Source organism: Xiphophorus couchianus, chromosome 15 (assembly GCF_001444195.1).
Source record: "Xiphophorus couchianus chromosome 15, X_couchianus-1.0, whole genome shotgun sequence".
In the NCBI taxonomy this organism is placed as follows: Eukaryota; Metazoa; Chordata; class Actinopteri; order Cyprinodontiformes; family Poeciliidae; genus Xiphophorus; species Xiphophorus couchianus.
This window is the reverse complement of record NC_040242.1, coordinates 8,049,728-8,189,577: the sequence shown is the minus strand read 5'-3', so window position 1 is coordinate 8,189,577 and position 139,850 is coordinate 8,049,728. Positions and strand designations below refer to the sequence as shown.

The window sequence follows — 139,850 nt, the reverse complement described above, 5'->3', positions numbered from 1 at the left end:
ACAATGATGTTAGAACCAGGGATGGTGAATTCTACCGCTTGGATGTGATCAAAAACTGATGCAAAGATGGTGGCAAAGTACTCAGGGAGCTTCTCAACAGCCTCTTCAGATACATCAGCAACAAAAGTGTTGAATTCCTGGTAGACCTCAAGTCCAGAGAGCCTTCGGTCATAGCCAGGGATCTGGAATTTGGTGTGTCTCAAGAATTTAATCACAGCATCAAGAACAAGCTCAATCTTCTTCTGGGAATCTTTGAGAATCAGAATGGTCTTATCTGTGACAGTTGTCATAAAGTCAGAAGAAGTAACATCAGACAGTTTTTCAACAGCCTTCTTGAACATTGCTTTACCCTGCCTTCTTAACTTTTCAAATGACCCCTTGAGACTCCTAACAAGCCTGTTGATCTTGTTGTTCATCTTCACAGCAGCATCAGAGACCATTTCCATGGATGCTGGCACCTGTTTCTTAAATCCCAGCATCATCTCATACGGTATCTCCATATTCCAGGTTGTCTGAAGATTCAGCTTCTCAGAGTCCATTACAGACATTTTGAGACCCAAGATGTTGATATCTGTTGTTGGTTCAGTCTGTTGAGAGGACAAGCATAAACAAAAACATGAAATTAGAAAAGAAAAAATTAAACATATATCTTAGATGAACAGAAAATAAGCTTTTATTAATGAGCAAATGTATATGTGCTCTCTTACCGGGTAGCGACCGTAGAGTCTAGCTTTTACTTGTGCTGGCCGCTTGGTCTGCATCTGTACACCAATGAGTCCTGCAGAAGGTGTGGACATGGAGACAACAATGCCATCTACTGGATTTCCCTTGATTTCCTGTTTGATTTCCATAGTGAGTGAAGGCAAATTGATCTTTGCTGAGTTGCTAACAGATGTTTCTACATTTTCATAACTCAAGATGATGGTGCTCTCATGGTTTCCTTCTAGCATTGAGTGCTGTACAGAAAGGAGAGAGGCCACCTTAAATTCTCCCTCTGTGTTAACGTTGGTGTTGGCTTCAATCTTTCCAGTCAGAATTTCAAACCCAGACATTGAGGAGGCATCAAATTTGGCCTTGAGGCCATCCTGGTTGAGGATGCTGGCATCAGTTTTAACTGTGATCATTTCTGTTACCATTGAGAACTCATAAGTCAGATCACCCATCACTGGGATCTTGATGCTCTGAATCTTAGGCAGAGTGATTTTTGGAACAGTCAGCTTGCTTAGTGCAGATGGGATGTGCAGCGAGGGCATTGTGACAAGTGTGACATCAGGCAGGGGAATTGTGAAGGAGGACATCTCAACATTCATCACTGGAACTTTGTAGGCAGGGATTAAAATGGTTTTTGGCAGCTCAATGCTGTATTTTTCATACTCTGACATTGCTTTGTCATAAGATGAAGCAAGAATGGTGGCAGCCTTATCCTTGCCTATGAGCATTTTCTTGTGAAGGGTCCTCATGTTGGAATTAATGGCGTGGATGACTGGATCCAGATTAATGTTAATTGTGATCATCTCAGGGTTCTTAACATATTTGAGTTTGGTGTTGATGTCTAGTGTCTGCTGAGTTGTGGTTAGGATGTTGCTGAGGCCAGTGTCTTCCCACAAAGAAAAGCTCTCCACTCTTTGTGTCCTCATGTCAAGGAATGGCAGAGTTATTTCAGGAATAGTGATGGGTTTCTTCAGCATGTCAAGTTCTGCCTCGGCATTGATTTCTGATTGGATAGTAATTTCACTGTCACCATTGTCCATGGAGAACAAATGTGAGTACTTGTACTGATTAAACCTGCCCAGACTGGTCCAGCTTGCTCTGTGAATTTCCGAGCTCAAAGTAAAAGCAATATCATTCTGGAGGTCAACTTTTCCAGAGAGCTCGAATGGAAGGACAATCTTGGCCTTTCCTTTGTTCTGAGTATCAAATGTAAACTTTGTGGCTGAGAGCAGAGTGAGTATAGAGTTTGAAAGGGTTCCTTCAATGTTGCCAACTAGTTCTGCATTGTGAGATGCAGTGAAATCAATTTTCATGTCTTCAGTCTTAGCATGAAGCTTAAGCTCTGCCAGACTGTCCTTAATGAAAGGTGTATCAGTCTCCAACTTGGCATCAATCAGGACATGGCGGAAAATACTGATATCAGCATTAAAACTTTCCTTAACATTTAAAAGACTGCTACTGGTGTCACCAGTGAGAGTCACTTTGATGTTCTGGAGATCCATTTCTATCTTGATGTCACTCTTGTGGTTTGCTTCATCTGAGAAATCCCAAATTCTGTAGTTTTCATTGGCCAAGTTATTAAAGGTAAGATGAATGCTGCCATCTTCAAGTCCAAAGACAGTCTTTTGATCAATCATCATTTCACTGAGGATGTTGAGGGGTGGAAACTTGAAATCGTGTTTGTAGGCAGTGTCCATTTTGGCAGAAAATCCATTTTCCAGAGCAAAAAATCCACTGTTGACAAGTTGTGCCACATAGAGCTCTGTTGTTGCTTTTGCGGTGGTTTCACCAGAGGCTTGAGCTGATAAGCCATAAAAATTCATTGTGCCCTTGTGGTCAAGAGTGAAAGATGACTGCTGAACATTAATGGATTCCGAGATGGTCAGACGGCTCATTTTGGGAGCAGCAAAATGTGCAGAAGCAACTGCAGTAAAGTCTAGCACTTTAAGAGTAGAAGCAGCCCATGAGTTCAGGCTTACTTTAAACTCTGGTGTGGCTGGTGCAGTTGTGGTGTTCTCCAGCTCAGCTGTGGTCCTGAGTTTGTAATGAGGGGAAGTAACTTTGAACTCACCATACAGTTTCCCAAAGCAAGGAATTTTGCTCATCTCTGCCACTTTGTCTTTCAGTTCCACCACAAGAGAATCATAATCAAAGGACTTAATTTTCTCGATCGTTCTTGTAAAAAAGTCACTCAAATCATCAATAAACAGTTTGAAGTCAAAGGAATAAAGCTCATTCAAAAGTTCTTTTGCAGGCACCATAAATTTGTCAAACAGAGGCTGGATGTCAACTGATCTGAGGACATCAAATGTTTGTTGAAGCTTCTCTCTGATCTGAAATTGCTTCATTATTTTTACAACCTCATCCATGATAGCCCCAATTATTTTTTCAATCTCATAGTTGGAGAGGAACTCTTCTATTTTGTTATAAATTGCATTAACCCTTGTTGGAATGTCATATTTCTTCAGTTCAGCGCCAACAGTATCCTTGATAGATGTCAGCAGATTAATAACTTTGTCAGTAGGGAGCTGGTCTGTTAGTCTGATGATTAAATTTCCCACAAATGTTATAAACTCTTTCAGATCTTGGACAAAGAGGTTAAAGTCAAAACTGTCAACTGCTTCCTTTAGTTCTTCAATTTTGGCCTGAAACTTAGCACTGATCTCATACTTGGTGTTGACCTCTGTGAGCATCTCAATACTGAGGTCCATTAGCTTAATCATTGTGCTTTTCATGTTTTCAATAACTGTGGGAAGGTGCTCAATAAATGGGATCTGAATGAAGTGGCTGTCACTGTTCTTGTCATACTTCACAAATCCAGAGATGGTGTAATCTTGGCTGGACTCGCTGAAGAGGGGAGTTGAGACTTCTCCCTTCATATCAACAGCAATTCTCTCTGGATTGTTAGAGGCACTCAACATCTGTCTGAAGGTGTGTTCGTTTACAGTGGACCTCAACTCCAATGTGACCACTTGTTGTTCCAAGTTTAGTAAGCTGTTGAGTTTGTTGTTCACGTTGGTCTTCACGGTAGGTCTGTCTGTCACTTCATGGCTGGTTGAGGCTCTGTACTCAAGTGATTGTGCAAACTCTGTTGGTTCTGCTTTCAGGAGGAATTTGCTGTACAGTTCACCACTATGTTTTCCAAAGAGGTACACCTCACCATTTGAGTTGAAAATGGCATCAATATTGAGTGTGAAGGGTGCTGCAGTGGTTTTAACTGTGCTGTCCACACGAAGAGATGGTGAGTTGATGTTGGCCACATTACTGAACTTGATAGTCAGACCATTAACTTCCATGTCAGTGGTATGTGTCATGTGTGATCCCAGGAGTTTTCCATTGGTATTGCACTTTGCAGACAGGACTAAGTCAACAAACTTGATTTCATAGATGTGCTTGAGTTCTTCTTCTGAGAAGCTTCCCTTCAGTGTCCCAGCCAGCTCCACGTTGTAGGGTTCTGCCTTGAATTTGGCATCATTCTCAAAGTTGACTCCTATCACTTTTAGTTCATTTTTCACCATAGCTGAGGCTGTAAAGCGTTCCATGTTAACTGTGATGTCATGCATGTAGGAGTTGCTCTTGTCAAGGAAGTTGTCTGTTTTGGTTTGTAGGGTGAAAGATCTTAATGTAAGAGACAAGGAATGGGTGTTTTTGGTCCTAATCTCCCCAAAAGATCCAACCATGTTGTTAGAGAAGACCAGCCCATCTTCGTTCAGCCTGAGGTTCACTCTGTTCCGCCCACTGATGTCAAACAGGCTGCCTTCATACATGCTGTTGAAATATACTTCTGTGCTTGAAAGCTTTCCCTCAACATTGAGCTCAGCCATGTTGTCTTGAATGGTACCCTTTGTTTTAAGAGACAGTGTGGCACCTGGTGCGCCAATTCCACCATGGAAAATATTCTCAAATGTGAATGGACTGTGCTGGGCGGTTGTTGTGCAGCTGGTGGTCAAGCCATTTGTGTTCAATGACAAGGTTGCTTTGTGAGAAGCGAGGCTAGAGAAGCTCTTCATGGAGGCATCAGCATTGATCTCCAAACCAGATGGGTTCATTGTTCCAGTAAGCAAGGAGTACACACGGTTCTGCGTGTCTTCAGCTTGGTTCTCAATTCTAAGGGAAGCTTGTCCGTCAGACATGGAGAAGGCAATCTGATTACGAATCATCCTCTCAGGAGCCCTGGTCACAGAGTCAGACTGGATGGTAAGTTTGACATCCTTGTAGTTAACATTGATTTTTGTAGTGTGCTCAACCGGGTCAAAATCCATGCTGGTGGTTGATTCAAATAGAAATTCGTAATTTTCATAAGTTGATTTAATCTTGTGAGAGAGCTTCATTGGGCCAGATTTTACCATCAGGGCACTGTCCATTTTTGCTTTATTCTTGGCTGGTTCAATAGAGAAGGTGTAGAGATAACTTGTGGATGTGATGTTTGACCCAATGGAGATACTGCCATCTGTGTTAACATCTCCAAGGAAAGTGTCTGAGTCAAGAGTGAACTGGGTGGTAATAGTCAAAGATGTGTCAAGACCCACTGGAGCAGCATTAGCAGAGATGCTATAGTGACCTGTTGTCAGTACATTGTCTGTGACAGAAATGCTTTCCAGCACACTGAAGCGTGTGTTTATGAGCATGTGTGACAGGGATCCATCGAGTGTGAGTTCAATAGTTTCCCTTTCTGTGTCTGTGATTTTGGTGGCACCTAAAATGAAGCAAATTGGTAAAGTAGTAGTTAGTTAAGAGTCACCTTTAATGCTGGTTCTGTAAAATTAGCCAATGTTTTATTTATTTAAGAAGAAAACATTTTAATTACCGTCAGTTGAGAAGGAGAGCAGTTTGATTGGACTTTCAGCCATGACACTGAACCTAGCCACGTATTCAGGAGACTTAGACGTGTTATTGCCAGCTGTAATCAGACCCTCCCAGTCATAATAGTTGCTGTTGACCTTGGCAGAGGCTTCAAACAGTCCCATCAGAGGTAGAGTGAGATCATGATCAGACGGGATAGTGAAACTTGGAATTTGGATTTCCCGTGGGTCAACGTCCAGTTGAAGCTGGGGCACAAAAAAGCCTGGGATTCTGACAACAAGTGGAAGGCCTAATTCCTCAGAAGATTTTCCACCGAGAGGCAGAGGGATGGTCATCATGAAACGGTTCTGGTTGAACTGGTATCTGAGTTTGCTTTCACTGGTGAAACATTATAAACAGGATACATGTTAAACCACAATTATACATAGGCAGGCTACTTTTATTTATTCAAGACAATGCAGATGCATTGGTATCGTCTGCTGCACTTAAATGTTTCTGATCATCAAGTAAATTGTAATATCAGACAAAGATGACTTCAGTAAATACAAAAAGCTAATTTCAGAGTGTCACAATATTTTCATTTGTTCTTAAATTTCTTGAACTGGATAATGAGCCTTCTTCCTGTTGTCAGACATGTTTTATATAAATGTTTTAATGATTCTACAACTCTGGCAGAAATCAGACCTGAACCAAAAAAAACCTCCTCTTATCTCTTAATAAATAAAATTAGTTGAAAATTACATTTATCATTCATATCAGATTATCTCTGGTTTGATAATCTAAGACTGATAGGTGTGACAAAAGAGCAAAAGCAGAAAAAGGCAAAAGGAACAAAATACTTTTTTTATAACACTGTATTTGTGAACATGCTCATGTAAAGTTACTTACAAATTCATGAATAAGACTTCAGGCACTGATGGCATTTCCAGATTGCCAATGTTGTTCATCAGAGTCTTCATGTAAATACAATCCTCAGACATTTTGTCAATCCAGATGTTGGTGGCCTATTCAAATCACATACAAAGCAAAAATTAAAGCCAATATGTAAACGTTACATAAACTTGAAGCAAGCAAACTATAGTAGGATTTTATTCTTTTCACCTCAATTCCTTTGTTGACAATATGACGGAGTTTCATGTCGGTCTTCACAACCTTCTTTTCCAAGAGGTCCTCAGCAAGCAAACTGAGCCATGATTGGAGGGCTTCAGCATACTGCACTGGGATCTTTGTGTCAGCATTCACATTGGATGTCAGATAGGCCTCAGTTTCCTTCTCACCTAAAATACAACGATTGTTTTGTATTTAAATTTGGGATTGCAATCTGAAATTACCTTTCTCTAAATATGACCGGTGCTTTTTTTTTATTACCATATTTGAAGGTGACCGCCTGCATGGAGGAAATCTCTGGGAGCTTAACATCACTCTTGATCTGCAGGGTGAGCCCATCTGCTTTGGTTACAGTAGCACCAAGGGTGGCATCAATCTTCAGCGCTGGCACAAGAAGTTGAACCTGGAGCAACCCATCATCCATGGCCTGAAGTCTGCAAAGAGTAATAAAAACAAAAATTTGTCACATGTGCACATCAAAATGAAAACCAATGTTGTGAATGTTTGGAGGTTGGGTTTGCTCACTTGGCACGACCAATCAGGGATAGCTGTGGCACATTCTTGTTGGAGAACTCGATGGTGAGGGATTTGCCTTCTGCACTGCTATCTGCCAAGCCAATCTTAATCCCAGCCTCAACATCAATGTCAGGTATCTGGATTTGAGTAGTGAAGACATTCCTGTTCCGGTTGTACTTCATAGTAGCTGTAGCCTCTGTGGGCTTAGCACCTGAAGTTATAAAAAATATATTCTCTTTATTTTTGATTGGTGCAAATATGCGGAATCTCATGTAAAGTCTTCAACAAAATAATCATACCCTCAGCTCTCAGGGTCATCTTCAAGGAATCCACGCTCTGGCTGCCATCCGTTCCTTCACGGAGAAGTTCATAGGCAATGCTGGCTGTGTATTCAGAGATGTCTTCAGTAGGCTCGATATCAAGGGCAAAACTAAAATAGAAGCAATCATAAAAACTAATTGTAGGTATTGTGGTATGTGAATTCAAATGAAAAACAAGGATTGTCCAAACTGTGTCTTACGCTGTCTCTCCATTCAGGGGGAAGTAGGGAGCAGTGTTCTTGTCACGGGCATTGGAGTAAAGCATGTTGGTGCAGTATTTGATTCCAGAGAAGAGAGTTCTGCACTTTGATCCGCCCTGTCTGTATGGAATCCTTGTGGCCTTTTTAGCATCAACAATCACAACTTTATTGCTGCAAAATAAGAGAGTCAACAGGAAAAGTTTAATCACCTAAAACAATGAGCTGGAATGTATCACTTGGTGACACAGTACACGTAATTCTAACTTGTATAGTTTAAAATGCTTAAAACATCAATTTTATTAACTGTGACGGTCACCTGATTCTGAAGAGCTTTGTGGTGTCCTTAGGAGCTGGTATGGAGAGCTTCAGCTCTCTCTGCTCCATGGTGATCTTGGCTTTGAGGGAACTCTCGTGGAACATGTTGGTGTGCAGCTCAACACCAGAGGCAACATATTCAGGGAAGTGGATTCCCATCTGGGTCATGAACTCAACTCCAACAGAGGGACTGAAGACCAGCTCCTTCTGTGAATGAAAACAGACATCATAAAATTTCCTCGCCTGGGCTTGTTTGTAACCATAACCTACTCTAATAAATGATCATTTTTAAGAGATTTGAACACATTTATATCGACAACTCATTAAAATATTTAACAACAACAAATACTCTATAGTTGAAGTATGCAGGTACTAAATGAAAATAAGAAGAGATGAAATGGCAATGAAAAAAGTATATTTTGGAGGACAGGGATTAAAAGCATTACCATGTTTGGGGCAATGTGAAGACCTCCTTTGGCACCAGGAGCAAATGTGCCTGACAGAGCGAATGTCATGGGCAAACCAGATGCTGTTGGCAAGGTGAATTTGTTGTCCATGAAGATGTAGTGTGCAAACATCTCTGTGTCAAAGTTCGAGAACCTATTAAGGTTAAACTGAAAGGAAGAACAAACAGTTTTAGAGCTCTAGGATTGTTGTATTTAGGAACAAAGTTATGTTAGAAAATATTGAAAACTGTTGTACAAAACAATACCTTGGAATGGTGCATGAAAGCTCTTGCATTGATGATTACATTTTCAATAATGAACTTCAAATCATTGCCCTTGATGTAACCCAGTTCAGTTCCCATGATGTTCAGGTAGGCCATAGCCTCTGGAGACTCTTGACTCTGCAGATTGCTCAGCAGCTTGTTGAAGTTGCGAACAATTTCTCCCACAAGGTTTTCAGGAACCTTAGGAAGAAAAGCAACTCTGTTATACACCGTGCTTCAGGCAAACTGAGCTAGCAACAAATGCTGAATACAAATACAAATAAGTACATACGTTTTGTTTTCCTGATTTGAAGGGGGCAACCCATTTTTCCAGAACTTCTTGAATCTCTGGTGGCATCTTGCCCTCAGCCCAGTACAAAGCTTTAGAAATGGTGTCAGGGAAGAAACCGTTCTCGCCAAACAGAGCCTCGATGGTCGGCTCAAAGCCTTTTCCCTCCATGCCAAACTATGTGGAAGGCAAATTTAGCTTATATGTCAGGGTGAATGGGTATTGATTGTTCAAAAATGTCCAGCACAGGTAAGGGAGCTATACTTACCTCCCAAATATCCAAGCTGTACCCAAAAGCTTTCAGCGTTGTTTCCAACAGGACTTCTCTTGGCAACTGGTTGTTGGGATCAAAAATTACATTGCCCTGAATACTGGCCTCTGTGTTCTTATGTGCAATGCCCAGTTTGTAGTTGCGAGACTTTGTGGTGTAGTCATGGTGCGTGGAAATGTCAGTGTTCCCCAAAGCTTGGAGGATTCTGTCACCAAGTCTAAGAAAAAGGTATTTACATTATAGTTAGTTTATTTAGCAAAGCACTTCATGGTGCCTCAGTAAAATAAAGCACAGAATAAGAAAATCTCACTTTTTTGTCTCTGATTCAGTTGAGTTAATGATGTTGTGGATGTGGGAGGAAACAAAAGCCTTGATCTGCGTGTTCTGCTCCTGGGTTAGCAGCTTCTTCACCATGTCAAAGTCGCTGTCTTGAGGATCCCTCATCAGGATGAGGTAAGCGGCCAGGCGCTTCTGCACGGCGCCCTTGGGGTACTGGCTGACCCTTTGGATGTTGGAGCGGACCTGGACAAAACAACAGCAGGTGGTTAATTTTCAAAGTAGCTGTATTTTTTAGTCACTACAAAATTGGAAATGCTGAGAAATGTTGGTGTTACCTCATCTGTCACAGACATGCGCCTGAAGGCCTGGATGGCTGAGAGCTGCACAGACAAAGTGGTAGCAGGCTGTCTCATGCACTTCAGCAGGATGTTCTTAATTTCAGGGTTAGCTGCTTCCATTGCATCTCCCATGTTACCAACAACCTGGATGGAATAGCATAAGTAAATGTTAGTTTTTATATTTAACATTTTATTTTGACAGGTATGTCTACAGATGGTTACCTACCCTGAGGGTTAGGAAGGTCAGCTCTTTCTCGCCTGCGCAGTCTGCGCCCAGGAGGTCCGCCATGTACTCATAAACAGCTGTAATCTCTGGGGTGACTCCCTCAGCTTTGTACAGTCTATAGAAACATGAAGAAGTAACTGTTTAGATACTAATTCAAAGCATAAATTACAACTGAGTGTTCAACTTCTCCCACATACCTTTTGACTGCATTGCTCAGAGCATACATGATGGGTTTGCTCTGTTTGTACTGAGCCATTGCCAGCATGTCTAGCACCATCAGGCGGGAGGGATTTGAAAGCATTCCCAGGGCATAGACGAAAGCATCGACATCATATGCAGCATGGTCAAAGTTTCTGAGTATTTTCAGCATGCCGCTGGTGCATTCTGGGGTGCCACACTGAACCAGAGCTTGCCAGGTAAGAATACTGGAGACTGACATCATCTCATCCACATTGGAGGCCAGGACATCGGCATTCAGGCCACGCAGTTCAGACACCAGCTTGTGGAAGAGACTGGCACGCTCCTCACCCTCATTGAGAGTGTTCAGCTTCTGCATTGTGGCAATAACGGCGTCCTTGGTCTGCACCGGGGATTTGTCATCAGTAACATCCATGGACAGGAGTTTGAAAGCTTCATCTGCGTAGGTTTAGAACCGAATTGATTAAAATACTACAGAAACGTGAATATGGTTGGTAATTGTTTAAATTAATGCTCTGGACAATGAAGCACTTACTGTGGTCAAAGATTCTGTCGTTGATCTTGGAGGTTTCTCTCAACGTCACAGTCTGGCTCACTACTGCTGAAATTCCATATTCTTTCCTTTTTCCAGGAATGGTAAAAATGAAAAAAAAGGTATTTAATCAAATGTGGAAAGTATTTTTGAACAATTTTCAAAGCTATGTATTTTCAAATCTGTCATCTACTACAGTAAAAGGAGCATGGCAACAGGAAAGCCTACTTGTAAGAGAAGGGCAGGAAGATATGCTTCTCTGTGCAGGATCCACTGGTCACGTGCTTCTTCTGGTTGTCAAATTTGTAGTTACAGGTCTGAGTGCTGCTGATCAGTTTGGACAGAGGGTAGTTCTGAAAGCAAAAGACATTAAATAGATCAAAACTAGTTCTTTAGGCACTGTTTATGTAGTTGATATAGACATTAGCTAGTAGCAGCAGGAGCTCTCACCATGCCAGAGATGAGGGCCAGAGGGCTGGTGTTCTGTCTGCGGGCTACAAAGCCATCACATTTGGACAGATCCCTGCTGATGGTCACTTCGGTTGTGGCGTCCGAGCCGAGGTTGATGGTGAAGTCGGAGGAGCACACTCCATGTACGGTGGGCTGAAAAACGACAAGAGGCTTTGTGAGGATTCAAAAACAAAGTTGCCAAAGTTTGATTGCAACTGTTCCCTCTGTCCCTAAATCAGATAATCAATGAACCTGAACGATTATGGAAGCAGGTGTTGCCGAAAAGGTGATAACTTATCTCAGACTTTGACCTGCATTTGGAGATTGTCACTGTAAGGACACGTTATTACAGGGCATGATTTATCACCCCCAGTTGGGGCGTCTTATCAACCCATTGTGCAACTTGTTTATCTTTGCATGACTCCACATCACAAGCTTCGTCAACTCCACTTGGCATTAAATAATTGGAAGCTATAAAGAGTGAAATATTAAATAGGGAAAAAAAAGAAGAAGTCGGTGTACCATTTCTTTGGTCTCCTCTTTGTTAATTTCAGGCACCATGAGAGTGGAGATGATTCCCCTCTTGATGTTCAGGATGTTGACAGGCTCACCCTCTTCAGGGAACAGCTTGACATCAGTGTGCCCTTCCACTGCAACCTTCAAGATGTTCCTGGCAACAGGTACAGGTTTAAAGTTCCAACCTGGCATTTGGGTCATCAGCTTTTTTTTTTTTATCTCTTGGTGACTGTGCCAAGATGTTGAACCCAAGAACACAGACAATAAAAGAAATCTTTCCTGGACAGATAACAACTTTACTTACTTTGCCATTGCAGCTTTGAAATCCTCTGAACCAGCAGCGGGCCGATACACTGGGTTCCCCTCATGGTCCACATCAGTGATTTCGCTCAGAGAACAATCTGTTGTTCTGACGATGAAACGACACGTCTGGGGCACATCGATCTCAACCTGTGCAGCAAATGAAACATTTTGTTGTTACTTCTGTTACACGTTAAAAGTAACATGAGTTTTTGGACTTCCCAATTATAACTACAGGTTTAAGACTTACTGTGCAGGAGACTTTGGGTCCACTCTTGTCGTCCGATGCTCCATTTACACTGTTAAGGGTCTCAGCTTCATAGTTGTACACAAACCGTCCGAAGTTCTTGTATCTTTTGGCCACTGAAAGCAGTTCAAATGACCCAGTTAGAAGATTTTAGTGTTGTTTCATAAACAAAATCATTCATATACATATTTTGTTCTACTCTAAAACTAGGATTTGATGAAATTAAAACAAACTTACAACATTACAAGTTTTGGAAAAGTATATAAGAAATTACATATTTTTATACTCCCTTCTTATCTGTTTCTTAGTGCACTGTAGCATGTTCTGATATACACACTATAGTCTTGTGAAGTATAAATTTTTTGCTCTTAATAATTTTCTACGTAGAGGTGAACTTCATAAATTACAGTGAAAAGAATTAAACCTAAAAAATTTTATTAAATTAGGATTTTTGCAAAAGTTTCAGATAGTAAAACATTGCAACATTTTTGTAATCAAGCTTATGTGCAGTAATAAAACAATTTTATATTTCTATTTGCATGCATTCAGCAAAAACTAGCCAGTTATTTAAATTATAATGCATATTATTTAGTACATTATAATCAGTTTGACTTCTTAAAATAATCTAGGGAAAGCAAAATGTGGATTTATTTTTACCCCTAATAATTTTCTCAATGGTTAAATAATCTGATGTTTCAATTTAATAATAACAAAACATTTCTTTTCAATATAATATAATATAATATAATATAATATACACATGGATGCATCTATCAAAACTTTCACCTTTTTGTCTGTTTGATAAGTTGGTTACGTCTCATCACAAAACTGATTAAATAAAAGAAAAGTAAGACAACTCACAAAAGCAAACTGGAGATTGTTCTTCCAAACCTCCTACATCTTGCTCTGAAAATCAAGACAGAAGTTCAGCTTGGCAAGCAAGGTCAATAATCAAATTTTTAACACTAAAATTATTTACTTAGTTATGTGTTTGTTGGAAAAATAGATGCCTGTTTAATTGTTAAGTTGACTCTAACAATTTAGCAGCAAACCCTGTGGCCATTAAATTTTTAAAAACACAATAATAAAATTTAGCCAATATTTTTGATTTCAGTTTTATCTACTGACGAATGATACATTTCAATTATTATTAAACGCAACATGAAAGCGGTGTACTTACGGGCGAGGGTAGAGGTGCCCAGAAGCAGCAAAAGGCAGAGCTTGTTACCCCACATGATGGGCTTTAGCTCCGACAGGATGTGGAGAGTCTCCCTCTTTCTCTGAAGACTAATCATTATGTGTGTGTCTGTGGGCTTTTATAGACCCTAGTCTTACAGTATATGACTGGTTGCAACTTGCCCTGGTTCCAAAGTCTGAGCCGTCCTTGTGGCAGGCCAAAGGTAAAACAGACTTGTCTGTCAGCATTGGGTGGGGGTTTTCAGTATTATTGTGTGAAATCCATCCTTTATTATTATGTTTGGTTCAGGATTATTTAGGGCTTATTAATTGAGAATGCTGGAAATATTATTTTCCTAGAAATGTGTTAGGAAATCGTTTCTATTTGCCCCAAAACTAAATGAAAGGAATCAGAACATCATGTAATCAGATCAGTGTCATATCATGGCTAATTTATTATCAATCCCTAACTTTTATTGCTTGTTTTCCTCAAAGTGCAGCACACAAATAGATTTATCAGACATTAATTTTATAATTTCGTTTTTAATTTTAAAGTCACAGAGGTTGTCTTCAGGTAGAGAGGTCTTGAACTTTTCAAAGTAGATGTTCAAGAAACTCCTTCAGCAAACCTTGAAACTAACCACACTTTACATTTATTTCTTGAAGATTTATAGGTCAAATACAATGTGATTGCATTGATAGTTGATATTTCTGAAAACAACAAAGAAGGGGTTTTTTTTTACAGAAAGGGATGATAACCTTTTACCTACAGCTGCTAAAGAGTCTGAAGCAGACTGACGCAGAATCGACCCCTGAGTCATAATCTGTTGCACGGAGAGGGTTTTCAGCGCGCAGTAGAGCACATTTTGTGGGTTCATCCTGACTGATTTTTATACTAGCAGGGAAAGTGTAGCTGAACCAATACAGGACTTGATGGGGGAGTCAATAGGGGTTAAATACAGGCCAATCCTAGAAGAAACACCAGTTAGAGGCTGCTAAAGACGTGATATGTAAGTTTAAAACACATCCACGTGAATCTGATTTTAAATTTTTGACTTCAAATCTGATGTTTAGACACACTGTCCATTAAATTTGATCTGAGCTTGAGTTTTTTGTTTTGCCAAAGCAGAAAATGCGAGAAAAAATTGAGTTTCTAAATGGTTAAAGCTGAAAGACATGCCCAAAAAGACTTGCGGCTGGACAAAGGTGGTTTTGCATTTACCTGCTATATTTTCAGCTTTTATTTGTAAACATGTTTAAATCAATATATTTTCCCCCACACATTCTAATTATTATTCTAATTTCTAATTATGCAATACTTTGTGTTGATTTACCACAGGAAATGTGCAAATCCCAATGACATATTTGGAAAACGTTTGAGCATAAATACTTTTGCAATGCACTGAATCCAATGCAAGTTTTTTGCTCTTTAAAGAAAACATGCATTGGATTTATAATTAAAGAAGCAAATATTTTATCTCTTTAAAAGACATTTACATAAATAGTTCACATAGTTTCTTATATTTGGGGTGTTAATTAAATATTTCTTCTTTATCCATTTGGCTTAAAAGAACCAGATTTGATCATAAATTATAATTCAGGAGGTTCCTCTTGCATTATCTGGATCAAACAGAACCTTATCAAATCATCAACTTACTGGCTGAGACTTGCACAAAGTGGTGCTATCCAAAACACCCAGCCACCCTGGTTTTTGAAAGGATAAGCTCCTGGAATGGCCTGAACCTCAATCGGACTAAAAACTGCGGAATCGACTTAAAAGCTGGATCGAAAGCGGGAAAACGACCACTGATAAAATTGATTTGTGTCTAGGTAGAAATATGGCAGAACCTTGTTAAATAAAAAGGCTCCCAAACAACAAACCAAGACTGTTACTTTAAACAGTAAAGGTATAAAAGAGTCGTGTTCATTTAAGATTACTTTCAGCCAAACAAAGAGGAAAAGAGGACAAACCTTCAATTAGAAGATATTTCTATGCTCAGATTTTTCCATTTTATTTAGTTTAAACCTAGTTTATTAAGCAGTTCAAACTGTCTTATATCTACAAAGTAATTGTCTAAGCAGGTTGATGGAAAATGATGCAAAACACAACAGCTGGGAAAAACTTTGAGATTTTGAAGGTTTCATGTTTTCACATTTCTGTAGTAAAAGTTTTAGGAGTTGGATTGTTGTTATCACTTATCCAATTGTTGAAACATAAGTTATTATAGAAGGGATTACTTTCTTTTTCTTTATTCTGGTTCCTTCCACCTCATAGCTATGAAATACTTTGTGTTGATCTATTACATAAGATCCCGATTAAAAACCACTAAAGCATGCGATTGTTGCATGACATGGGATGTGAGTACATTTTAAGAAATATAAATTAACATTTATAATTGTATAAATTAACAAATCTTTAAAATACCAACAGCAACACTTTTGGCTTTCGGGTTAAAAAGGGCATAATTGAACTTTAACCTCAAAAGAAAAAAAAAATCTGTGGCTGCTGTGAGATCAGGTTTACTGCAAAACTGAACCCAAGATAAGTTAATCAGCACAGAAGGACTGTCTGTCTGTTGTTGCACAAGAGTGACTTCAGCACTGAGCACTGTAAAAACAGATTACACTATGTATCATAGAAGGAAGCCCACGTTAGGAACATTGAAACTTTGAATAACAGATAAAGTGTGGCTGATTATTTTAAGTTTGGTGTACACATAAGAGCATCCACTGCTCAGAAGAACAGCCGCAACCCCACCCAACCCGCACAGCTAAGCCTCAAAGTGGCGTTAAAAATGTCTGCAAGAGTTGTGCATGAGTAAACTAATTTATTTGGGTGAGATGTCCTCACATCAATAAAGTTCACTGAGTTGATTGAGGTTTCATTGTGTGCCCACTGCAAATTAGTGTTGGATTCCACTGAATACAGGGATTCATTAAAGTTTTGTATTCCCTTAAAGAGAAAGGTGAGCACATTCGTTACATCGATTTGACTAAATCTACATGCTAGCTCAGCCACATTTTCTCAAAGTATTAGTATCCTGTTCTGTGCATTACTCGCCCCATGACCTTTCATAAATTGGCAGGGTTTATATATGATAGTAAGGAAACTTTGTCTCTAAAATATGTCTATCCCACCAGAATATGGACTAAGATGATGTGAGAGGCATATTGGGATGTCAGTACCAGCAGAACCAGGTACTAGACTCCTACTGTATATTGAGGGAGTCTGGAAACTCCCTCAATTTGTTGTGGCTGGAAGTATTGATAAAACTACTCATTAAAGTTTTGAATTATTAATAAATAGCTGTCAGTGTATGCAGCTAGATTGGTGCCATAAAGCTGGCTCAAATTTTTTTTAAGCAGGGGGAGAGGGGGGGCAACTTGAATCTTTAAAGTAGCTTTGAACTTCAAACTGTTTTTTTTTCCATTTTCAAAATAGTTTTTCAGTATTACATTTTTTTGTCAGTTTCAAAAATAATGTCTTATGTAACCCACAATTAGCAAACGACTTTTATTTTTGCGGGCCCACTTCCTGTGTTGCCCGAACGCTGCTAACTTATTTAAAGCCACGCCTCCAGTGCGCAGTAAAAGATCCTCACCTGTTCCACTGTGATTGTGGCTTGCTGTTGGCGTCTTCCTTAGGAATTCCTCAAAAAAATCTTTGAACATATTGATTTGATTGCTGGGTGAGTTTATTTGTTAACAGTGTTATTTGTTCTATGTGGTACTTCTGCTCAATTGCTCATTGGAGCGTTGTTTTATTAGAATCACTGGCATTGTTTACCTGGACCGTCACCAGGATTCTGTTAGTGCTGATTGTGGCTAAGTACGCCCCACTCTCTTCAAAAAGGTAACTTGTTGCTGAAGTTTGTGCGTATTCTGACACCTTTACATTGATGCCGAGGCACTGAAGTTTAAACTAAAATTGATCAGAACAGAATGTAGCTACACTTAAATTGATATTGCGCAGTATATTTATTTATTTATTTATTTATTTTTCTTCCCTCACTCTGCTTGAGTATTTGACAATTAATTTATTTTATTTTTCTTGATTGATATTTTGGAAGTGCACTTTAACTTTAGTACTTTAAGTTTAAATTGATTAGTTGAAATATGATAGTTTTGTTTTATTTAAATTATGGTTAGTTTAACCTGATTGAAATGTCTGTTTAATTATTAGGAATCTAATTATTGCATTTGCATTTAGTATGCATAAACTAGATGTTTAAATTTAATAATTATTTCCTTTGTATTATATTTGTTTCTGATAAAACACTTAATGGGTTTTCTGACCTTTTAGGTCGGGTTTTTTTTTTCCACCTGTCGGATCAGATCCTCATCTGGATCGAAAGATGGCGAGCTAGGAATGGACTATGGACTTTATGATTTGGACAATCAATTTATTCTGAGTCAATTCTCATGTGTCTCATTGTGTTATTGTAATTGTATGTTTTTTTATTCAAATCACTTAATATATATTCACCAAAACTAAAAGCACTGCCTCCTGTGTTTTTTCACACCTCAGGCTCCTTAAAAGGCCACTCTTCCGATGCTGCTTATGTAGCCGCAGTTAGCTGCCTAGCCCATAACTGTTACACTTAGCTCCACATCGGTTCATTCAATGAATCCTTCTTAAAATGAAATACTACTCAACATCTTTTCACTTTGGTGTAATTTGGCAGCATGCAGATAAAATGACTTTGATTTGATTGATAAAATAATACCAAATAATAATAACCATAAAAAAACTTATGGCTGTTCGGATTAAAACCCCAGAAGATCTGAAACATTTTGGCAAAAAAAAAAGCACATTCAGAAGAAATCCGAAAGGGAATTAAAAAATCTTTTACAGCACCTCAGGTAACTCAAATAGGTTGAAAAGTCTACCTAAATTAAATAAAATTGTTACGGACTTTTGTGGGACTAGTGGGTTTTATCCAACAGTAGCTGGGCAGGAAAAAAGGCAGCGCGAGAAGGAGAAGATAAACAGGAAATAGCCTTGGGCAGGGAATCTGGGACAACTACGTCAAGGACGTTAGCCTCTGTATGTGGCGCCCCTTCTTGGTTGAAATTTAAGTTTGTTTTATCAGTGTACTTTCCCTGTAATTTTATTTAAATCTGAGCTATTTAGGTTGTTCTTTTGCGATTTTTCCAAATATTCCCAAAAGTGCAATACTTAGCAGCCCTGAATGTGTGCACAACTTTCTTTCTTGAGAATAAACGCACCAGATCGATTATATATAAAGAAAAAAAAAAAAAAAAAACACAGTCCGCATCTGGAGCAAAAAGATCTTGCAGTAACAATGTGCTCAATTTATGACAGTAAACAAATGGCCTTCTCTGAACAATAGACTTTTTAATATATATTTTCAATTTACCATAATAAAGCCAACATGATTATTCTTTATATTACCAAGATCATTGCAAATGCTGTATCATAAATATTTAGTTTTTGTACATTTTTATTTCAAAAAGGTCCATTATAGAATTTTTAAAAATAAAGTCTAGAACAAACGTAATAATCTGGGAAAATTTTGATATTGAGCCCATTTTAGTTTTTACATTCAAGCCCTTCAAAGTTTAGTCAAATGGGCTCCAGCTGATAAAGGACAGATTTAACTGATCTTGTTTCTTAATAGTTTCGTTCACACGATGAGAATGCAAAATAATTTGATGCATTTGTAATTAAATAAAAAGATATAAAAAGGCAATATTGGCAAAAGCACAGACACTGTGTAAGTGCGTCTTACAAAAAACAAACTTGAGTATTTAAACGGTGTATCTGAGCATGTGGAGTGTGACAGCCAGGCTGATGTTGTGAAGCTGGAAAACTGTCAAAAGGAGACAGTTTTGGTCAAACAAAAAAAAAAAACAGTGTAAAGATTAACAGGAAGACATGAAAACCAAAGTTTTTGTGCTTATTCTGCCCATTTGCAGGCAACACTTTGGTTGCTTTTTTTTTTTAACCCTTTCATCCATTTGTTCATCTCTGCATGCAGTTTGCATAATATTCCCCTGCTTTGAGGTTCTTTTCCCTGTTTTGTTCATACTCAGTGCCAGTCTTCATCATCATCGTCCTCGCCTTCGGATGAGTCCTCCTGGCTGCTGATTTCCCCCTGCTGTGCAGCTCCACCCCCCTCTCCTCCCTGATGAGCCGCCGCCGCTACAGCTGCTGCTGCTGCTGCCGCCGCCGCCGCCTTCCTGGCTCGAGCCTGCGCTGCTGCTTTCTCCTCCTCCTCCTCTTTCTGCCGCAGAGCCGCAGCCTTCTTCTCCTGCTCCGCGTGGCTCTTCATGTGGGCACTTCTACTCTTCACTTTATGAAACACCCTACATAGAAATATGAACCCGTACAATTGTGTATTAGTTCAGTAAAAAGCTGGACAATTAACATCTTTAACGTAACTTGCAGACAAAAGTCCTGATGTTTCAGGTAAAAACCAAAACATTAAGGCTTCCATTACTTAGCTTGTACTTTACATTTAATAGAGTGGCATAAAGTGATTTTATAGAGCAATTTACTTTGTAAGCATACAAAAGCCTTACTAGCTGTCAAAATTATTTCTGTTAATTCTGATGATTATGATAGCAATATAATGACATTTTTGCAATGAAATATATTCTTTATTGGTCTTATGAAATATTCCAACTTTCTGACAAACAGAATTTTGGGTTTCCATTACCTGTAGCAATTAATCAGCAAAATTAACTCTTGCAATATATCACAGTGTGTAATGAATTTAAATAGTAGTCAAACTACTTTAACCGACTTAATAATATAACTTCTCAATGATACCCATTTTATTTTAAGGTGATGCATTTGTGCGTAAAGGAGCATGTAACATCAAAATATAAAAGAGCAAGAATTAATGTAGAAACTTTACAAATTAATTCTACTAGTATTGTGTTCTTGGACTTGAAATTGTTTTAATTTTCTGATTACTGGAGTTTCATCCGAGCTGGTTGCTGCTCTGGAGTGACACCTAGTGGTCGTCGGAAGTAGCAATATAGATATGTCTTTCACAAATTTATTTACACATCTAAACAGGTGATTTTCCTTTTATCTGCATTCCTGTCCCTCAAAGTTATATTTTGTCTTTTGCATAAATATAAACTGACAAAACTAAAACACAATTAAGCTCCCTGTTAACAAATGTTTACTTTTATTCTTAATCATGTTGTGACTATCCTCATAGACCTTGTTTATTAGGATAAACTATAGCAAACTACGTTTGTTTTATTGTGTAAAACGATGTTTTCAAGCACCAACAAAAGTCGAACGTTTATAATGTTTTGCATTCAGTTTTAATTGCAAAATGAAAGTAAAATTCATTTTGCGGTTTGCAAGTAAGCACTCCTTGATATCAAACTAAAACAACACCATAATGCAGACTCCAATGGGCTCGAAGCTGGAGACAAATGAGCATACACCTCAGAATAAGGTGAATAAGGTGATTCTTATGCATGCAGGTTGTTGCTAACTGAGCAGGGGAAATTGAAAAGTGTAATATATCTGCTGCACTTTTAAAGAGAATATTTTGAATGGTATCAATCTTGAATCCTCATAATGGTTGATGAATTTTAAATAGTTGCATCTCAACTCTTAAAAGACAACTTCAGGTTTCAGAGCTTAGGTGTGATCAGTGAAAATCTGATTTAAAATGATTGATAAGATAGCGTTCTATGGGTTACAATAACTTGAACAGGAAGCCCTCCCACCTGCATCCTTTCACACTAATAAAGTGATTAAAAAAAGGGTCGTCTCCAAACTAAAACTGAACCTGAGTGTGGGGGGTGCAGAAACCTCATATCTAGAAGGAAATTCTGTAGATCGAAGAGCTCATATTCACAAATTTCCAAATTTTAAAAGACCCTTGAAACTACAGAATGGCACTAATCTAGAGTGAAGGGGTTCTAAAGCTGAATGAAGTCCAGCAAATTTAAACATACAAATATCACACTAATCACTTTTAGCAGCAAATTTAACAAACTTCTAAAACAGATTGAAAATTGACCTCACCTGCCACATTTCTTGCATGGAAACACTTCATTGGGGTCCTGCGGCGGTTTTGGTGGAGGTTTGGGCTTCTTTGCGGCGGCTTCAGCCCGAGGCCTGTGAGGCACCGATGACTGATGAGCCTCTTTACTCATTGGGTTTGGCTCTTTGATGACCAGAACTGTCCCTGTCTGAAGCGACAACATGTGGGTTTTGACTATGCAAAGAAAGTTTGACGATTTCCTCTTTTTGAACGTAACGGGGTGTTCACTGAATGAAGAGGATCGCACAGTACTTACTACATAGTCATGAGCTTGTAGTGACTGAGTCACCCTCGCCTGCTGGTTGGTTTCATGGCTATCGTCATAAAAAGAAGCTTCCTTCTTTTCTTCTTCTTCTGCCTCCCCTTGAGCTAATCTGTGCTGATGTGAGCTCTGCCATAAATCCCACAACGCACAATAAATTAATGGGTGGAAAAAAGAAAAAGGTCAGGAATGTTGTTATTGTTGATGTTCAAACATGAGATTATGATTAGGTTTTTACTCGTGTGTAAGTAAATATGTAGATTTTTTCTGACTTTCTATGACTTTTATCACTTCTGCTTTCCCACCTCGTTACCCTGCATAATCAGTTTTGGTGCCTTTTTAGCACTTGGATAGCATTTCTGCCTTTGTTCTTAAATAAGTCAGCCTGTATTTCTAGTTCTCTAAAAAGAACAAACGAAACTCTCATTAAAATGTTTTATATTTTTGCTTTATAAGGGATCCAAAAGAGGTGTAAGGTTGGACAATAAGGACTTTTAGGCAGTGTTTTCTGCCTGTGTTTTACAGAATAACCCAAACTATAGGTGAACACCTATTTTAGCTAATATTTAAATATCAGGACACTTCATCTGTAGCATCAAAAAGCAGGAGCGCTTGTATGGTCCTGTTCCTTGAATGCAGATAATTTGTGCTTAATAATATTGTATACTTTAGCCACACTTATCCAAATCTTATGGAAAAAGCAAACATAGAAACCAAACACTCAACGCTACCTTAACGTCCACCACAGCCTTAGAGTGCTTCTCCACAGGTGAATCTGGGGGACCGAAAGTTACGATACCGTTTCGACCGACTTTCACCTGCTTTTTATATGAATAGTAGAACTCCACGCACTGAGCAACAGTTTTAGTCCGCACCTACAAAAGACAAAGACACAAGCAAATCCAAGTGATTAATTATAAGAGACTAAATGCAAAACAAACAGACTGTAAAGAATGAAGGATGGCTTAGGCAGCAAAAGTCAACATGGACGGACGGACAGACGGACTTTTAGGACAGGATAACAATTCTGGACTAAACCAGAAAATAATTACGTCACGTTCCAGACTTTTCCCAGACGCAACACGAACTCCCCAACTCTCTGGCTCACACCTCTGTTATTGTTCTAATTCTAAAACGCAGACTTCCTGCCGCAGAGAGGATGTGATTTATTCAGTCAAATTTTTTTCTCTTTGAACTTTAAGGAAACTCAAAAAAACTTTAAAAAAAAGGAAAAAGATCTTCCTGTCTTCAAAAGGATGTTCTCCATTGCATTTTATTTCTAAAATGCTTTAACAAGCGTGACTAGTATTCTTGTTATAGTAAAAATAATTGCTTCCCCTGCATGACAGAAGCGTCACCCTCACCAGTTTCTGCACCAGGAAGAAGTCCTTCCTGTAGGCAGAGATCCCTTTGTTGAAGTAACACTTCTCCTCTGCCGTCCAGCTGTCACAGCCTGTGAAGGTAGTAAAATTTGTGTGAAGAAAGAAACTGAAAGGTTATGAAGGTTATGAAGCTTTTTTTTTTTTACCTGAGTAGTGATAACCTGCCAGGTGATGGCCTTTGGGGAAAATTGGATCTTGAAGCATCAAACGCTCCATTGTTTCCTTAATATTAAGTAGAGTTAATGCAAAATAAACCTTGCAGCGATAAAAGCTCACATCAATCTCAACTGGTCTCTTTACTCACAAGGATATTGCCTCCGCATTCATGTAAACAGTGTAAAGCCAGCTCCTGATTGGTTCCTCCTCCACTGAAAACACTTGAACAAGCCAAGTTCATAAAATGCTCTACTGCAAAAAATGAAGCAATAGAAAAATTAGGGGGGGAAGGAAAGTTAATAAAAGATTGATAAAGTAGTTCTTGAGAGAAACCCACTGGTCTCCTCGTCGTTTTGCTTTTGGTTGGAGTTATTCAAAGGATGCCAGACCAAGTCGGCTTTATGCTGGTCCATCTGGGAAGATGGCTGATCTTGCAAATCGGGTATTTCTGCTTGGTACTGCTGCCCGATATTGATACGGCTGCACCCCAACACAAAACAAAGAGATATAGAGATCTAAGCGACACGAATAAGGTAGAAATTTGTTTGAATCTGCGATGTGAAGCTTACGGTTCAAGGCACACTGGCGTGGCATCAGTGATCAAGGGTAAGACTGGAGGTGTGATCTCTGAACTCGCTAAGAAAAACAAATCAATAAATAAAAAGTTAAACCTTATTCTAAAAAAGGTGATGTGCAGAAATCATCCAAAACTTACTGGAACGCAGCAGGCTTCGAGCTGCGGACTTTGGGGTAGCCGGAGGCGGCAGGATCTGGTTGCTTACGGCGATGTTGGTGAGGAAGGCAGAGAAGTAGAGACCCGTTCCTCCTCGGACAGGCGACAGGATGGGAGGGGGTGTGTAAGGGGGGAGGGAGTGCAGGTTGTCCGGCAAGCGGACCGGAGAGCGCAGGTTGCTCTGGTAGTGGGTGATGCTGGAGTATACGGATGGGGGGATGAAGGTGGATGGTTTGGGGGGAGGGATGATGAGGGGCTCTGGACGAGTCCGGCGCTTGACCTTAGACTTTCCGTCCTCTTCCATTCCTGAATCGCTTTCCCCATCCTGGAATAATGAGGGAAAAGTGGAACATTTTAAAGTTTAAATCCTTTAGTTTTCCTCTTAAAGTTTTCTAACTCTGATGGTAACAGTATCTACGACTAAACAATAATATGCACAAATCAGGGATGAATTAAAATAAAGGACATGCACATCTTTATAAAATATTTTATTATAAAACTAAACTTTTAAAGTTTAAATAAATAAATAATCTACACAAGTCACTAGACCTTCAACCAGAGCAGGAAGGCTTTAAATAATTAAGAATTAAATGTGTTAACTTTTCCTAATTACATGAAATTGAAATCCAATATTGATCTAAAGATTCATCCAAGTGATAACAAAGACACAATGGACAAAAAATAGTATCAAGGGGAAAATTTCAATAAAAGAATCACTGTTGGACAAAAAGAATAAAAAGGCTTATTTCACATTTTCCAAAAAAAACCCCATCTTGTTAATCCCCAAGACTGTTTGCAAAATATTGTGTGGAGTGAGGAGACAAAAGTGAAACTTTTCAAACCGTGTGCGTCTCGTCGTGTATTTTAGGAAAAAAACAAAACAACATCACACAAACAATCAAAAATGACTTTAGTATTGTGTTACTCTAGTGTTGCTTTGCTGCTTCGGGAGCATACCAGCCCCATAACGCTCTACCAGAAAATCCTGTTGGAGAATGTCTGACTATCAGTTTGTGACATAAAGCTGAGGGACCGCCACGCTGCAAAACATCGATCTGAAACTCACAAGTATGTTCTGCATGGTTCACAGAACAAAACTGTTGGGTTTTGGTGTGGCCTAATCAAATCTTGTCTAAAATGCTCTGGGAAGAAGTTAGTCAGGCTTTTCATGGTTAAAAAAACAACAAAGAACCCTAATATAGCAGAATTATAACCTTTCTGCGAAGTGGAGAGTGCCAAGATTCCACCACAGCAATGTAAAGACTCATTGCAATTGAATGAATGAATGCTATTCATTTATAGCTGCCAACAGCAGCACAATTGTTTATTAGGCTTAATGGACTATTATTGGTTGCATCTGGCTAATTTGGTTTGGATAGATTTCTTTCAAATCATAATTTCTCAAATAATTTAGTGTTTTCATGATCTGAAAAGACCATAAAAACACAAACCAACCTGGTAAAGAAAATCTGCACCGCACAGTAAAGCAACCAGTCTCACCATAGTTTTAAGAGATGTTACAAAAACACAAAGACGATGAAAACTGTGCAACATGGAACCAACCTGGCCAAAACTCTCGGTCACAGAGTTTCTGAGCGAACGGCGGCGAGCCACGATCACGGAGGGTTTCCGATCCGCCTGGCCTGCGGCGCGCTCGCCCTGGCCCACACGGCCTTGAGTCCAGCCGCCCTGAGACTCCGCCTGGCTCTTGTGCACAGGCACAGACACTGGGATCACCAAGGGCACTATGGTGGAGGGGGCATCTTCCTGCAGAGGGTACAGAAAGAAGACAAATAGAGAAGAGAACAAGAAACACCTAGGTCAGAAAAGTGGAGGGAAATATTCAAAAAGTGAGTGACAAATAAAAAGAGGAAGAAGGTGAGAGTGCATGTCATCTCAAAATGTGGTGCAATACCAAAAAAACTTGAACAGTGATTAATTTTTTTCCAAACATGAGTATCTCTCAGGTTTAATTCATACTTTCTCAGCAGATTAAATATTAAACTGGCCGGTCAGACCGGCTTTAAATGTTAAAACAAAGAAGAAATAGTTGCATCTCACCAGTACGTTTTTTCACTCAAAAGTGAAATGTAAAACAAGCTTCAAGATTTCTGCCATGTTGTTGTAGATCTACATATTTCTATTTAAGAAAACAGCACCCTGGCATATCTGCTTGAACTGACACAGTTTTTTTTTTTTTTTTTCATTGAACTGATCCAGGATTTTAAAAGTGGGAAGTGAAACTTACAAACATCTTCCACCGTTTTACATCTGAGGCTCACTCAGAGCCTTCGTGATCACCGAATGGCATAAAAGCAGTTTCTCCTAATCAAAAAAAAAAAAAACGAAAGAAAAAAAGTCCCAACTATAAAACAAAACACAGCCAAACAGCTCCGGCTTGTGAGCTGGCTGCACGAAACCAGTTTGGGGAGAACGGGAGCGTGCAGGTTGACAGCTCGGCCCCTCCCTGCCGCCACTGAGCGACTTTCAGAAAAAAGGCCTGAGGAATGTGGAGGTGTGCAGACATGCAGCCGCTCCAACTGTACATCGAGCGCGCACGTTCTGCACTCAAACCTGCAACGAGCCTCTTAACCCCTTTGGGGCAGAGAACTCTGTGTGCTTGTGTTTATATATTGACAGTCTGCATTAAAGGAACAACATCTAAGAAGGTGCAACGCCTACTGTGTAAACATGATCAATCCTGACCAGCGACAGTATCATGTGTCTTACAAAGATAACACCCTCGGTGTTGAATAAATCCAAAGCAGCAAATCTACATTTGCTGTTGGAAGTTTGTAGCAGAGCGCCGTGGAAAAGTACAAATTAAATAGCGGAGATCTCTTTAAAAGAGCTGAAACCGGACAGCTGAAGAAGTTTTGTAAACGGTAGGGAAGTTCTGCATAGAAACAAGGCTGTTCCTCTTTATACAACTGTGCCAACTTTGCCAAATGAGAAAATATGCTTTCACTTGCCCAAATAAGCTACCTTTGCTATTCCCTCGATGTATAAAGCAAGATACACTGCACATCAACTTTTTTTTGTTTCCATCCCTTGATCAAGTCAGTTACGAAAAGCAGTTAGAGCCAAATCCAACATGCCACCCAGCTCCTGGGTGGCATGTCTATCACTAAGACTACTGCTATAACTGAGAGCATCTGCTTGGCTGCTTTCGAACTCAAATAGACGACCTGACTGTCACTGTAGTTGTCAAGGGATTGTTGGCTAGCAGCTCCTACATCAGACTCAAGACAATTCAGACTCTTTTTATGTGGCGTTCATCTATAATGGATCTACTGTGAGCTACAGTACTATCGATTTCCACACTTCCCTCTTTGCCGCCACTCTATTTTACGTGTGTAAAATGGTTATGAACATGATTCTAACATGCATATTGACATGAAATCCACAACCGAAGACAATCCACACATACAAAGAAATCAAAGCAAATTACCCCACTAATTTAAATTATGTGTAGCAAACAGGGTTTGTGTGAGCTTTAGTAAATTAAATTTAAGAATAAAACTTAGGATGTGAATAACTAAAAAAAATAAAAATAAAAAAAACAGCAAATTCATTAACTTTGTTGTGTTGGTGTCTTTGGCTCTTGTATTTTATTAAATTCTACTTTCCCCTTAATAACTTACATTAATTTTTATTTCAGTTGTTGTCTGTATTGTTGTAGTTGCCGTAATTGGTGTCTTTTTCAAAGTCTGACCTTTTGAAATATACCCTCCCCGTTGGTAACGAACACGGTAGAAAGACTGTTTTTGATTTCTATTTCCTAAACAAATATTTTCTCAATCTGAAATCTAAATAAATAGAAGAAAAAAGTTGAGACATAACTGAATGTAATTTAAGATTTAAGATGGAAATTCTGGGAAATGTTGGGATTAAATTTCAGCTATTTTGATTTTTTTTTTTTTTTTTTTAAGATCCTGCAGAAACCTAGATGACACTGGCAGAGAAAGCCAAGAAAATGCCTGAAATCTGACAGTATTTATAAAGGAATTCTTGCCTCTGTGACTACAGATTAATACCAGGTGGTTTGGACTTAATACGAGGTTTCAAAATGCAAAAGTACAAGAATTTCTCAATGGGTAATGACAACAAGCTCTCGCTCTTAAAACTTTTACAACCTTACTGTAGGAGACTACTCCGATAGCATTGGATACAGATGCCTCTCTTAGTTTCTTCATGTTCCAGTGAGCTCCATTAGGGCAAGGATCCAGGAGTGGAAAGAACATAATTTCATAGTAAACCAAGGATGACCAGGTACCGCTCACATGATTTCTGTTAGCTAGTCCACTTGTAGAGAGCTTTACAAAGACCTGGAACTATTGTTGTTTCAAATAAAACAATAAATAATGGACTCACCAAAACCACCTAAAGGAACGCTCACTGCGCAATACTCCACTCTTGAGGAAAAAGCCTGCTAAAGCTCGATTTGCTGGGTGAATAAAGAGTGTTCAGAAGAGAACAGAATTAATCTCTTCCCAAACACACGACACTAACCGTAAATCTGGTTAAAACTGAAGATCAGAGTTTTTAGAAGTGACCTCATGAACCTTTAACAGTTGAAGACATTCTGTAGATCAAAATCCCACCTGGGCAATACACAACACAGCAGAGGTGTTGAAGCTGTAATTACCAATATAAAGACGGTACGTTTTTGTTCAACTGTTTCACAGAACCTGATTTCTGGGCTTATTTGCATTGATTTCATTGGTTGTGGATTGCGTTTGTTGTTACTGACAACCAATGGGTATTTCATGTCAATAGTCCAGATAAGATATTTAAGAAAAACACTGATGGATCCCGACTATAGATTTACACCATAAATAAATAAAGTAGATACAACTAGAGTGTAAATGTTGAATTTTGAAAAAAAAAAAAAAAAAAACCTTGGCAGCTTTAGCAGGCAGGGACTCCATTTCCGAAGCCTTCTGAGCAAGGGTCTCCAAGTTGATCTCTTTGGACGCCCTCCTCCTCCTGCGGGTGGTCTGTATGACCCCTCCTGTCGCTGCTTGGGTGTCCGCTCCTTTTGCAGCTGTGACACCTGCTACTCCATTCTGGGGCAGTGGTGGCGGCGGCGGCAGCAGCGGCTCTTTGGAGGCTTGGGACCACATGTTTGCGGGAGGAGAACCCAGCGGGGACTCTCCCTCCCTGGAGAGGCGCCGCGAGCGCCGAGGGGCTGCGGTGGCTGAGTCCACAGCGTCTAAAGGATTTGTGGTGGCAACCTTTTCAGAGGACGGATCGGGTAGTGCAGATGCGACTCCGGTTTGGGCTTCTGGATGCATCTCCATTGGTTGTGTGTCTTCTTTGTTCGCTCCAGAGTCCGGTGGAAGAGGGTCAGGAGGCGGATAAGCTCCAAAACTTTGAGTCTGCTGCTGCAGGTTTGGTTGGACCTGAGGTTGTGTTGTTTCAGGCTGTGGAACATTCTGTTGCTGTATCTGTTGCTGCATCTGCTGAAGTTGCTGCTCCTGCAGCTGCTGCTGGTGATACTGTTGCTGTATTTGCTGCATTTGCTGTTGTTGCTGAATTTGGTGCTGTTGCATTTGGTGTTGCTGCATATGCTGCTGCTGCAGCTGAAGCTGCTGGTGAATGTGTTGCTGTTGTTGCTGCTGCTGTTGTTGCTGCTGCTGTTGTTGTTGCTGCTGCTGCTGTTGTTGTTGCTGCTGTTGGTGGTGGTGATGCATTTGCTGCTGCTGCATCTGATGCAGAATCTGCTGCTGACTTTTAGGCTGCTCTCCGTAGATTATTCCCTTGTTTGCCGGGAAAACGGAGTAGTAACCTGATGAAAACGGCTGCTTGTTGGATCTGAATGAGGCCTGGAAAGGCTGCAGAATGGGCCCCTGCATGGTGTGAGCTGGCACATGGGGTTGCCCCTGGAGATCCACACCCTTGTGGCCATGCTGATAGGCTTGTAGCTGGGCCTGATGCATTACAGCAGCAGTGGCGTGCTGCTCCCATTCAAGCCCCCTTCCCTGAGTTTGAGCTTGGCTGGCGTCTCTGTAAACCTCCACGGGGGCTGTCAGCTGGTTTTCCGCTGCCATCGGCATCGCTACGCCTTCATGAACTCCTTTATGGAAGGCCATCTGATCCCTGACGTTCACACCGCTCATGTACGGGCCAAAGTTCTGGCCCCAGCCTGCCACTGGAGCCTCCTGGTTCCACCCCGGTGCCTGTAAGGGGTCCTGCATCCACTTCACAGCAGAAGGCTGCTGATAGTGTGGCAGATTTTGGTGGCCTTTCTCTGGGTTGTAAACACCAGAGCCGCTTGCAGAGTCACTATGGCTCGCTTTTAAAGCAGGAGAGCCCATACCATAATAAACCTCCCCCGGGTGCTGCACTCCATCTTTCATGACTGGAGTCCGGTGCTTGCTCTTGTCAGTATTAACCTGAGAAGGAAGACTCATAGCAGTCTCCTAAGATTAGAAAATGGCTTTCGACTGAATTTATAATGGTGCAAAACTTGGTGTATCCCTCCTTAGTGTGCTCCCGCTGCCCGCGGTCGTGAAATTCTTTAATTGTGTATACAGAGGTATCTGGGAGGAAACATAAAATCCCAAAGGAAAGTGCAGGGTGGGGAACATGCAGTCGTCTTTCAGCAATTAAATCTGAGGTCTGCTGTCCATTCTTCTCAACATCTTCAGGGGAGCTAGACCTTACAGAACACAGACACACAGAGAGAATAAAATTCATGAATTAGTTCCTATTAGGGGGGGAAACACTACGAGTTTACAGCCGATTTACAGTCGCCAGCAGCAAAGAGGAAACTGAGGCCTACACCAGCAAATGGCCTTGTGTGAAAAGTGAAATTATAAAGCAGAGGGGAATCTAGTCCATGTTTGGATTCATGCGATCAGGTGCTTGCACGGAAGACATTTGCAAGCCGAAGTTTTAAGGTAGCAGAAAACAAGGAGGCGCCTCCGGAGCGGAGCTGCCATTTGGCTTAACAAGAAATACAGGAAACGAAGGGGCTCTTGCAATCACCCGAGCGATAGCCAGTAATGTTCTGTTGCAAACAAGCAATAAGGAAGCGACTCAGGAGCTGCGTGCTCTCTAGATCAACACCGCAGACTAACAAGCGTTATTATAAAAGCCAGAGGGTTCAATTTACCTGATCAATGGTGCAAAAACGACCCCCTGATCGGCTCCATGGAGTCACTTTAAGGTTTCGATCAAAGCCGACTGCACGCAGCTCCATAGAGGGCTTGTGCGCAGCAAATGTCACAACTCTGACAAGTTTCCATCGAGTTTCGCTGCGCACAATATGGCGATCAGGCGGTTTGACAGCAACACGGAAAGACGCTCCAAAGTCCCGATGGGGCAACGGGAGGCTTCTTAACGCCGTAGTTACACTGTTGCACACTGTATCCGCAAAACCGTGCACTTCCAGGAAAACATGTCCACAACTTTCCCCCCCCCCCTCCTGCCTACACACCACATCACCGAGTGAAACACAGATGAGACGGGTGCATGCGTGGAAATGCTGCCGTGCAGCGGCGGCTGACGGTATTTTCTCAGATTTCAAAACTTCTGCTGAGGGTAAAACGTGCCGCCCGGGGTTTTTTCCGGAGCGTTTGCAGCGCTGTGTAACTGCGCAGATGTGCAAAAATTGTGATGTCCTTGAACGCACCGCCTCACCCTAAAACAGCTCAACTCACATCCTGTTGTCCAATCCGATCGTCTGATTAGGCCAGTCGATGTATCCGTGTGCGTTTGTTTTTCTCCTCAGTTTGTCCCGGTTGCGAAGTTTTGTCACTCTAACAGAGGTCGTTGTTGAGCCGCAGTCAAGATTTCATAACTACGGAGACTATGGAGGTCAAATTGAAGCATCTATCTATCTATCTATCTATCTATCTATCTATCTATCTATCTATCTATCTATCTATCTATCTATCTATCTATCTATCTATCTTATTCAAGCAAAACGTTTATGAAAACATCTGTCAAAAGGTAATAAATCAGTGTAAAATTACCATAAACTTTTCTTCAATACGTTTTTTTTTTTGCAAATAAATGGATTACAGCAATCAGACACATTTCAAATTCAAAAATATTTTATTGGTCCCAAAGGAAAATTAAATGTTTTTAAAGCTCATATTAACTGAGATATCTTCAAAGAGTTGGTGTAGATGGTGATGACTGTGAACAGGAAATATCTCCTGTAGCAGTCTATATGACTGGAAATTTGAAAAAGACTCTGACTAAAGAACACTTTCCACTGGTAATTTAGCAACTTCTGTGTCATGATGAGTTCCAAGCCTTTGTGTTTGTAGGGCATCTTCATAATCACCCTCTTCTATAGCTCATGGGGATTCTGGCTAGGCCTCAGCAAAATATTAATATTACTTCCAGTCAGAAAGAAATTTCAGAGTGAAAATATGTAATCACTAAATGTCGTGTTTCGTTAGCCGTGAGCAGAATATCATCATAACTAACACAAATAAAGTCTTGAAAACATCAGTCTGTGTGCTTTTATTTTGTATATTATGTTTCACTTAGTGAATTAAGTTACTGAAATAAAGGAACTTTTCAACATTACTGAATTTTTCTGTCTATATACTGTATATATACTGCTCAAAAAAATAAAGGGAACACTTTAAGTGTTAAACACCTGTTTAAGTGTTCCCTTTATTTTTTTGAGCAGTGTATAAACTGACTTCCCCTCACCTTTTCCATTTGGGCAGTGATACTTCCTGCCCAGGTCCAGGAGCAGGAGAACAGGCAGCTGAAGATTTTTATTATTTTGTATTTTAGCTGTTCTTTAGAACTGCACTCTTCCAGCCTGAGATCACAGAGGTTGTTCCTGGAATCTGCTCTTGACACTCCTACACTCTGCGGGTTACAGTTCAATAAAACTATTACTTACTACTCAAGATTCATGTTCCTTGAATTCTTCATCTTACATTACATTATTAAATCTATCAAGTTTTATTATGACAAATGATTCACCTCTAGACACTACTATTTTATGCCTATTCTTCTTTGCTAAATGACTCACACTCAGTCATATTGGACGAAGAACGTAATGGGCCGCAATTTTTAGGCTTCATAGGCTCTGTACATTTAGTGGTAGACTTTGACTGGGTCCTTATAATACATGAGTATATCTTCAGCCAAACAATTTCATTGTAGCTTTGGATATGTTTATAGTATTTGTCATGTAGGAAGGTGAAAATCTGCCCTAGTTCTAAATCTTTTGAAGCATTTAACAGATTTCCCTCTCTAGATTTGCCCTGTATTTTGCTTCATCCTTATTTTACTCTCTCAATTTATTCTCAGTCCCTGTTGAATAAAGACATCACCACAGCATAATGCTGCCACTGCCATGGTTTCACTGTGAGCAAGTAATTTTTTGTTCTTTTCTGACCAATACACTCCCTTACACACATTTGTTGTTTCCCCTACTAACAGTAGGTGGACTTTCACAAATTGTTCGTCTTCTGAAGGCAGTTCCACTGCATTTTATTGAGGCGCAACACTGTAAAAAGGAGTATATGAAAATGCAATCCACATTTTTACTCAGAGAAATGTAAAACTCATACATAATTTTTCTTTCACTTCACACTTATATTCTAGTTCTTGCTAGCCTGACACATAAAACCCCAGTAACATGTAATAGAAGAGTAGATGTGTCTTTAAAAGTTCAATGAAGCCTAAAACATAACAAGGTAAAAAAAAAAAAAAAAAACAACAACAAAAAACAGTCTGAACTCATCCACAATTTGGGAAACAATGTTCTTGTTCAACTTGTTTTGTTTGTTTGTTTTGGTGAAAATGTCTAAAGACAGCTTTAAAATGTATTTCTTAAAATTGATTTCGGTCTACAATCCAGACTCCTTCAGCCAGTCTAACCCTAACCTCATCAAGATTGACGTTTTAATTTAGTTAAGCTTCTTATTTTCATGAGAACAATTACGTAGTAAATGGCCACTGCTTCTAAAATGCTGCTCTATTATATACCAAACTAACCTGCTTCTAAGAAGCTACTCTATTATATACCAAACTAACTTGCCATACCCTCCCTGGTATCTCCCGATTCCCAGCTCCTCGCGGATGCAGAAGTTTGAGGACCAATCAGAAGCCTCAAGATATGTGGCGTCAACAGTAAGGCATCGTTCCTTAGGAGCTCGCTGGCTAACGCGGACAGCTAATCTCAGCTATGGTCCACCACCACCGATGTTTCATCTGGTAAATAAGATGGTACTTGGAATGACTCGACTGGTTCTGGACCGGCTGGAAGCATGGAGACTGCTTGGATGGTACACTTTAACTGGTGTCGCAGAGGTGCATTGACGCGAGGTAAAAAAAAAAAAAAAAAAAAAAAGAACCCGGAGAAGTGTGCCTCCTAACGGTTATCCATAAGGAGGCATGCTAATTAGCTTATTCTCAGCACCAGCGGAGGCAGTTAAAACAACCGAAATAAACTATTTTAGAGATTTTACTGTATCAGGCTGTTTTGTTCCTTCTGTGGTCTGTGAATTGTGGCTCTTTTGTGTTAGCTATGCTGTGTTTTGCCACTGCTTTAGATAAACTAAACCCTGCTAGGAGAGACCTTTCTACTATCAAGCTAGCTAACGTTTTGATAGTTTGCCTTGGAAACGTGAGGCGCAGTCCCTAAAGACTACCAGGGTGTAGTAAAATGCCATCAGGTCAGTGTTTGCTACATCATAAATTACGCACTTTTATGTGTGGGTAAACTGACGTGAATTTTAAGGTGTGCTCTTTATTCCTTCAGCGAAGTGCTTGTGACACTGATGCCAGCAGAGAGCAATCGGGATGAGTGGAGCTGGAGAGCACGCGGACATCCTGTCAGTGGGAGATGTGGTCAGGGACAGGTGGAAAGTGGTGGGTGTTGTTGATGTCATAGTTCAGTGAATGAATTCAATTTCGGAATGCCTCATTTCTTAGTCAGCAGATATCACGGCTTAACTTGCCAATATTGATTTCAGGTCAAGAAAATAGGAGGAGGCGGCTTTGGGGAGATCTATGAAGTCCTGGATCAGCTGAGCCAGGCCACTGTTGCCTTGAAGGTCGAGTCTGCTCAGCAACCCAAGCAGGTGCTAAAGATGGAGGTGGCTGTGCTGAAGAAGCTTCAGGGTAAGTTATGCTAAGTCACACCGTCATGGAGAGTAACCCAGAGAGTTTGAAAAAATAAGGAGAAAATGAATGTTTAATTTTCAGCTTCACTCAGCTCTCAAATTCAGATTATACTATAGCCATACCTTACACAAATTAAGCTCAAAATTTGTTTGCATCCATGGAAGATTTCAAATTAAGTTCCTTCTAGCACGGTCTTTGTTTCTGATTAGAAATAACACTGACATCACCCAAATTTAAATAAGGCAATGCTCCAGTATTATTATCAAGAGAAATATTTATATTTCAACAAAAATGGTATGTTAAAAATTATACCATTCTCTGTACACGGAACATTTTGGTAGGTGTAGTTTAAATGCTCTAGAAAGTGCAGTCCTTTTTGTTTTTATTATTGTTTCTTTTTGTATTTAGTCCCATTGCTTTTAGCAGGAGGAGTGGAGTGCAGATTGGAAAAGATGATTCAAAATGGATTTAATACAAGTTTTTGTTTATTAGGACAATGATAGTGTCCGCTTGTGTTTGCAGACTGAAACTAGCGTGAGGTATTTTTATTGACATACGTAAAACTGCATCTTCCCTTTATAAACAGGAAAAGACCATGTCTGTCGCTTTGTGGGCTGCGGTCGGAATGATCGCTTCAACTATGTAGTGATGGAACTGCAGGTGAGACCCTCGTTGTCCCAATATTTGCCATGCTTTTAGTCCGCCTGCTGCATCACAACTATGATGATACAACCAATACTGATATCTGGTCCAAAGGGGAGGAATCTGGCAGATTTGCGCAGAACGATGACCCGCGGAACCTTTTCCATTTCCACGACTTTGAGGCTGGGCAAGCAGATTTTAGAGGCCATTGAGAGCATCCATTCTGTGGGCTTTCTGCACCGTGACATTAAACCTGTACGTTTAATTCTGTGTAATATATCATTTGCTTATTGCAAACACGTTCTTAAATAGGATTGTAAACTTGGTTTTCTGTATGATTTGCAGTCAAACTTTGCAATGGGACGACTTGCCAGTACCTGCAGATGCTGCTATATGCTAGACTTTGGATTGGCTCGACAGTTTACCAACTCCAACCAAGAAGTCCGTCCAGTAAGTGCTCTAATAAATTCATCAAAGAACTTTTTTGGATTCTCAAAGTAAAAACTAATAATCTGCTGATAAATTTGGTTTAGACATCAATGGGCTTTTCTAGCATTTTAAAATAAAAACTGTGACTATTGACAGATACTACAGCATGAGTTTGCATTTATTCTCTTTCAGCCTCGTCCTGTGGCAGGTTTCAGAGGAACGGTGCGATATGCCTCAATCAATGCTCATAAGAATAAGGTGAGACTTGTCCTATTTACTTATGAATTCTCCTATTTCAGCCATAATTGCAGCAATTTATCCTTGCCTTTATTGGAGACTAACAAAAAACCTGTGCCACAGCCTTAGAGCAAGAGAGGCAGCTACTCAGATGTAAATGAAATAAAATGAATTCTGTTGCTATTAATTCAAATTCATCCTAGTCTTCTTGCTCAAGAATAGATGCTCCACTTACAATTTTTCCAGGTGAAAAAAAACACTATGTTGGCTGGATCATAAATATCACATGCTTTAGATTAATACTATTGTAAAAGCTGCATCTATTCTGTTCCTTTATTCTCGTCTGTGCATCTTTGTAGGAGATGGGTCGCCATGACGACCTGTGGTCTCTCTTCTACATGCTGGTTGAGTTCATGGTCGGACAACTTCCCTGGAGAAAAATTAAGGACAAAGTACGCGCTTATTTTTCCATCTTGTTGTAGAATTAAGATGCACTGATACGTCCATCCGCTCATTGTTTTAACCCCTCTCACATCCCAGGAACAAGTAGGAAACCTAAAGGAGACGTACGACCACCGTCTCATGCTGAAGCACCTTCCTTCAGAGTTCAGCACTTTCCTGGATCACATCTTAACCTTGGATTATTTCACTAAACCCGACTATCAGGTTCTTTTTGCTTGTTATATTTTGCATGTTATTCATTTCCATGCTTAAAATGCTGATACAAATTTTTATTTTTTACATTTTTTTTTGAGACAGCTCCTAACATCTGTGTTTGAGAAGGCCATGAAGAACCACAATGTGCTGGAAAACGACCCCTATGACTGGGAGAAATGTGATTCAGAGGATGTGCTGACCATCACTGCTGCAGCGAACACCGCTCAGCAGCTTACTCGCCTCACCCCAGCTTACCTCGGGTACTGGATGCTTAAAAAAAGGCTCCTGTCATATTTGACATTTGAACCTTAACTCTTTTTTTTTTTTTTTTTTTAATTCCCTTGAGGCAGATTTTTATTTTTTATTCTTTTGCAGTTTTCATGTTATCCAGTCCTCCTTCACACACTGCTGAAAACGTGTTCCAGTGTGCAGCTCTGTTTTTAGAGCACAAATGTGCAGACTCAGAGATCCTTGAGAAAATTACTACTCTGAATGATGTTGTGGAAATGAGCTGCAGGGTGACCTTCGCTCTTATTCTTCCCCAGCATGGCCAACGCTTCGGTGCTGCCCGGCGAGCTGCAGAGAGAAAACACAGAGGATGTCCTTCAAGGGGAACGCCTCAGCGACGCCGACAACTGTCCCCCCATTCCCACGCCGACCACCACTGGTGGAGACGTGTGGGAGGAGATGGACCGCAACCGCAACCTTAAACATCCTCAGCCGATGATCAGGAAGGTCAGGGTTGTTGTTTTGTGCATGCTCTCTATGAAGCTTTGATGCATTGTGACAGTTTTTTTTACAATAAGTTTGAATCTGTTATGGATTTTCTGTAGTTCTCACTGGATCAAAATTACACTTACTGACTACTACAAACACATAAACTTCCTTTGCAAGTTGCAGAAGAACCATATAATGTTTGTAGCTGTCAGCAAACTTCATACTTTTCTTTGTTCACTTTCCCTCAGAAATGATAAATCTCATGAAAACTGGTTGGTGTCCTGGTACATTCCCGACATTTTTAAACTTAAGCTTTCCACAGGATTGATGTTGATGCAATTCCAGAAGCTTAATGTTGAACTGGAAACAGCTACAGTGACACTGAGAGGTTGCTTTGAAATCACCATCTACAATCTCAGCTGAAATTTGTAGCTTCCCACATTGATAAGCCAATAACAACTTCTGCAAAGCTTTATAGTCAGACAAGTCAAACACTGAACTACAATTGCAACTAACATTTAACTGATTATTCCATCCATTATTCTGCTAATTAATCTATTCAACAACTGTTAAAGTAGTTCAAAATTCTTTGCAAACATTTCTAAAGTAACAACACAAAATTAGCAATTTTTAAGGTTTTTATAATTTTTTGTTTGTTTGCAATGGGGAAATTCTGGACAGACTGATTTACAGACTATGCCTAGAAAACAAACATGTAGAATGAGCTCTCACAGATGCAGTCACAGTGTGCAGTCATTGTCCAGCACTCCTGAAGTCATTGCTATGTTCTACATAGGAGTCTGACCTCTTTGTTGATGAATAAAAATATTGCTCTTCTTTTCATCTATAGAATAGGATCCATGTTTGTAGTTTTCTGTGGTGCAGTTCTTTTCTTTGAGATGTGTTCTTGTCTATGTTCTTCAGGTAGTAAGTGAAGATGAACACAGTCAGAATCAGGGGAACCAGAGTCCCAACACCGGCTCAGTGCAGAGTTCTCCACGCCGGGTCCGATCAGAGACCATGTTCCTGGACCGAGCCGCGCCACTGCTGCGCCGGGTGAGGCACAGCCAGAGCCTGGCATTTGAAAAGCGACTGGCGCCTGAACCAAAGCCCACGATGGAACGCTTCCTTGAAGCCTAGTAAGAGTTTTTTACAAATCAAGATAAGCAAACTATAATCTAAAGAAAAAAAATCTCACGATTCTCTTATTTTTTTTCTTTCTATCAGCTTGGGCAAACAGCGGCCGATCCTTTGTCACGTTGGGGAGAAACCCATTCCTGAGAACGTACAGCAGAAGTCTTCCTGCAACGAGGACCAGTCCGGCACGGCGACCCCTGACCCGGAGGAAGCAGCGGCGAGCAGCGGCTTTGTCGCTGTCAACTTCAGCCCCGTGCCTCAGGAGGCCGACTCTCAGGAATGGGTGATGCTGGAGATGGAGCAGGTCAACAGCTCAGGAGCAGGCAAACCTCAGGCGGAAACCCAATGCGAGGACAAGTCGGGTCCATGCGGTTCTGATAGAGCGGAGAATCAGTCAGCTGAGCAGCAAGACGGCCAGACCGGTCCTACAGTACCTAGCAGTCCCGTCCTGTCGCAGATGGCCATGCCCGGGACCTGGTTGCTAGGCCACCGCCGGCTGCCAGGGATGCTTGGACCTTCAGTCCTGATGGGGAGATCCCAGATGGAGCAGGTAGGATTGAAAGAGATTTTCTACAAAGAAGTGCTGTGAGCAGCAGCAGGAACATTTTCTGAACAAAGTAGTCTGAAGCTAAGGTCAGCTGCACTCAGAGCAAGCTCAGCTTTAATGGAGATGTCATCAAATATTTAAGAGCACATTATTCTTTCTAGACTCTAGCTACACATTAAAAGGAGTACTTTCAGGAATGGGTTTTTAAACAGAATTTCTATGCAGTTTGGAAAAGTATAGAAGTTTGAGTTTTCAAACTTATTAGACTTATTCCATTATCTAAAACATCTCAATCTGAATTTCTGGAAAAATAAATAGCTTAATTAATACATATAATACCAACCTTTAGTTTTGGTTTGCCACATCATACTTTTGTTTCTCCAATTCATTGGGCTTTTTAGTTATAATTTCCATTTAGTTATTTACATAGTGCAAATTCACATCAGATGTCCTCTCAAAGAACTTTAGAAAAAGGTCAATTAATTTGTCATGCAGACAGATTCAAAGCCAATTACATTACAATTTGATTATAGTTTTTAAGCAATGCGTTCAAGTTCGGCTTGTTTCTGAAATTGATTGAAAAGTTTTCTAACGAAGCCCAGCAGATTGTATCGACTCTGACTTGGAACATTTACCACTCCTCCTGAGCCTGTAGCAACTTTTAGGAATTTTGTTTGTACAAAGACTTTGCAATTATTCACTAATTTGTGTTGGATTATAAAATAGAATGTGATGATCCATTGAAAGTCCTGGTTGTAATGTGACAAAATATAAAGATGTTTAAGATGTAGAAATACTTTAGAGAGGAACATGTACATAAACTACTGTGCTTAGACTTTAGTTTGCTCAAGAGCTCCTAAATGTGTACAAAAAAATAAAAACATGACCAAAATCTCACACACTCGAACATTTGTGATTTTAAAGCTCTTCTTTCTGTCTAATAATGTCTGTACCTGCTTTCAGATCTCCAGCGGTGGGCCACAGTCTCCTGTGAGGAAGAATGATGCGGCGTCATTAGACGCACCAAGCTGTAAATCTCAGGAACTTGCTGAGGACGCTTCAAAGGACAGGAAGAGGTTGGACTCGGTGCCAGAGTTGATCCCTGCCAAAGGCCCCACGTCCCACCTGACCAATGACAGAGACCCCGAGAGTGACTCCGGCCTGCCTGACCGCTCCTCAGAGCCCAATCATCAGCCTCCAGCTGATCCAGTGGGGGGCGCCGTGGAGAGCACTGTCACCGTCTCCTCCTCTCCTCCTCCCGCTCTGCTCAAGCGCAGAGACTCCCCGTCGTCTCCAAGACTGAGCCGGATCCCGGTGCGAGATCCCAGCAACCCGCTGGACTCGCCGAGCCGGGAGCCGAACGCGGAGCGGCGCCACCGCTGGAGCAGCCCACTCCCAGGCTCCCCCACTCACTCGCCCTCTCCCTCCCTGTCCTGTGACAACCTGCCCTGTGCTCTGCCAAAAGACAGGCTGTGCTCGGAGCGCGGCTCCAGGTCTGACTATGGGGGAGAAGACCCCCTGTCCCTGTCCTCCTCATCCGGAAGCAAAAGTAAAATCCCTCGCCCTGTCAGCGCCACGTTTCTGCCGGAGCAGCTCAGTGGAAGGTTTTTGCCTCGGCCGCCTCCGGGGAAACCCCCCGTCCGTCCGGTTGTAGACAGCAGGTACGTGGGAAAGACTGGGCGTCTTTCCCAATGACTCCTATAGCCATCAAACTGGGATTAGAATCAGGCAGAAATGTATGTCACAATAACCAGTAATGTAATCGCATGATGAATTAAAATGAACGCAATAATTTTCATTTGCATGCTTGTTTGTGTAATTTGCTTAATTTTTAAACGGATGCTGCTCTTTACTATTGAAGTGGTCCCATATTTAAAAATGCTGCAAACATTTGACACATTTTTATATTTTACAAAATCCTAACTGTTTTGCCTCTTTTCCCTAAATGAACCTAATGAGTCAATACATTTTTAAGGGCAATTTTGTTCTGTTGACACTTCAGTAAAGCTGAAACGATTATTGAAATAATCAACTAATATAATCAATTAATAGTTAATTGGAATCTAAAAGCCATTTGTTGAATAAACAACACTAACAAAGCAGTATTCAAGCCAAGCCTTTGCAAAAAAAATATACATTTTGCACTCAAGATAAACAAAAATTATTTATCTGTAAATATGTTCTTCCCAGAAGTCCTCAAGTGGCATAGTTTCAGCTTTGCCTGGTTCAAATTTTTTCTTCACTGTTTGTTTCTCTGCAGACGGCGGCGTTTGAGGGTGCGTGCCAGCAGCACCAGTGACGCCGACTTCCTGGCCAGCCTGACCCAGCTGATGCAGGACCGCGGTGGGATGCTCTTCAGCCCGCCTCCCCGCCCCCGCAGCTCCTCCTCCTCCTTGCAGCGCTCGCTAAGCTCCTCCCCCTCCCGCCAGGAGCTACGGGAGAGCGGGGCTCTGCCGGGCCGTAGCCGCTCGCCGTCCAGCTTGTCGGGCTCCCCCCCGCCGCGACACGCGCAGCCACAGGACAGGGCCTCGTATGGACCGGTGCAGTGGGGCCCCGGCCCCAGAGGGAAAGCCTTTGGGAAAGTGACTCGATGACTGCATCCCCCACACAACTGACTGGTCCCAAAATGTTGCACCTGTGGCGTTAAGGCTGCCTACGCCCTGATAGCATGTGTAAATATGACATTTACTGAAAGGAATGTACTGTATGTAATGTAAAATGTATGATAAAATGTATTTATTTATTTATTCGGATATGAAACTGAAAAAGTGGAGAAAATCTTGAGATTGCCAACTTTTACCTCTCATTTCACTCCTCCATTAAAACCTTATTTAGGCCTAATGAGACCAAAATAATCATGTTTAATACTTGATATGTAAAAAAAAAAAAAACTAACTGTAGATATGTACTATTAGGAAAAATAACACTAAATATATAAACCATGTATTCACTGTAGAAACACTAAAGAACCCCACAATCAGTATATATAAATCAGCACTCCTGTACAGAGCCAGAGCATGCAGCATACGGACCTCACTCTGGTCAAACTGCTAATATTTAATAATGGGCTGCTCATTTGACTTATCTTAGCATTGTTGTGTGCTATTAAATCACGTCACGCAGCCATCCGCTTCTAAGAATGTACAATAAGAGCACTATTGTAAACATGCATGAGCTTCTTCCTTGCAAACATTGTTTTTTTTATTTATTTATTTGTACAATCTGTTGAAGCATCTGTGTTTTATTGAACTGGTTCTGATCCAAACAATGTGAATGTTGGAAGATTTTTTTTGTTTGTTTCTGGGTAATTCTTGCAGAGGGAGTGGATGGGACAGATGGCTGGTGAAAATATTTGACCACCTAGGTAGCAGGAGAGAAAGTTAGAGAAAATAGAACCACAATAGATGTTTCAATAAAGGTAAAATATACCATAAAGGTAAAATCCAGCTGATTTGTTGTTCTAAACAGAGGGAGTTGGAAGAAACTGGTGACTCAGTTTTTACCTCTTGGATTTTAATTATGTTTAAAATAATTAGTATTCAGTCCTTAGCAGTGATTGAAATCTTAAGTTTTACCCCAGATGGCTCTGGCCATTGATTGCAGGCTCAAATACTGATTAGTCCTATGCTTTTCCCTGTTAATATTATACTTCAAAATTGAAATTTCAACTTTTTTTTAAGTCCTTAAATGCACCAGCTAAGCATGTTTTGATGAATTTGCATTTTGGAAAAATCAGCTGAAGGTTTAACGTAATTTGCTTTGATGCAAAGAAGAGGAATAATCCTGAAAACCTAAATTTTTCTGTTAGATTTAACTCTACCTCTGTCAAACAACTTGCAGCACATTGTTTTTTCAAGATTTTTTTTGTTGGAGTTGAGTTTAAACAGGTAATAAAAATTACCGTATAAAGGTGCAACTAACAGAATATTAAAAAATTTATTGCAGCAATTCAATTGGAAAAAGTGAAACTTGTATCTTCTATACAAGTTATATTTTAACTATTTTTTTAAAAATTTTGACAACTAACTCTTAGTTCATGAAAACCAAAAATTGAGTTTCATAGATATTTTAAATATTACAAAATAATAAAAGATTTTTAATACAGAAATGTTTGCCTTCCGTAAAGTATCTCCCTTTATGATAGCAGAGGCCACTGGAAACGATGAGCCTGTAAAGTTTGTACCTTAATGTTTTTGTCTTCCACTCAACATTCCACTAACAAGCTTGTATACAGCTTTGTTTGCAAGTCTTCCCTGTTAGCCATTACAAGTGTATAACATTTTAGTATTAGATATTAAATATATCTGTGATTGTTTTTCGGAAACATTAAGATACGCTTTTCAATGATGTACTAATTTATATAACTCTAAAAAGTAGCATTCCACTCTTTAGAGATTGCTTCTGTTCTTATTTAACCAAATATTAATATTGGACAAAGAGCACAAAAAGCAGTTTTCATTAAATGATTTAATTTAATTCAGTATATCCAAACCAACCAAGTGAGAAAGGGGAAGCAGCACATCTTTTGAAATGATTTCAACCCAATGCAGCAGTACAAAAATCTTTATATACAGTCAATTATCAATTAAAATAAAGAGGATTTTTTTTCTACAATAAAATTTTGCTCAACTGCCAATATCACAAAGAGCATTTCAAAACTATTTTAAAGCAAGCAGCAAAGCCTGGTATTCACTTTCGATGGGTGATGATTGGCGATTGGAACCTTTTAAAGGGCAGCCAGTGTCATCCATGTTGCAGAAGCTGAAAATCGCAGTTTTCTGTTTTTCATATTTAGAAGAGAGGTGCAGACTGCCTGGGGTCATCTGGTAACACGCTGATGGAGTCCTCAGCCTTTCCACACAGCATGCAGAGCATCGTGTACTCCTGCACCGACGGAACAGGGATGCAAGACCATCTGAGTAAGTCTGTGGATCCAAGCGAGCCAAGTAGATAAATCGTGTCATTACTCACCTGATACTCGTCTACAACAGAGAACGTGTACTCGTGTCTGGCGATGACGTGGTCACAGTTTTTGCAGACATCTGGAAAGACAAACAGAGATAAGTGGATGTTTCCTCAAAGTGCTGGTTATGGACCACCAACTACTGGAAAGACAGTCTGACAAGTAATGCATTAATTATTAAGTAATGCATTAATTATCAAACATTTTTAAAGCATTAAAACCTGAAAAGTAAGGTGCACTTACTAGCCCCCTTTATCTTGATACCCCTAAGTAAAACTTTACTCACCTTTTTAGTGGGCTTATATTGAGTGATGTTTATCAACAAACAGCATCAAGAAGATAGATGTGGAGAAATTTTTACAAGGGTTAGGGCATAAAATAATATGATTTTCAATCTATTGTTTTAAAATGTTAAGAAGATGGAACAACTGCAAATCTACCAAACTAAAGTTGTTCTCCTAAATTGACTGGTGAGCAAAGATAACAATATGAGAAGCAGCCAAGAGGCCCCCATGGTCCCTCTGGAGGAGCTGCTGACCTACAGCTTGCTCGCCTGAAATCTGTTTCTTTGTGGAAGAGTAGCAAAACTGTTGAAGGAAAACCATTACCTCTATGCAGAATGTTAGGTTTGGTGGAGAACTAACATCGAAAATCACACTTTCCCTGGCAAGACACTGAACTGCAGCAAAAAGACTGTAGTAGAACATACCGACAGGGGCTAAAAAATGCACACCACACTTTTTAGATTATTATACGTAAAAGCAATTTTAAAAATTTCTTTCCCACACTTTCTATCACACGAAATCCTAACAAAAAACAATCTTAAGTTTGTAGTTGTAATGTTACAAAATGCTCAAAAAGTCCATGAGTAGGACATAATGTATTCGCGATTGGACAACAAGGGACACTAACGGTCATATGTGACAATTTCCTCCCCATCATCATCCTCGGTGGCCTTGTTGCTGATCAGGACAAAGTCTCTCTGATGGCACTTCGCACAGCCCAGATAGTTCATCAAGTAGGAGCCGTTCTCCAGACAAGTGTTACCCTGAAACAACACAATTCTTCTGTACGCCACCACGTTAAATTCAACTTTTGAGATACATCGGCAGCTTTAACTTACCCGGTCCGGGTATTCTTTATGCACACAACCACCGCACATGTTGACCTAAACTTTCATGAAATAAGACAAAACAAAAAAAAGAGTGTTACAACAGTAAGCCCCGGATAGCTAACATTTAGCTGAATATTTTCATGAGTATCCACTCTTTCGCAGGAGGACATTGATCAGATCTATACAGCATCCAATGTGAGAACACGGTGCTGATCACTTTAAGCTATTTCATCCCCATGTTTTGTAGATCGAGTAGCTGGAATTTCCGGTGCTAACAAGAATGAACTATTGGTCGACGTACATTTGGACGCAAAATACGTCAGCAAACATGGCGGCGGTGTAAAGAAGGAGGGTTCTGGAGCCATGTGAAATTTGTCAGGTATTTACAAGACTTGTTTAAATAACTTTGCTGTTTTGTTACATTTGAAAATCTGAACGAAACTTACTTAAATGTTCTTAAATCAGTCTACCGTTGTATTGGAATCGCTTCGAATGTTAATGTGCAACTGCTAACTAAATTCTCAAGAGATTTCAGTTTAATACCACGTTGTCATGGATATTTGTTTAAAAATAATTGAAACATGTTGTCGAGCTTGCCTCTTGACTAGTCTTTTTCTGTAATAACATCATTGGTATTTAAACCAGTGCAAAAACGAGGTAGAGACGGCGAGTGTTTGCAGTTTGGACTCAGGATTGGAGTTGTTCAGACATGGCAGACGTACAGAACAAAAAAAAGGAGGTGCAGAAAGCACCAAAAAAAAAGGCAAAAAAGAAGAAACCTGCACAACCCCTTCAAAATGCGAAGACAAACTACTGCATTGTATGTCGTGACACATATTTAAAAAATGTAAGTGGCTGTAGTTATTACAAATTTTTATTTTTTTTAATTAATTTTTTTTCCCATTAAAAAAAAAAAATCTAACTTTGTTTTTGTCTCCCCAACTGCAGGAAGCACATGATCATATGCAGAGCATGCATCATCACAATGAGCTGGAGAAGGTGTTGGGCAAGTAAGTACCATTTTTTGTAGCAGCAAAAATAAATATTCTATGCGTTTATGTTGTAGAAAGGTTACACATTGTGAATTGGGCTACAATAACAACAAAAAAATCATCATTGTTATGGTTATTATTATCATAACATTGATAATGGATGATTTCACTAAAACAGAAAGGCGCTGTCGCACTAGCCCTACCCAGAAATCAGCATCATTTAATCAATATTGGAACAGGTCCCATGTTGTTTCAATTAGAGTTTGACATTTTCCACATCTGGATTATTAGGGAAAAATATTTGTATTTCCAGGCCTTTTCTTTAACCTGTTTCTAAAAGTTGCATCCATGCATGTTATAACAAGCCTTTATGAAACTCAATCTTGCAACATTCAGGGATTATGATTTTATATTATTGTATTGATGGCATCTTTGTCATAAAGTGTTGTCCTTTAAAAATCTCAAATTATTTGAAAGCTAGAAGTCCGTCTGTATTTTATTTATATCTGATGTGTTATTTCTGTCTTTATATCTATAGGGATGCCTTTCACAATTGCCAGGCATGCAAGATACATTCATTGGGTTTGAACGAATACGGCACTCATATCCTAACATCTCAGCACCAAACTCGGTTTAAGAACCTGAAGAGCAAAAATGTTAAGCCTGTCTCTCTGGTCAAGACTCTCAGCTCAGCTACTATAAAGAGCATCCTGGCAAGAAACAAGGCACTGAGGAACCAGAAGTAAGAATTTCATCTGCTTAATGCTTTGCTGTTGCAGGAAAAAAAACGAGTTTATTTTGTAAAACAAAAATAAAATACTCAAATTGAATATTTGTTTGTTTTGTTTATTTTGGATTCCCATAAGTCATTGCTGTGACAATGCCTTGCTAATGACCTAATTATTCTGTTCAGCTGTGGTGCAGCAGAGGCACATCTAAAAGTTGCAGGACTGCGGCCCTCGAGGACTGGAGTTTGAGACCCCTGCTTTACAGAGTTTCACTCAGTCTATTATAAGCCTGGTGGGCCACCAGGCTTTACTTGTGCCCCACCAGAATAAGCATTGCTTATTTATTTAAGATTTTTTTTAAATGATTGCATTTTTAAGACTTTATAGTTGGTGTTCAGGTATTAATCTTCCAATCTTTCAATAACACATAATTATCAAGTGATATTTTCAAATTTCCTGTCAACTTTAAGCATTTTTTAACTCAAAAACACAACAGGCCACTGGATGAATGAGTGCATAGAGCCCAACCACCAGGCTTAGCAAGTTTTCCGGGGGATACCTTGCTTTATATAATAAAATAATTAAACAGGGCTCTTTTAAAAGCTCTAGCATTTTTTCCATTTAAAACGGGAAGAAATCGACTTATTTTTAGAGGTATGTTTTTATACCTCTATAAAGAAGTTTTGTCCAGCATTTCTGTTGCGTGAAAAGCAACAGGAATGTAAAAGCAACCTTTTAAAGCATGCCTTGTACTAAATTGTGGAACGTGTGGCTAAATGGAAGTTGATTTATATAAAAAGAATGGTTGTTTGTATTTTCAGAAAGAAGGAAGAGAAGAAGACTAGAAAGAAACAGAAGCAGGAAACCGGGAATAGGTGTGCAAAGACACAACAATCTGGTGTTCAAAGCAAAAGTTTGGACTCCAACGGAACGATACAACCCAACCAAATGCAAATGAGAACTCCAAATCAGTGGCAGCAACCACGCTTCCCAGGAAGCAACTATGGTGTCATTCAAAATAAGGAGAACAAAATGTTCCTCATGGAGAAACCGCCTCTATACAGACCATTTCCTGATCAGAACTGGAGGCCACCTTATCTGCCAAGCACTCCTGTTCATCAACCTTTTCATCACCAATATGGCTGGCATGAGGACCACCAATGGCATAATGGTTACTTTGCCAACAACCAGTATTACCAAGGGAAAATGAACAGGTTCCAATCTAGTCCATATAGCTACCCTAGTACTCCAGCTGGCCCGTCGAAACAAATGATGCCCACAGTGAGCCAGAGCAACTTTAACCAGCAGAAACCGACGGGACAATGTTCCATCCCCAGCAGGCCGCTCCCTTATGATGGGGCCAACTTGCTTGATCACAACAAATCAGAGAAGGGGAATTCCACTCAACCAAAACATGCGAAAACCGACTCAGTTCGGCCAGAAAGTTCAAACAGTTCGGCTCCGGGGCATTCCGAAAACAAATCCGGCAGTCAGGCTCCTATGGGGGACGTTGGTGTTGGCTTCACGCTGAAGCAAATCAGGAGAGCACTGGGCGTCAGGGAGCCATGCAGGGCGGATCGAGAAGCTCGGCGGCAGAACGGGAACGACCACACTGAGGATCGCTGCGCAGAGAAGCAAGATGGTGCAGACCAGCAGGCAGAAACTCCGGCTAAGACTGAGCTGGCCAGCACCCATGCTACTGCTGCTAATGCTGGTGCTTTTCCTTCCACTATCACTCCCCCAAAGCAGAAACAGACAACTTCCAAAAAAAGACAAAAACCCAACCAAACACTGAGTCCTCAACTAAACGACAATGAAGCAAAGTCTCAGGAGGCCAGCAATGCTTCGACCTCCGTGATGCCCGCTGAGCTCAATTTTACAAAATCTCCTAAAGTCCGGGTTGCCCACAAATCCAGTACGGCTAAAGCAGCGAAAGAGATCATTCGTAAACCAATCCTGGACAAGCTGCTTCACCTATCCAGAGCCAAGAGCAGGTTGAACTGGGATGAGAGGTACAGCGATATGAAAAGGAAAAGCTTAAAAGGCATGCCGCGGTGAGGACCTTCTCCTGGCACGAGGTGTTTAGTTTGATCTCTTTACCTCTTGATGACCTCTCTTTGTTTTTCGTTCAGGTTCGGAATCAAGTTTGGAACCCAGCCGACTGACGTTGAATGCCCTCTGCAAGAAGGTGACCTGCCTCTATCTGAGGGTTTCCATTGGGAATCATTTCCAGACAGCCTTTTAGTCCCGTCTTCTGCTGTGCCCTGTTCACAAGGCAATCGGCTTGAAACGCAGTCAGAGTCCCAGACACGGGACTCTTCAGAGCAACCCGACGTCCCCCAGGCAAGCTACAGCAGCAAGACGGCAAAAATGGTTTCTGTGAAAGTAGAACCAAAACTGGAGGATGAGAACGAAGAAGTGAGCAGAAAGAGGACTATCAGTATGGTGGAAGTAAGTTGGGATTTAAACTGCGGTATCCAGTTTGATGACTTTTTATATTGTTGGAAGTTCATTATTGGGTATTTTTGCAGGAAGATGGCCTTTCTGACAGACCAAACTGTAAAAAGAAGAAAACAAAATCAAGAAAGGATAATTTAGGTACATGAAAATCTTTTGCTTATGTGTCTGCTATAAACTGTTGGGACTGTAAGTAATTCAAAAGGTTTTTTATTTACAAATCAGACAAAAATGCTTGCATTTGCTGTTTCCTCAGGATCTCTTAGGGTAGGGAACATAATGCCTAAAATATGGAAAATCACTGTTTTATGTAGGTTAAACAAAAGTTTTTCTTAAACACTGCAGAGTACTACAATCTGCAAAAATAAGAAATTTGGTATAAGCATTGTCCTTTTTAGATTAGTATGATAAAATATAGAGACTCCATCTTTTCTTCTGTCCATTCTTTCAGTTATTTTTGCAGGCCTTGTAATTGAAGGCTGACCTTCATAGAAATATTGCAGATAAATTCATGTTTGTTTGTTGACTGAAAAATGGACTGCAAAATTTGAGAATTTGGAAAATATGCATTAGCGCTGACTGATTAGTTTTGAAGTTTAATAAAACAATGTTTTCCATGTTTCAATCTGAAGGAAATGTGTGTATTTTATAAGTAACTGTGGATAACACTTGATAATGTTTGTTCAGATTGTACTGTGCTGTATTTCTAAATGTCTTGTATCATCATGCAGACCAGAGTCAGATGGACCAGCTACTGGCTGTCTCGCTCAGGGAGGACGAGCTGAGCCACTCGCTGCAGGATCTAGACCAATCTATGATCCAGGCGCGCAATGCGCTGCAAACGGCGTACGCAGAGGTCCAAAGACTGCTGCTTCTGAAACAACAGGTCCTGCCAGCTGTTGAAAAATGCAGCATCTTTTATTCTGTCTTTCAGAGGTACTAACTTAATGTTTTCCTCTGTTTTTCTTTTCCTTTAGATTACAACTGAGGTCAACAACCTGAGAACAAAACGCATTGAGATCCTGCAAGGAATGCAAGGTAAAATAAATCACCTCATAAGAAGTAATTTAATCACAAAAATGAAACGTGTCATTTGATTCATCTAATGATACATTAAAGATCGCAAACTTGAAACTTCTTTTACCAACTTAAGAAAAAATATTGGCCACTGGCCATTCCATAAATTGATTTAAAAAAAAACAAATTCACTTTAAATTCATTAAAAAGGAGAGCATAAATATTTGAAATATCTGTATTTTTATTCAATAAATGTCTCTCAAGACACAGAGTGATTGATTGTGTTTTGTCAAAAATCTGTTATAAAATATTGTAGAGATAAGAATAAATGAGCTCCACCTCTCCATAAAAACTTCACCTTCCTTCAGAGGTGGGTGGAGTACACAAAAATTGTGCTCAATTAAGAGTAGCACTACTTCAACATATTTTTAATTAAGTAAAAAGTAGCCATCCAAGAAATTACTGGAGTAAGAGTTATTTTACTTTGGTAAACTACCAAAGTAAATTTACCAAAGTCCTGAGTAACTGATCAAAACATCAATCATTTTATATTTAAATCAGTTTTCCAAATTAGTTTCTTTCAAAATAAAACTTATGAAATGTATGTCTGTGTTTGGTAAATCTTTAGTTAAAACAAGCTTGTTCTTTTTTCGGTGAAATTATTCACAGTGGGTAGAATATCCAGAGATTTTACTCAAGTAAAATTTATACTTGAGTAAAATAGCGATACTTCTAGGGCTGAAAAACTTATCACAATATAAGCGTTTCGTATTAGATATTGATAATTATTGATTACATTTTTGTTTCAAATATCTGAAATATTACCAAACTGTTAGCATGACTGTTCTTTCCACAGTTTTCACTCCACACCGTTGTTTGTTTTTAAGCAGTTAAGAGGCACGTTAGCAGAAGTTGAAACTGCTCTGCAAGTTACTCAATAGGTTGTTGCTAGGTAACCAAAGACTGAGTGAGTGAGTTAGTTGATTCCACCCAATTTTCTAAGCGAGGTTGAGTGGCTAAAGCTTTTCCTTTGTCTACATCTCCCAGAATGCTGTGGTGTTCTGGATCAGAGGTCACTGAAAATTCTATAAATTGAATATTATCTATTGATATTGATCTATCGCAATACTTATTATTATTGATTTACTTTCCAGGCCTGCATTTTTCATTATAAAATTTGTAAGTAAAATTAAAAAATATACATCTCAGTAAAAATACTTTCAAAAGTAAATTTTTTTTAAAATAAGTTATTCAAGTAAATATAAGTAGTTACTGCCAATCCTTCCAACGAGTTGCTTTGCTCATTTCAGATTGCCTTCCAGACTAACAATTCAGATAAATTTTAATAATTGATGATTATGACCCCTAAAAGATAATAATTATCTCTAACAGAAGGATACTCTGGAGCCACCATCATCTCACCTGGTCCTGCATCCACCATGCCATCAACTTCCTTTCCTTCCTCACTGAACCTGCAGCAGCGTGGAGCAACCCGGGCCTCTTCAATGACTCTACCGCAGACGGCTCCCCTCACCTGTCCGGCTGGGTCGCTGAAGCAAGAGGTGGCTCATGTAGTTGCAGCGGGACAGACGAGTCAGCTGTTCATACCCTCTGCTCTGCAACCCACCATTCCAGAGGTCCCCACTTCACCTCACGGACCTCCTCCTGAATCCTTTGCCAGGCAGCAAGAGCAGGAGCCGAGGGACAGGTTGACGTGTGTAAAGACCAAGGTTTCGGAAAAACAAATACAATCTTCGGATGTTGTGGAAGGAGCAGAAGAAAATCAAAGCACAGAACAGGATATAGGAGAACGTCCTGGAAAAGAGCAGGAAAAAGTGTTACTCATGGACGATGAGGTTGATGAGGGCAACGAGAGCGACGACTCAGTGGAGGTGGTAAATGCCTCCAAACTGGATGTCATACACATTGAGGAATCAGAATGTGAGGACTCAACAGAGACAGTTTCTCCAGAGCAGCCCGAAGATCCCCAGAAGTCTGTGAGCGTGGAGCTGAACTGTGTGAGCACGCAAACGTTTCAGCAATGTGAAACAGAGAGGTGAGCTGGGGTCAAGTCTCTGAAGGAAACGGGAACTTTTATGGCAGAGCCGTCCAAAGCGCGGCAAATGCAGTTCAGGAATGATGCAAATTTGTTCCTTGAACTTTTTAATCTGCATACTATTATTACCAACATAATTTTCTTACAAAAGAAAATGTTTAGTATGAAACAAAATATCCACCTTTTTACCACCAACTTCTTATAATAAATGGAACCACGTCTATTGAGAGACTTTTACTGAAAAGCCGACTTTGCTGCACCCAAATCAGCTTTTATTTAATTTATTCAACTCGGTTAAATATTTTGAAAGAAAGTGACCCAAATTGTTTTTAAAACTAAAATGAATTTGATCAACCAAGCCTGAAGGCTCGAGTCTTTCTTTTGATAACATAAAATTCTTTATAAATGTTTGAATAACGATACAGTAAATAACATCCCTTTCCTATCAAAAAAAGGGTTCCTTTATTTGCTTTTTTCTTCTTTTTTTTTTCATTGACTCGCTAATACTTTTAACTCAATCATTTTGGCCCAAGTGAGAGAAAGTTTGGGCACCCCTGTTTTCTGGAATGTGCCTGTTTTGCCAACTTCTGTTTCTTCAATCCCTCAGGAAATCTGTGCCTGCAGTTAAACAGAAAAAAGATGTCAGTCAGCCTGCAGGTAAGGGTGTCTCTTTTTTTGTCTTTCTAAATGCGCCACATTGAAAAAAATGATGTGTCTAAACATGATGACATTCCAGAGTCTGTGGAAGAAGAGGATCCTTATTTAGGGGACTTTTTGAGTCATTCCGGCCCCGTCCACGGCCTTCAGATCCACAGCGGACAGCTATACACGTGCTCAGGAGATAACACGGCCCGGGCCTACAGCCTGCTGGTATGATGTTGGAAATTCAAAAGCGGCCTTCACAAAACAGAGAAGCCTTATTGTCTCAGACATGAATGGAGAGTTAAAAAATGTGTTTTTATTCATTCAGACCAGAGAGTGTGAAGCGGTGTTTCAGGGTCACACAAACAAAGTGAACTGTCTGCTGGTGTCGTCTCTACCGAACATGCCTGCACGCCTCTACACCGGATCCAGTGACCAAACTATTCGCTGTTACAGCATAAAGGTACGAAATGTCTCTGAAAACATTTAAAACAAGGTAAATTTTTTCTCCTTTCTTCCTCCATTTCTTGCTTCTCCTTCCTTTCCTTCTTTGCCTTCTTTCTTTAGTTTTGTCTTCCATCCTCTTTGCATGCATCCATCTCATGGATTTAGCAGTTGTATGTATATAAAATTAGATTTTCTGCCAACAGTTTCCTACAATATATCTGTAGAAAACTCTATTTAAAATTTTAAAGTTAGGTTCGAAAAGACTGTTTAATGTGCAAAGCTTTTAGTGCTTCAGATCTTTAACATAAAAGATTGCTTTATTGGTGGATGACTGGGTTATTGCATTACATTAAGACTGTTTATTACTCTTTTCCTCAGATAACCCTTAGACTATATCTCCTGAAAGTTGAAAGAAATCAGAAATTATTTATCAGTAGTGACTCTTCTTTTATACTTTGGATGTCTTTATTTTTCTTAATTTGTAGTCTAAAAAGTGCCTTGACCAGATCACTCTACCAGACAGAGTGCTGTGTTTGCACATCGCCTGGAATATTCTGTATGTTGGGCTCGCCAGCGGATGTGTCATCAGCTATGACCTGAAGGTCAGCAGCCATTTTCCATCAAATCTGAACTGTTTGAGGCTGCAGAAAAAGGCGAAATCCTCATCGTTTCTTGCATGTCGACATTTAGATGCTGAAGGAACTGGACATGCTGGAGTGCCACGGCCCACGCGGCGTGAGCTGCCTCGGCACGTCTCAGGAGGGCGCGCGGCGCCTGCTGCTGGTCGGGTCGTACGACAGCACCATCAGCGTCCGCGACGCCAAGAGCGGCCTGCTGCTGCGGACGCTGGAGGGTCACACCAAGACTGTGCTTTGTATGAAGGTGACGAGAGCATGCCGTCTAATACTGTAACATGTTTTCTGCTTTTATTGGCTCTAGATTAGGATCATTTTTGTTGCACTTAGATGAAAAAGAGCTATAGTATTCTTCAGGGAAAGGTTCAGAGTGAAAATTGTTGTTTTAACAACCAGCTTCCTCTTGTTTCCTTATCTTATCTCATAATGGCTTTGACATTATGATATAATGTCTTGCAAAGGAATTGATACCAATTGAACTTCTTCATATGCTATCTTGTAATAACAAACTGCCTTTGATGTGTTAAACCAACATGTTTCAACATCCATCCATCCATTCATCCATTCATTCATTTTCTTCTGCTTTACCCGGGGTCGGGTCACGGGGGTAGCAGCTTCAGAAGGGAGGCCCAAATTTCCCTCTTCCCAGCCACTTGTTCCAGCTCTTCCGGGGGAATCCCAAGGTGTTCCCAGGCCAGCCGAGAAACATAGTCTCTCCAGCGTGTCCTGGGTTTTCCCCGGGGCCTCCTCCCTTCAACATGTGGAGGCTAAATGATTAATGATTTAATCATTTTTCTCTTTTGAAAAATGTCTTGACTCAGTCAGATTGGATGAAGTGTGTCTGTGAATAACCTGTCGCAATAAATTAACTAATCGCATCATGATTTCCATTTGCATGATTGTTTGATTTTCTCATGTCTTTCTCTCTTTCTACCAAAGACTGTGTGATGGAAAGCTTCAGTCTGGTACATTGGTTTCAACCAGCAGTTTTGTCTAGACAGACTTCAGTATTCATTTTACTTGTTGTTTCATTAGTTTTGTTTGTTGTTTTTGGATATTTAAAATGTCTTCTACATTAAATCTGTTTGTTTGTTCTTCCACTTCTGAGTTACGCAGGAGCTGAGAACATTTGCAGCATTCCTTTAAACTTCTTTAAACCGTATTATTCTCTATCTGTCTAGATCTGTTGTTTTAGTTTACTTTTCTGTTGTTTTCAGGTGGTGAATGATCTGGTTTTTAGTGGTTCCAGTGACACATCTGTCCACGCCCACAACATCCACGCAAGTCCTCCACATTAATTGTCCACATTCTGAATAAATCACCTTCACATTTATTATGCCCAGTGTGCAACCAGTAATTAAACCTTGATTTGTTAAGGTAACCTGTATTTCTTGTAAGCTTCATGCTCTCTCTTGTTGTTGATGCTTACAGACGGGGGAGTTGGTTCGGATCTACAAGGGTCACGGTCACGCCGTCACATCCATCGTCATTCTGGGGAAAGTGATGGTGACGGCCTGCCTGGATAAATTAGTTCGTGTTTATGAGCTGCAGGTATCGTTTAATCCTGAGAGTTGCTTCCATGTGAATTGTGTTAGTCAGATCTGTGGGGACGAAACCACTTCAAACATGCTGTCTGGTTTGTTTTTGTAGTCCCATGATCGTCTGCAAGTCTACGGGGGTCACAGTGACATGGTGATGTGCATGGCTGTGCACAAGAGTGTGGTAAGTGGACTAAAACGAGCCTTGGGTGTTAAAATTATGGATTTTCAGGTGCACTGATAAATTGTTCTACACAGATCTACACAGGCTGCTATGACGGCAGCGTTCAAGCTGTAAAACTCAACTTACTGAAAAACTACCGCTGCTGGGTAAGAACTGCAGACAGACGGGAAGCTTGAACCCTCTCACAGTGGCTTTTTTTCCCATTTCTTTCTGTAATATGTGGTTATGTTTGTCCTCTGTCCAGTGGCAGAGTTGCTCCCTGATTTTTGGCATTCAGGAGCATCTCTTTCAGCACCTCATCCAAGACCACAGCAACTCCAATATGCAGACGGTCAAATGTCGCTGGAAGGAGTGCAACCATTTTTTCAGCACACAGCAGTCAGTCAGACAGGTAATTGGTTTATATAATATAATCTTTTTATTATAAAACTCCCACTTTACAATAATGCACTACTTTGTGTTATAACATTAAAGACAAAATATAAAAAGGTCAAGCAAGATAATTATTTTTGCAGAGCTTTTAGATGTAATTTTATCAGCTTTATAAATATTTAATAAAATGAGAAGAGTAGATTTTTTAAAATAATTTATTATAATATCTGCTCACAGCTTTAAAACGTTTTGTTTTCTGCTTCAGACTTTTCTTCTCCTGAAAGGGATTCAGATATTATTGACATTTAAGCATTACATTTCCCATAAATATGTTGACTTTGTAAGCTGCTAAGTTATGTTTGGGTTTTTCCTGCAGGAACTGCCCGAACACCTGCAGAATCACATTGAGAGTGACGGCAAGCTTCAGCCTTGACAGGAGGGGAGTTGAAGCTATGCAGAAGACGATGCAAAGAATCTGTGCGTTTTGCTCTTTTCTTTGTAGAAACACATCTGATACCGATATTCTGGAATAAATTCGGGGTTTAAATCATCACATCTGACTTTTTTCTGAAAACATCTGCAGCATCAGATGTAAAGAGCTACCTCAATTCTTTCCAGTTTCAACAGTATTTCCTCTGTACAGTTTTTTTTTTTGTCTACATGCTGGAAAGGATCAATCATTCGTATTTTTTACCAGCTACTTGACACAATTTTAATTAATATTGAATTGACATTATTTCATACATGAAGCAAATCCTTCAGATAATTTCTATAAATAATCAATTTTAAGCTTTATTATTTGTGCATAAATAATTATGCTGACATGCTCCAGCATAATTTTATAGTTCAGAGGCCGTTTACACTAATAAACATAATTATGTCATAATTCAGCAGATTTAGTCACCCAGGGGAATTACACCAATATAACCCAACTGGTGTAAAATACTGATCTGTTTTTAAAGATTATAATACTTACTAAAAATGAGTTGAAGTTATCTTTCATATCCATCAGACTGACATTGATTTTTTTTTTTTTTTTGGTGAAAGAGTAAATCGTTTCTTTACATTTCTGTATTTTTCCATGGAATTCTTGCATAAATAAAGAAAGTACTTCATAATTCATTTCACTTTCTTTATGCTTTTTGCTCAACAATAATATGTACTGTTTGTGTATGGAAAAAAAGCAAAACAAACATGTTTTCCCTCATTCTTTTAAATATTTTTTCCAGAAAGATTTAGCAAACAGGTTCTTTCATATTCATAACATTAACGTTGACATTTTTAAAAATATTTTCATAGGCTGAGATGAAATTTATAACTTTGATAAGCTAAAATTAAATGCTTAAGCCACAATGTAGATTAAACTTGCCATCAAAACCTCACTTTAATGGCATTAACAGTACCGAAACATGATTTAATGACTCTAATGATCAAGTAGATCGCCGGGTAATCTTCATCTAGGAATACATCGTCAGCTGAAGCCACTGGAAGAAAACACAAACAACATTTTTATTTTACCTTTTTTTAATGGTATTTAACAGTAATCCAAAGAATTTAATCGTTATTTTAAAACTCTTATTAGTCGGAAATTAGATTTAGATTCATCCTAAAATTGTTTTTGTAGTATTTTGTAACCAAACAATAAACCACTTAAAAGGAAACCAGCAAACCCGGTGGAAAAGACTTTTTTTGTGTGAGAAATATTTCAGATTCTTTTAATATTTGACTGTTTAAGCAATTCAAAACAAATTAAAAATTCCTGCTGCAATATCCACTCCCAACTCATTATCTTGTGTATTTCAAGAGGTTGATAACGGAATGCCTGTTGTGAACCTTATAAGATGTATATTTAACTTGCTAAAGCTATTAAATAGAAGTTATTTTTTATCAGCAGTCAAATACCCTCCGAGGGTTAAGCCAAAAGAAAATCTCACTGATTTCTACAAAATGCAGATTTAAGTTTTAAAGAGGTGAAACACAAAACGCAACATAAACCAGAGAAATAAACAAAGCAACTTACCTCCAGGACATTTAGTTTAATTATTCCATCTCCGTCTTTATCGAAGGCATTAAAGGCCCCTGAAAAACAAACAGATAAAGCCAAATCAGATTTCTTTTTATCATCTTTCAACTCATGCTGTGATTCCTGCAACTTATTCTGATCTAGTTTATGCCATTAGTGCGACCTTTGACTCCCTATGTGGAATCTGAAAAAGATTGATTCTTGTCATTTGGTTATTTTTCACGTTTTTCCTTAGTGAAAAGGCAAAAAGTGATTTTCTATTTCTTTTGGTGTCTGTAGAATGAAAAACTTAGTGTTGAAATATTTTTACTCACTGAACATTCCCTCTAGTCTCACAAAACAGCAGATGTAGCTGTCAAAGTCAATGTTGAGGTGCTCGTCTGCATATCGCATGGCTATTATGTCGTACAACTGTTTGTTGAGGTGAAACCCTGCAGAGACGGATACATTTTTTTAAGCCCAGTGACATACAACTTAAGTTTAAAATCAGTTAGAATGTAGACCAATTATCAGTATCTATAACTGATTAAATGGTTTCTTTTCCACCTGCATCATTGACAGCGTTCCTCATCTCAAAGCTGCTGATGGAGCAGGACTTGTTTTGATTGTACTGTTTGAAGATGAGCTGGAAAAAAAGAAGATATTAGGACCAAAAACCGTCAGCATCACCAGACATGAAACCAGAGCTGAATGTGTCCTACCTGCCACGCTTTTATCTTTTTCCACAAGTGTTTGAATTCCTGGAGATTCAGTTTGCCCGATCCATCAGTCTGAGAAATAGTTAGTCACAGAAAAATAAGTTCACAAACCTAGTTATTGTTAATGAAGCAATAACTAGGTTATGGTCTTCCTAATGAAGGAAATGGAAGACCATTTTTAGAAATAATTTTAATAATGCTGAGATGCTAAAACAATCCATAGTCAATTTCTTTAAAGAAAAAAAGTTTCTATAGAAGTAAAATGCAAAAAGTACTTAAAATGTTCAGTTCTTAGTGTTTCAATAAGTCAAGTGCTTAAAATAGATTTGTATCTGTTTCTTCCAGTAATTTATGTCGTTTAAAACACACTGAACCAATGAAAGTCCTGAAATTAATACAATAATAATGCGCAGTCATTTATTATTTCACAAAACAGAGCTTAAGAAGCCACTTAAAGAAAAATAACTTCTCTCTGACCGAAATTACTAAAGGACAAAAATCCGTCTTTCATAACAGTTTCCTGTTTCTGAGCAATTCTTGGAAGTGCTATCATGTTGCGAAATCTTATTCTCAACCTTCAACCTTCTGACCAGTTGTGCCACATTTCCCCAAAAACTTTATTAAAATAGAGAATTCATTCATTGTGAATCCACGAGTCAGCAGGGAAACACCCTCCATGTTTTTTTACAACTTTCTGCTTTTAGCATTTTAAAGGATACATCCATTAAGGCGATCATGCTTCGACACGTCTCAAGACTGAAGCCTTCTGTCTTTATCTCACTATCTATAAAATCATTTTAAAAAAAGCAAAGATCAGAATATAAAAATTTTACATGGGCGCTGTAAACAAATTGTAGCTCTTTACGTTTAGAAAGAACGTTCTTCATGACCGTCTTGAGTTCGTTTGCACAGATCTCCATGTCCTAAGGGAGGGAGGAGATATTTGCCTGATTAAACAGCCAAGACATGATAGTTTCTGTAAATCTGCCTCATTCCTGCATACACACCTCGCCTGCAATCTGTTTGTAAATGGCTCTGAACTTTTTCTCTTCCTCAGTCTCTTCCTCAGCTTGCAGCTGTTTCTGCTAGCAAATGGATGAGAAGAAAATAATTCACAAACATTTTTTTTAAAGTATACTTCCTTTGCACACTTAGATGCATTAAAGTAGGGGTGTCAAACTCCAGTCCTCAAGGGCCACAGTCCTGCAACTTTTAGATGTGGCTCTGCTGAACCACCTGAATAGAATAATTAGGTCATTAGCAAGGCTCTGGAACACATATCTACACATGGAGGAGGTCATTAAGCCATTTCATTCCAGCGTTTGGTACCTGTGGCACATCTAAAAACTGTAGGACTGCGGCCCTCGAGGCCTGGAGTTTGACACCTGTGCATTAAAGCATTAAAGTTTATTACCTTTGGTTTCTTCCTCTTTTCCCCCTGAATGCCGTCGTGCTCAATTTCTTTGTTGGCGTGAGCTCTGTCTGATACAAACACAATAGGCTGGCGTGCGTGACCCCCCCAATATGAAAGAGGACATGAAAAAATACAAAAGAGTTAATTGCATAATATAACAATAGTGACCTAAATAAATACTGGCACCTCTGGAAAAAGATGTCTGAAAACCTTGAACTAAATTCAGTTTTCATTGCAGTGCTAACATCTCACACTGACCAACAGTGAGTTATTACTCTAACTAATAGAGCACTTTAACTCTACTAAATAGAGTAAAAATGCTTTAATTAAAGCATTACTCTAATTAATAGTTGGAGTAAAGCATTTTTAAAGCTTCTCAATGAGTTTCAAGTCAGGAAATTTGACTGTGCGCCATTGTTTGAGCTGTTCAGAGGTGGACTTGTTTTGGAGGGCTTTAATTCCTTATCTTGCTGAATAATGCAAGTGAACAGTCACAAACTGATGGTCATTTGCATTTTATGTGTGTCTTAAGTTATCTTTGTCTAAAATTAACATTTCTTTGATGACAAAACATTTAAGCAAAATTAAAGTAAAAGATCTGAAGGAGGGTGGGGGTTACTTTTTCACCGACATGCATGTTAAGAATAAATTTAGCTCAAAATCCAGGAATTTCAGCTTTATTCTGTTATTACCTTCTTTTTCTTTTTCTTCTCTTGCTGAAGGACAAGGAGGAACAGAGAAAAATAATCAATAAATAGATTTGAAAACACATGAATTAATGGCAAGAAAATGAATAGCAATGATAAATGTAAGATGCAGCTAACAGTTAAATTTCATTATATTCTAGAAATGTCCCTATATAGCACAATTTATTATTATTGGGTTAGTTTTTAATTACACAGTTTGTCTATATTATTCATTTCTGATACAGGTTTAGCAGCATATTTTCAGTCCCTGTGCAGTAAAACAGTCCTGAATTTTACTAAAACCATTGGCCTTAACATTTAACCGTCACCTATCTCTAAACCTTCAAACTCTCAAAAACTGGAAAAGTTAATAAAATAGATTCTTACACATGCAAAACAAATTCAGCTGCTACAACATGAGCCACTATGAATCTATTGTAGTGTGCAAACCTCTATTTGACCAGTTTGAATGGTGCTTCCTACTTCCCTATGGAAAGAAAAACACAGACATTAATTACCAACGTTCATTCTTATTCACTTTTTTAATTTGAATCCCTAACTTCGGACCTCAGAATAACTGGAGCATCAGGGATACTTACTCAGATGTGCTCTGCTTCTCAGAGAAGACCCTGAGGATGAACTCTCCCTCCTCATGGGGTTCAAAGGTCGTGGGGATGATGGCATACTCTCCCGGAGGCAGTCGGAAGCGCTCCGACACCTCCCGCAGGTTGATGTAACTCTTGCATTTAGCTGTGGAGGCTGTGTAGAGGAAGAAGTCCTTCTGCAGATGTTGATTCTGGCCTTGCATCTGCACATTTTAAAGAATCCTGAGATGTGACTGAACTCTGCATCAAAGGTTGTAACAATAAAAAATAATGATAAATTTGAAAGTATATAATATTGAAATGAGAGAAAATACTCTAATACCCACAAGCATTAGCAAAAATGTTATAAAAACTGGTAGAATTGGTAGTGGTCACGTTGAACAAAAGGTTTCTCATTATGCTGATGATGCATTAGTTATTTCAAATCCCTCGTTTTTCCTTTTCTATTAAGTTTTAAGTTTACTTTAAGTTAAGTTTTAAGGTTATGAATAATATAAATTATTTTTAAAAAGTGATTAAACTTGACCTGTCTGACATTCCAGCTCAACTGCAATTGGCAACAGTGGATAAGAAATATCTTAACTTGGTTTTTTTTCTTTTTCTTATAAATTACATTGGTAATCTATGGGTTTGCTAATAAATTTACATGTTTATTTGCTGGAGTTACGGTTAAGGTTTGACAAGCCATCATAAGAAAGTTTGCAAATATTTTTCTAAGGGCTAAAACATAAAAAACTAAGAGAAATTGCCATGGGTTCATTTTTAAGGTCTATGCAGTGTATGTTTGACCACTACTGGTTCTCCTCTCATACTTCAGTCAACACATGTAACCTTGGAGAAAGTCCTGATCGGATCATTCTTGAAGACGGGTATACTGTACCTTCTCTGGCACCTGCAGAACAAAACAAAAATTAGACTTGAAACAGAGTTTTTAGTGTTTTCAATTGATGTTGAGAATAAATCTGTCATGTAAACACAACCTTGTAGATAGAAAATCCAACGGTAAGGAATTTTGCTCCTTTATGGCGCTGCATCCTCCGACCCTTTTGCATCAAGGCTACAACAACAGTGCAGACCACCTGCCCGTCCTCTGGGTCGTCGTCCTCCTCATACAGCTGAAGCCGATACTGAGGGTTTGTCCAAAATGTGTCTATAGAGAATTTATGATATTAAACTAGATTTTTTTTTAAAGTTTAATAAAAAATTTGTTCATTGAAAGGGCAAACCTGGGAAGTTCCTGCAGCCACCAGCAGAACTACCTCTCACCCAGCGACCTTCATTGACCGAAACCGTCCAGGTCATCCGTACGTCATCCTGCAGACCGTCGGGGGTGAGGTTACATATCTCAAGTTTGGTGAAAGTCTTCTTGAACTCATCAAAGGACATCCTGGTAAAAAAAAAAAAGACCAAAAAGAAAGCTTGTAAGGAGAGCTTAGTCACATTATAATAAGATGAGAGTAATTTCTGCTCTGACCTTCATTGTAATAATTGTGAAGAAACATTACATTGAAGGATCAAACCAACAAATCCAGCCTTTCAGGTGTTGTGGTTGCATTTAAGGAGGAAAGGCTGTGATAACGATGCAGCTACAGCATTTTCACTCACCAGAACTCACTTGTCTCCACCGTCTGTTTTTTCAGATTCTCCCTGTCTGCAGTAGAAATAGTCGACCACTCTTCTGACCTATGAAAAATATCAGCAGAACAATCAGTAGACTTTACATATTTAATGTGCAATTATTCTTTCACACTTGGTTTTAAATTAATTTACAGAAGCAGTTTTACATCTTACTTGGCACTCCAGCGACCCTTCCAAAGCACAAATCCCCAGGGATTACGTAGACGAATCAGGCGGATTCTGGAGTCCTTTGAGACTTCGTCACACTGAGAAGACACCACATCCCATTTCACATTAGAAACATCTTCTACTGCCAGGACGTATAAGTCTGCATTCAAATGAAATTTCTGTTGCACCTCTTCCAGGCCGATGATGGAGTAGGCGTGACCCCTGACCAGCCCTTGGTCAGTCCGGGTCTCTATTTCATTGGCGGAGGAAACCTGGCAGACATATCAAAACAAAGATGTACTTTTTTAGTAAAGTTTATTTGCAACAGGGCAGGTCAAAGTGATTTAGACCAATTGTGAAATGTTCTTCAGCTGACAGAAGGCCCACTTTTTGCTTCTTTAGGGAGAAAGACATCTTTACTGCATTTTTTTTTACTGCTTTTTGCAGTAAAAATTTAGTGTTTTGTCCAACACTTACATCTATGGAGCTGCCCATCAGCGAGCCCCTCTCCAGCGCCTTCCTCATGATGGTGAAGAGATCAGCAGGTGCCTCGGACAGCTCAAAAAACTCAGTGACTCCACCTGTGAAATCCTCCATGGCTTCCAACGTGTTTCCCCCTTTCAGTGCCTCATAAGATCCATGCAACCTGAGAGAGAGGCCAATCATTCCCGAAGCATTGCTGAGGTGTCTGATCTCAAAGGCTTTTATCACAGCTTCTGCAGCCAACTCAGGAAACATGAGAAGTTTCATGGTTACATGCCAAAATGTGTACATCTTGATTAGACATTTGGTTTCCTGCTTTCCTTCATAAAAGCTTTTTATGACATACGTTTGCATCTTATCCCCAGATAAGATAATATATATATTATCTTATGTATATAAGATAATATATTATAAATATGCTTTTAAATAAGAAGGTCGTGGCTGAACCTCATAGACAGACGCTCCTTACTTGGCATAAGCTTTTTCCAACAAAGCGCTCCAGAATTCGTTCTTTCTGAAAGATTTGGTGAAAACCAGCTGGTTGTCGCAGGTGGGGATGCGGTCATCCACAACCACATCAATCCATTCGCCATAACGCCAGAACTAAGTGAAAGAAAAATGTAAAATCCATCACCAGGCAAAGATGAAATCCGACCACCTTTATGTGAGAGTATATTTAAACACCATCACTTAAAACTGCCAGTAAATATCTCTATCCTCCTGAGACCCAGCAATACATTTTTGTCCTCTGTGGAGGACATAGGTTTTTTGTTCATAACTCTGAAACCATACATGCCACTGTGTTAAATCCTGTTGGTCCTTAGAGAGGACATCCTGGGCCTCAAAATGTGTTCATATTTGCCACAAGAGAGTCCCGATGTCCTCTCCAAAAGACATACTCTAAAAAATAAATAAAAACATGTTTTGAAATGTTTTCAATTGTAGAGATGTTTTTTCACTCCAAAGAGTCATGTAGTGTAAAAAAAAAAATTCAAAAACTTTTTTTTCTCTGGGTCTCAGGAGGCTATGGTGTATTTTAAAATGTTTCCTTAGGAAATTGAATCAAGAATTACATTTGCATGGAGTTATGGGACTCAGTATCCTCAGCACATTTTTTTCTTTTACAGTGACTTATGAAAATTAGATAAAATAACATGTAATCTATGGTATATCATCATAGTATTTACATAGGTATGTATGAAATCATAAACTTTCATACATTGTGTTTTATGAGTCTGTTCTTTCTAAGCACAGATTTTATGTAAATTTAGTTTATCAGGTCACTGAATTTGAGGTCCTTGCATTTTAAAACATTACCACTGACACTAACTAGTGCTGTTTTTTCAGAATAATACTCTTTCACCACCATGCTTGATAGTATGAGGTGTTTGTGCTTATGTACCGTATTCAGTTTTCTCCAAAAATGCTGCGTATTACGGATAAAAATAACAATATTTGTCCTCATCTGTACAAACATTGACATAGGCCATTATTTTAGGAAGGTGACAGTATTTAACAGCAGTACCACAAACTTTCATTTTCAGCTCCACATTGCATCAACACTGATATGAAACCTGAAAGTGGAAGATTCCGGCGTAATTTTCAGTGAAGCTCTGTTCTGGAGGAATCACTCTGTACAGCAGCTTCTCGTTCAGAGTCAGACAGGCAATGGCGGCGAGCAGCCAGCAGTCCCCTGCCAACAGATTTATGATCTATGAGGGCTGTGGGTTTATTCCAAGCAAACATTTGACTTTGAGCCACATTGCAGCAGGTGTTCATCAATAGTTACAATGAAAGTTGCTCCATGTGTTTAAGTCCTCAAACATCTTTCACTTGAGCGCCAGCTGCAATTACTCTTTAAATAGAAGTAGAAATAAAATGAGTAGAAATAAAAGCAGAAATAAATAAAATTTGCTTAGAAATGCAATTTAGTAAGAAAATATTTTGTCTAACTTTGCATTTTCATCCAAGTCTGACAAAATGTTTAAAATGTTAAATTTATCTGCTATGAACACACTGTCTATTGTTAAAAAAGCCACTATTGACCCACAAATTATAGAAAAAGACATGTTTTTTTGTTACTAATAACCTAATGTAAACTTATACGTAAATACATGTATTATAAATTATGCATAAATAAAACATTAGTTGTAGATGGGTCATTTTGTCTGTATAAAATCAACCTTTTGATGGTGAGAAGCTTTGCCTCCTTTACGAATTGTTGTAAAGGAACATTTTGCTGCTTTTCATCCTGTGCAACCATTTTTAAACACCAAGTCTTCTCAAAACTGAACTGAATTATCCCACTCTCAAAGCAACTTTGATATTATGTTTGTGAAAGTAATTTTTAAAAACGTAGAAGTTTGTTTGCTACTTTACCCATGCCCAGTTAAATAATCATAATTTAAAACGCTGACACAAAATTGGTTAGACAAAAAACAAGAAAACTGACCTCTTTATTATATTAATGTGTTTATTTATGGGTTCCCAGTACCTCAATAAGTCACAAAAGCTGGAAATATGGACAATTTATGAACATTTATTTACAATATTATAAATCAAAAATATATATATTTGCATTTTTAGAAAGAATTTTTTTTGCATCTTAAATCTAAAATATTTTATGATTATATAATTTTCTATACTGTTCTGGACTGGGGTTATGCTACAGTTTTGAAAAGCAGTAAGCTAATGCAACGTTGCCTGTAAAAGCAGGACCAGCTTAAAAATTACCCAGAGTTCCTTGGCAGATGTCAGTTCTGTTGGCTCCATCGACGATAAACTGGGGATCTTCACAGATTTCCTGGAAGGCAAAAAAAAAAAGTTACATATAACTATCAAACGTCAACTTAGATTTAACTGTAATGCTGTGAAAAGCCAAACTTTAACAATGTAATATATTAAATTTATTGATTCTGCCAACAATTTTGATTCAAAATTGTCCCTTTAAACCACTTTAAGGTGCATTAAAGGTAAGAAAATGCAAAAGTAAACAAGGGATTTATTAAATCAGGTTAACTCTGACATCCTGTACACATGAGCTACCAACACAGAGATCTTAAAAGCTGGAGTCATGTTCTTAAATTAGAGCTTGCTCCACTGCTGTCCCACCGGGAGGGATTCATTCATGTGTCACTAATCTCAGCCAAATGCCTCAAGCAGCATAAATTATCGGTGATCGTGCAGAAATCACACCCCAAATTAAGTCAGCTGTGACAATGTGAAACACATTTCTTTTACATAAATTACCAAACATCCATGCTGAGAACTACTTTTATCCAAAAAAGATTGTTTGACCTTGAAGCACACGGTTTAACTTCAGATAGTTGTGTAAACTGGACAGGTTGGCGTCAATTTTCTCATCTTCCAGTCTTCAAAAATGATTTCTTTGAACCTCATGTTTATACTTCATATGCAAGATCCAACATTTAGTCTGATTATGTTTATTCACTAAAGGAAAAACTCATCCTTCTCTTCTGCTCACTCCGCAAGTTTTCTGTAGAATCAGGTGTGGGGCGGACTGGGATGAAGGTTTATTTTGGATCAAATGGAACAAATTATGACCCGTTTTAGAAGTAGCCTTGACATTTTTTTTTATCTAACATTTGTTGTTATATTAAAGAACTCATGAGGCTTTTCATTCTAACAACATTCCCAGGATGTTTGAAAGAGAAACAGGCCCACAGCATCACAGGTCCTCCACCACTCTTAACTGTGAGTAACAGTAGAGTTCAGAGAACTTCACATGCTAACTTTAATTTGCATCTTATGGTTGCTATGGAGAACTTGTGATCCCAAGATGATACTCTTTTTTGCAATATTTAACAGTGAGAATTAAAGCTTGTTTTACCTTGTTTCTGTGAATTTATATTTATTCACCAAGGAAACAGAAAATCAATGGATACTAACAAAAAGAACCAGAAATTTTGGTCAGCATACAAAAGGAAAGCATAAACTGAAGAATGCTTCAGTAACATTTCCTTTCAGTGTAAGATTATTCTACTACAGTGAGTGCACTTGATCTTCCGTTGCGGCGCTCCTTAAGTTTTGGATGTTTTCTTTTTTAACCACAGTTTACAAGGGTGTTTAATGCTGTACGCTTGGGTTAGGATTCTGCAATGTCTATGTTTGTTTTTAGTGTGCAGATCTGTGTCAGTACGTTGGCCAGTACTCTGGGTCGGTGTAAGTGTCTCAAATGATGCTAGTTTCTGCCAAATGCTCCTGTCACACCTGCTACAAAAGGTTACATGTGATCAAAGACAAATCTCAAACTCACGTGTGTCTCAGAAAACTATACAAGTGTAACTTTGCCTTTACATTTTCCAGTGTTAGTCAGCTGAGTGTGACTGGAAGGTGATAACCCACAAGTATGCACTTGCTTCTCATTGCTGACATATCAGCCAAATGCTTCGCCCATATGCTGCAGTGGAGGTGTTGAGATATACAGGGTTTGTTGTGGAGAGCTTTTATAATCAACTTATAGCCTCTACTCCATTATGTGCAACATATCCTGAAGCATCTGACAAAAACCGAGAAGGGTACTCACTGAGGGACGTTTCCACTCAAACTTCATTTCGGGCTTCTGGCTGTAAAAAAGTGAGGAGTCGTTTGCAGGGAAGAGAGGATCCTCAAAAAGAATATGCTTTGTCACATATTTATCCCTCAGCTCCAAAAAGGTCTTCAGGCGCTTTGCATCTTTGACGGCCTCGTTTCTGCTGAGAATGGCAGAGTAGATGGAGTTTGCTCCTGTGATCCCGTAGTCAACATTGCCATCAGCCTCCAGTGACGCCTCAGTGTCACGAAGCACTTTCACCTTTGTTTTTTCAACCATAGGTTCCTTCTCTGGATGGTTCCCGTCCTCCATCATCTAACCCTCTAGTATCACTACTGCAAGTTGGGGACTTTTCTTTGCTAAAAGAAGATGTGAAGTTGCAAAATAACCCTGAGACACTTCCTGTGTTGTCCTAAACTAATCACTTTTAGTTCCTTTCTTTTCTAAAGCAAGAGTTATTACTGCTTCTGTGGGCTAAGAGCCACACTAGCAGTGCCCCTGGAGTAGCTGCACCTAAATATAAACCTTTTTAAGAAGGGGAGGAGGCTTCTCGGAGGTTCTCAATATCCAAAGTTCACAGTGTGGCTGTCAGATGAACAGCGTGGAATGAACTATGTAGTTAAATATATATTCAAAATCATACATTCCCCCACAAAGCCATGTTTTGTAGCTAGATTTTAATAATAGGATGAGAATTTTTATTTATTCTGCAATCTTTGCAGAATAAATTAAAATTACAACAAACACTAACATCTTGATATCTGAAATTACATATCTGCTGCCATCAGTCTTCTCCACAGTGAAAAAATAATCTAAGTGGGTAAGGTAGTCTACATTAAATGAATGGTAGAAATAGGGACCCCTAGTGGAATAAAATATATTTTACTTCTTTTTCTGTAGCAGAAAACCAACCAATCATGATTTATCTGTTTTTGATTGGTTGAATTTGCGCTCAGCCAGTGTCCATAACAAATACAAACACAGGGCGGTTGAGGACAAGGTTGCCAGATTGGAGAAAAATCTGCATTTTTACACAGTCGTCATTTTGAAGTATCTCAAACACAAAAAACAGTTTGAGCTTCTTTTTTTTTTTTTTTTTAAACAATCTAAAACAAACAAACAAAAATCCTAAATAAGTTGTGGCCTAAAAGTTAAGGAATGTTACAGAAATCAAACATCATGCTGATGCTGTAGTTTGCATTACTGTATATGTGTCTCTCTCATTAGTATTAATGTTCTGCCCCATAGAATTTCTGATCAAATTATGGTTATTTTATGCCAGATTTCAGCAGTTTACATTTTATTTTGGTTGCGCAATTTTAGTTTTCTCCTGACTGTTGTTGATGTCTGTAACTTTGAGACAATTTTTTATGCTACACCACAAATTTCAATGTGCTTGAAATTTTTTTTTTATTTTAAAAAACACACAAAATGTAGTGTGTGATGATGCAGTGAAAGGAATATATATGTATTTTTTAAACAAAATACAAATTAAACTCTAAAAAGAGAGGCCTGCATTTGTATTCTTATAGCCCATTAAACATCAAGGCTTCAGATGGCATTTCAGATGTTTCTTAATTAAAGTGGCAAGACGAGAACCATTGTTTAAAGAGTACAATAAGAAGATCTGTTTGAAGTTTTTAATGCAGCAAACGTGTGAAAGAAGGAAATGTAAATACAAAACTGTAAATACTCCAATTTTCGTTCCACCTTCCTTAGGAGGCCATAAAGGGGGATAGTAAGAGTTTTACCTGGCAACCAGCCTCGGTTCGTTAGTGCAGTGTGCATCTGGAAGTTGTCGCCATCATAAGCAGCTAAATGTTGCAGCTAGCTCTCAAGTCGTCAGCCGTTGTGTCCGAAGAAACACTATCTGACACAGTTAACCGCCTTTTCTGTGTCTCATATCGATGTTTTGTGAGCTGTTATGATGTCAGCAACCTGTAAACGCGATTAGTTCTGTTGCAGTGTTGTGTCGTCTTCTCAAAACCAACAGCAGGATCTATTTTCAGAGCCCACATTAGCAGACTGGAGTCTTGAGAGGCAGCAAAGGGGCGGTGGGCTGCTGAAACCGTTGCTGGTTAGCAACGAGCTTGCTTGGTAGCAAAAGAAAGTTAAGTCGTTAATACACGTTTTCAGGAAACAAAAACAATCCGATTTGAACGTTGCTGCAAACTAAGTGGTGGTTTTCTGCTCTTAAGTTCGTAACTGACCATAACCAAGGATCTAGCAGCGCCAGGGCTAGCCGTCTCTCCGTTGAGGAACCTGAGATTTAAAGCTAATAGGACTTAGCATTCTGCCAAGGTTGGTCTGTAGCAGTGGGACTCTGATAAACTGGAGCTGCAATCGTCAATTTTGTCGCTTTTTACAGGCAAGTACTGCTTTTATAAAGTATGTTCACCTTTGTTTGAGATACGTTTATCTGTAATGCTAACTTCCTCTGTTGCTGCTGTCCTCTTAATAAACTACTTGTCATTCTCTTCTTTAGGCTAGTTTTAAAATGTGTAGAGCTCTTTTTAAAGGTAATTAATATGTTTATGTTATGGTTTCTGTTTCATGCAGCAGGCTATTGGGCCTGACAGCGGAGAAGATGTCTGAGGGAGAGAGCAGGCAGGCCCCGGATCCTGCCCAGGAGACGAAGCCGGACTCGGGGGCAGCTCCGCCTGCAGGCCAAGCTGTGGCATCCGTGTCGCCGCCGGTGTCCACGGTGACCCAGCCTCCCCCCACTGCTGCCACGGAGGACGAGGAAGAGGAGAGCGAGGATGAGTCAGAGATTTTGGAGGAAAGCCCGTGTGGACGCTGGCAGAAACGCAGGGAAGAGGCATGTGTGACTGAGTTTCTTCATTTAAGTTTGCACAAAACTGGGAAGTTTGTCTTTGAAATGGAGATGGGATTTGTTGGGAATTGGAGCTATACTGTATACATAATCTGGAACTAATCAAACTGTTGATAATAGAGAAATAAAAGAATTTGACGTGACAAAAACAGCTATAGAGCTGCCGTTCTGCATTAAGTTATGGCACAGAGGTATCTGCACTAATAAAACAAAGTATTGCAAGCAGATGATAGTTTACTACCTTTTTTGTGCTTCAAAATGCAGAAGTGCATCATATCAAACTATATCTCTTTTTACAAGTGCATTTTCTTGTATAAAGTGTCTGCATTGTTATTATACAGCCGCTTCTTTGACCACCCATCCATTTTCTGTACTAGTTTAATCCTTGTCACATAATGTGAAAAATGATTCAAATGTAAATACTTTCAAGAGACTAAACCAGATCAGATAGAGTTTTGTCTGTTTACCACATTTTACTGTTCATTTTAAATTTGGCTTAGAGCCGCTCAAATAGTCTCTTGTAATCACCATCATTTTGATTACTAATTGGGATTTAATGACTCGCATACCGGTGCTCTAATCGTTTTTCTTTCCCTCATTAAAGGTGAATCAGCGTAATGTGCCTGGGATCGATAATGCTTACTTGGCCATGGACACAGAGGAAGGGGTTGAGGTGGTGTGGAATGAAGTCATGTTCTCAGAAAGGAAGAACTTCAAACTGCAGGAGGTAAAATGCGTTGAAAAGCATCCAAAATTAAAATAGTCAGACTTGTTGCTGTTTACACACTAGGAAGAAAGAAGATGTTTCTATATGGTTTTGTTAATACAGACAGTTATGTGTTAGCGTTTTAGAAATTACACTTAACTCTGACAGGCACTCTGTCCTTCAGAGTACCTGTCACATTTTTTCCAGTGAAAGACCTGGTCTCTAGTTATGGTGCGTTCACTGACAGGGAAAATTAGTTGAAAGGTTTGGGTTCCCAACCTTCTGGTCACACGTTAAGGCTGATTTCCAGTTAATTTTTAGATTGGGTTGAAGACCTCCGACACTTAAAGTTTTAATATTGGGTGTTCAGTGTAGGACTGCAAATGGAATGCACCATCACTAAGAGCTGCAGAAGTTGCATTTTATTCTTGCGCCATGAGCGATTCAGTGAAAAATGACAGGGAATAAAACTGAGTGTAGTCGTTTTATCTTTTTTTTTTTTTAACAACTTAACTTTGTACTTAAAAGTAACTTTTTCCTCTTTTATATGACAGGAAAAGGTGAAAGCTGTGTTTGACAATTTAATCCAGCTGGATCACTTGAACATTGTGAAGTTCCACAAGTACTGGGCAGATGTGAAGGAAAACAGAGCCAGGGTATAAAAACATGTCACTACTATTTTTTTAAATCACATGAAAAAAATGTTAGTCTTCATTTTGATTGTTATATATATTTTTTGCAGGTCATTTTCATCACTGAGTACATGTCATCCGGCAGTCTCAAGCAGTTCCTGAAAAAAACAAAGAAAAACCACAAAACCATGAATGAAAAGGTCTGAAAAGTTCGGCTGCATCGCCAGATGTTCAAATTCCTCAACTTTGAAATTGGCTTTATAACTCGGATTAAAATACAAATCCCGTTGAACCTGTTCTTGTTTTTCTTTTAAACATATTTTAGCCAAGAATTAATTTCTGCTGATCTGTTTGCTCTCTGACAGGCCTGGAAGCGCTGGTGTACCCAGATACTGTCTGCCCTCAGGTTAGTTAGCTGTAATTAGATACACACTGTTTCTGAACAAATCTTTACAAGGAGCTACAACTTTAATAAGTCAGCACAGCTATTTATTAATGCAGTGTAACATAATTTCAATCCAAGTTTAGGTGTTTATTAAGGTGGCAACTTGTATAGAAGTCATTGTAACTATTGTGTGTTCGCCTCCAGTTACCTGCACTCCTGTGAACCTGCCATCATCCACGGTAACCTCACCTGCGACACCATCTTCATCCAGCACAACGGCCTCATCAAGATCGGCTCAGGTGAGCCTCGTCTCACATTTTCTGGAATTAATACTATCAGTTTTATGAGCTCAAGTCCAGTACTGTGTCTCTCCACAGACACAGTTTACAAAGAGTTCTCCTTTTTTCTCTTCTAGTTGCCCCCGACACCATCAATAACCATGTGAAAACCTGCCGGGAGGAGCAGAAGTGCCTCCACTTCTTTGCTCCAGAATATGGAGGCAAGATCCTGCAGAGTTCAAAATAATGTCAGGCAGCTCTGTTCTGTTTTTGTTTTCTTTGTCTCATATAAATTTACCTTTTTCTGCTTCTAGCTGTTGCCAATGTTACCACAGCGGTGGATATTTATTCCTTCGGAATGTGCGCCTTAGAGGTGAGAGGCAGTGAGATTCATGTTTTCGACAATTTCTTTTCAGTATTTTCTTTTTAAATAATGACTAGTAGCGAGAGCAGTACACTTTTCACTCATGTTTTGTATTTTGGGTTTGTACGGGTCTTGAAATCCTTAAAAGCTTGAATTTCAATTAGATGTTTTCAAGATTTTCAAAGTGCTTTGCTTGGTTTCTGTATAAAAAATGCTAACATTCAGACCTCACAGTTTTGTAATGAAGTGAAATCTAACGTTTGATTAAAAGTCTAAATTTGGAAAATGTTACATACAGTTTAGGCCAAGAAACTTAAAGATAATAAAAAGATGCATGCACATTTATCTTCTCACGGTTGGAAGTTAAGTTAGTCTAAACTCTTTTTGTTTTTGGTTAGTTAGAATTAGAATTAGAGTTAGTTAGAATTATTTCTATTTACTAAATGCCAGAAAACTTGGCGAGAATGTTTTTAGAGATTTTTTTGTAACTTTCTCAGACTAGTCAGGTTTATAGTGTGTATGTAAGAGAGCTATTTCATAACATAAAATGTTGCTATATTTTAGTTTACTTGGTGCCAGTAGTAGACTAGTACACTTGTACAAGATAACTTTGTAAACTTGAAGTGTATAAACCCTGATTTATTCTCCTTTTTTGTCCAATCATTTTGCCAGATGGCTGTTTTGGAAATCCAGAGTAATGGAGATTCGTCATACGTGTCCCAAGAAGCCATAAACAGTGCCATTCAGTCCCTAGAAGACCCGTTGCAGCGGGTCAGTGAAGAATAAACCGCAGCTTAAGATCTCAGTCAGCTATAGCAGCACAAACTCTGCATCTTATTATTTTCCGCCGTTCTCACATTTTCAGGAATTCATCCAGAAGTGTCTGGAGGTCGACCCGAGCAAAAGACCCACAGCCAAAGAGCTGCTGTTCCACCCCGCCTTGTTTGAGGTGCCCTTACTCAAGCTGCTAGCCGCACACTGCATCGTCAGCCACCAACGTACGTCAGCACACATATTCAAACTGTGTTATCCGTTTATATTATTAAGTATTTTTTAAGTTGCTTTGCGTATTTGCACTTTCGGGGTTACAGAAACATTTCCTGCTGTTGGAGTCTGAGGCTGCTCAGCTGTAAATCTGATAGCGCTGAGCAGGAACTAAACCTTCAGGATTTGTGGCAAAGATTAGCTCAGTGTTGAAAGAAATTCTGTATTGTTGCTTCATTCTCACCAATCTTAGCTTAAATCCCACAAATTGTGACTTTTTATAGTTTAATGAGCACTTTTATGTTAGACATGAGGACCAAACGTGCATACAGGAATACAGTATTTTTTGCTGTACATGAAAGATTAAATGATGCTGACTTTGTTGCAGGTTTTTGTTGCACTAATGATAATGAACATAGCTACTAAACATTCTTAAATACAGTGTTTAAACTTTTTAAAATTTTTCCCATTCCAGACTGTGTAGAAACCCTAAATAGAAGTTGTCTCACATTTAGCAAAGATCAGCTGAAAAATCAGAGCAGATTGGAGCCTTCAGAAAGTTCTGAATTTTGTGAATCAGCTTAAGACAAACTTCAAGCCTTCTTCCATCTTCAGCTTTCTTTCTGTGAGGAAGCATCGACAGATTTCCGTTTTTGTTTCTGCAGATATGATCCCAGAAAACGCTCTAGAGGAGATGACGAAGAACATGGACCCCAACCTGGTCATCGTTGAAGCCAAGAACGGAGTTCAGATGAAGTAAGTCTTTCACTTTGGAGATTAATTGATTGCAATTTTTGACTATTTTGATTTGATTACAGACAGAATCTTGTGTATAAATACAGATGTAGCTACAAACACAAGTTTTATTTGTTTTTTCCCCTTATCAGGCTCTCCCAGTTTCCTGCATTAGAACTGGATAAGTTTCTGGAAGATGTGAGGTAATAGCAGATTTATTTTGCTAATCCAATTTCTAAAACACTTTAGGTTTCAGTTGGTTGGAAAAAGTGACAGTGAAGTTACTACCAACATCTTAAAGCAACCATTTGGATTTGAGTATCAACATTTGTGAACATATTTCCATCTCTGGGTTCATAATATGGTATTTCTTATGATATTGCTTACTGTCAACATGAAAAAATTCTTAGTGTGATATTTTGATTTATGATAATACATTTCAAGGAATGATTTCTGAAAACTAACACTATTCTTCGGAGTGTTACTTTGACTCTTCTCCACTGTTCAATCAAAAAAGTTCAATGAACTGGAAAACATGATTAAATACAGTTATTGTCTGATGTTTTCTGACTAAAATCAAATTTCTTTGTTACTGGTGTCCTGAAGAATTAGCAAAGAAGTTGTGAGTTCTGTTTTTGTCACTTTTATTGTTAATTCTGAAGCTCTAATGTTTTACTGCTTTCCCTCTTCATGTTGTCAGGAATGGGATTTATCCGCTGACTGCTTTCGGGATGCCCCGTCCACAGCAACCTCAGCAGGAAGCCGTTAAGTCGCCCATCGTCCCACCATCAGTCAAATCCCCAACACCTGAACCTGCAGAGGTTGAGACCAGGAAGGTGGGAACTGCAGTCCTCAGACACCTTCTAATGCATCAAATTCGCATTGTTTTTTTGGTGTCTTTTTTTTTTTTTTTTTCTACATCATTAAAAGGGAGAAGTCTTAGTTAGGGTATAGTGAAAATATATGAGCTGCTGTGTCAAATCGGTTTGTTCAGGGCGATGAAAAGTGTACACATTATTCTCTGAAGAACAAGTTGTCTGGACATCGTTTGCCGTCTTACTCTGCTCTAATTATTTCATGGCAGAAATATACAAGAAGTCTCAAACACGTTTTTATTTGTCCTGCCAGGTCCTCCAGATGCAGTGTAACATCGAGCCTGTCGATGAGGGCACCAAGCATCACGTATGTTTTAGTCGAGGGGCAAATATTCTACTTCTGAATGTTGGGAAAAGTTTTTGTGCTCAAATTATATTGACTTATTTTGTTTTTCTTTCAGCTGACGTTGTTATTGAAACTTGAGGATAAGCTAAACAGGCACTTGAGCTGTGATTTATTACCAAGTAAGTAAAACTTGAGTAAATTTTCTCGATGCGGTTATTCTATGGTTTAAAAGTAATTTGGGTGCTTGCATGGTTTATTTTAGCTGCAGATGGGTTTTTTTCTTCTAAATTTACATCTGATAGTCTGGTAGACTTGGTTGAATTTAGGACCAGAGTTGTAACATTAGTTACATTTTTAGTTGTTGCGGTTCACTTTCACAGTGTCAAATTAATCAAACCCTTTAAAAAAAACCCTGTTTCCCCTTTTGCCTGTGGTGGCGCTGCACCAGAAACCACTCAAGGTAATGACACAAAAACCTCTGAAGAAGACATAGAGCCCAACTGCCTTCACAAAATGTAAACAAAAAATCTAGTGATGTCAAATTTTAGTGTTTGTCGGATTGTTTGATAAAAGATTATGAGCCATTTCTCCTGCTAGCTTTACACTTATGTGTTTATTTTGGTTGAATTTACCCAGAATGCCGTGCACTATAGTCTGCTTCCTGGTCTCCGGTCCAGTTAGCATCAGAATTTGATTACATGTTCAAACCCCCGCCAAACGAACCGGACTTTCTAGTCAAATGAACTTAGAGAAGTTGGTGGTGACAGAAAACAAGCCACTGTTATGTTTCATAAATTAAAAAAAACCCTTTAATTTGTGATCTCTTTTATTCTTTTGCACAGATGAGAACGTTCAGGAGCTGGCCGTGGAGCTCTTCCAGCTGGGATTCATCAGCGAGGTGAGCAGAGAGGACTCTGATTCTCTGTAGAAATCCCAGGTGGAATCCTTCTCACTTCGTCTTTTCGCCGTTGCAGGGCGATCAGCCGCGGCTCGCATGCGTTCTCGAAGAGGCCTTCTCCAAGTTCTACAGCCGGAACGATTCTCTCAATCCGGTGACCGTTTCATCGTAGCCGAGGACTCGCCAGGCCTTCTCTGAGCCCTCCTCGTCCTCAGCAGCAGGACTAGCTTTTGCTTCACGTTGACATCGCTGTAAAGCTTTAGAGAGAACTGAGAGGGCAGCCTTGGTCTGACTGCAGATCCTGCAGCGTCTTCTTGTATCTTCTAGTGGGAAAAGCTGCCACTAAGTGGTTGTTGGTCTCTTTATTTTTATTTTTAATTTCTCCCACCACATACAGCCATCTTCTTCTCTTTTGAAAGAGGAAATTGTAATTGAAGCCTAATGGAAAGTACAAATGCTTTATTTCTTTCAGTGGTAAGGAAATGGTAGAAGAAAGCTAAATAAAATGGATAACAGCAGTATTTTCCTTAAGTCAGTGTTGAAGTTGCATTTAAAAAAAATTTTTTTTTCTTAAATCATTTAATGGAGTTGTGTGTCTGTCTGCTGTTCTGACAAACTGAAGCGTGTGTTTATAGTATTGTGAGCTTAAAGTCTGGTTGTTTAAACTTTTGAGGTGCCTGCTGACCTCGGATCAGTTTCAGGTGGAAAACTAGGGAAGAAACATAAGCAGTTTCAGTTTTGCTTTTGAGTTCCTCTATCACACATGTAGTCATAAACCCTTCAGCTGCAACACAATCAGATGAGCAGGTTAAGATATATATAAAAATCTATTTATTTGTGTATCTCTCTTTGATCTATTTCACTTCCAGCACAGAGGCCGGAATCTGATTCTATGCTTTTATTCCCTGTTTTTCTTTAAATCAAGGTGTTAGTTTCTATGAAAAATTACTCAGTGCAAACATTGCAGCACTCAACAGCCAGTTCTCTTTAGGTCTAATTGTTCACTTAGTAAGTTGGTGTGATTAATTTTCAAGTTCTGGATTTTCACCTTTGAATACACATTTGCTTCATGTCCAAAAGGAAAAGCAATGCATGGAATCCGTTTTCGCTCATCAGGAAGTAGATTTTTGTTGCTCTTCAGTTACTGACTCAATCCACTTCTTTCGGATAAGTGGAAATTTTGTTTTGCTCTTTTTCTTTTTGTAAACTTGTCCAGCCGTGGGCTCTGGCTTGCACGCGGCGCTTGGAGGAACATAAAGATGTCGGTGAGCCTGAGCTGTGTCCTCCGCGCTGTGACTACCTCCTGACAGGGTCTGTAGATACGAGTGTGGGACTGCCTGGCATGCCTGTAACCATCATGTGCTCTGTGTGCTGGACACTGTGCTGTTTCCACAACGCTTTTACCCTCTTTTTCACTTCCTCAACTAAAATGGTAATAAAAAAAATCACATTATCTGTGATGTGTTTGACTCAATTTTTAAAAGCTGTATAAAAAGCAGGGTTGCAACACAACATGGAGTTTTTCCTTTGTTTTCTCAGACTTTATTTACCGTCTTCTTCTGGATTTAAAGTCAGTTTTATCCATATATCAATGACTCCTTTATCTCATCAAGCTATCTGTTATTCCATCCAGCCATGTTCTTATGTGTCAATTCAAGAATATGTATCCCAATAGAAAATTAAATGTAATCATATGAAACTATGATATAGGCAGAATGGATCTCCAGTACGGGTGAAACAATTGATAGAATTTATTTTGATTAATCCATTACTGAAATAATTGTCAACTAATTTAGTAATCAATTAATCAAGGAGTGTGTTTCCTGAAACAAAACACACTCAGAGCAGTAATTAACCCAAAACTACAAAATATATACATTTTGAATCAAAGATAAAAAAAAAAAACGTAAATAAAGTTGAACATATGATCATTTCCCATTGTGATCAATGAAAGAGTTCGAACTTCCTCTGTCTTTCTCTACTCTTTGGTTGCTGCTCTTCATTATCGAAGCCTCATTTTCAACTTCTCTAAGACTTTGGGTCGTATTTTAATTATTTGCGTCTCAAAAACGGCAGATCAGCTGCTACGAGTAATAAAAAAAAACCCACCTCGTTTCCATGGTTACGCATTATAACAACTGTCCAAAAGTAGGAAGAAACAGACATCATTCCTACTACACAGCAAAGCCAACAGATCTACTTCAACATACTGCAAACTTGAGAGCCGCAATTTTATTGTTTCGTGCATCTATTAACTGGTTATGTCCTCCATCCATCCATTTTCTCATAAGTCCATCCATTTGTATATCCACTCATATTTTCATATACCATCCAATAGCCCCTTGGTTTTTCCATCCATCCAAGTTTCAACCATCCATTCACTTTTGCATTTAAAGCTTGACTACTGTGGAACATTTGCCCATACATGGAAAACTGAGAAATGTGAAATTACTTTTAATTAAAATAAGAAAAATATTGACAAATGTTTAGGAATTAGGAATGCTACAGAAAAAAAGCTAATTTTGATGGTATATTTTTGAAGTGTAAATTAAAACTTCAAGGCCCCCAGTAGAAATAATTTACATAAAGACAACACAAAAGGGACAAAATTGAATATTTTAAATAATTTATACAAAACCCCATCCTGGTGTATCAGGAGTGTGACCTCTAACCTCAGAGCATCACTGTTTGAATTCAACAATTATTCATCCAAAATGGTTTACAAATGTTAGCCCTTGTACAAGAATAGTCATGTACAGAAGTTCACAATGTGTGCTCAAACAACACTTGGATAAAACACATTTCATGCTGACAAAACACGTTGCCGTACAAAATTACAGCAGTTAAAATAGAAGAACAGCGAAGACTAAAAAATAGCTTTTATATAAAACACCCTAGAAAGACACTGTAAATAAAAAGCTACCAAAATGGCCACGTCTCAACGATGAGTTTCTCAGCTGCGTGGGAATTTTCAGTTCTGTACAGCGAGTACAAAATAAATCCAAACAAAAACAGTACATAGCACTTCAAACACATTACTCATTCACATTAAATTCTTGTTTTACTTCCCAGTTTGAAAGTGACGTATATAGGCACAGTAATTAAATCCGTGAGCCATGTTTGGTGAACACATTTTCATTTGTAACTTCAAAAGCCAGTTCAGTTCAGTTCAAACACGAGCTTCCAGCGTCAAAATGTCTGCTGACACAAGGGTTGCAGTTTCTTTTTAGCGCTCCTCCTTTTTCGTGTTACAACAGTGAGACAATCAAATACTCCAAAGAGTCTCCCAGCCTGCAGCCAGGAAGCTTCATAACAAAGCTAACATCTGTTACGTAGAAATATTCCAAATCTGAAGGGTCTCGTTCCAAACCACTGAGTAATTTTAGATTAAAAAAACAAAAACTTTGATCTGAATTTCAGCACAATCCAAATAATTCTCTATTTACAGTCAACACAAGCTGACAAGAACATCTTGTTTCATGCTTGTTTTCAAAAATAATTAATCATCAATCACATTTATGTTCTCATAGATATAAAGTAAATTGTTTGGACGTGTTATTTGTATTTTATCCAATAAAGACATTTCATATTCAAAACTCACATAAAGTCCATCAACTAAATCGATTTTGGACTCAGACTATTCAGTTAACAAATCTTTTTTTTTTAGTTTTACTTTTCATAACTGAAACTAATTTACAAAAAAAATGTTTACGGCTAAAAATTTCCAATACATCGAATATGTATGTTTACATCAGAGTGGCACAACTGTAAACTTGAAGTTAAATTATGGCTAAATTTCCATTCAGCTGCTTTAGTTTCTCTGTCCTAAAACCACACATGTAGTAGGACCCAGTCATTCTAGTGTTAAAAGATAGCTTTAATATTGAAATCTGTACTATTTCTTTTAATCATCAAACGGTCTAAATTGGAAAGTTCTCATTAATTATTCAGAGGAAAGAATACACTTTTAAATACTTCTTCAGCTTGCCTATCTAATAGTGCAGTTGAATTAAAGATTGAGTTGCAATATGTTAGATTTTGCACTCTTTAAAGCATAAAACATACAATTGTTGTCAGAAAGCAGAACCTCCACATTTATTAGGACCCCTGATGGATGTGTAAAAAGATTTTTAATAAATATTTTGTGAAGCATCATAGTCTCACACAGAAAATGTTAGAAAAAGCGTTCAATTTATTGAGTGGGGAAAACCTCTGATTTTACTAAATAATAATTATTATTCATAAACAGTACCTCCGAAAATGGTTTAAATTTCATTTTACTGAATCCTTTTTGTTCTATATACTTCACTTTATTGAATTTAATTACCAAAGATGACAAAATTTGCATCTCTTTCTCAGACATGTACTTTCTTCTGTGTATTCTACTCCTTTGTTGTCATTTCAATTGAACATCCACATCAAACGCCAGACCTAAAGGTTTGTTCATCTGCAAGGCCTGAAAAAGCAATGATGTTGTGCTTCTCTCATTTAATGAAGATGGATACGATGCCGCCGTTAGCAGCTCTGCATATAAAATACCTCGCTTTTGTAAGAGAATCTTTCTGATATGGGAGGAGAACAGAAAATATAATGAATAACACCAAGTTAGCACCAATAGTGCAGCAGAAGGCATTGGACTTTAGGAGGTTTGTAGCTGTGTCCACTGGTAACTGGACGCAGACGTCTTCACCGTGTTGCTTTAGCTCTGTATTTAAAAAAAAACACAAAAAAAAACTCTTCTGGTCCTGGCATGGAAGGCTGAGAATGCGTCAGGGATCCACTTGGTCCTTTTTTTTTATTTTTTCAAACACTGGTACATCAGCGCTCGTGGATTCAGCATGTAGCGCTCCGAGTTGAGCAGCTTGGTGAGATACTGAGGTACCTGGGGCCGCGGAGCCACGTATGACACGCCGGGGCTGACCGCCATCACCTCTGCAATCTTCTGCTTCATTTCGCGGATCTCCCTGTCCTGCTTCTTCACTTTATCTGCGAGACAGAAAAACACATGGATAAAGACATGGACACCGAAGGAGACAGCAAATATCGACAGTCTAAGATTTTATAAGACAATAAACACATAAGGATGGCATTCCTTCTTTGTCATTTTTAATCTGCCACTCTTCATACATCTTTACACAAAAACAGCACTAATTGACTAAAGGCTGCAAGTCTGGCTGCATGAGTCATCCGGGTGTTGCTGTGCGATGACTTAATGAGTTTCTGCACATGTTGCAGCAGGTGACACATTAAAAGGCTTAATCAAACAGATGTGATGCATTTTATGAGACAAAAAAAATATCAACCCAGATTTCCAACAATTTTCAACCCAAACCTGCTTTACAAACTTCTCAGTTTTCTAGTGAAAACAGAAAAAGCCAAACGATGTAACCTTGCAAAAGAAAACAAAAAAAAAACATTCCTACAAATTATGGAGAAGTAGAATACTTTCCTAAATCCAATATAGCTTTGTATTTTGCTTTGCTCTAAATTCTTCAATTAAAATCATAATTTGCTGTGATCATAAATTATTCATTACAATCTGTGATGATTTAGGACATCTGGTCTGTTAAATGTGTTTAAATCTTATAGTTCCATAAATCCAAGTAAGAAAAAAAAAACTTTGTCTCTTCCCAAGAGGCAAAGCTCTTTCATTTATGGCACTTCAGAGCTGCACAGAACCACACACACCTAAAAACTGCGCACATGATGAGTACATTGTGAATACTCCAGGGTACAATTCAAACAATTTAAAGTCAGATGTGATACTTATACTACTATTATTATGACTATTAAATGATTATCAATAAATAAATGCTACTTATTTCAGTGCACACGCCTCCGAATTGTGCACATGGTTGGTAGCATTCAGAGCAGACTTTAGTTTAAATATAATAATAGAGATGTGATTTTTGTACCAGTTTCATTATGAAGAAAGCTGGATCGTATATGAGTTTTCATTGAAGTAAAAGACTCTGCTGTGATCTAAATCTAAAAAATAAAGCAATGCAATTCTTTTGTTTCTTAATGTTTGCTTACTACTGTTTGGTAATTTAATGACTATCCTTCTTTGACAAAATTCTCAAACATGGTTTAATATGCCTGCGACAGACTGGCGACCTGTCCAGGGTTTACCCCGCCTCTCGCCTGGAACATTAGCTCAAGATAGGCACCAGCACCTCTCCTGACCCCACTAAGGACAAGGGTGTTAGAAAATGGATGGATGGATGGATGGTTTAATATGCTAGTTTTTAAACGTTTAGTTCTGGTAAGTTTGCTGTGTCTGTGGCTCATTATAAATGAATGAAAAGTCTGTTAAATAGTTTACGGGTTAGCAGCCAAAAACAGCTTCTTTCTTATTTTTTTGTACACTTATGTTTTAGTTTATAACAGATATTACAAAACACAAATTGGATGAAATATGAATAGACAAAAATTCATATTTCTAGATTGTTGGCAATCTAACTAAGTTTTGATCAGTTGTACCAACCCTTTTAATGTATTGATATGCGATTAATAGTATATACTGACTTTTAATGACATATTACAGAGGTTAGGCTTTGTCATATTGTCAGCATTTGAGGGATTTTCTTTTCCAACAGGCTGACTCATTTAGATGGATGCATGGTAAAAGCTCTCAGTTTGCTTGTTTCACAAAGTTTTTAAGTAATGAATTAGCAATCAATTTGTTGACTAACAAGCGAAGATTTTTAATCAAAAATTTTACATTTTAAACCACTTGTTAGAGAAGATGTATAAAAATGTCCATCCATCCGTCCATTTTCTGTACACCATTGTCGATTGTGGGGTCGGGAGGGGTGCTGGTGCCTATCTCCAGCAAACATTTCAGGCGAAAGGCGGGGTACACACTGGACAGGTCGCCAGTCGGTCGCAGGTCTGTGTAAAAATGTAAAAATGAAAAATGTTTGTAAACCTTGAGCTATTTCCAGCTGTCTGCGGGCGTCACCCAGAGCAGAAAAAAGGTCCAGCTTGATGCGCGTCTCAGCGCTCAGGTTGTACTCCAGATGTTGAGCCTTTTCCTGCATGGCTGATAACGTGGAGAACAGCATGTCTGTCTCTTTCTCCACACAACGGTACTTCCCCAATGCCTGGAAACAGAACGGATAACAGCAGATAAAAACATATTAATTAAACTAAGCCCACCAGATGGAGTCATTTCTTTGGCTTCCCGACTTCTATCACTTCTTTTCTTCCTCTCTCTTTCTTCTTTTTGTGGGGTTTTGCTCAGGGAACCATTATACCACAAAAAGAAAACAGTTGTAATAATTTTAACTTGACTGACGCAAAGTCCTTTTAACGGTAGGTGCAATGGTTTCTCAACAGACCTGGCTTTGATCTCAGCATGCATGGTGAAGAGTGTGTTCACTAATACGAGATCAAATCCCAACACAGCACAACGTGCACACCAAACATCCATTCAGTAACACTGCTCACTGATGTAATGACAAAGTGCATTATGTTGACTGACGGCCAAAATGAAATAAAAAAAAAAAATCTCAGATGAAAATCTTTCAGTTTGCTAAAATTAAACAAACTCAAAAAGCAAAAACCAGATCATGAGCAAACTCAGGACAACGACGTACACGATCATTTGGGTCTCACAGACACTTAAAACTCACAATTCATTCCCAAACAGAAGAAAAAGATACCTCGATATCTCTCTCTAGATCTACCACACGGCTCTCTTTCACTTGATACTCCAGCTGCAGTTGTTTGTACTCTGTTTCTAGATCTTTAACTCTTTTCCTCAACATTTGGGTTTCACAGTGTTCCTGCCTGGTGTAGGAGATGGAGAGATTATCAGTTTGGATTGGAGAGAAAGGAGCGGGATTATCAGCAGACCAGTTCACACAGAAAGAAAACAGAACATTTGCAGTTTTTGTTGTATTCATAAAAGAAGACAAAAATATAGAACAAAACAACCAAAGCAAGCAGAAGTGTTACAAAATCAAAAAATAGTTTTTTCAAGACTTTTGAGCAGAAAAAGAGCCTTTGACTGGGTAGTTTGTAACTTGCTAAGCAGAACTCAACATGTAGACAGTGCAAAAAGGTAAACAAACACGTTTACTTCTTCCAAGAGAAAAAGAACATTACAGTTTAATGTGGAGCTACTTTTAACTTCAATTTATGCAAACTAAAGATGTTCTTTTCACTCCACTATTCTCTACATTTGGAAAAATTACAGTTCATCTTCTGGTATTTCTATAAATGGTATTTAAAGTTCCTAGATCTCATTAAGCTTCTGATACACATAAGAACTCTAAAAAAAATAATTGCTAAATTCAAAATATATAGGAATTCTTATTGCTACTAATTCTTGAGATACTGGAACAAGCAATTAATTTATTTTGAGTATTTTACACATTTTTACCAAAGGGTGCCAACAATTTGTTTATATAAATCACATTTAAAAACAACTAGGTTTAGTAGAGTGTAAAGTTACACTCTACTTTCCATATATATCATCTGATCTGCACCAAATTGAAAAAGGATATTCAAGGAGGGACTGATCCTTGAATATCCTGTTGAAAATAAAAGTTACATAATGTGAGATGTGCCCAGCCCTGTGAGCGCCTTAAACTCAAACACTAATTTTAAAAACAATCTTGAGCTGCAGAGAGATGGAAGCAGGGCCAGTATGGTCTCAGCAGCAGCTTTCAGGATAACAGGAAGTCGATGTAATGAAGCCTGACTGATGCCTGCTTTCAGGGTATTACTATTATCAAGATGAGTTGCAATAAAGGCATGCACAATCTTCTATGAAGGATAAAAATAGCGTTTTTGTTGTTGATGAAAGCCTGACCACACAAAGGTTTGCTTCATAAGTCCAGCACAGTGACCACAGAAACCCAACTAGGCCCAAATGTAACGGCCTCAGTTGTGCTTTTATTATAAGTTCAATGCTTTGCAGCTTATAATCCAGATGTTACTGTCACTGCACAGCATAGAAGTGTCAAACCTCATGTTGAGATTCCTAGTTTGTTGAACAAAAAAAAGTCAGACTTCCTCTTAACTCTCACCAACCGTGGGTGGGATTTTAAGGCGCTTACTCACTTCTGGACAATGAAAAGCCAGACAAGAGGGGTTTACCTGTTGGTCAGGGTCCGCGCTGCACTCGCCGCCTCCTCCAGTTTCTGAGCCTGAAGCTCAGCCAGCTGCTTCTCAGCGGAGAGTCTGCCCTCTGCTTCAGCTCTGGTCTTTTTCTCCAGCAGCGCTGAAGTCTGTTTGTCCCTCTGCTTGGTTTTAGTCAAGCACAGAATCCTGAAGGCAGAAACAGAGACTGATCATACAAAGACCTTGATCTCAAAGGATAAAATTTTATGTGCATAAAAGCATGTTTATGGATGCTTAAAACTTCAACCAGCATTGTGTTATTTCTTGAGTTATTTAAATGTGTTTTATTCAGAGTCCTCAAACTATAGCTTAAAGTATGTTTTAACTGTGAATTAGTTGTAGGAAAACTGCTTACAGAATTTTAAACTTTTTGTTTACTATCTTACACTCAGAAAATTTTATTTTCCACTCTCAGTTTTAAGCTTTTACAGCAACTGAACATGTGAAATGTAAATAAAAATAAATTAATGAACCAACAGCAATGCAAAAGCATAATTTTTCTTTGCTGTTAATTAAATGCTTTTAGCTTTCTGTGTGTGAGCTTGCTAACCAAAACTTAAAACAGTGCTTTAACTGTTTCAAGTTTTGGAGAATTGTCTCACTTTTCTAAATCTTGAATACTCGGATTTGTTTTGGGAAGTTTCTGTAAAATTCTGGACAACAAACCCAGTTTGGTTTTATCATGTGTGTTTCACAAATTATCCAACAACACAAGATGGAGGATTGAAAGTAACATGCTGTTTCACAGCTGTTTTTAACATCTGGAGTAATTTAGATCAGCTCTATTTTTAAAATGTGGTAAATTAGGACCTAGACACTTTTAATTTTTATTATGTTGGCAGTGGTAATAAGAACAACAATAATAATACTAAAAAATCTAAACTCATTTATCATCTCTTGGGAAATAGATTTGTTGCCTGACTGTAGACAGTACATAATATAATAAATTAGCTGTAAAATAAATAAAGCTTGATCAGTCTGAATCAAATAAAATGCAGTGTAGTGGCATACAGTACATAAAATCCAGACAAAAATATTTTACAAAAAGCCACAAAATTGTCCTTCTTTTAAAATTCTAAATGAGTGTGTATGTCTCAGTTTTCAATTTACTTTTCAGATATTCTGATTTTTTTTCTTGTAGATATGGGTAAAGGAATAAAGTTTTCAAAATGAAACATTTTTCTATATTTATCTCAAATTAGACATTAACATTCCAAGTTTTTGAAGATTTCACAATAACATTGCAAAGTCAAGCACAGCTTGGCTTGCATTACGTTTTCAACCATGTCCTTTGAAAAAAGCCACACAAAAAAAGAGGTAATGTATGATAATAATGTGTATTTGAAGCATGCCACAAAAATTTTAGTACGGCAAAGAAAACTGTCTCAAATTATGGAAATGCAAGTCTCCTCCAATAGCATCAAAAGAAACCTAAGAACGCAATTTTCAGAAAAAGCATGAGCCATAAACCAATCTAACAGATATAAATGCTATTTTATATAACCAAGTCCCTCATGTGCTGCTTCCTTTAGATACTGGGAAAAAATTTAAGTATGAAATTTATTGTCATGACTGAGATGAGTAGATTTCAAAACATTTTCAAACAGATTGTGTAAAATTTAATGACAGTTGGCATGACTATTATTTTTTCTTTTTTTATTTTTTACTGTCTCTACAAAATACATAAATAAAAATAAATAAATCTGAAGCTTTTGATGACTGAAAGAGGCAATGATGTGGTAGATTGGGGTGCTTCAAGTGGTTTGCAGAAAGGTAATACAATTAAAACTGGAATATTTGCATTTCTTGCAAAATTGCAGTGTGAATGCTGAAGGTTGAATGTTTTTGGTGAAAACTGCAGAACAATTTAAGTAAAATGAACTATAAAGCTGAACCTAACTCAGGGACTAATAATAGCATGTAGGCTAGTTGTAGCATGTTGACCTTAACATACTCCATGCAGAGTGAAATAAAATATGTGCAAACAAAAATTAGCTTAAAAGTTAAAATTAGCTTTAACAAATAATGATAGCATCTAGGCTGGCATTTGCATGTTCACCTACAGTAGCACATTCCATGGAGAGTAAAAAACCCATGCAAAAGCTAAAACTAGCTTAAAAGGCAAACCCACCTAAAATACTAATAACATCTAGGCTATCAATAACATGCTGTCTTAGAGAAACATACTCCACGCAGAGTGAAAAAAAACATGTAAAAGCAAAAGCTAGCTAGGGTGTAGGCTAGCACTAGCATGTTAATCAACAGTAAAGTACTCCATGCAGAGTGAAAAAACAACATACAAACTAAAATTAGCTACAAGACTAAAGCTAACTTTAATACTATTGATAGCGTCTGGGCTAGCATGTTGGCCTACAATAACTTACTCTATGCAGAGTATGACCTTCTAAATCAATTCAAATTTTATTTGTATAGCACTTCTCAGCAAGAAGGCAATTCAAAGTGCTTTACATCATAAAAACACAAAGTTATAAAACACAGAGTCAACAGTTGAAACATTACATTTTATCAAATACCATCCATAGGCTACACATCAGGTTGTTGATTAATGTTTCATTGATTATGTGTCAAAAGCAACTCTAAGCATGTGGGTTATTAATCTAGATAACAGTATTTTTTATGCATTGGAAAGAGCATTGAAATTAAGGTCCTTCCATCCTATTTCCACCTTTATTCCAACTCTAATTTCAACCTTATTTATTTGAATAATTCATCAACAATTAACAGATTAGATCTGTTGAAAATCTTATCTATTCACTGATGGATGACAAGTTTTGATATCATTTTATACTTTTCCATGTTTATAATTAATATTTTGTGCAGCTCACCAAGTGAGTTCAGTGGATAACTCACTTGCTCTGCAGCAGCATGTTGGACTGTCTGAGGAGGGAGACCTCCGGCCTCAGGCTCCTCTCGCTGTTGGTCAGGTTACAGATGTGACTTCGCAGCTCCTGTTCGCTCTGCCTGCTTGTCTGCAGCTCCCCCTTCAGCCTCCGCAGCTCTGCTTCAAGTCTGATAAAAAGCAGAAACACCTCAGCACCAATTTAGGCCCAATCTGGTGTAAATAAACAGCTACGTACTTGCTGATTTGTTCAGTGTGATAATTCTGTATCGCTGTGGCGCTCTTGTCCGCTGCATCCCTGTTAGGGCTGATTGTTTTTGAGTTTGTCCTCTGTTTTTTCTCAGGCCTCCCTGCAGGAGGTGAAGGAGTGTTTGTGTTGCTTCTGCGGGCTTTTGGGGAGGCGCTCTTGGCAGCTCGGTTGGCTTTGCTTCCCTGGTCCTCTTGAGGTAGATTTTCCGGGGTAATGGACGACTCTGGTCCTCCTTCCCCGCTGTGAAGCTGATCTTTGGACTCAGCCACAACGTTTTTAGATGACGACGGCGGTGGCGGTCGTCGGCTCGGCTCGGCCGACCTCACCTCCTGTGATGCTTTCTCGGCCGCTCGCTCCTCACTGCGGATCTGCAGGCAGTCGGCGCTGTGTGCGTCATCATGGGCGACCATGGCACCGTTCTGACACTGATACTGAACGGGCTCAGGCTTGACCTTCCACTTAGAGGCTGTGAAACAGCAGGAAGAAAAACTAAAGGTCTCTTCTCTGATTTTACAAACGCAAACTACAACTTGTAGTGACATTTGTATAATGACACTCGTGAGACACATTTAAAAACTGGAAATTCTGAGAAATATATCAAATAAATCAAGTACAGTGGTTTATTACACAACCTTTTTACTAATTTAGTCTCAATGAGTTTTCCTACATGAGAACCAGAGATTTTAAAGAATGAAACCAAGAATAAAAAGGCAAAACCATTGATAGAGCCGTCTCAAACCGTCATGGTGGACAAGCATAAATGTTTTTTATGCATCTTATGCAGAGAAAGAAGCAAATAAAAAGTCAAAAAGCAGCTGGTTGCAAAGGTGGTCATGGAGTGTTGCTGAAGTGCTGCTGCAGGTGCCCAGACTTACTGCTGCTGCTGCCATCTGTGCTGGTTTTGGAGTAAATCTGCAGGCCTGGTGGGAGCGAGTGCTGCAGGAGGTGCATGTGAAAGTCATTCTCGCTTTGCACGGCTTTCTGTATACGCAGCTTGAAAATGTTGGTGAAGTAGCAGGTGGCGTCAAACCCCAGATAAACAACAGGATAGCCAATACTGAAAGTAGATATACGAGGAAACACAAAGCAGTTAGAAGAATACAATGTAAATTCAAAGGAGACTGTAGAGCCACAGTTTGGCTAAGTGCAAATGAATCTGACAAAAAATTGATAATAACTGTGTCAATAACTACACAGTGGTAGCACCCTTTTGAACTATCAGGCCTTATTTAAATAAAAATTGGATGGCCTTTCCAAGAAAACTGGGATTTCAGGCTTTTTATTAAGATAAGATGGTCAAATTGACACTAAAATGATTAATTAGATGTAAAATCAATCCTATTTCATCCCAGCACCGAGACCTAAATTAAAACCTTTCAGCTCACATGAAAGGAAACTTTCATGTGAGCTGAAGAGAAGATAGCATAGGAGAGAACTCTGGTGATGCATTTTTGACTAAAGAAAGTTTAATAAACAGGATGCAAATGACTAGCAGATTTTATGTGAAAATAGTGAGAGTACAGAGATTATGCAGCTGCAATAAATGCTGAAATATCTTGAGGCAATTCACACATCTTTACCAGAGTTACCAATAAATATGGCGGGTACTGTATCAGCCAGAAGGTAAATTTATATCACAGCAGCATACCAATGTGCAGCAAAAAGATGAGACAGGTTGGGATGAGAGGTATTAAGATCTTTGAGTCGAAGCGAAGCCTCAGTGTAGACGAGCAGAATCCACAGGGACACCGTTGATATACAGATGCCTTTCTCTGGGAAGGAAAACAGGATTTACTGGAGGCGTTCAGGGACACTTTTCAAACCACTGCGTTAAAAAGTTAAAGCTCTATGATGCAATTAAAATATGAAATAAGATCAATGATAACTTCTCTTTTGGATTAACCAAATCCAGTTTTTTTCTGTTGTCTCACAATTTAGAATGTGTGACTGTTGTAGGAAATGAGGAAAAAATGTGTCATTTGAGTCGAGGAGGAGAATCTGGTCTAATATCAGCGCAATACAAGATCAGAGTGGAAAAACATTATGCAAAACAGCCAGGCTGACTTACATGCTTCCATCATAACAATTCAGTTACATTTCTTGATCAACTGACAATGGATGGATGGATGGATGGATGGGCGGACGGACACAAGGACGGATGATGGATGGATGACAAATTTCATATCTTTTGACATATCTATCTATCTATCTATCTATCTATCTATCTATCTATCTATCTATCTATCTATCTATCTATCTATCTATCTATCTATCTATCTATCTATCTACATATATCTGTATATACTGTATATATATATATATATACGTGTGTGTGTGTGTGTGTGTGTGTGTGACTTCAGTGGGGAAAGAGATCGAACAAACTCACCTGTGTGCCATATATAGTTGAATAAAACGTAGGTGCTCGCCACAAAAAACAGCCAGTGCAAAGGAACAAAAATTAAACAAAAGATGTCCAGTGTGAAGGCGGCACAAACAAAAACAACACAAATAACCTGAAAATAAACAAGGTGAGTTTAGTTCGCTGCAGAAAAAAAATGTTTTGTTGGTTTTTTTTAATACAGAAAAATAGTCATGGTGTCTTGTTATAGCTTCATTCATTATTGGGGCTACAGTACAGAACATGAGAACACACAGCGGGAGTCCTCACCAGCCCGTGGCAGTGGAAAGTGGTGTACACACTCCCAAAGAACAGCCAGCATGGCCACAAATACTCCAATCTAAATTCAAGGATGAAGTCTGCCAGCAGCACCAGCGTCCACATCACCATAAATTTCAGGAAGGTGTACGCACTGAAAAGACATGTGAAATCCATTAAAAATATTCTAACATTCAACTATATACATACTAAAACATATTTAGAAATGAACAAATGACCGCTCATTTTTCTGTTTAAGGAGTCTCATGCTTACATCAGAGCGTTACATACAAACAAACACAAGACTGGAAATGAAAAACAGACCAGAAACAACAACTAAACAGCTGCCTCTTAACAATACAGCCTATTTCTTTAAGTAGAGGCCACAACAAAACAACCACTGTCCCCCATGATCATTTTTATTAGGCAGCCAAACACAAGCGGTGCTTTCCGTCCTTTGTTCTGCTCATCCAGACTGCCATCACATCACCCCTTCTTTGTTTGGTTGCCATGGCAGTATTTCATCTGGAGGAGAGAGGGAGCACCACAGCATCCTTCTGCTGCTCCACATACGTCTCTTTCTGAAGTGGCTTACATGTTTAAAAGTATCAGAAACATGCAGTTATTTCACAAAAATAGTTATAACATTTGATTTGTTAATTTAGATTGCTTTTATATATGTTGCTTCGATTTTCTTATGCCCACAGATGCATGACGTGTATTCATGTTTTTAGATAGTAGAATGGGCTATTGTTATTGTTCGGCAAATACTTAAAAATCAGATTTTCATTGTTCACCTAAAGGACAAATGTATAAAAATTAAAAACTCGCACGATTTTTAGCCAATCAACAGCAGCTCTAAAAAACAGACAAAGGTTCGAGAAATTAGCTTATATTTTTAAATCCTTAACATATTTAATGAAGTAAGTGCTTTTAAAATCGCAGTTTTTTCTGAAGGGCATGCATCAGCAGTCAAAACCTTTTATGTAAATTATGCATTAACTATTGAACAATAACATACAGCCTCCAGTTTGTACAAAGCTCTAACAGTATCACATTTACACATATTTAAACAATATAAACATTATCATCTTAATGTACTAACTGCACAAACTATCCACTTCCTTTTTTCTCCTTTACTTAGTCTTGCTTTGTCCCTTGAGTGTAGGACTAAAACGCAAACTATCACTTACTTAAAATTTTAATGCAAAAGTATCTCATTAACTTCAAATTTACACGTGTATGTTTTAAAATAATACGTTATATCTTAATGCTAAACATGTTTTATTTTTGTTTTATATTTTGATATAAAACTAACAATATTTCTATTTTCCTGCTATTATCTTAATGTTTTCTACCAACTTGTATACTATATAACACAATAAGAGTAAAACAAACACACACAAGAAAGCTAAAGAAAACTGCTTCAAAAAAACTTCCATGTTTGAAGATTTATAACTAAACTCAAAATGATGTCAAGAAAAAAAAAAGATTCTTACATTTTTTCTGGAATCCTATAAAGGCGTTTTAAATGTCAAATTTTAGCCCAATACAGCTTAATCCTTTAGCAAGATTAAGCTAAAGATGTCGACTTCACATTCATAAAAATGTGGATAAATAAGGTAATGTGATAAATGTAAGGAGCCTGGAGGGAGAGCAGGCCGACATGAACTCTCACACAGCTGCTGTTTTCTGCCTTTCTGTAAACAATGTAGGCTGGAGTTAACAGTATTCCCCAGCGCCTCTTTTTAATTCAGCTGCAGAGGCTCCAGTTAATCCAGCAGCAGCAGCAGCAGACTGGCTCATTGAGAGAAAAAGATGCGACACACGGACGGAGAAAGAAGACGCGAAGCAGACCAGGTGAGCAGGCGGGATGACGACGGCTGAAATGCACACAAAGACGGAGACGTGGCGCCACAACAAAAGCAGCAGCAGCCGCGGCGGCAGCTGGGCTCGGCTCGGCTCGGCTCGGTTCGGCTCGGCTACCTCTCAGACAGCTTCTCCGTGATTTTCAGTCTTCTCATCTTCCGGAGCCTGTTCGCGTCCACATAGCGTTTCTTCATCTTATGGCTTCTGCTCCCTCCGTGCTGATGTCTGACGCTGCGGCTACAACAGCAGCGGCAGCAGCGGCCAGGGGGGAGGAAAGAGGGCAGAAATAAATTAAACAAACCGAAGGTATCCCTCCCTCTGCGTGTGTTTGGATGGAGGATGATGATGCTCGCCCTCCAACCTGAGGTGAGGTCTGTGAATGTCTGCGCATGCGCACTGCAGGTTGCACCTACAAGTGTTTATCACAGGAGGGGAGCAAATCAACACAAAGCACACATGGAGCCGCTTTGTACTCTGCATCAGTGAATTACAGAAGGGCGCTTTATTGAATGCATGGAGTAAAATTCTATATTACCTAATTTTACCTAAAATTGTGTAATTTGGCCAATTTTTGCCAGGTTTAACTTTCAGTACTAATCAATTAATCTGATTTTTTTTTTAATTTCACTTCCTACAAATTTTTTATTCAACTACTAAACTCTTTTGATACAGTATTAGCAATGCAATAATGATGCAAATAAATAATTCAATTCCTATTTTAAATACAAAAATAATCAATTTTATTACCTAAAATGCAACAGCATAGCATTCCTTTAGTGAATTTGGATAAGGCTAAGCTAGAACTATGTCACCAGAGGAGGTTTTGGGTAAACATATGATGAGGTGTTATCTTAAATGTAAAATGTATATATATATATATATATTGTGCAGTTGTATTGTTTGAAATTTTGCAGTGATGTTCAGCTCTTTTTTGCTTTTACATATTTTATTTTTCTTATTTAGGCGTCACACGCACGACTTCGACAGAGCAGACTGAGATTGTGAACAAGCATAATACTCTGAGGAGAGGTGTCCAAGCTACTGCCAGCAACATGATGAAAATGGTAAAAACAAATGAAGCAGAACAGAAAATGATTAAGGACTTATTGCTTCTGATATTGCCATCTAAGTCTTTAAGGCTTTCTGGTTTAATCATTTCCCCACACAGGAAGACAACAAATTTTTCCTGTGAAGAATTTGTAATGAATGTCTAAAATGAATGACATTACTCTCAGTTTTAAATATGCAATTTTTTCACTGCAATACAAAAAAAAGTAATAAGACCTGGTCATCTAAATGTTGTTGGAGAAGTGTTGTGTATCTGTTTAGATTTTTTTTTCTGCCTTTTCTGCAGAGCTGGAACAAAGAGGCTGCAACCAATTCTGAGAAATGGGCAGCAACCTGCTCCATGAAACACAGCCCTGCAAGCTCCAGAGTCATCAGCAGAAAGCTCATCGTGGCAGCAGACATCTTTGTTTACATGCGAGACTTGCACATGTGTAAAATCTGTGAAGAATATTTAATTTAAGACAATCAAAGCATACTTTTACTTGTCTTGTGAGTCCATTTTTCTTTTGAGAAAGTTTTTAAAACATGACATAGATGCATAAATATAGAGAAATACAGGAAATATAAGGCTTCAGCATTGATAAATGGTAATAATAGTCTTTTTTTTCTTCATTTTTTACAGAAGCACCTAGACTTAATATTAGTATTCTCTGTTTAACATTAGGATTTACTGTATGTTATATATGTTCAAAAAGAGATCTACCTTGTTGGAGAGTCATGTGCACCATAAATAAGCAAACTAGCTAAAAGATTAGCATAGGACAGTGGTAGCAGAGCAAGTTTAAAAATCTTGATTGAACTCATGCAACTTTAACTTTAACTTTAATCTTTTGAACTTAAGAAAAATATATCCTAATATATATAGTAGTAACTGAGACAAGGTTTGTATTTTCAGTATTTACAGCTTCATAGTATTTCATTAACTATGAAGCAAATGCTTGTACTCCAGTTTGATCAGAACTTTGATTAGTTCAGTTAAAAACCTTTATTCCAAAATAAACATAGTACATTTGTCTAAGCATGCACTCTTTTATCAGAACATTTATTAACATAAAAAAATGGATGATGGTAAGTCATAGTGGATAACTACGGTTTTAGAAATCTTGATATCTTTTTTTAATCCCTCTCATAAATATTGACTCATTTGATCTTGTGATATAACAGCCATACCTCTTCAAAACAAACTTTTTGGACAATAATAATTTATTGTACAAGCATGAAATTAGAAAATGTGGTCATGGATTGAGCAAAAATTTTGTTGATATTGTGTTTGGCTGCAGCCAGTGGCTGTGGGGAGAATCTCTACATGGCTAGCTTCAAGAACTCCTAGTCCAACGCCATCCGGGCCTGGTACAGCGAGGTAGCCAACTTCCTCTACGGAGTCGGATCCATTAACGGAGGAGTGGTGGGACACTATACACAGGTGTGGTTGTTTTCATAGTTTCCTATTCTGATTAGTTTGCACACAAATGGGCCACTTTACTTTGAAAACACAGTGCTGAACAGCGTCTCTTTTTTGTGCACAGGTTGTTTGGGCCACCTCCAAAAATACTGGCTGTGCTATGGCCTACTGCTCCAACTCCACATACAAATACTTCTATGTCTGCCACTACTGCCCACAGTAAGAACTTTGCAATGCAGATAACTCTTTTTCAAAATTGCATGCTGTTTCACCTCAGAGCAAAAACCAAAATTTTTTATAAATTTTCCGTCTGCTAGAAAGGATTAATACATCACAGACAGGATGGGTTACTGAGAAAACCCACAAATCAATAATGCAATGATGAATGACCACGTGGATGCAGGATTAAATTAACTGAGGAAGAACTACAGAAATCGTTTCGTTCTGCAAATCATTTTCCAGTCATTAAATAGTAATTAAAACATGCTTTCCCTTCTAGGTAGAAACAAGTAATCTTTCAGTCTTACATACAAATGTAAGGTTTGTATCTAAGTATTTATTTATCTTACTATTTATATTTTAGTTATTTTGCCTGCTTTGCAGAGGAAACTACAATTTCACTAATCCCTACAACTCAGGAACATCCTGCAGTGACTGTCCCAGCGCCTGTTACAACAAACTCTGCAGTAAGTGCAAAAATATATGCTGAGGATATTTATGGAGGTATATACAGTATGTAGCAAACTATTTGTGCCATAGATGGGGTTTTTTTTAACCATGATAACAAGAAATATTTTGAAAAATGCAGAATTTATTGTTTAATTTTTTTTTTTTGCTGGGTTTTGTTGCAGCCAAACTGTAATGACTAGCAAAGCATCCGTCCCAAGACTCAGCAGCGGTGGGGCTGCAGCCACAGTGATGTGGCCTCCTGGAGTCCCACCTCCTGCAGATGCACCGATCAGATTATCTTAAAGTCACAGATGTACTCTGACTCACCCGTCAGTTTCAACAAAGACACTAACTGCATAAATCTGTGTTGTTATTCTGCTGGTTATTAACCCAGCATAAAAGGTGAGACCTCTTTGTGCTACAGGCGGAAGCAGAAGAGTCTGGTTTGTAACTCCTGGCTGTTGGAGCTGCTCAGTAATTAGCAGAGGTCAAAAGGGAAATGTGCTTTGGCACAGTAACCCTTTGAACAAACACAGCCTGCAGGGGCAGGTATCCTTTGACAATTTGTGAGGTGCAAACTCACAGAGAGGAAGGATAGCAGATATGACAGGGTTATTTCACAGAGGTGGGGAGGAAAGAAAAATAAAGCTGTATACAGTTTGTTATCGAGACCACTTGTTACCTCAAAATGTGTAAAATAAATATCCTCTTCAAAAATGGAGAAAAATAAAACTTCTAATTCAAGCACATTTAATTAATGAAACAATGCCACTCTTGTCTCTTTCAGCAACAAGCAAATCTCAAGTTTCCTCTCCGCATTTTAATTGTTTTCATTCTCATTCATAAAATAATCCATCCAAACTTCAACATTATATTTCCTATTACCACATGGTAAAACACACTGCCATTGTATTGAAATTAACCCGCTTTCCATGCGATAACAGATGTCTCCCATTTAAAAATAAACACTTGCCCTGAGTTTTTGCAGCACCGCCATGCTTGCCAAAAAAGTCTCTCTTCACCTATTGCAGTTAAACATTATCCAAATTTCCTTTTTCTGCCTTAATGAGAACAGCACCTGCTGAGAGTGGACAGAGTAGCTGAGTTGGAGCAGAGGGGAGATAAGGCGGATGAGTTTTTTCGTCTGCCAGCGGGTCCGGCGATAGCAAAGGTCCTCTGGTTTGGTCGGTCTCGATAAGGCCAGTCTTGCCATCCTGTGGGGCTTATCATGTGCAGCAGCAAGCCTCAACAGTTAGTCCCAGAGCCAGAAACTGTTTATGAGACTGGCGTCAGCTAGGCGTCCCTAACAGTTTTTTTCTGTTGCTGTTATTGTTTAAAATTGCAAAAATAATGACATGTTTATTCAATATTTTAGTTTTCATAACACCAACAGTGTTACCCATTTAATTCCTGCAGCAAATACTGGCTTATTTTTGAAGTATCTCCATTTAAACTCAAGTTAAATGTAAAGATGGAGCTCTGCTGCAACCTAGGGGATCTAGATACTAAGCAGACTAGTTATATTAAACTAATTTTAAGAAAGACAGAAGCAAAAAAAAAAAAGTAGATGGAAGCAAACATAAAGAAGTTTAATAAGTTGTTGGTAGCTCTAAAAAGGCATTTCCACAGGCAGGAAGACACAGACAGATCAGTTACATCAGAATGCCCAGACTGAAGACAGTTAATTTAGTCTATGCTGTTATCTCACAACATCACCGTCCCCTCGGATCGGAAACAGGAAGCCAAAAGAAAAAGAGCTGCGTCTCGATGGAACCCAACAAACATTTCAGGCCTCAATGCAGCAAAATCTAAATGATGAATGTCTTCAGCTCAGATTACGTTTGTTATGATATTACATGAAACTAACTATCAAAGTTAGAGCTTGTTTCTACTAAAAATGCAAAAGCTTTTTCAAAAATGACTGGAATATGAATAGAAAAATAAAAACAGCCTTTATTCTATGACAAAAGGGAATTTCAGGTGTAATAGCAGCATAACACAAAAACAAAACGTTCTGAAGGTGTTTAATATGATATATAAAAAACAAGATTAACAATAACAACAATAGAATTTTTCTTTAGATTTTTTCTACATCTTTTATGAACACAAACGTGAATGCATATTACTGGGATTTTATGTAATTAATCAATAATAAAGGAAAGCTATTCTGTGCATTTGTTTTCAGCCTCCTTTTTACTTAGAAACCCATAAATAAAATGCACGAAATTTGCTGTTAAAAATCCTGCAGTTATGAGATGAAGTCTATCTGTGTCTAATTTTTCCTCAGTTATAAGTCAAATTGTTCTGTGAAGGCTTCAGTGGCTTGTTAGAGAAAAGTAAACAAATGAAAAGAAACAGCATACAGGACAAATTAAAAAGTAGGGTGAGATTACAAAACAACTTCCCAAGATTTGAATATTTAAATATTAAAAATGAGGGAAGCTAAATAGTCTTTTGACTTACAAGCAATAAACTTTATTAAAAAGTAGCTCTACACATAAAACGTAGCACACCATGCACACAGTAAAGCATGGTGGCAGAAGCATCGTGCTGTGGTGATAATTATCTTCAGCAGCGTCAGAGTTGATGCATAGATGCATGGAGCTAATTACAGAACAATACGAGGAAAAAAATAGCTAGAGGATGCAAAAGACATAAAACAGGGTTGAAACAGGATGAACAATTTTCATAATTTTCTTAACAGGACCCCCCAGGTTTCGGTTGTCATGTTTTATATCTGATCACCTGTATGAAGAGAGCTCCTCCTGCAGAAGCAATCAAAAAGGCCACTGAGCGCTGCGATCACACAGTTTCCTTCCTTTCATTGAAGGTTTGTAGGAGTAGCAGAATAAAACTTGGTAACACGCCACTCAACTCGCCTCTTGAGCTTCCAACACAAAACCAGGGAACATCTGAACCACAGCTGGCAACAATGCAGATCCCCTCTGTCACATGCCGATGGAATGGAAGATGGCAATCACTGATAAAGATTTCAAGGAAGGGAGACTGTAGCATTGGCAAGCGTGAGGTTTTTACTCTCAGTATTGTAGCTGGTGCTACAGTAAGCTTTTACTTCCCTATATTGTCCTGAAAATCTTGTAACCAATGGATCGGGTAGACATTATGGGGCCTTTGTACTCCCAGTGCTTCCTAAAATTCATTTTTGTGACACTGAGGTTGTTGTTTTAGTGAGCCGATGTGATGGGTTTGAGTTCCACTACTGGCCAAAGACTGGACTCTCTCAGGATGCTGGTTCACGTCATCCATCGGGGCGACGGGCGTTTTTCTTTTTCTAAGCTGAAGTCAGCTTGATGGCTTGTCTAAATCAGTGCGGACCTCAAACAAATGTACATTAAACAAACAGTTAGGGACGGACCCAATGAGGAAATGGTTAAAGGGTGGGGATGAAACACAACATATGGGAAAACATTGATTAGCTCACAAAAAACCAGGAAAACAATCCAAGTTCATACACCAAATTTCACATAATTTTTCCAAACTTTTATAGACCTACATCTCCTGATATTCAGTAGGGTTATGGAATATGTTAACCTGCTCTCTGTGGTAGTGATAATATATTCATTCTGGTTTTTGTGTTTTTTTAGTTGTGAGTGATCCCACGCTCTACACAGCCAGTTCTCCAGTATGCAGTGAAAAAACTATGACATATATAGACTTTTAATACTAATTAATGTGTTGGATACTGGATTTCATGCTGATATTTTCATTAATTTACTTCAGAAAGTCCCAGAGCTCTTACACATAAAAAAAAAACATGTTACCTAACACGTCTTAAATAAATAACTCGTCTTGTAATTTAGCTTTCTTTTTTTTTCATTTTATGGACTATGTAAGGTTAGAAAAACATAGAAGAATAAAATTAAAGTACAGAGCAATAAGGTAATGCTAATTAAAATAGTAGCGTAATTGAACATCATGAGAGATTTGTGCACGTTAAATTCTCAGAGCCATTTTTGTTTTTAAAAGCTTAACTCTTGTACCTCTACTTTCGTTCTTCACATTTCCTGACGCAGATTTTTGCATGACTATATTGAAAATTGATATCTGGGAAAATAGCACGAACAACTAATAAATCCCAGAGTGCTATCTCACGGGGGGAGGCGTAATAGCCTGACAAATGTTGCATGAGAGCAACGTATTAGTTTTTCCAGATCGTCTGTTTTCCTTGCCGCTCGCCGAACACCATTTCCCACTCTTGCCCTAATAATAAACAAGACCCAAGGGTCTTTGCAAGTGCTTATCTTTGCTGCCCCAGTAATCTGACGCAGACATTTGCAATAGATGTGTGTACCTCAACAAAATGTGCAAAAGATGGAGTGAAAATTCCTCCCTCGCATCCTGGTAAATCTGTTTGCCATTAGCAGACGTAGCGACGAAATCTATGCACTTCACTGAGGAATGGTGTGGTCATGCAAGGGTCAGCCATCTATAGGTCATTATTTCAGCAGACAGCAAACACATTCCTGCTTCGGGAAATCTCTCACATAATATTCAATAGGTGAAGTCTTCACGTACAGAAGTTCAGGCCTTGATTCCCCATCAAATTGTAGATCAATTTCATCCCTTTCATCTGAAGAGTTCACCTCGAGTTCACAAGTAGCTTCAAACGTGACTGTTTTTGCAAGGGATGCAAAATGTGCAGCTCAGTTAAATCCAAAGTTATTTCACAAAAAGGATTCTAACAAATGTGCAACCTCTTCTTCAATTTGTTGTAAGATAAACTACTCTCCTGCACATGAATTAAGTTTAAACTCATTATGGTTTTAATTCCAGTTTATTAATACAAAAAAATAACACAATTAGGATAAACAGCTTTCAGCAATAAAACAAGTAAAACCAATTCAAATTGATCAGCATAATATAAGCATGTTTGAGTGTTTGACTTTAAAAAATATCCTAAATTAGCCGTTTCATGCCAGCTGCTTCACGTTCTTGTTGAAAAAGTTTAAGACTTTATTTGATAAACCAACACAAAGTCATAAAAAAAGGCCAGAAGCAAAATAATACATAGTTTTAACATTTTGACAAATAAAACAAAAATTAAGGCTGTAAGAGGTTTGAGATGTGTCTCAAACCTCAGATTTGCTTGTGTAGAGATTGAAATTGCTTCCAGTTGTTCTTTAAAGAACAGTTCACTCAGATTGGATGGAGACCATTTGAGAAGATACATTTTCAAATCCTGACATGTATTCTGCCCTGCTACATAATGAACCTCTATCCCAATTTTTTGCAGCTTCTGAAAGGTTTTCCTCCCAATATTTGGCTTCATTAATCTTTCCATCAACTCTAATGGTTTCCTGTCTTTGCTAACACAGCATAATGCTGCCACCACCATCAATATTAGTTGGTAAATAATTTGTTTTCCCCTACAATTCACAACTATGTGTTACATTATGTGAGTCTATGCAGAATCCTACTAAAATACAGCAGTTTTGTCTTGCTATGTGACATTTTGAAAAAGGCAATGAAGGACTTTGAATGGTTTTGCAATGGGACTGTATTTGTTTTAGACTGACAGGATGGACCTAGTGGGAGAATAATTGATAGAGAAAGGGAGAAGAGTTTCACAGATAGTAATTTTGGCTACATAATTAGAAATGTCTGAATAGTCTTGTCATAAATAACAGGAAAAACTGGCTTGGTAAACAAGTTGTTGTGAAGTTTCATGATGAGATACAGATTTATAGCAGTGGCATAACCAGCCCAACCTTTCAGCATGGATCCTACTGCAGGCATGTGAAGTATTTGTTGTGTTTTCTACAGATACACATATTCTATTTTAAATAGTTTTTAATTATCCCTTTATATTGTTGTGAAAGGCTGTACTGCTATGAGTTTTAGAAATAATTTGAATATTTTTGATTGCGTCTGCTAAGTGATGTTGGGTTAAAAATAAAATCTAACTCAAAAGATAATTGAATTCCTCTGTTGTTGTTTTAGAGGAAAACGTTCTCCTGGAATCTGATCAAAACCTCATTTATTCTGTCAATTACATTTGATAATTCTTTTAGTGTTTTTGCTCTATTGTGCATTTTTCACATGCTTTAAATTATGTATTTTTCAGATTGAACTTCTGAGCTGCGAATACCTGCTTGAATAAGAAACACAGGTGTTGTGTGTTTCCTGTAGACATGTTTCTTATTGAAATTAGAAGCAGCCAATCACAAGGCAGCTGACTGAGGATGAACCAATGAAGAAGCTTTTCAAGCTTTTGAACATTATAGTTAATTGGAGTTGCACTTTTGCATGCATGACACCTCAAATTCACTGCACCATTGTGACACTGTTAGAAAATATAAAGAAATCAGTCAGAAGCAAATTGTTGACAAAACTATTTTTAGAAAAGTGTGGATACCCAAACAATTATATGGTTTAGAAGCTAGTTCCCCTAATTACAAAGAAAATGTTTTAAATTTAATGAGAGTAAAAAATATCTCTAAAACAAAACCTGATAGGTATTTTGTTTACCTAAATACAAAGAAAGAATCACAGACAACGTTTATGAGTTTTCAACCAAGCTTCTGCAGAAGGAGAAAACATAGCAAACCACTTCTCCAAGGTGTTTACCACGCGTTCTGACTCCCTGCAGCAGAGCCTGTCTTTTTATTAAGCAGTAGAAAGTAGGGAGTCAAGAGTGAAATGTGGGAGAGTGATAAATCAAAGAATGGCTATTCTGAAACAAGGAAGAACTTCATTCTACACACAAGCAGTTTAAGGAGTATCCCAAGATAAGAAGCAGCTGCACCTTCAATGTTTAGGGAAAAAACAAGTTTTGTCTTTCACACGGTTTAACAAATTCCTCCTCTCTGGGGTGTGAATACTCAACCTTTAAATGAAAAACAAACTGGTAACTACTTATGTAAGAATGATAACAAAACATAATTATTCTAACAAAACCGTCTTTCTTTCATCACCCTTCAAGCAATAGAAATATCTTTTGTAATCCAAAATATCTAGTCTCATTTAAAGTCAGACAGTAAAAGAAAAAGTTATTTGTCTTTTTAAGCACATAAAGCTCATGTAAATGTTTCAAACATTTATTTCTTTTGAAGATGATGGATGATTAGAATTTTAGAATAATTTGAATACATTATACTGAAAAATGTATTCAAAACCACAGCAGATTTGCTGCAAAACAAAGTACTAAGACATTATGTGAAACCACAAATCAGAAGAAAATGGGCTCCATGAATCGCACCTAAACAAATCAACCTCAACATTTTTCACTATTCGTCTAATAAAGCAAAGTAAATGATGACTGCAATCTTCTAAGCCTCATTTTTCCAGAGAATCTCACACCAGCCTTTCATTTAACCTTTCAAATCATAGCTTAAAATAATTGGCTGTTATCACCAAGCCAACAGGTGACCTTTAACTGGAATCCACATTTTATGCAACCACACGCAAATTGCTTCAGAAAATACAGAAGTCGTCCTTGTGCTCGGCCTAGAAAACATCTACATGCATAAATAATCATGGTATAAACATATATCCCCTTTCATGGCTACCATAAAGAGTTTAATTTAATTAGGAAATACCTATTAATCAAAGGAAATTTACTCTACTGCTGACAGAAGCTTGGCAGATCTTTGTTTCTGCTGGCTGAAGTCCACTTCTGCAGAGTGGATGTTTTGAACAGAGTAGGTTTAACTCATGCATCGCATTAATCACTGCACACAGTGAACACAGCTTCTTGCAGCTGCCTTATCCTCTCTGCTGTTTGCGTGACAAGTCGGTTTCTCCCTTTTCAATCCCTCTTTCTTAAATTTCTCCATCATCCCTCAACATAAAAAAATAACATACTCCTTACATCCTGTGCTCTAAAAGCCCCCCCACCCGCCCTGCATTAGATGAATCAGGATGTTTTGTCGGATGCTGCTTCTGGCACCCCCCCGCCCCCCTCCCTCCTACGCCTCTTTGGCTCTTCCTATGTCTAAGGGAAGTCCTGGGTTGTGGTCCAATCATTTAAGTTTTTATTAAGATGCAGAGATAGCTCTGCAGGTTGATTGCTCAATGGAGCCGCTTGAGGAAAGGGTGCGGCGAAGCCCCTCAATTAGACGTCATTTAAAGAAGACCAAGATAGTAAAGCAATTACAGCATCAATGCAGGAAGGCTCTGTGTTTAAAGCCAGCAGCACAGGTTTTCCTTCCTATGTATATTATTACAGAATTTTATTTCAAGTAGGAGACATATATCTAGTACTGTAATTAGTCTGTTTTTCTCTTTTAGAGCATAAATTATTCTCAACAGACTTCTATTTGTCCTGGCATTTTCAGATAAAAAAAATAGTATCTGTGTCTTTAAGATTTCAAGTAGAGCAGAAGAAATTCTAGGATAAAAAATGTATAGAGCTAGGTCATTCTGGCTTGGGATCAGAAGCCCCTCATCTTATCTTCATAATTGAGGAAACAAGAAAGTAAAGCAACCATTTATCTCAGCATGTGAGCAAACAAAGCAGTCCCACGGCACTTCAAAGCAACCAAACCTCCTCCCTCTGCCGCCACTTCTCTGTGCAGCTGCTCTGCTACACATGCTTCCTAAAATAGACAGTTTACGACGTATCTGCAAACTCCAAGCCTTGAAAAGGTTTGGGGACTCTTAATCATACATTTATTTTTTACAATTAAACAACAGGAAAATCATCAAAGAAGTCCAGAAATACAAATAAAAATCTACATTTCAATTAAGAATAGATACATTATTAGAGATCCATGCATTTTGTCATTTGCAGCCTCAATGACACAGTTACCGCAACAAAAATCAGTCACTTATACATGGGGGTGAACTTATAAATGGTTTCCCCTTTGCATTTTAGGGCTTTGGTAGGATTAAAATCTTTTAAGAGGTGAAAGAAAAAAAAGAAAAAAATATTTTAATCTAGAAATTTTTGATTACTTGTACATGACTTTTAAAATTGAGGGAAAGAGAAAATTAAATTGCACTTTGTAAATGGGTCATTAAGCTTGAATGGTGAAAGGACAGGAAGAACGTCATGATATTTTTTGAGTCTTTGAAGTGAATCTGAATTGTTTTGCACTGTGTTGTTGTTGCAGGTCAACACCTGTGTGATATTTAATTTAAGAAATTATATTGTGCATGTATCTCATAATAAATATGACAAAAACAAAGAAGAGCAAATGTATATTTAAAGACTAATTTGATGAATTTTCAGAAAACAACTGGACAAATAAAATGGGTTATCATCTCAAGGTTTGCCATAGTATTTACATTTCTATGTAAATCCATCCAGAGTGATCTCATGTTGCAACTCCCACCAAAAGAATGTTGACTGCAAATTAAGACTGCAAATATATATATATATATATATATATATATATATATATATATATATATATATATATATATATATGTATATATATATATATTTTTTTATTTATTTATTTATTTATTTTTATGCTTTTCTGCATATTTTCCCATTTTCCCTCTGGTCCCATGGGGTCCCACTGTATGCAGACGGTTCTCACCGATGCCTTTTGCACATCACGCAGTGAAACAATCTACGGCTCCCAGAGCAGTAAACTATCCACACACCTGCTAAACATTCAACCCTCATCTGGAGACGCTCTCCAACCATCTCCAGATGATTGGAGAGCGTTTACGAAAATATAAAACTGATCATTCGACAAGAAAGGTATTTTTCTTCTCATCTGAACGTTCTGCAAAGAGCTGGAAATCATCATATGGATCCCATTGTTGCCATGGCACATATGGGACACCATATATGGAAGAATTTGACCGCACTTAAGCATCAGAAAAACGGATATCAGCATAAACATGATGAGAGCTTGTGATTGTTGTTGACTGAAAGCGTCCAGCTTGCTGATTAAGCAGCATGTATGGCTTCTCTCTGAGTGAGCTTATCAGGGTGCAACTGTTCCCTTCAGCCCCAGCCACAGGAAACAACGGGTGTGGTGGGAGAGCAGCGCGGAGAAAGACAGAAGAAGCATCAACGCCTGATCGTCCTGCCTCTCAACCATCACAATATACAGTGCTGCTTGAAAGTTTGTGAACCACCTGAACATGGTCATTATTTTCTAAAGAAAAATTATAATAATCATGTGAAATGAACATCCAAATCTCAAATTGTAAAGCAAACCTTCCAAATAAGGGAAACAAAGAAAAAGGATACATGTTTTCATTATTTATTCAACAAAAGTATTTTATCTGTCAAAAAACTGAAAATCTGCCAAGTGCAAAAGTATGTGAACTCTTTCAGTTAGTACCTTGTGGCTCCTCCTTTTGCAGTCATTACTTCAACTAAACGTCTTCTATAACCACAAACGAGTGTCTCACATCTGCTTAATGGGATTTTTGTCCACTCCTCCTTGCAGAACTCTGCCAGTTGAGTGAGGTTAGGGGGACATCTGGCATGTACTGCCCGTTTCAGATCTTGGCACAGCATTTCTATGGGATTGAGATCCGGAATTTGACTGGGCCAATCCAGAGTGTGAATCTCCTTTCTCTTAAGCCAATCTTTGGTACTTTTGCTTTAATGCTTTGGGTCGTTGTCTTGTTGCATAATCCATTTCCGTCCCAGCATCAACTCCCTGACTGATGGCAGGAGATTCTGGTCAAGAATTTGTTGATAGTCCTGGGAATTGATGGTTCCCTGGATTATATGGAGTCGTCCAGGTCCGGAGGCAGAAAAGCAGGCCCAGACTTTTACATATCCACCACCATGCTTCACTGCTGGGAGGACGTTCTTCTCTTTAAATGCAGTGTTTACTTTTCTCCAAACATGACGCCTGTGATTGTGGCCAAATAATTCAATTTTGCACTCATCCTTCCAGAGAATGGACTTCCAGAAAGCCTCTGGTTTGTCCAAGTGCTCTCTGGCAAAGTTTAAATGGGCAGCTTTGTTCTTTCTTGAAAGCAGAGGCTTCCATCTAGCAACTCTCCCATGAATGCCATGTCTATGGATATTTCGCCTGATTGTAGACGCATGTACATTTATCCCAGATGCTGACAGAGAGGTCTGCAACTCTCTGGAGGTGATGCGTGGGTTGGCCTTTACCTGCATTATTATTTTTCTGGTGCTTCTTTGTGTGAGTTTTGATGGCCGTCCACTTCTGGGCAGAGTTGCGGTGATGCCAAGTGCCCTCCACTTGTAAATGATTTGTGTCACAGTGGATGGATGAAGCTGTAATCTTTTGGAGATGGTCTTATAGCTTTCCCCAGACTGATGGGCTGTCACCACCTTCTTTCTGATGTCCTCAGATGTCTCCTTTCCTCTCGGCATTGTTGATCTGGTCTTTATGCCTTGACACAACAGTGGTTTGGTTGGTTTCCTCTCCCATTTAACCTGTGCACCTCAAGACTTTTCCCAAGGATGTCTCATTTGATTGGTCTGCTTAGTTGATTGCTTGAGCACTCACATGTGTTTCACCTGAGTCTTTTACCGGATTGTCTTTACCAGTGCAGCTTTGGTTCATTTACTTTTGCAGATGCTCTGATTCCATGTTTCATTTAGTCTGCTTGCAATTCATACATTTCCCTCAAAACAAGCAAATGGAATCGATGAACATAAACCTGACATTTCATATACAAAAACTGGTAATGAGAAAATAAGAAAATCATGGTTAAAAATAAGAAAAATCTAAACTACACAACTAGTTCACAAACTTTCAAGCAGCACTGTATATACTTACGAATAAAATTTCACTCAACAGTTGTTGCTTTACAGATGCTTTCTTCAGCACATACACTATTAGCACTATTTAGAACTCAATCTAGATTACTGAAGATATTATTTAACATGCAGCATTTTTCAGGAGAGCTGCTTGAAACCCCCACAAAAGGTGGATTGTGGATTTACAGTTTTCACTCGAAAATATCTGGATTATGTCTGCACCACCAACGCCTGCTTCTAATCAGCAACATGCATATCTCTATAAGGAGCTATGCTTATAGAGTTCAGACAATGAGAAGTCTGATGAAAGAAAGAATCCAGCAAACCCCAAGAGGAGTGTTGGGTTTTTACCAGCGATAGAGAAGGGTTTTCAAATCGTGAAGTACCAGTGGGGTAGTTTTGGTACAGCATAGGGTGTTCACATTGCCACAGAATACATATAAGGGTAACAGCAAGTACTTAAGTCAAGTCAAGTTTATTTGTGTATTATATTTTAGCAATAAGGCAGGTCAAAGTTTTTTACACCATAAAACATCATACAGTCACCAATTATGTCACATTTGGTCAAATCCTATAATCAAAATCAACAAGCAAATACACATCAGATATTCAATGTCCCAGTTAATCCAAGTTAACTCTAAACAGGTGGGGGCTTAGCCTTCATTTAAAGGAATTCAGTGTTTCAGGTGTTTTGCAGTTTTCTGTAAGTTTGTTCCAGATTTGCGGTGCATAGAAGCTGAATGCAGTTCTGGTTCTGGGGATGATGCAGAGTAGACCAGAACCAGAAGACCTGACACAACAACAGCAGATCTTTAATGTATTTTGGCTCTAAGTTGTTCAGTGATTTATAAACTAACAACAGTATTTAAAAGTCTATTTTGTGAGCTACAGAGAGCCAGAGTAAGTACTTTAAAATTGAAATGTAGTTCCTATTAAAACCAGGATGGGCTCTATATCCTGGTTTTAATAAAAACATGAGTCTGAACTACCTGATTGACACACAGGCATTTTACAGGGTACCTACAAGATATGTTTGCTGGTACCTACAACATACTTATCAAATCAAAATCAAATCAAATTTATTTGTATAGCACATTTCAGCAGCAAGGCATTTCAAAGTGCTTTACATAATATGAAACACAGAAACACAATGCAACATAGAGTCAACAATCAAAGCATAACATTAAGTCAAGTTCCATCATTAAGTACTTATGGTACTTCTACAGGAGTATTTAAAGGGTAAACACTGTACAGAAATAATGGGCTGCATGACGTTCCACACTTAATTGCATTGTTGTGAAAAAAGCTTTGATTGTTAACTTATTTACATTCTTTGACAGACTTTTATGTCAGAATACATTCTGTTATAAGCAGCAACTTGTTGTTAATAGCTTCGTCTGAAGTAGATCTAAATCTAAGCCTAAATCAGAAATAAGCATTTATTACTTCCAACATTATAAAAACTGACTGGATTATCAATTCTATAGAGGCATTGTGATTCCTAATATGTGGTTTCTAGAAATACCACATATTTAAAATTTACAAAGTGCTTTGCAAAATGAGGATTATAGGTTAGGCTGGATGAATGCTCACAAAACAATAATATTCATAGGTATGTTTGCATTAGCAATGGAGACTCTGGTCCAGCAAATGTTGCATAACGGCATGTGGGAATCTAAGACAAAAGGAACACTTTGAGCCTGATGGCTTGTTTATTCCCCTCAAATATGTGCTTTACGACAAGGTAGTGGATGAGGGGAGATAAATTGTCTAATGGCTTTTCTGGAATGTGAACTTCACAGAGAGGCCAGATTAGACTGATTTTGGCTGATAAAAAACGTCTTTGGTGTAGCCATTAATGTGTGAAGTTGGTCTCAATCTGCAAGCCTCAGAGAGCATGTTTTTTCTGAGAAAACATGACTTTTTCTCAGAAAGAAAATCATGTTTCTGCTTTGATCCAACCACCAACTTATTCCTAGAAAACACAAAAAAATTACAGAAAACAAGGAGCTGCAGCTGGTTCCATCTACTCACAACGACTGAGACAAAAAAAGGAAATAAAGTCAGAAATGTCAGGCAAAAAAATAATATTTTAGCTGAGCAGAATTTTAAACTTGTGTACAATATCTGGAAAAGTATTTTCTCAAACCACTGTGTTTTGTAATCATCAATTCAGTGCATTATATTGGGATTTTATGTGGCAAAGTGGCTCATAATTGTGAAGCACGATGATTCTATCTCTATATTTCACAGAAGGTGATATGCACTGTTACTTTTATGTCACACAACGCTTTGTGTAGGTAAAATAGGTTGAGCATACATTTAGGAACATTATGATTTCTGAGTGGTCAGTATGACTGGAAGAGTGCCATATCAGTTCAGTTCATTTATCAGACATTACTTCTAGGATTGATCACATCCATTTATTCACATTTAGTGCCCAGGATAAATTCAGGTTTGAGGAACGGAGAGAATCACAGTTGCATATTGGGGGTGGGGCTTTCAGCTGGCAGTTTAAAGAGTTTGTTCACTTCTTGCATCATAACTCACAGGTGGAGACTTTTTGCTCCCTGCATAAGTGTGACACTGAATGTAAACCAAAGTCGGAGGATTCAAGGTCCAACACATTCAGTGAGTTTTCAAATAAAGAATCAAATTTCCATAGAGTGTTTACACTATTGGCAAAAACTGAAATGTGAAACATTATCATGTCAGAACCTGCAGCTACACAGCAGCTACAGCTATTTTTCTGTATATTGGCAGACGTTTGCAGTACATCAGTGAAGAAATAACACTTTAACCTACTCAAAAACTGCTGACTGTGACATAACAAAACCTGTGAAACATAATAACATATCAGGGAGGAAACACATAGTTATTTTTAGCAAACAGCAGTAAACAATAGACCACAAAATAAGCTGTTTTGACAATAATTTTGAGTGAATATAATGAGTTATTTTGAAGTTCTAACAAAAACTTTTAAGTTCACTTTATAATCACTAAAAGATTTTTCATCCTGGCTGAATACAAATGAACCAATCTTGTATTTATTGGTTCATTTTGAATTTTTTTCATTTTGTATTTTTTAGCACCTTGTCACATCAAAAACACAAACCCCTACAATGGCATATTAAGCCTATTCTATCTGGGGGAAAAATGAGGAGTAAATTTCAGAGTAATTTCAATCTCTGAAATTTTTTAGATTAATCTCAGAAATTTTCTGGAAAAAAACTTGAACATTTCTGAGTTTGAAGAGTCAAAAAATTGCTAGGAAAACTCAAAAAATTTGAGATTCATCACAGAAATTTTCTAGAAAAAGCCTTGGAAATGTCTGAGTTTCAAAAGTTGAGATTATTTGATTTTTCACTTGCAAATTTTTAACTTTTGAAACTCAGAAATGTTCTACTTTTTTCTAGAAAATTACTGAGATTAATCTAGAATATGTTGAGGGTTTTTTTGAGAAAATGTACTCCTTTTTTTATCTACAATGGCCCTAATGCTCCATTGTACAAACCTCACAGTATTTAAAGAGCAATAATAATTTTCAACTCTTGCCACAGATTCTCAATTGAACATAAGTTTATTCTGGAAATAAATGCATGCCACACTTTGCAGATTTGTATGTGCAAAACCATTTAAATCGTCTGGGGAAGGTAAATTGTTTTGTTTTAGATATAATTTCCATCTCAGCAGAGAGATTATGACTTACTTGTTACAGTTAGGCAATAAGCTTGTTTTCATGGCGGATCAAACACGACTCTGCATCAAAACCTCAAGTGTAAACAGGTGTGAGCAACAGCCTGAAAACCAAAACAATATGAATCTTGCAGCATTCAGATAAGTGCTGTGAAATTAGACGAGTTGCGCTTTTATTACTACTGAACAAAATGTAAAAACCAACCAGGCGCAGATCAAAACATCAGCAGAGGAAATCCCTGAACCATATATTTGAGTGAAGAACTTCTCACTTGTCTTAAAAAATTAAACTTTCACTTCAGCTCCATTCATTATAAAAAGCATCTCAGTGACCCAGAAAATCTGTACAAATTATTTCTTTGTGCTTTGATGTAATAATGAGTCAGAGAAAGTAGATTACTCTCAACAGAGCTGCAAAGGTTTCAATATCTCTCAACATTTGAAAGTAATTTCCCTAAAGGCTTTGGGAAAAAAATCCCTCTTCTCAGCTCCAAGGCAAACAGAAATGTTTTGCTGGCTGTGATTATAGTAACTCAGCTCATTTGTAAAGCTCCCAGCCTTTATCAAAGAGCTCTTGACCAAGGAAATTTAAATCAGAATCTCAAGTCAGATCAGAGTTGAAGTGAAAAATGTAAACCGCATCTGCAGATCAGCTCAAAGAATCAAGGGAATTAGTTGAACAAGATGCATTCAGATTGTTTAATAGCTAAAATCCAGTCAAACAGAAAAGCAAAGTAAAAATCCACACTGTAAAAAAAGAATATCCCATAAAATGAAGGCAACACATTACAACCAATATTACCAATTAGATTTTACAGTGTTTGGATTTAAATTAAAGTTAATTAATTAGTATATTCAATAGAAAAATTAAATATAAACAAATTAAGTTGTAGAAAATAGAATACTTTAATTTGATATAAATTAATCATAAAAATCTATTTAATTCAAATGATAAAGGACTGATGTAAATTAGTCAGACAACAATGTACATAAACAAAATTGTTTCTTCTTTTTTTTTTTTGCAAGAAAACAGTTTTATTTTAGATTTGAACCAATAAATAAAATATTTTATTAGAGTTTGGTTAAACTGTCTTTTAAATAAAAAAAAAAAAAAGACCTTCAGCGTAAAAGTAAAGCTGATTTCAACCAAATAATGACAATTAAATAAAAATAAGTACCAACAAATAAGTGACTGCATACATTTTCACCTCCTTTTAAAGTGACTGACCTAATTCAACAGAGCCAGCCAGTTGTTCCCTCACAATGGGAGGAAGAGAGATCACCAGAGTGTAGTGAGTGTCTCTAGTGATTATAGTATAAAGACATCTGTGTCTGGAAGGTCCATTCACTGGTTCATCAGTATTCCTGGCTACCATTAGAGGTAGAAGACAAAAAACACTCCGAGCAAATCAGAACAAACATTACTGAAACGTATAAGTCAGGGAATGGATACAAAAAAAGATCTCCGGTGGATTTCAGTTAAATCCATCATCAAGAAATGAAAGGAAAATGGCACATTTGTCTAAATCAGGCCCAGAGGAGCCACCCTGAAGATCACTCTTTGTGTTTGATGTCAAGCTAACGTGAATTCATGTCAAATTTAAAATTGTGCACCTAAGTTTTTAAAAAGGTTGAATGATTAATGTGACCATCAGACGTCAAGTTTACATGCTTGAGATGAATTAGTCAGCACTATTCTTGGTTGAAATCAATTAGCAGCTGAATTTAATCAGATTTAGAGTAAATGTGAAGCCTCTTGCTTTTTATCTTTTTCCTGTACCAGAGTTTGCTGGACTCTTTATGAAAGGATCTTTCTCTTTTATAGTTTTTAAAACGTTTTCCTGTAGTAAATTAGAATGTTTGTGCATAATTTTTTATGTGATCATGTTGTCATTGTCATTTATAAAAGACGAGAAAACAAAGGGGAAATAACTACAATTGAACATTCACATAAAAAAATAGGTCTGTATGGCACCCCTTATTAACAAATAGTTCATAGATATGTTATTAAACAATATGTAATCTATACACTATAAATAATGTATAGATGTTTGTCATGCATTACTTAAGTGCAAGAAAGACACAAAACTGATTATGTTTTTTGTAAAATAGTGTGCAGAATCTTTTCACTTATATATTCCATTTGGAGTTGCTCAATTAAATATTTCACACTAAGTTACAAGTTTGTAAGAACAATAAGGATTTGTAAACATAATTATTTAATATGTAATGTTGTATTTTATCATTCCAGTATAGTTTTGATTCTTTCTTAGCCTTAATTAATGCACATTAAACTCTTATTAATGATTTCTAAAGTGTTTACAGATTAATTGATGACATATGTGCATGTTATTTATAAGTGACTTGTAAGTTGGTCTTTACTGTAAAATGGTACCAAAAAATAAAACCAAGTATACATTAAGTCCTCAAAATTATACTCTATAAACACAAGCAAAAACATAGTAAACTTTCTGGTTTCACCCCAGTAAGAAACGGATTTGGTAGGACTACTTTTGTAAGGCACTATCAACACAGTTATGTTTGTAATTTAAAATTTGTCGTCGTGCTGCATTTGATAGTTCTCTCCATTTGAAAGCTGTGAAAAAATCAAAACGAAATATGTGTGGTTTTAAGAAATGTTGTTGAAAGAAGACTTGACAGCTATCACTGCTTGATGGTTGGGTGTTAGTATGTTTGTTTTTTGTTTAACCGTCCCCACAGTCCACAGAGGAAACCCACCCCCTGTGAGTAAAGTGAACAGGGTGTAGGGAAGTGTGGGGGGTGTTTACTGAGGAGACTTCAGTCTGCTGCCCTGTCATTGGTCACAAAAAAACCCTGGACCAGTTTAAAAGCAAGCGCCGCTTTCTTCCCCCCCTTTTAGACGGCACAACCCCTAAACACCAGAACAGATAGGGAGGGACTGACACTCAAAGCTACTGAAAGATAACAAGAGTTGGCTACAGGATGCCTGCATACTCCACCAACATGAGGCTGAAGTTCCCCATCCTGGCCTTGATTTTGGAGATTATCACCATCATCTTGTTTGCTGTGTTTGTGGTCTATGATGATGGGAAAGGTCATCATGATGGTCACCATGATGCTAATACCACTGAAGAAGAATCACCTCTGCAGCTGTATCCTAGTAAGTGATGCAGAGAGATGCTTTAACTCTAACTAAAGCTTACACTGCATGTGCTGCAGCTTTTTAATTAGCCAAAGAAGCCGAGAAAATATCCCAACACCTATGCTGTTTTTCTGACATGAGGTGAAATGTGGGAGGTAGTTGTTATTTAAGCAAAACTTTTTTTAAAGATAGGAGTTGTGTGATCCTAAAAACAGGAGGCTGCTTCTTTTCACAGGAATGTCTTTCCTGAGATGCTTTAACCTTGACTCCTGGCAAACAGACATAGAAGTGTTTCAAAGTTGTTTCTGGAGCAGGTTGGTGAACTGAGATAAAAAAAAAGATGCATGAGGTTGCTTTTCTCTCCAATAGTCAGGACAGATGCAGCTGAGAAGTGGAGAGGATCCTGCAGGAGAAAGTGTGATCTGTAGCAGAAAGGAGGTTACATGTGATTTGCATTACTGTGTCAAACGGGTAATTACAGGCAGTCATAAGGTGGTCGGAGCAACAAATCAGCTTCTGGTGCTTGTAAAAACTTTATTCACAATTTCTGCTTTTAGTGCTTTTTAAGAAGTTCCAAGTTCCTCTTTGCGTTTGAACTACTTATCTGCATGAACATACACATAACTTACAGCTACAAGGTACTGTTCAGTCTGTTGATGACTGGGTGGGGCAGGTGTGCGTCTCAGAGATTAGCTCAGTCTACAGTATATAGAAATCTTTCGCGATTTAGCTTCATCATGAAAAATTATTCATTATTTCTTTCCATCTCTAACTTAATAGGCAAACTCCATGTAAATATTATGTTTCAAGGCTGACTTTGTTCTTTGTATTTTCTTCTTCAGAATTAAATCTATGAACTTACAAATGTAATGTAATATGGAAATTCATTTTAATGTTTTGGGATTTTCTCCAAGCATGGCTCAAAAAATGCTAAGAAATCTCCCTGAGAATTTTCCCTGAGAAGGTGATGCAAAAATCATTTCTGCAGTGAGACTTAAAAGAATCAAGACTTGTGGTTCTCTGCAAAAAAAAAAAAACATTTATATGCAATATAAATGTTTTGTAACTGCAAAATATCCAACACTTTGTAACAAATGACTGAATCCAATACCACTTTCCTGAAATTATGCAGCTTGCCAAATTTAAATGAGAAATTAAAATGAAAGAACAATCAATTTTGAGTGGCTTGCATCACTCTCCCTCACTCAGCTCTGTGATGCTCCTCAGGGGGATTCTCTCCTGTATTGCTCGCCCACACAGCGTTACCTAACTTCTTGGCACGTTGCCACTCTCAGTGGTTGCTCACCATCTTTATTTTACAGGCATCCTCAAAGTACTGTTCACTGCACTGCAATACCATTCTTTGGGGCACATTAAAATTTGGATGAAGACTTTCACACTCAATAATTCCATCAAAACTAAAGTGAGGAGCCATATTACTATTTTTGTGAAATTTGAAAGCAAGTTTAAACATTTGGGGAAATCTCTTTTTTATCCCTGGACACTTCAGCTTGGACAAAAGAGAAACAACTGGATGAAAAATGTCTTAAAAGATAATCCACTCATATAGACAAATATAACAAGAAGCACTGTAAATGTTGGTCAAATCCAAACAATTGATATGATTTCAGTTGTAGTTAATAGGGATTATTTCAAGTTTAAATTTCATAGTTAAGATTAAAAGTCTTTAAAAGGAAAGTGTATGTCCACATAATATCTATTTCTGTCTAGATGTTATTAAAAACTCATTGGAACTTTTCAAATTAACAAATTAAACCTAAGTTATAACATTTTTGGAATCAGAGGTGAGGAATGTGGGTCTTTGTGGACATTACAAAATAAAAAACACAGTGCAAAGATTATGATATAGCATCTAATCTTAACTGTTATGTCTAGAATGCATTTGATTTTATAAATTATCTATAGATTTGAAAACTAAAACTTGTAGCTCCACCATTTTCAAAACTATTGTTTCTGAAACTTCCTTTGGAAAGGTTCAGGAACAATACGTAATACCTAAAACAATACCTCAGGAACAATATTGAGAAGCAATAATAAAGTTAAACTGATGCTACATAATTTCAAAATGTTGGTGTAAATACCAGTGGAAAACAATCAACTAAGAAAAGTGTGTAAATTCTTATTGTACTTGATACTTGCCTTGTAGAAAGAAATAATGAAAGTTTGGAAACTCTCGTGTTTTATAGTCCTGAGATTAAATGCATAAATTAGAGAAGAATAAAGATTCTTTTAATGTAGTGACTGCTTTCTATGCAGAAGCCAAAACAACTATAATACCTATTCAGTAGGTTTGCTCATTAATTGATGCATTTCTGCTCCGTAATATTCTTGAATCCTGAATAAGTCAAAGGAATGCTGAAGAACCAAGTAGGTTATTTTACCTTTGAGTACTGAAAAACCTTTATATCTTTGAACAGTATTGAATATAAAAGGTAAAAATAACTTAAATCTACAAACTGGTCCCCAACTGATAAACTTGTTATTCTATTTTTTTATTCAGTACATGCAATACTTTAGACATTATCAATTAAATATTATGCAATCATGGTAAACAACCACAACAGTAATTATGCATTAAAAAAAACATTTCTAAACATTTAAAAGAATTTAACATGCTATAAACAGGAAATTAATTCATTCATTCTGGATCAGATGTTGGGTTTGGAAAGCCTCTCCAAGAATTTAGATTTTTTTTAAATTAGACGTTTTTTCCCCAATGTCAGAATCCAACATGGCTGCCTCACATAAACAGAGACACATTGCACAGCTTATTGAATCAGTTGAAGGCCCACTACTGTACAAAATTTAGTGCAGTTTTAGATTGTGAAAATTTAGAAAGTAAATAAGTATATTCTTATCATCATATAATTGTGGTTATTGCAATTTTTTGTTTTGTGATCAGGGTGATTTTGGTTATTGCTGTGTTCTTTGTCAACATATTATAGCACATTATGTCTTTACCATATTTAATAACTTATTGTATCCTCTTTATGTTGCCTGCTACCCATAAGTGAAAACAAACTTTCAACTCTTAACAATATGATCCAAAGCATATTGAATGAATTATTGTGGACTACATTTTTTACTCTTGTTTTAATTCTTAATAACAATCTAAGCAGCAGTGGCATTACCACATCCCTATCCAAACAATCTTGCAGCTTTAATATTTTGTGAATGAAGTTTTAAGATAGCAGAGCTGTAAACTTTGATAAATTATTAGTGTATTTTTTTCACCCAAACAATCCTTTTAAATAATGAAAACATAGCAAAATTAGCCTTGGGATTTAATGTGCCAAACCGAGATTAATAGTGGCTCCTATATGTCCTTGCCTAAGAAAACCTTCAGAAAACTTCCTGGTTAAATGGAGTCCCCAAAGGGTGGAATTTGTCTTCTCATCTTTATTGCATGTAGGAAAATCTACCAACATGTTTCTCAAGTCACTAAAGAGCTCTTCTAATGCTGCATAGAGCATTTCTCCCTAGACTACATATCAAACATAGTTTACAGAAGCTATTTGTCTAGAGCAAAGGAAATGAAGCCTATTGTCTCTCAGCCCACATATCTCCTCCTTGACGTGTTTCCCACATGCAAAGCTCATCATGTCAAGTTTAAAGGCTGTGTGGAAACAGGAGACTGATTTCCTGCCTGATAATGATGAGGATGATAAGTTTTAAAGGACGCACCCAGTTTTATGCAAATCCTTCCTGAAAATACAAGAAGTTACATCTTCGTCTCTGCTGCAGAGCGTGCCACATGACAAAAGCACTGCTGTTTTTGTAATTTAAAGCATCTCTTCATGCTTCAGGAGTATATTAGGATCATATGCACTTCATCAGAGGTACCACAGACTAAGAGACCAAGCAGGAACAGGATGGGCTTTTCCCAGAACACTATTCATGGTGGGATTAATTTGGTTTCAAAGCAAACAGGTCACAACAATGTTACCTCTGTTGAGAAACATGACTCCTGTTAAGTTCACTAACTTTCCAATAAGTCATTCAAACCAAAAAGTACAACGAATCATGACAACATGATTAAAACTGAGAGCAGCATTTTTACCTTGAACTTCTTCATTTGATTTGATCGTGTCCTCGTTTAGCAACAGAACAAGTGACCGCTGCTTTTTATATCGCACTGCAGTGTTTCAGGATGTCCACGTCATGATCTTCATCGGCTTCGGGTTCCTGATGACGTTCCTCAAGAAATACGGGTTCAGCAGTGTGGGCATCAACCTGGTGCTGGCCGCCTTCGGTCTCCAGTGGGGTCTCCTCATGCAGGGACTGTGGCACATGGATAACGGCAAGATTAAAATGAACATCTTCAAGTACGTCTCTGAAATGGCTGAACCTGTGCTGCTGAAATCACAAAAATATAATAGTTTAAAATTAATGTTTGGCTTGCATCAGCACTCACAACCCTTGATTTTTCTTGTATTTTTTCATGTTACAATTCTTTTGATTGGGATTTTATATGAAGAATCAATGACAAAGTGGAAATAAAATGATGCAGTGTTTTCAATAAAAAGTCTAAAGTCCTTTACTTTGATGCCCGTAAACAAAATCAAGTGCAATCGACTACCTTCAGGAGTTAGCTAATCATTAGAAGAGATATAATCTTAACATAAATGCAGCTGTGCTTTTGTAGTAAACAAACAGTATTCCAATGACCAGGCAACACAGCCAACAGGTAAAACCTCATCAAATGTTAAGTTGACAAAATGTGTAAAATAAAAAAAGAATAAAGGGGTAAATAATTTTAGTAATAATCACTGGATTATTTTTCTCACTTTGCTGCAGAATGATAAATGCAGACTTCAGCACAGCTACAGTCCTGATCTCCTTTGGTGCTGTTCTGGGTAAAACCAGCCCAGTGCAGCTCCTCATCATGACCATCCTGGAGATCACCATCTTCTCCATCAATGAGCATCTGGTGGCTAACATTCTTAAGGTGAGTTTATAACAGTTTATGCTAAGGATTATAACCCCAATTCTGGCATTTTCACCTGAAAAATACTGTGAAACATCTCATTTTACAGGCTAACGATGTTGGAGCGTCAATGATCATACACGCTTTTGGTGCTTACTTTGGTTTGGCAGTGGCACGGGTTCTTTACCGACCCGGTTTGAGGAACGGACATGAAAATGATGGATCTGTTTATCATTCTGACCTGTTTGCAATGATCGGTACGTGAAAATGACTGTCAGTGATTTTTTTATTGCAAGGGAGCATAGATTACTCTCAGATATTGAACCTCAAACTGAAAATTTCAGTGAAATAAACATGATGGTATATTTATTTCAGGAGTTATGCATTTGTCTGGGCAGCTTTTCACAAATCTTTACCTTCTTTTTCAAATCAGTCTCTGTTTTTTGCTGATTTCAACTATATAATAAAAATACCTGCAGATATATGAAGCTGGATTCCTCACATTTGGACACATTCTGATTAAATACATATAAGCACAACACTTGTATATAATAAAACTAAGAAACTAGAATGTTGTGATTTGTATTAGAACATGTGCAGTCCTTCTCCACGTGCGCTGCTCCTGCCACCAAGTGGACACAAATAGCAGTGCATCTTATAAATTTGGGTTTGTTTCACCAGCTTAGTTGAACAAACTTGTTCTGCAGGAACCGTGTTCCTGTGGATGTTCTGGCCCAGCTTCAACTCAGCCATCGCTGAGCCAGGCGTCACTCAGCTCACTGCAGTGATCAACACCTATGTCTCCCTGGCCGCCTGTGTGCTCTCTGCGTACGCCATCTCCAGCCTGGTTGAACACAAAGGGAAACTGGACATGGTCAGGCACCTCACGTTCATCTAAAATAGTTAACTGAAGTATATTTTAGACTTGTACTCATTTATATGCCTTTACAATAACACAGGTCCACATACAGAATGCCACTCTGGCTGGTGGTGTTGCAGTGGGAACTTGTGCGGACATGAATATCCAACCATTTGGAGCGATGCTGATTGGATTAGTGGCTGGCATCATTTCCACCCTGGGCTTCAAACTCCTCTCTGTAAGTCGAAAATGAGCAATTTGAAAGTAAATATAGCCATAGTAAGGAGTGCTTCAAGTCCTAAATGTCTCACCATCACATCAGACTAGAACAGCATCCTCATTGTTCCAGAAGAGGGCCCAGTCTATATGCCCACTTCTCACATCTTTCACCTGTTTTTGTGAGCCAGAACCTTTTTCCAGCTGAGTCTCAGACCCACTATGAACAACTCAGCTGTTCTAAATGATGTGGCATTAAGATACCAGCAGAACCAAATCAACTATAAAATTAGAACCAGAAGTTTCCAAACTAGAAACAGTCTTTTCCATGACTACACTTTTAGATCCTGACAAACCAACATGATCACTAACATGGGACAGTCTTGGTTAAGTTCAACCTGTTTGCTCGAAAGTAATACTTCCCATAGTGTTGTCTTCAAAATACTTTAGGGTGCACAGCTGAAATACTTGCCCAGTTCCTTATAATTTTGACTGAATTCAAGACTGTCGACTCTTTTAATTGCCTTTTATTCCTGTTCAATCCAAAAGTTCAATAATCGGTTAGATTTATTTTATCAAGACTGATTCTGAGGAACCAGGAAAGTTCCTACAAGCATAAAAACGAAGAATGGATAGAAAACTTTTTTTGGATGCTGACATTTCTTCTATAATATGTCTATATTTGGGGTTTGCTTTTGTATACCTGAAAAGATGGAAATAAAAAAAAAAATTAATTGACAAAAAAAAGACAAGTGACTTAACAGAATTTAGGCACAATACATTATGCCCCCAAGTCAAAACCCAGGTGTATAAGTACTATAAGGTCTCATGAGATTTCATTCAAAGTCAGAAAAAAGAAATTCCCTGAATATTATAGTTTTACATTTTGCGTTATACAACTTTCTGTCCAGTAGTAAATATTTATGGTAAACATATTTAAGAGATAATTTTATCATTAAAATGTTACTATTTTAAAACAGAGACTATTTTGTCTTTTTCTTGACTGCAGCCGATCCTGGCATCCAACCTGGGCATCCAGGACACGTGTGGAGTCCACAATCTGCACGGCATGCCTGGCATCCTTGGAGGACTGGCTGGCATTGTTGCTGTGGCTTTGGGAAAGGCAAATCAAGGGTAAATATTCCATATACAGTAATTGAAATTATGCACTTACAACAAATGTGTTGCTTTGAAATAATGTTACTCTCACTTTAAATGTCAGCTCTGCAGACATGCAAGCTGCTGCCCTGGCTTCGTCTCTCGGATTCGCTCTTATTGGAGGTGCTATAACTGGTGAGTAGGGATAAAACTGAAACAATGATTGGTTTATGATTGTGCACTAGCAGCAATAACGTTTAACCAAACGTTTAATTTTCTTCTTCCAGGGTTGATAATGAAGCTACCATTCTGGGGACAGCCTCCAGATCAGAACTGCTTTGATGACTCTCTTTACTGGGAGGTTAGGATCCTCGTACCGCTGTACTTTAACCATTGCTTGTATCATGGATTTATTATTCTGCAGTGTTTTGTGATGCTACGTTGTGTTTTTTACAGGTTCCCATTGAGGAGGAGGAGAATGAAGGAAGTATGGCTGCTGGAGAAAACTCGAAGAACAAAACAGAAGCCTGAATAGAATCATTTCATCCCTTTATATAAAAAAGCAGACACAGAGGGTTTTTTTTCCCAAGCTCTGGTTGTCAAACATATTACTATGATCTGAAAAACACCATTTATCAGCACAATACTATCCTTTTTACATGTTTTGTGCACAAAGACATCTGTACAAAGGCTACTACATTTGAAACTATTATCTAAAACATGACACATGGCAGATTCAAAATAGGAATGAGTTATTTTTTTTCAAGCAAAAAAACATATGTTCCAAATTATGGGAAGCAAGAAATTACATTTTTCACTAAAGAGTTTAAAAAAATGTTTAATAACTATTATAGCAATCAAAGCAGGCGACTTCTTTCCTTCACTGCTGTAATATCTGATAAGCTTTTGATAATGTTATTTTTGTAGTTTATGGATGCCTCATGTATTTTTCTTGGTATATCTGCTGAAACTTACATTGAAAATAGGAGGCCTTTGATCAGCTGCTTCGCCTTACCTCACTGGAGCCCGGTCCTTGTGCAAGGAGTCAGAGTCCGTCAGCTCAGCTCTGACGCGGGCTGGGATGGTCGCTTCATCTTCTGATAACTAGTGAACCTTTATATATCTTATATTCTACCAATTTCCAAGCATTTCCAGTATTTCCAAGGACTCTTGTACAAATAAGCACAAATGCATGTTACAAACTATACTGGGTGTTTTTTCTGTTCAGAGTAGAAATATTTTTGAATGTACATGCAATTTATATATGGAACAACATGGTCAGTTTTATCAAAGCTAACAATGACAACTGGTACTGAGATTTTCTATTCATCTTTTCAAGATTATTAATCATGTTTAAGGTTTTATTTTCAGCTCATTTTACTCATCTCTGTGTCTGTTTTTTTGTCTCTAGTCACTGAGTCTTAAAAAACTACAACTGCAACAAACCTCATGTGTTATTCATAGTATAAAAACTTCTCCTTATGTTTGAAGACGCATGACGCCAAAGTCCTTTTTATTTCTTTCTACTTCAAAGTGCTACTCTGATAGCTTGATGAAACTGACTACGAATAGGATTTATCTGACATTTACAGCTTTTTTAATGATCTCTCGTGCCTCAAACCACTGATACTTCAAGATGTTTTGCTTCTTACTTTTATACTTTGGGCATTTGCTCCTACTTGTAAAATATACTAATACAATATTAAAAATGTTTTCTACAATACTGCTGTTGGTGTGCTGGTTTCTTTTATACATCTCTAAGATTGGAATAAAAATGTAAAAATTTCTCATTTTCTTCATTTACTAAAGAATGAACTCTAGCATAGTATGTGGCAAAAAAAGTTCCTTAGAAAAACAAGAAGTACGGACAATATAATAAATCAAAGCTATGATTAGTACAGGAATAACTTATTTGCTGAAGATATTGGTTTAACTTTCTATAATCTACGAGTTGACTTTGTTTTATGTTGGTTTATGAATAAATTATTACCTAATAAAATGAATAAAAAGAAAAAGAAAACATGTCAAACTGACAAAATCTTACCTCTAAAGAGCAAGGCAGTGGTGTCATTCACTCGCCACTAGGGGCGCTATGGCACTTTCCTCTGGCGCCGGTTGTTTTGAATGTAGCCACCAGCGGTGCATCATGGGATACAAAATGTGTAAAAAGATGGCTAGCTGCTGCTAATTCGCCGGTGATAACTGTAAATAAATATCAATTAGACATTTTGCCACAGTAGTGTTTGTGTTAATAATTATATGACGTCCTAACTGTAGTAACTTGTCGTTATGGTGAGTACGGGAACTATTGTTTAACCCGCACAGCTGTAGCTTTAGCTTTAGCCTATCGTAGCTCTTGTACTGTAGCACCAACTGAAAATACATTTAACGAATTAAAGTCTCTTATGTGTGTTATTTGTGCAGCTTTTTAGACCACTAAGTTGAACTTCATTGTGTGTAATTTTATATTATTTGAAGAATATGTTCAGTTTTAATGCAAATGTGTTTCCTGATTTGTCTAATGTGCAGCCATATACAAACTATGAAGATTTTGTTTGTGTTTCTAGTCAACCAGGACGGAACACAGGGTGTCCAGTTCCTCATCTAGAACAGATGAAAGAACGAGGTCAAGGAGCAGAGGCAGGTTACTTTCTCCGTCATTTCATTATCACCCTGTGGCTAAATATGGAGATACAAGCCAACTTACTACATTTTTCTACTTCTGTTTTCATTATGAGATGCGTTTTGAAGACTTTGGGGTTTGATTCTTTTATTCTTCATTTAGCAATTTATATTACAAGCTGTAGAAAGGCTAAAGAAGGAGAGAAGTTGAAGGTGCATAGTATTTTTTTAAATATTTATTTATTTCAAACAGGTTTTTGCTGTTCATCCATCCATCAGTTTGTGTCTCCACCTGTTCATTGATCTGTTTGTTAATCTGTCTATTAATGCATGTTTGTCATCTACAAGTTTATTCATCTGGTCATCTATTTATTTTTGTCAGTCATTCACCAGTTTGTCCATCTCTTAATTTTCCAGGTTCCATATGTATGATCTTGACATCTGTAGAAATTGCTGCAATAAATTAATTGTGAAGTTTTTTTATTTAATTTAAAAAAAAAAACATTTAAAGAAAACTTAGGATATTTGAGTTTTGAAACGTATGGAATTCTGAAAAATGCTTGGGAACCCTGAATAGTTGCAAAAATGAAATGAAGTGTGGTTTAGAGGTGGTGTAAAAAAGAAACAGGTGGTAGAGCAGAACATTTTGATATTTAACGTTAAAAGGAATATAAAACAATTCAGGCTTCGCTGTTGGAAGGCAAAGTTAAAGAGGCAAAGCTTCTACGTATGCATACGAGGGACTGTTGATGTATTGGACAAAAAACATTGAAGAAAAATAGGAAACTCACAGAGGAGGTTAATAGATTATTTGAAGGAGGATGTGACAGACGAAATTCTTAGGGATGAATGAATTATGTTTTTGTTGCTGATTTCCCTCTGTTTCTGTTTTGTTTTGTTTTTTTAGGAAGAGAAAAAAGAAAGCGGGTACGGAGTCGCAGCAGATCGTCTTCATCTTCCAGCTTGTCATCGTCACCCTCCTCTTCGTCCTCCACTTCTTCCAGCTCCTCAGATCCATCACATTCATCAAGCAGCAGCAGAAGTAGCTCTAGCAGCAGTGGTAAGTGTGACTAAAAATGTCCAAGCTTTAATTGGTATTCTTTTTTAACTTTATGATAAATTTAATATTAAGTAATTTTGAAATAAATCCAGAAAATAGAAAAATGTGTTTTGCACATAACAGAGGATGTGATATACCCTCAGAAATGGGTATGGTTTACCAGTGTTGTTAAACATTTTTATCTGATTAATAACTTATTACTGTGTTGTTATCAATGCAATTAATACAAATCAGGTTCTAAGTGATAGACCAAACTTTGATGGAGACATAAATATAATTTTATCAATTGCAGATGGTCTGGTTTAGGAATGAATGTTTGTGTCTGAATGTCAAAACTCAAACTTTATGTACCAGACAATATGTTTGTGTTAGTGTAATGTTTTCGTATTGTTTTCAGACTCTCGCAGTAAATCCAGAAAGCAGTCCAAAAGAAGAAAAAAGGAGAAGCACAAAAAAGTAACAAAAACATGTTTTTTTTCTTGAATTAATTCTTTATATTTAAAGGAAAAATATATTTTCCTTTTAAATGCATAACTTAGTTTCCTTGTGTTTTGCAACAGAAAGGGAAGAAAGAGAAAAAGCAAAAGCGTAAAAAAGACAAGAAGACAAAAGGAGGGGATGACAAATCACGACCGGTTCAGATCTCTAAGGTAGCAAAGATTTTTTTGTACTTAAATGTTCATAATATGACATTTTGAAATGTAAAAAAAATGTAGGAACACTAGTAACAAAATGAAGGATTTAAGTCCACTTAGAAAAAGCAGGATTCAGTTCTAAAAATATTTTTATTCACCCCTTTTATTCATGATTAAAATTTTTACAGCTTCAGAACAATTGAAATTCAGTTTATGATTGATAATGATTGAATAGTTGATCAATTCAAACCGTTTAATGGATCACCTTTAGGTCTATGAAACTATATCTATTTCCTTTTAATATGATTTTTAGTTTGTAGTGTTTTATTTTAGTAATTTTCTTCTTTCAGTATTTGAAAGACAGAAAAAAAGGAAAGTACAGCATGATTTCAGGGAAGAAGATAAAGATGAAAGTAAAGAAGTCGAAAAAAGACAAACAGGTAATCCTTTTTCCCCCATAATTAAAGGAAATAAAAGACACTTTTCTTGAGTTTTTTAATTTGATGTTTTTTGTTGTCTTGGTGTGAAATTTGTGTGTAACAGCGGGATAAAAATCGAGCAGAGCTGCTGGAGTTCTTGAACTCAACCCTGTGAAGCCGCCATGGACGCCCCTCTTGTTGGTCATAGACGTCAGCGTCCGCAGAACTCAGGAAATGGCTCCTCCTGCTTCCCTGGAGCAGACAAACGAGTTTTCTGAAGGAGAGGCGATAAACTGAAGTAACTTTTTTCCACCACACAGGGGCAGCAGCGAGCTGGAGTCAGTGCATTCGGTTCAATACCTACATTTCCTTCACCTTGTCGCTGTGCAGGTGGCTACCTTGAGTCCAATGTAAGAACTGTTATGTAGAAAATTTTGTTTGTGATCAGATGGTATTTGTTGACTATGCTTTAGGTTGAAACACCATTTAAACATGAAATCTACCAGTTCAGTCTGGACAGTCGAAATGTCAAGTCGAACACAAACCTGTCTTGTGTCATTTAAATGTCTGCATCGTGTGCAAATATCTTTTCAGGGCTTGACATCTTTTTCTGTTCATAATTAAAAAAGAAATATAAGGTTTTAACTATATATTTTTTTTTAAATATGCTGTCCAACTCTATTTAAGGAGACGAATCATTAAGTTTTTGATGTAAATTCTGGCTTTAGGAGCCAAAGTGTTTTCAGTTTATTCTAAAATAAGATTTATTTTGTTTATTCTGAGGATGGAGCAGTCCATAGGATTCAGTAGCATTAATAGGTGTAACCTATTAATGCTCATTATTTCTCTTATGTGTTTGTTTTAAAAATGGTGGTAAAACAATTGCTTTTCTTTATACAAAACCAGTTTGAGTCCATGTTTGTATGACGGTGTGTACAGATCCATTTGACAGAAGGACATCAAATACCACTGAAGAGATTTTACTCAAAAAAAAAACATTTTATTGAATATTTCTGGGGGATCTTTTCTTCCTTTTAAACCCTCTTGAAAATAAAAGCGCAGGAGGAAAAGCTTTCAGGTGTCTAACCTTGGATAATGCATTTCACTGTTCAGTCCTGCTGTTTTGACACACGGAGGATGACTCACTGTTTGAATCATATGGAAACGAACTGCGTCCCTCCTACAGAAACATTTTGCACTTTAAAGCCGTTTTATACATTCCCACATTTAGTTTCTCCGCCTTGACCAAGCAAGCAGCATCTTTTGCGTCAAAAAGAGAACGAAAACTTTTAATTACTTTGACAATTTTTAAATAATACTATTAGGCTGCAGTATAAATATGCCTCAATGCTTTGATGCCAAATTTCTACAAAATAAGAGACATCACTGCAGAAGATAATCTCAGGCAACTTATTAACTGCTTCAAGTACTGAAAACATGGTTGAGAGAAAAGAGAAAATCCTGCCTTGGCCTTGAACGTGTTAGACATAAAGTCTCATCAATCCACATTTTGTTCACACGCCCACCATCAGACCACTCTGCTGCTGCTGCTGCTGCTGCTGGTTCCTTTATATCTAAAATCGGGCATGCTCCACACCCTCTGCGACCTCTCGTCCCGCTCCATCCCCTTCTCCACGTCCTCAGAGACGGTTTTGAGGTCGCTCAACCCCGTCCCGTTGCCCACCCCGGCGGTGAGGCCCGTCGTGCTTCCAAACGGGTTGATCTTGATCTTCGACCTGAAGTTCATGCTCATGGCTCGCTTGTTGTTCCACTGGTGAGCCAGCCGCTGCGCCTCCTGCTCCTCCTTCAGCTGATCCAGAACCTCCAGCAGGACGGCCCGGAAGTGGCCCGACACCTCGTGCGGCTCGGGCTCGTTGGCCTGCATGGCATCCCTGAACCTGTGAGGAGAAATGAAGAAACCAGGAACTGGTCAGAATACAAAAGGAGAGAAATCTGGTGGTTAGATACTCGTTCTGATTACTTGATGTGTCGATTTGCTTAATATTCAGTCTTGAAGAAGCAGTTGGTGCTTAAAAAGTATTGTCATGTCGCAGCTTCAAACCTTAATGTATTTAAAGTACATTTTAAGTTATACACTAGCCTTACCATTTTTTTTTATGGGATAATCTCATAAACAAATGTGCAATAAAAATCCTTCCTCAGGCAACAAAGCTGAAAGATTTCCATTAATATTCAACTGCCAAGAGGAACTTTTTTTCAGAATAGGAAATGATAAATAAAGCGTACTTTTCCATTTACTTTCAATCAACAACCAGTTAGTAAAATTTTAAATAAAGGTCAAGACGATACTAGCAGAGTTAGTGTCATCAGTAGAGCTGATTGAGAAGTTTGCTTTTACTCAACAAATGTGTAAATATTACATTCATTTAAAGCTTTTAACGGTGATTTTTTTTTTCTCGGGGTGGAACAACATTAATATTTCTTAAAAATGTTAATTTTAGTGTATATGCTAAATTTACTAGCAGCATTTTCTTATGCATACAGACTTCAAGTTATACACTGGGCGAAATATATATGCATACATACTTGTTAGTATTTGAATAGACATATCTAAATAGACACCAGTCCTGCATAAATTCTGACTGGATGTTTGACTCCTGACTGTTTAAATCAGAAATAGCAGGTCATTCAAATTATGTGGTTTTCCTAGAATGGACCAAGCTTTTACAAAGTTCATTAATTTTCAGCTGGGTGTACATCAGAGCCAAACCAGAAGTTTAATTTACCTCAAACTACCAACTAAACACGTGAAACCTGGTTACAGTTGGGTGTTTCTGACTGGATAATGAAACCGAAAGATTAATTAAAACTGGTTTTAAAAAGCATCAGACTAAAATTAAGCTCTTGGATTAGCCCAGAAATCAATCCTGATGACAGTTTGTGGACTTTTTGTAAAGCAAACAATTTAAATGAGCTATAAATATTTTCACTAGAAAACTGATCGAAGTTTTTCCAGAAGCTTATTGATGGTTTCAAAATGTCTGTGGTTTCTCTGTGACTTGTCAAACTAACCTTCATTCAAATCTTATTGGGGACTTTATATTTACATGAGCCTGTGTGCACAGTGTAATTAAGGAAAGAAGTTTAAAGAAAACCACAGCCATAAATCTGAGCTTTACAGAGTTAAAAACTTGAAAACAGGGTTCACATACTGTCAAGTAAATACAGCGACCAGCAGTAATCCATAATCTCAACCACAAACAAGAACAGGATGAGTCACAGCTGCCAAGGTGTTCTCATTCAGGTAGATTTTAAACAAAACAGAAAATTAAACCTACTCACACGGTCCTATTAAGCGAAATTCTCAGCCAGGTTTGAACAGAAACATTAAAGTGATGAGAAACAAGGAACACAACATCTCGGGATAATAGTTATCCTCCCACCCACCTGTGTGAACGTTACACTCCTGCCAATCTCCCAATTACCGCTCTGCCTCCCCACAGGAGATGGCTTTGCCTTAACAAGGCTTTAAGCGCAAGTTGTTTCTTATGTTATGTGATATTTCTTCTTAACTCGCCCAACTGCAGCAGTTCTAAGAACAGAATATTTCTTAAAAATTTTCCAAACCCTTTGCCCTTTGTTTTGGCTTTGTGGTATTTATAATTTACCAACTACATCAGAAATCTCCTTCATTTGAAGGCTGAAACATTGTTCTTTTCTCTTATTGGTAACAAATAGGTTAAAAGTTCATAAAAAGCAAACTATAACATGCTTGAATAGTTAATGTTATAATAACCGGTAAACAGTGAATAAATGAGCAAAAACAACATGGTGCAGGTGTTGTTTGCTCTAACAACACATCTGAGACGGCAGCAGCTTTCCAAGAACAGGTGGCGAGGTGAACTCAGAACATTTCTACTGCAGATTAACGCCTGGCAGACGACAGAGAAGAGAGCCACAGTGATCAGTTCCCTCAAGTAATCTGATGCTTAGAGTTACTTAAAATGTTTCTGTTTAAACAGGAAAAACACCACTGGGTTTTTATTTTGTAGCTCATCAGTTGAATTTCCCATTAATAGAGCTAGTTTCAGTCGTTTGGAAACTAAAATTTTTTTTGGCACAAAAATGTTTTGTCATTTTTGGCACAAATACTTGTGTCTCAGCAACCTGAGAGTATTGTACTGCAAAAAAATAAATAAAAGCACTGATAAAAGATCAAACTCTATTTTAACTAATATTAAACATGTTTTCATCTTCATGTATTATGGTACTATATAGACAAAACTGCTGATTTGTTAAATAGTTTTATCAATGCTTTCTGTCATATCTGGCCCTTTAAATACATTCTTGACCTTGATTTAACTTAAATTGAAAATTAGTTTGACACCCTGAAGGTGTCAAAAAAAAATTATTTTTATGAATTTTATAAGTTTTTTTTCTAGAAAATTTCTGAGATTAATCTAAATTTCAAATTTCTTGGTCAAAAATGTCCTCTTCCTTTATTTTTCTATCCACAATGGCCTTATATGTCATCATAAACATGTTTTCAGTCGTTAGGGTTAGGGTTAGTCGTTTTCAGGGTTAGGGTGCTGTGGTGGCGCAGGGGGTTAGCACGCCCCACATTTGGAGGCCTTAGACTCCTGTTCCCGATGACCTTTGTCCTCCTTCAAAAATGGCGCCGGCTCAGCTGGCTGCCTGCAGATGCAACTCCCGTCGTGTGTGTGTTAATCTGTGTATAAAAAATTCTTGCTGTAACTGCGAAATAATTTCCCTGCTGGGATGAATAAAGTAATTCTTCTTCTTCTTCTTAAATACCCCAAAATACTTGCAGCTGTTGCACCAAAAAGTCTTTCTAAAAAGACCCTTAAGTACAAACTTGCGTACCATTACCATTTTTTTTTCTAATTTGTAAATGCTGTAATGTAAACAAAACCAAGTTTCAGACAATCACCCAACCTTATTGCTGATATTTTTCATTAGATCTCAGAATGTTTATTTATTTTACAGTTAAAAAAAAAAAAAAAGCCGTTGTAAAATTTTGTGGCATTTTTTGACTCCCTTACTTGAGGATGACCAGGCCGCAGCAGGGGGGCGGCACCTTGGAGCAGAGGTCCTCCAGGGCCAGCCTCTCCCCGGTGCTGATGTTAAAGGAGGAGCGAGGCGTGCTGGCCAGCCAGCTGTAATCCACCCCAGTCTTCAAGCGCCGGTACTCGTTCTCCCTCTCCCTCTGCAGCCGCTCTGCTTCCTTCAGCTGCCAGCTGAACTCCAGCATCAGGGTGTTGGAGACAACGTCGGCCGGGTCCCTGCGGGGGCTCCGCTGGTACGGCTCGTTCCAGTTGAACCAGGAGGCCATGGACCTGCCCTCCGTCACCGTGTCCTGGAGGATAAAAATGATGGAAAGTTACCACCTACATGGTTTATTCTCTTATTGGCAACAAAATAAATGCTTTTTTCTTTTCTTTTTTTTTAACTCTTGGAAAATCTGTAGCATAAAAGTTACAGTTCTGATGTGCTTTTCACCGATCTCAACTAATTATGTCGAAGGAGTTGAGATACCAAAAGTTAAGTTTTAGGGTGTTCCTATTGGTGAACATTTTTCATGGAAGTCTTACATAAACCTTATAAAAGTTAAAATATCCAAAACCATTTTTGTTTTAAATAAGATAAAGTAATTACTGAACAAAAAGGCTTTGCAAATTCTGTATAACTTAACTGATTATTCTATATCTGACATGTTGTGTGGAAGTAGTACCTGTAAAACATATATAGATTAGAGTTTTCTTTTAAATTAACAATGTGTGAATGCAGCAAAAAAGTGCTTGGTAAAGAACTATACAAGTGCAAAAAAATTACCATTTCTGAGTTAAATAGCTAATTTTATTTCGATGTGAATAGGGAGATATTCTAAATTTATTCCTCTTTCAGCTCCTTTTCATTCAGGATTTCTTTTAATTGTTCCATAAACTAGTCATATTTATTATTGAATGAATGAAATCAAATATAAAATGAAAATGTTTTTAAGAGTTTACTATAATCAGGTTTATAACTATTGTTTATACAGCTATTGGCCGTAAAAACAAATTTTTTTAAAAACCTGAATTTTTGTGACTGTTAAAGTAATTTGTCACAAGCAAATCAAAACTTTAGTAGCTCTGTACTGTTAAAGTGATGGTTGCTCTCATGCATTATGGTCGTATTTACTACAGTAAAATTCTGGCAAACGTTGCTACGGGTATTTTGCCGTAAATCATACAATTTGCTTTTGTAACACTTCAGAGAAACGCCTTCTCCAACCCAGAATGATAGAATTTTATTCATGCCAAACACTTTTGTTTTGCTTTTGCAGGTTGTTTTTAACACATTTTCCTGGCAGAACCTTTTTCTTGCATGGCATTAAGTGATGAACACCATACAGAGTAGAGTAGTACAGGCTTTCACTCCTGAACCACTTCCCATGAAGCTCTTAGTGAATTAGAAAACTGGTATCTCAGATCTAGTAGCCGTAGCAGCGATTACTCCTCATATAAGGTAGTTTTGATGCTAATTGAGGAATCCTGGAAGATCTGTTAAGACAAAATGACAATAATCAAGAAAAGTGCATCTCTATTATAAAAACCAGCCTGCTGCTTGTATTAGAAGAGTGATTTCAGCTGGACTCACAGTTTCACCTCTGCTTATGATAAATCTGAAAAGAAGTTAGATGTTTTAACGAATAGACACTTTTTTTTAAAATATGCTAATGCAGAGCATGAATATGCTTATAAAATTTTTTTAAAAGGCCTGTGACTGGAAAATTGTTTTGGCACAAATTATTTAAATCTTATTACATAAAAAATAATCATAAAATAGGCAATTGTGTTGGTGTTTTTACTTTATTATTATTGCTCTAATTAATAGAATTTCCTCTATGTGAATTTTAATCCTCTGACCAAAGTTCAACATCCTCCTTTTGATCCTCCAGTCTCTTTTTCTTCAACAGGTGTTGTATTTGCTTACAGCCATAATCAAGTCTTTCAATTGAGATTCTTTTGTTAGTGCAGGAAATAAATAAATAAAAACTGGAGTGCAGGCAGCTGATTGATGTGTAATGACTGAGATGAAAGATTTAATCAGGTACTACAATCACTGTGCTGCTCTATGTTGAGAGCTACAGCCTCTGATTATTCTTTGTGATGGTAAAAGGGGGAAAAGCAGTAGAGGTTTGAGCAATCTGTCCTGTTTTTAGGCATGAATAAGTCCCAGCACTTAGAATATAAAGTTTCTCTGTTGTTTTCATGAATTCCCAATGTAATCTAAAGACATAAACAAAACTCCTAGATGTGGCCTGTCCTCTTTTCTGTCTTCCTGTCATGCTCATGCTGTCGTCTAAACCACAGCTGCTCTTCACGCTTCACTCTGCTGCATTTTTTAGGGCTTGCAGGTCAGATTATCGTCAACATGCTCAGCTAGAAGGTTTCCAAACAGACGAGGTGAGATTAGTGCCGCAGCCGCAGGTTTAGCAGAGAGGTGACTGACCTGTAAATATGGCGGCAGATCATCAGATGCCTTGTTGTCTTTTCATTTCAAATCATTTGAAAATCTGAACCAAACACTGTCCAGCATCTATAGAGTGATTTATGTAAGTTTTTCACCAAAAGTCTGAGAATCTGAAGGATCATTTTTGATTGTTTTGTGATTTGTTTACTTGCATTCTGTGTATACATCCAAAAGAATGGCAAGAAGATCTCCAAATAGACTTCTTAAACATTATAAAACATCTACAAAATGTTTTATTTCATAGCAAAAAATATGTACTATTGAGGGAACAAAGTTTTATGTCTTTATTGTCAAGCTTTACAATTTCTTGCAAATGAGAAAAATAGTGATTCTTTCCCTTAGTTGCCGCTAAAATATTTTAGTAAACAAGTAAATAAATAATTCAATTCAGTTCAACTTAGTCTATTATGAATATATTATATATATTATATATATTATATATTCATATATACATATGAATATAAATAGTTCCATTTCAAAACAAATGCTGTGTCAAGGAACTTAGCAAAAAATTCTTTCAATTCAATTATATCATAGTTATTATACAGTACACTATTTTTCCCTTTCTTTTAATTTATCTTTTGTTTTATTTATATATCACTGCTTTGCTTATAAGACTAAAATCGTCTTCCAGCAGTTTTTCTAGTTTTCATTCTGTCTGTTAATGTGCAAAAAGTAAAATTATAATAATATTTTGAATTGCAAACGGCGCATTGTCCTTAATTAGTTTTTCAAATACTGAGCCAACTAGTCATATCTTGCAACCTTTTGCAAATTCTTCATTTTTAACATAAAAAAAATCAAAAATCAGCAAGTAACTATAAATAAGTAAATCAGTCCATCCATCTCGAGCAATTACTGCAAAGATTTACTTTTTCTGATTTTCTCTTTCTAGTTTAAAAAAAAAAAAAAAAGCTACAGCACCAAACTGGAAATGGGCGAATTTTCATAACACTGTCCTGTTTTACTTTTCATTAAAAGAACGGAAAAATATCTTTTAAATCTTGAAATAGAAAATCACCTTTCGTTTTTTTTTTTTCTTTTCTTTTCTTTTCTTACCTTTGATTCTTGTTCTCAGGTTTGCTGTCCGGCTCCAGTGGGAATAAAATCACAGAGGGAAAAAAGTGTCAAAGTCGTCGGACATCAGCGAGGCAGCTGGGCAGCCTAAATAAAAACCAGAGACAGAAGAGAGATGCACTCTCTCTTCTCTCTCAGCGTTATCTCCACCTCTCTGAGCCTTCCTCTTCCTCGTAGTCTTCCTCCTCCCAGGAGCCTCTCTGGCCTGCCTTTACTTGTTGCAGGAGGTTGAGGGCACCATCTCCAAGGGGAGGCATTGGATCACGGCCCCCCGACGAAGTGCTTATGCAGCTTTTTACGATTCGCCGTTGCCATAGCAAAGCTCCTAAGCCTATTTGTCCGTGATAAGCTCCATCAGCTGTAAGGGAGCTGGAGAGCGATGAAGAGGCAGATAGTGAGAGAACAGAGTGGGCTGAGCGGTGAGATGGACAGAGAGACAGAAATCAAAGAAGTGTTGCTCTGAGGATGGAGTGAACGAACTGATGGTGGTTCAGTTTAGTTCAGTTTAGCAGCGAGAGGTCACCACGCGTGAATCAATGAGCATCTGCGGTCCACGTGGTTTACAGCAGGGTCAGAAATGTGTGAACCGCTTCAGGAAATGTGTGTGTGATACAAATAATCGAATCCATTCTGAATGTGCAGTTGATGTGTAGGTGGACTTCAAGGTTTTGTGGCTTTACTCTGCGTGTAGGAGGGAGTAGCTAAGCTCAGACTCTTTCTCTCTTTCTTTTTTACTTTCAGCACATTTTCACTGTAACCTGAAAAATCCGAATCCCATCCTTACCACAACAAACCTCCTCTTCTGTTTTTTCGTTGGTTGACCTCCAAACTCTGGGCAGTCACGAGAAACACTGAAAACATCCAGTTTCACAGTAAAAAAAAAAAAAAATGTTTCCGATTGCAAAATAAGAGATCTACAGAATGCATAAAACTATTTTTTTCCTGACTGAGCTTCATCTGAGGAAAAAGGTCAAAGACTCAGAAGTTATCAGTGTCTTAGAAATGCAGTCAGGCAAAAATACAACATTCACTGTGGTTAGTGATCATAAGACTTGTTTTCTTTCTTTCTAGTTCTGAACAAAGTACTGCACTTCATTGGATAAACCTATATCTATATTTGCTTAGAGGCAAGTATATAAACATTAAAATATTCATAACAATTCTTTGCATTTATTTGAAGCTCATTAGGGCTTCGAATGGGTTAGTTAGATGTTTTATATCCATATTTATGGTGGGTGGGAGAGGTTTTCATGTGGCAGTAAATTTATTTCATTTACACAATTCACTAAATGAAACACATTGTGTAGATTAATTACAAACCAACCAATGCATTCAAGGCTTTGTTTATTTTAATTAAGATGATTTTCCACTAACATCTAATGAAAACTGAACATTCAAGATTAAATTTAAAAATAATGTACAAAACGCACTTGATACAGAAATGTTTATCACCTCTATGTGGATATATATATATAGAGAAAGAAACCTCACTGCACATTTTTGCATGTGCAGTGAGGTTTTAAACATAGTTCCTGCCATAATTGCTATTTATTCTGTTTACAAAGTACCAAAATAGTTAACTACAGAATGAGTTACAGTTACTGTCGTTTTTCTGTTACTTTTGGAGTAATGGCTTCTTTCTAGTCCATGTTAGCATTTGTTTCATTGTGAATAATGAAACTCTTATGCCAGCTACAGAAACAATGTCATTTGTTTTTATCAGAAGTTTATCAACCCATGACATCAGGAAAAGTCATCTTGGTTTATTTTGAAATTAATTCTTGGGGAAAATATTTATTAATTTACTTTAGAATTGAGCTAATAGTAAAACTTTTGGTAATCCAAACGTTTAGTCTAATTTCATGTCAAGTTGTGCATCCCTCTATGGAAACATCTGGTTTCAGTCGTAAATACAAATAATCTGACATTGCCTCAGACTTGATTCTGAAGTGTAATAAGTTTGTGACAAATCTGCTGTGTCTGTAAAAGTGAATAATATGGACAGGCAGCAGAAAGCTGCCTGAAGGTGACAGATGACCAGGTAAGCAGCCTCTGTAATCTGTAATTCAAACAGATGACAGTCTTAATCCTCTAAAGTGATTCCCTCCATCAGTGGCATGCTGCGCTTGCTGCTGTGGGGGGGGGGGTCTCTGCGGTGCGTCATCAGCACTGATGTTATTCCAGAGTTTTGTCAGATCGGCTACGTGATCAGATGCATGTCTCTGCTCCTCCTCACATGATCATATGTTTATCACCTTCACTGTGTGAATTGGATCATCAGCAAAACAGAAACTGCTGAATCGGAAGATTTCTGGTTGTCTTTTCATCCCTGGAAAACAGAAAACAGCATCTGAAATTAATTCATCATGGTGTGAAGTCCCAATTTTAGATTTAAGGATTAAGGTACATTATTAAAAGGATATGTTATTGTTTCTTATTGAGTATGGACTGTGTTAAACTATCTCTAGTTGAAAATAATTCACATTTAAACTGGGAGGAATTCAACTGGGATGTTCTCCAGTCAACTTAGAGCACAGTTTAAAATTTGTGAGACCTTTCTAATTTATGCTTTTGTTGTTAAAGCGGAAAAAAAGAACCATTGTAAATGTCAATGACATTTATTATGTAAACCATTACATATGAACTGAGCTAAAGTATTTGATATTGATTAATAACATCTGTCTTTCTGTTACATAGAAAAAAAAGTTTATTGTTGTTTTGTGTGTGTGGGGTTTGAGGAGTGGGAATTAGGCACAGAAGAAGAACCATTTCTGCAAGCATCACCTCTAATTGTTCGCATTGTTTAGATCTGATTCTCTGTTTTGGAGACTATTTAACAAAAATATATTTTTTTTAAATAAATAAATAAGACAGGAGCTTTGTTCCAGCTCTGAACTTTCTGAATGTAATCAGGAATGTTTAGTTTTTACCTTTGCACGGAGCTCTTCATTCTTTTTTTCACTGTTGATCCAAAACAATTTCAAGCTGCAGCAATGAAATTAAAGACATTATTGCACAAAAAGCCAAATTGTTCCCCGTCCATTCCACTAATGAATATTTTTTTATTCACTCATCCATTCTGCATGGACAACATGAGTCTCTGAG

At 38.0% G+C, this 139,850-nt stretch overlaps 12 protein-coding genes across 18 annotated transcripts in view; 6 read left to right on the top strand and 6 right to left on the bottom strand.

Moving 5' to 3' along the window:
- LOC114158697 (apolipoprotein B-100-like) overlaps positions 1–13,663 on the bottom strand; it is a 14,468-nt gene extending 805 nt beyond the window's left edge. Inside the window, exons 1-26 of the mRNA XM_028040445.1 lie at positions 13,508–13,663; positions 13,189–13,233; positions 12,331–12,443; positions 12,085–12,230; positions 11,787–11,934; positions 11,265–11,417; positions 11,043–11,167; positions 10,818–10,903; positions 10,282–10,720; positions 10,085–10,199; positions 9,856–10,002; positions 9,552–9,763; positions 9,239–9,458; positions 8,974–9,147; positions 8,685–8,882; positions 8,419–8,586; positions 7,974–8,179; positions 7,658–7,828; positions 7,437–7,567; positions 7,147–7,348; positions 6,883–7,055; positions 6,616–6,791; positions 6,403–6,518; positions 5,519–5,892; positions 708–5,407; positions 1–587 (exon numbers count right to left, since the gene is read on the bottom strand). The exon at positions 1–587 is cut by the window's left edge and continues 805 nt beyond it. Coding sequence (XP_027896246.1) covers positions 1–587; positions 708–5,407; positions 5,519–5,892; positions 6,403–6,518; positions 6,616–6,791; positions 6,883–7,055; positions 7,147–7,348; positions 7,437–7,567; positions 7,658–7,828; positions 7,974–8,179; positions 8,419–8,586; positions 8,685–8,882; positions 8,974–9,147; positions 9,239–9,458; positions 9,552–9,763; positions 9,856–10,002; positions 10,085–10,199; positions 10,282–10,720; positions 10,818–10,903; positions 11,043–11,167; positions 11,265–11,417; positions 11,787–11,934; positions 12,085–12,230; positions 12,331–12,443; positions 13,189–13,233; positions 13,508–13,622 — 9,440 coding nt within the window. The 5' untranslated portion in view covers positions 13,623–13,663. The remainder of the gene's footprint in view (positions 588–707; positions 5,408–5,518; positions 5,893–6,402; positions 6,519–6,615; positions 6,792–6,882; positions 7,056–7,146; positions 7,349–7,436; positions 7,568–7,657; positions 7,829–7,973; positions 8,180–8,418; positions 8,587–8,684; positions 8,883–8,973; positions 9,148–9,238; positions 9,459–9,551; positions 9,764–9,855; positions 10,003–10,084; positions 10,200–10,281; positions 10,721–10,817; positions 10,904–11,042; positions 11,168–11,264; positions 11,418–11,786; positions 11,935–12,084; positions 12,231–12,330; positions 12,444–13,188; positions 13,234–13,507) is intronic.
- Positions 13,664–18,837: 5,174 nt separating this feature from the next.
- On the bottom strand, positions 18,838–31,568 carry mideasa (mitotic deacetylase associated SANT domain protein a). Of its 2 annotated transcripts, none has more exons than XM_028040293.1 (13): positions 31,196–31,568; positions 28,977–30,739; positions 25,639–25,842; positions 24,058–24,400; positions 23,912–23,978; positions 23,680–23,822; positions 23,491–23,591; positions 23,333–23,408; positions 23,169–23,257; positions 22,536–22,679; positions 21,799–21,933; positions 21,524–21,690; positions 18,838–19,833 (listed from the first exon to the last, which is right to left on the bottom strand). In XM_028040293.1, the coding sequence occupies exons 2-13, from the start codon at positions 30,489–30,491 to the stop codon at positions 19,557–19,559; spliced, it is 3,261 nt and encodes a 1,086-aa protein (XP_027896094.1). In that variant the 5' UTR covers positions 30,492–30,739; positions 31,196–31,568; the 3' UTR covers positions 18,838–19,556. The 2 variants fall into 2 exon arrangements, with proteins under 2 accessions (XP_027896094.1, XP_027896093.1); XM_028040292.1 differs by having other exon boundaries at positions 23,491–23,594; positions 31,196–31,567.
- Positions 31,569–34,151: 2,583 nt separating this feature from the next.
- ttbk2b (tau tubulin kinase 2b) lies at positions 34,152–42,985 on the top strand. The gene is made up of 16 exons (XM_028040700.1): positions 34,152–34,383; positions 34,611–34,733; positions 34,820–34,929; positions 35,034–35,181; positions 35,771–35,844; positions 35,941–36,081; positions 36,172–36,276; positions 36,448–36,513; positions 36,852–36,944; positions 37,033–37,158; positions 37,252–37,409; positions 37,695–37,884; positions 38,791–39,005; positions 39,094–39,553; positions 40,514–41,211; positions 41,811–42,985. Exons 3-16 carry the CDS (start codon positions 34,861–34,863, stop codon positions 42,142–42,144), a joined length of 2,877 nt encoding a protein of 958 aa, XP_027896501.1. The 5' UTR covers positions 34,152–34,383; positions 34,611–34,733; positions 34,820–34,860; the 3' UTR covers positions 42,145–42,985.
- A 1,017-nt stretch (positions 42,986–44,002) lies between these two features.
- On the bottom strand, positions 44,003–45,844 carry churc1 (churchill domain containing 1). Its single transcript, XM_028040068.1, has 4 exons — positions 45,637–45,844; positions 45,426–45,561; positions 44,522–44,592; positions 44,003–44,434 (listed from the first exon to the last, which is right to left on the bottom strand). Exons 1-4 carry the CDS (start codon positions 45,673–45,675, stop codon positions 44,342–44,344), a joined length of 339 nt encoding a protein of 112 aa, XP_027895869.1. The 5' UTR covers positions 45,676–45,844; the 3' UTR covers positions 44,003–44,341.
- A 48-nt stretch (positions 45,845–45,892) lies between these two features.
- On the top strand, positions 45,893–57,248 carry znf106b (zinc finger protein 106b). 4 transcript variants are annotated; one of them, XM_028040061.1, is made up of 21 exons: positions 45,909–46,006; positions 46,273–46,474; positions 46,576–46,637; positions 47,158–47,361; positions 48,169–49,401; positions 49,480–49,798; positions 49,879–49,945; positions 50,536–50,690; positions 50,782–50,842; positions 52,214–52,877; positions 53,485–53,534; positions 53,614–53,747; positions 53,848–53,982; positions 54,452–54,568; positions 54,657–54,848; positions 55,819–55,881; positions 56,033–56,152; positions 56,252–56,323; positions 56,398–56,469; positions 56,568–56,714; positions 57,072–57,248. In XM_028040061.1, the coding sequence occupies exons 2-21, from the start codon at positions 46,337–46,339 to the stop codon at positions 57,126–57,128; spliced, it is 4,062 nt and encodes a 1,353-aa protein (XP_027895862.1). In that variant the 5' UTR covers positions 45,909–46,006; positions 46,273–46,336; the 3' UTR covers positions 57,129–57,248. The 4 variants fall into 4 exon arrangements, with proteins under 4 accessions (XP_027895866.1, XP_027895862.1, XP_027895865.1 ...); XM_028040064.1 differs by having other exon boundaries at positions 45,939–46,006; positions 46,319–46,474; XM_028040063.1 differs by having other exon boundaries at positions 45,946–46,006; positions 46,308–46,474.
- A 565-nt stretch (positions 57,249–57,813) lies between these two features.
- capn3b (calpain 3b) lies at positions 57,814–69,438 on the bottom strand. Of its 2 annotated transcripts, none has more exons than XM_028040066.1 (23): positions 68,936–69,438; positions 67,123–67,192; positions 65,964–66,082; positions 64,859–64,992; positions 64,384–64,552; positions 64,095–64,178; positions 63,913–64,004; positions 63,727–63,804; positions 63,348–63,508; positions 63,102–63,271; positions 63,002–63,013; positions 62,116–62,324; positions 61,967–62,003; positions 61,523–61,546; positions 60,831–60,917; positions 60,424–60,501; positions 60,282–60,339; positions 60,136–60,200; positions 59,420–59,488; positions 59,265–59,343; positions 59,033–59,149; positions 58,716–58,774; positions 57,814–58,179 (listed from the first exon to the last, which is right to left on the bottom strand). In XM_028040066.1, exons 1-23 carry the CDS (start codon positions 69,254–69,256, stop codon positions 58,153–58,155), a joined length of 2,319 nt encoding a protein of 772 aa, XP_027895867.1. In that variant the 5' UTR covers positions 69,257–69,438; the 3' UTR covers positions 57,814–58,152. The 2 variants fall into 2 exon arrangements, with proteins under 2 accessions (XP_027895867.1, XP_027895868.1); XM_028040067.1 differs by having other exon boundaries at positions 60,424–60,498.
- A 1,281-nt stretch (positions 69,439–70,719) lies between these two features.
- nrbp1 (nuclear receptor binding protein 1) lies at positions 70,720–79,370 on the top strand. 2 transcript variants are annotated; one of them, XM_028040071.1, is made up of 18 exons: positions 70,720–71,309; positions 71,504–71,759; positions 72,379–72,501; positions 73,035–73,136; positions 73,223–73,312; positions 73,478–73,518; positions 73,702–73,796; positions 73,913–73,996; positions 74,090–74,148; positions 74,812–74,910; positions 75,005–75,137; positions 75,789–75,879; positions 76,011–76,061; positions 76,559–76,694; positions 76,987–77,040; positions 77,135–77,198; positions 77,862–77,917; positions 77,994–79,370. In XM_028040071.1, exons 2-18 carry the CDS (start codon positions 71,529–71,531, stop codon positions 78,087–78,089), a joined length of 1,605 nt encoding a protein of 534 aa, XP_027895872.1. In that variant the 5' UTR covers positions 70,720–71,309; positions 71,504–71,528; the 3' UTR covers positions 78,090–79,370. The 2 variants fall into 2 exon arrangements, with proteins under 2 accessions (XP_027895872.1, XP_027895871.1); XM_028040070.1 differs by having other exon boundaries at positions 70,721–71,309; positions 71,501–71,759.
- Positions 79,371–80,526: 1,156 nt separating this feature from the next.
- Positions 80,527–94,990, bottom strand: LOC114158501 (macoilin-1). Its single transcript, XM_028040069.1, has 11 exons — positions 94,802–94,990; positions 92,828–92,969; positions 92,546–92,672; positions 91,808–91,931; positions 91,035–91,216; positions 90,148–90,625; positions 89,921–90,079; positions 87,026–87,196; positions 85,585–85,711; positions 84,849–85,023; positions 80,527–82,903 (listed from the first exon to the last, which is right to left on the bottom strand). Exons 1-11 carry the CDS (start codon positions 94,876–94,878, stop codon positions 82,713–82,715), a joined length of 1,953 nt encoding a protein of 650 aa, XP_027895870.1. The 5' UTR covers positions 94,879–94,990; the 3' UTR covers positions 80,527–82,712.
- Positions 94,991–96,810: 1,820 nt separating this feature from the next.
- On the top strand, positions 96,811–99,995 carry LOC114158839 (cysteine-rich venom protein ENH2-like). The gene is given in 5 exon segments (XM_028040733.1): positions 96,811–96,820; positions 97,000–97,175; positions 97,279–97,373; positions 97,738–97,840; positions 98,006–99,995. Coding segments are annotated over 5 exon segments (402 nt in total). The 3' UTR covers positions 98,024–99,995.
- Positions 99,996–116,051: 16,056 nt separating this feature from the next.
- Positions 116,052–125,158, top strand: rhag (Rh associated glycoprotein). The gene is made up of 10 exons (XM_028040767.1): positions 116,052–116,332; positions 120,477–120,660; positions 121,133–121,283; positions 121,372–121,519; positions 121,970–122,136; positions 122,222–122,359; positions 123,347–123,471; positions 123,560–123,630; positions 123,723–123,796; positions 123,892–125,158. Exons 1-10 carry the CDS (start codon positions 116,155–116,157, stop codon positions 123,964–123,966), a joined length of 1,311 nt encoding a protein of 436 aa, XP_027896568.1. The 5' UTR covers positions 116,052–116,154; the 3' UTR covers positions 123,967–125,158.
- Positions 125,159–125,544: 386 nt separating this feature from the next.
- LOC114159082 (pinin) lies at positions 125,545–129,241 on the top strand. The gene is made up of 7 exons (XM_028041153.1): positions 125,545–125,727; positions 126,003–126,075; positions 126,965–127,117; positions 127,515–127,573; positions 127,678–127,767; positions 128,103–128,192; positions 128,296–129,241. Exons 1-7 carry the CDS (start codon positions 125,725–125,727, stop codon positions 128,344–128,346), a joined length of 519 nt encoding a protein of 172 aa, XP_027896954.1. The 5' UTR covers positions 125,545–125,724; the 3' UTR covers positions 128,347–129,241.
- rd3 (retinal degeneration 3, GUCY2D regulator) lies at positions 128,935–137,610 on the bottom strand. The gene is made up of 3 exons (XM_028041152.1): positions 136,728–137,610; positions 133,196–133,509; positions 128,935–130,069 (listed from the first exon to the last, which is right to left on the bottom strand). The coding sequence occupies exons 2-3, from the start codon at positions 133,483–133,485 to the stop codon at positions 129,700–129,702; spliced, it is 660 nt and encodes a 219-aa protein (XP_027896953.1). The 5' UTR covers positions 133,486–133,509; positions 136,728–137,610; the 3' UTR covers positions 128,935–129,699.
- Between the last annotated feature and the right edge of the window lie 2,240 nt (positions 137,611–139,850).

Bases quoted from the DNA above. Each gene is read 5' to 3' on its own strand.
- LOC114159082 (XM_028041153.1), top strand. The intron at 126,076-126,964 runs GCAGGTTACTTT...TTGTTTTTTTAG, and splicing joins AACGAGGTCAAGGAGCAGAG to GAAGAGAAAAAAGAAAGCGG. The intron at 127,574-127,677 runs GTAACAAAAACA...GTTTTGCAACAG, and splicing joins AAAAGGAGAAGCACAAAAAA to AAAGGGAAGAAAGAGAAAAA.
- LOC114158501 (XM_028040069.1), bottom strand. From the start codon at position 94,878: ATGAAGAAACGCTATGTGGACGCGAACAGGCTCCGGAAGATGAGAAGA. The intron at 91,217-91,807 runs GTATGCTGCTGT...ATCTACTTTCAG, and splicing joins CATCTTTTTGCTGCACATTG to TATTGGCTATCCTGTTGTTT. The intron at 90,080-90,147 runs GTACGTAGCTGT...GCTTTTTATCAG, and splicing joins CACACTGAACAAATCAGCAA to ACTTGAAGCAGAGCTGCGGA.
- nrbp1 (XM_028040071.1), top strand. From the start codon at position 71,529: ATGTCTGAGGGAGAGAGCAGGCAGGCCCCGGATCCTGCCCAGGAGACG. The intron at 73,137-73,222 runs GTATAAAAACAT...TATTTTTTGCAG, and splicing joins TGAAGGAAAACAGAGCCAGG to GTCATTTTCATCACTGAGTA. The intron at 75,880-76,010 runs GTAAGTCTTTCA...TCCCCTTATCAG, and splicing joins AAGAACGGAGTTCAGATGAA to GCTCTCCCAGTTTCCTGCAT.
- capn3b (XM_028040066.1), bottom strand. From the start codon at position 69,256: ATGATGGAGGACGGGAACCATCCAGAGAAGGAACCTATGGTTGAAAAA. The intron at 64,553-64,858 runs GTAAGGAGCGTC...CCTCTCTCTCAG, and splicing joins TTGGAAAAAGCTTATGCCAA to GTTGCATGGATCTTATGAGG. The intron at 64,005-64,094 runs GTGCAACAGAAA...GTGTCTTCTCAG, and splicing joins CCATCATCGGCCTGGAAGAG to TGTGACGAAGTCTCAAAGGA.
- ttbk2b (XM_028040700.1), top strand. From the start codon at position 34,861: ATGAGTGGAGCTGGAGAGCACGCGGACATCCTGTCAGTGGGAGATGTG. The intron at 36,277-36,447 runs GTAAGTGCTCTA...ATTCTCTTTCAG, and splicing joins CCAACCAAGAAGTCCGTCCA to CCTCGTCCTGTGGCAGGTTT. The intron at 39,554-40,513 runs GTAGGATTGAAA...ACCTGCTTTCAG, and splicing joins GGAGATCCCAGATGGAGCAG to ATCTCCAGCGGTGGGCCACA.
- rhag (XM_028040767.1), top strand. From the start codon at position 116,155: ATGCCTGCATACTCCACCAACATGAGGCTGAAGTTCCCCATCCTGGCC. The intron at 123,472-123,559 runs GTAAATATTCCA...TTTAAATGTCAG, and splicing joins TTGGGAAAGGCAAATCAAGG to CTCTGCAGACATGCAAGCTG. The intron at 123,797-123,891 runs GTTAGGATCCTC...TGTTTTTTACAG, and splicing joins ATGACTCTCTTTACTGGGAG to GTTCCCATTGAGGAGGAGGA.
- churc1 (XM_028040068.1), bottom strand. From the start codon at position 45,675: ATGTGCGGTGGTTGTGTGCATAAAGAATACCCGGACCGG. The intron at 45,562-45,636 runs GTAAGTTAAAGC...GTGTTGTTTCAG, and splicing joins ATAAAGAATACCCGGACCGG to GGTAACACTTGTCTGGAGAA. The intron at 44,435-44,521 runs GTGAGTAATGAC...CCGTCGGTGCAG, and splicing joins CTGTTGTAGACGAGTATCAG to GAGTACACGATGCTCTGCAT.
- rd3 (XM_028041152.1), bottom strand. From the start codon at position 133,485: ATGGCCTCCTGGTTCAACTGGAACGAGCCGTACCAGCGGAGCCCCCGC. The intron at 130,070-133,195 runs GTAAGGGAGTCA...TTCTCCTCACAG, and splicing joins TGCGGCCTGGTCATCCTCAA to GTTCAGGGATGCCATGCAGG.
- znf106b (XM_028040061.1), top strand. From the start codon at position 46,337: ATGGCAGACGTACAGAACAAAAAAAAGGAGGTGCAGAAAGCACCAAAA. The intron at 49,799-49,878 runs GTAAGTTGGGAT...GTATTTTTGCAG, and splicing joins GGACTATCAGTATGGTGGAA to GAAGATGGCCTTTCTGACAG. The intron at 54,569-54,656 runs GTCAGCAGCCAT...GTCGACATTTAG, and splicing joins TCATCAGCTATGACCTGAAG to ATGCTGAAGGAACTGGACAT.
- mideasa (XM_028040292.1), bottom strand. From the start codon at position 30,491: ATGAGTCTTCCTTCTCAGGTTAATACTGACAAGAGCAAGCACCGGACT. The intron at 23,409-23,490 runs GTGAGTAAAGAG...CTTAATATTAAG, and splicing joins AATGCGGAGGCAATATCCTT to GAAACAATGGAGCGTTTGAT. The intron at 19,834-21,523 runs GTGAGGTCAATT...ATTTCTATGTAG, and splicing joins CCATGCAAGAAATGTGGCAG to GGTGTTTCATAAAGTGAAGA.